Genomic DNA, 144,179 nt, shown 5'->3' with positions numbered 1-144,179 from the left:
GAAATCTTCAATACTTGTAATCTTCAGGTGTAGTTGAGGTTTTATTCTTTGTTATCCCCACAGGGCTGCGGTTTTCCCTTATTCCAGGTAATTATCTATTTAATAGTTTTATTCTGTGTGTTAAAGTTCTTTTTCCGATATGTTTCTCTTTGGATAGGTTTTTTGCTTTAGAATTTTATTGTATTTCATATTTATGTCCATTGTATTTTTGATTATGTGTATTAAAGTTGGTCTGTGGAACACTTCGGGTTTATTTGTGTCAGAGTGGCTGTGATTGACGGGCTGTGAGCCGTGGGCGGGGCTTTGTGTCTCCTGGAAGGATTCTGGTCGTGTTTTGTGCATATATTAAATAATCCGGGTTTATTGCGTTATTAGTATTTTCCTTCCTTCCTATTTTTGTGAGAAAAGTTGTGTTTGTATTTGTTTTTTACTCCAGTAAAGGTTAGGTGGGTTGTTATTTGTCTGTATGTTTATTGTGGTTCGGGTTTATCCCGGAGGTTTATCCCAACCGTCAGTAAAGTAGCTGGTCCTGTTAATGGCCTGGCACATTCAGGCTGCTGTTTGAGCATGTCATTGACAGCTTGTACTGGTTTAATCCTGTACTTTGTAAAAGTAAGGGGAATTGTCTTCCGCCCTAATAAAGGGAAGCCTTGTTTAAAGAAAAAATCATCTGGGGTTGTAAGTAGGCTTGGGGATTTATGGTTAATAATTTTAGATATTTGAAGTTTAGGTATTTTTAGATTTTTAAAGTAAACTGAGTTCAGGTCAGTTTTTAAGTGAATAAGTAAAAACGAGTTTTATAAGGTCTTTTTCGTTTTTAACAGTAACTCAAGTTAAAATACAGTTAAAGTGGATAAGTGAAAACGAGTTTTAGATGGTCATTTTCGTTTTTAACTGTAACTCAAGTTAAAATACAGTTTAAAGTGGATAAGTGAAAACGAGTTTTAGATGGTCATTTTCGTTTTTAACAGTAAATCAAGTTAAAATGCAGTTTAAATGGATAAGAGAAAAATAGTTTTAGAAGGTAATTTTCGTTTTTAACAGTAAATCAAGTTAAAATACAGTTTAAAGTGGATAAGTAAAATCGAGTTTTAGAAGGTCATTTTCGTTTTTAGCAGTAAATCCAGTTAAAATACAGTTTAAAGTGGATAAATGAAAACGAGTTTAGAAGGTCATTTTCGTTTTTAACAGTAAATCAAGTTAAAATGCAATTTAAAGTGGATAAGTGGAAACGAGTTTTTAGAAGGTAACTTTCATTTTTATAAGTAGGGTTAGGGTTGGGGTTAGGGCTAGGGTCAAGGTTGGGGTTGGGGTTAGGTTTAAGTGTTTAAGTAGAATTAGGGTTGGGGTTAGGTTTTTAGAGTTTAAGTAGGTTTAGGGTTAGGGTTGAGTTTTTAAGAGTTAAAGTAGGGTTAGGGTTGAGGTTGGGGTTAGGTTTTTAAGAGTTTAAGTAGGGTTTGGGTGAGGGTTAGGATTAGGGTTAGGGTTGGGGTTGGGGTTAGGTTTTTAACAGTTAAAGTAGGGTTAGGGTTGAGTCTTTAAGAGTTAAAGTAGGGTTAGGGTTAGGATTGTCGTTAGGTTTTTAAGAGTTTAAGTAGGGTTAGGGTTAGGGTTTTTGTAAGGTTTTTAAGAGTTTAAGTAGGGTTAGGGGTGGGGTTGGGGTTAGGTTTTTTAAGGGTTTAATTAGAATTAGGGTTAGGGTTGAGGTTAGGTTTAGGGTTAGGGTTGAGTCTTTAAGAGTTAAAGTAGGGTTAGGGTTGGGGCTGGGGTTAGGTTTGTAAGAGTTTAAGTAGGGTTAGGGTTAGGATTGTGGTTAGGTTTTTAAGAGTTTAAGTAGGGTTAGGGTTTTGGTAACGTTTTTAAGAGTTTAAGTAGGGTTAGGGTTAGGTTTTAAAGAGTTTAAGTAGGGTTAGGGTTAGGGTTGGGGTTGGGTTTTTAAGAGTTTAAGTAGGGTTGGGGTTGAGGTTAGGTTTTAAAGAGTTTAAGTAGGGTTGGGGTTGAGGTTAGGTTTTAAAGAGTTTAAGTAGGGTTAGGGTTAGGGTTGGGGTTGGGTTTTTAAGAGTTTAAGTAGGGTTAGGGTTGAGGTTAGGTTTTAAAAAGTTTAAGTAGGGTTAGGGTTAGGGTTGGGGTTGGGTTTTTAGGAGTTTAAGTAGGGTTAGGGTTGAGGTTAGGTTTTAAATAGTTTAAGTAGGGTTAGTGTTGGGGTTAGGCTTTTAAGAGATTACGTAGGGTCAGGGTTAGGGTTAGGGTTGAGGTTAGGTTTTAAAAAGTTTAAGTAGGGTTAGGGTTAGGGTTGGGGTTGGGTTTTTAAGAGTTTAAGTAGGGTTAGGGTTGAGGTTAGGTTTTAAAAAGTTTAAGTAGGGTTAGGGTTAGGGTTGGGGTTGGGTTTTTAAGAGTTTAAGTAGGGTTAGGGTTGAGGTTAGGTTTTAAAAAGTTTAAGTAGGGTTAGGGTTAGGGTTGGGGTTGGGTTTTTAGGAGTTTAAGTAGGGTTAGGGTGGAGGTTAGGTTTTAAATAGTTTAAGTAGGGTTAGGGTTAGGGTTTGGGTTGGGTTTTTAAGAGTTTAAGTAGGGTTAGGGTTGAGGTTAGGTTTTAAAGAGTTTAAGTAGGGTTAGTGTTGGGGTTAGGCTTTTAAGAGATTACGTAGCGTCAGGGTTAGGGTTAGGGTTGAGGTTAGGTTTTAAAAAGTTTAAGTAGGGTTAGGGTTAGGGTTGGGGTTGGGCTTTTAAGAGTTTAAGTAGGGTTAGGGTTGAGGTTAGGTTTTAAAAAGTTTAAGTAGGGTTAGGGTTAGGGTTGGGGTTGGGTTTTTAAGAGTTTAAGTAGGGTTAGGGTTGAGGTTAGGTTTTAAAAAGTTTAAGTAGGGTTAGGGTTAGGGTTTGGGTTGGGTTTTTAAGAGTTTAAGTAGAGTTAGGGTTGAGGTTAGGTTTTAAAGAGTTTAAGTAGGGTTAGTGTTGGGGTTAGGCTTTTAAGAGATTACGTAGGGTCAGGGTTAGGGTTTTTGTAAGGTTTTTAAGAGTTTAAGTAGGGTTAGGGGTGGGGTTGGGGTTAGGTTTTTTAAGGGTTTAATTAGAATTAGGGTTAGGGTTGAGGTTAGGTTTAGGGTTAGGGTTGAGTCTTTAAGAGTTAAAGTAGGGTTAGGGTTGGGGCTGGGGTTAGGTTTGTAAGAGTTTAAGTAGGGTTAGGGTTAGGATTGTGGTTAGGTTTTTAAGAGTTTAAGTAGGGTTAGGGTTTTGGTAACGTTTTTAAGAGTTTAAGTAGGGTTAGGGTTAGGTTTTAAAGAGTTTAAGTAGGGTTAGGGTTAGGGTTGGGGTTGGGTTTTTAAGAGTTTAAGTAGGGTTGGGGTTGAGGTTAGGTTTTAAAGAGTTTAAGTAGGGTTAGGGTTAGGGTTGGGGTTGGGTTTTTAAGAGTTTAAGTAGGGTTAGGGTTGAGGTTAGGTTTTAAAAAGTTTAAGTAGGGTTAGGGTTAGGGTTGGGGTTGGGTTTTTAGGAGTTTAAGTAGGGTTAGGGTTGAGGTTAGGTTTTAAATAGTTTAAGTAGGGTTAGTGTTGGGGTTAGGCTTTTAAGAGATTACGTAGGGTCAGGGTTAGGGTTAGGGTTGAGGTTAGGTTTTAAAAAGTTTAAGTAGGGTTAGGGTTAGGGTTGGGGTTGGGTTTTTAAGAGTTTAAGTAGGGTTAGGGTTGAGGTTAGGTTTTAAAAAGTTTAAGTAGGGTTAGGGTTAGGGTCGGGGTTGGGTTTTTAAGAGTTTAAGTAGGGTTAGGGTTGAGGTTAGGTTTTAAAAAGTTTAAGTAGGGTTAGGGTTAGGGTTGGGGTTGGGTTTTTAGGAGTTTAAGTAGGGTTAGGGTGGAGGTTAGGTTTTAAATAGTTTAAGTAGGGTTAGGGTTAGGGTTTGGGTTGGGTTTTTAAGAGTTTAAGTAGGGTTAGGGTTGAGGTTAGGTTTTAAAGAGTTTAAGTAGGGTTAGTGTTGGGGTTAGGCTTTTAAGAGATTACGTAGCGTCAGGGTTAGGGTTAGGGTTGAGGTTAGGTTTTAAAAAGTTTAAGTAGGGTTAGGGTTAGGGTTGGGGTTGGGCTTTTAAGAGTTTAAGTAGGGTTAGGGTTGAGGTTAGGTTTTAAAAAGTTTAAGTAGGGTTAGGGTTAGGGTTGGGGTTGGGTTTTTAAGAGTTTAAGTAGGGTTAGGGTTAGGGTTGGGGTTGGGTTTTTAAGAGTTTAAGTAGGGTTAGGGTTGAGGTTAGGTTTTAAAAAGTTTAAGTAGGGTTAGGGTTAGGGTTGGGGTTGGGTTTTTAGGAGTTTAAGTAGGGTTAGGGTTAGGGTTAGGGTTAGGGTTAGGGTTAGGGTTGGGTTTTTAGGAGTTTAAGTAGGGTTAGGGTGGAGGTTAGGTTTTAAATAGTTTAAGTAGGGTTAGGGTTAGGGTTTGGGTTGGGTTTTTAAGAGTTTAAGTAGGGTTAGGGTTGAGGTTAGGTTTTAAAGAGTTTAAGTAGGGTTAGTGTTGGGGTTAGGCTTTCAAGAGATTACGTAGCGTCAGGGTTAGGGTTAGGGTTGAGGTTAGGTTTTAAAAAGTTTAAGTAGGGTTAGGGTTAGGGTTGGGGTTGGGCTTTTAAGAGTTTAAGTAGGGTTAGGGGTGGGGTTGGGGTTAGGTTTTTTAAGGGTTTAATTAGAATTAGGGTTAGGGTTGAGGTTAGGTTTAGGGTTAGGGTTGAGTCTTTAAGAGTTAAAGTAGGGTTAGGGTTGGGGCTGGGGTTAGGTTTGTAAGAGTTTAAGTAGGGTTAGGGTTAGGATTGTGGTTAGGTTTTTAAGAGTTTAAGTAGGGTTAGGGTTTTGGTAACGTTTTTAAGAGTTTAAGTAGGGTTAGGGTTAGGTTTTAAAGAGTTTAAGTAGGGTTAGGGTTAGGGTTGGGGTTGGGTTTTTAAGAGTTTAAGTAGGGTTGGGGTTGAGGTTAGGTTTTAAAGAGTTTAAGTAGGGTTAGGGTTAGGGTTGGGGTTGGGTTTTTAAGAGTTTAAGTAGGGTTAGGGTTGAGGTTAGGTTTTAAAAAGTTTAAGTAGGGTTAGGGTTGGGGTTGGGTTTTTAGGAGTTTAAGTAGGGTTAGGGTTGAGGTTAGGTTTTAAATAGTTTAAGTAGGGTTAGTGTTGGGGTTAGGCTTTTAAGAGATTACGTAGGGTCAGGGTTAGGGTTAGGGTTGAGGTTAGGTTTTAAAAAGTTTAAGTAGGGTTAGGGTTAGGGTTGGGGTTGGGTTTTTAGGAGTTTAAGTAGGGTTAGGGTTAGGGTTAGGGTTAGGGTTAGGGTTGGGGTTGGGTTTTTAGGAGTTTAAGTAGGGTTAGGGTGGAGGTTAGGTTTTAAATAGTTTAAGTAGGGTTAGGGTTAGGGTTTGGGTTGGGTTTTTAAGAGTTTAAGTAGGGTTAGGGTTGAGGTTAGGTTTTAAAGAGTTTAAGTAGGGTTAGTGTTGGGGTTAGGCTTTTAAGAGATTACGTAGCGTCAGGGTTAGGGTTAGGGTTGAGGTTAGGTTTTAAAAAGTTTAAGTAGGGTTAGGGTTAGGGTTGGGGTTGGGCTTTTAAGAGTTTAAGTAGGGTTAGGGGTGGGGTTGGGGTTAGGTTTTTTAAGGGTTTAATTAGAATTAGGGTTAGGGTTGAGGTTAGGTTTAGGGTTAGGGTTGAGTCTTTAAGAGTTAAAGTAGGGTTAGGGTTGGGGCTGGGGTTAGGTTTGTAAGAGTTTAAGTAGGGTTAGGGTTAGGATTGTGGTTAGGTTTTTAAGAGTTTAAGTAGGGTTAGGGTTTTGGTAACGTTTTTAAGAGTTTAAGTAGGGTTAGGGTTAGGTTTTAAAGAGTTTAAGTAGGGTTAGGGTTAGGGTTGGGGTTGGGTTTTTAAGAGTTTAAGTAGGGTTGGGGTTGAGGTTAGGTTTTAAAGAGTTTAAGTAGGGTTAGGGTTAGGGTTGGGGTTGGGTTTTTAAGAGTTTAAGTAGGGTTAGGGTTGAGGTTAGGTTTTAAAAAGTTTAAGTAGGGTTAGGGTTAGGGTTGGGGTTGGGTTTTTAGGAGTTTAAGTAGGGTTAGGGTTGAGGTTAGGTTTTAAATAGTTTAAGTAGGGTTAGTGTTGGGGTTAGGCTTTTAAGAGATTACGTAGGGTCAGGGTTAGGGTTAGGGTTGAGGTTAGGTTTTAAAAAGTTTAAGTAGGGTTAGGGTTAGGGTTGGGGTTGGGTTTTTAAGAGTTTAAGTAGGGTTAGGGTTGAGGTTAGGTTTTAAAAAGTTTAAGTAGGGTTAGGGTTAGGGTTGGGGTTGGGTTTTTAAGAGTTTAAGTAGGGTTAGGGTTGAGGTTAGGTTTTAAAAAGTTTAAGTAGGGTTAGGGTTAGGGTTGGGGTTGGGTTTTTAGGAGTTTAAGTAGGGTTAGGGTGGAGGTTAGGTTTTAAATAGTTTAAGTAGGGTTAGGGTTTGGGTTGGGTTTTTAAGAGTTTAAGTAGGGTTAGGGTTGAGGTTAGGTTTTAAAGAGTTTAAGTAGGGTTAGTGTTGGGGTTAGGCTTTTAAGAGATTACGTAGCGTCAGGGTTAGGGTTAGGGTTGAGGTTAGGTTTTAAAAAGTTTAAGTAGGGTTAGGGTTAGGGTTGGGGTTGGGCTTTTAAGAGTTTAAGTAGGGTTAGGGGTGGGGTTGGGGTTAGGTTTTTTAAGGGTTTAATTAGAATTAGGGTTAGGGTTGAGGTTAGGTTTAGGGTTAGGGTTGAGTCTTTAAGAGTTAAAGTAGGGTTAGGGTTGGGGCTGGGGTTAGGTTTGTAAGAGTTTAAGTAGGGTTAGGGTTAGGATTGTGGTTAGGTTTTTAAGAGTTTAAGTAGGGTTAGGGTTTTGGTAACGTTTTTAAGAGTTTAAGTAGGGTTAGGGTTAGGTTTTAAAGAGTTTAAGTAGGGTTAGGGTTAGGGTTGGGGTTGGGTTTTTAAGAGTTTAAGTAGGGTTGGGGTTGAGGTTAGGTTTTAAAGAGTTTAAGTAGGGTTAGGGTTAGGGTTGGGGTTGGGTTTTTAAGAGTTTAAGTAGGGTTAGGGTTGAGGTTAGGTTTTAAAAAGTTTAAGTAGGGTTAGGGTTAGGGTTGGGGTTGGGTTTTTAGGAGTTTAAGTAGGGTTAGGGTTGAGGTTAGGTTTTAAATAGTTTAAGTAGGGTTAGTGTTGGGGTTAGGCTTTTAAGAGATTACGTAGGGTCAGGGTTAGGGTTAGGGTTGAGGTTAGGTTTTAAAAAGTTTAAGTAGGGTTAGGGTTAGGGTTGGGGTTGGGTTTTTAAGAGTTTAAGTAGGGTTAGGGTTGAGGTTAGGTTTTAAAAAGTTTAAGTAGGGTTAGGGTTAGGGTTGGGGTTGGGTTTTTAAGAGTTTAAGTAGGGTTAGGGTTGAGGTTAGGTTTTAAAAAGTTTAAGTAGGGTTAGGGTTAGGGTTGGGGTTGGGTTTTTAGGAGTTTAAGTAGGGTTAGGGTTAGGGTTAGGGTTAGGGTTAGGGTTAGGGTTAGGGTTAGGGTTGGGGTTGGGTTTTTAGGAGTTTAAGTAGGGTTAGGGTGGAGGTTAGGTTTTAAATAGTTTAAGTAGGGTTAGGGTTAGGGTTTGGGTTGGGTTTTTAAGAGTTTAAGTAGGGTTAGGGTTGAGGTTAGGTTTTAAAGAGTTTAAGTAGGGTTAGTGTTGGGGTTAGGCTTTTAAGAGATTACGTAGCGTCAGGGTTAGGGTTAGGGTTGAGGTTAGGTTTTAAAAAGTTTAAGTAGGGTTAGGGTTAGGGTTGGGGTTGGGCTTTTAAGAGTTTAAGTAGGGTTAGGGTTGAGGTTAGGTTTTAAAAAGTTTAAGTAGGGTTAGGGTTAGGATTGTGGTTAGGTTTTTAAGAGTTTAAGTAGGGTTAGGGTTTTGGTAACGTTTTTAAGAGTTTAAGTAGGGTTAGGGTTAGGTTTTAAAGAGTTTAAGTAGGGTTAGGGTTAGGGTTGGGGTTGGGTTTTTAAGAGTTTAAGTAGGGTTGGGGTTGAGGTTAGGTTTTAAAGAGTTTAAGTAGGGTTAGGGTTAGGGTTGGGGTTGGGTTTTTAAGAGTTTAAGTAGGGTTAGGGTTGAGGTTAGGTTTTAAAAAGTTTAAGTAGGGTTAGGGTTAGGGTTGGGGTTGGGTTTTTAGGAGTTTAAGTAGGGTTAGGGTTGAGGTTAGGTTTTAAATAGTTTAAGTAGGGTTAGTGTTGGGGTTAGGCTTTTAAGAGATTACGTAGGGTCAGGGTTAGGGTTAGGGTTGAGGTTAGGTTTTAAAAAGTTTAAGTAGGGTTAGGGTTAGGGTTGGGGTTGGGTTTTTAAGAGTTTAAGTAGGGTTAGGGTTGAGGTTAGGTTTTAAAAAGTTTAAGTAGGGTTAGGGTTAGGGTTGGGGTTGGGTTTTTAAGAGTTTAAGTAGGGTTAGGGTTGAGGTTAGGTTTTAAAAAGTTTAAGTAGGGTTAGGGTTAGGGTTGGGGTTGGGTTTTTAGGAGTTTAAGTAGGGTTAGGGTGGAGGTTAGGTTTTAAATAGTTTAAGTAGGGTTAGGGTTTGGGTTGGGTTTTTAAGAGTTTAAGTAGGGTTAGGGTTGAGGTTAGGTTTTAAAGAGTTTAAGTAGGGTTAGTGTTGGGGTTAGGCTTTTAAGAGATTACGTAGCGTCAGGGTTAGGGTTAGGGTTGAGGTTAGGTTTTAAAAAGTTTAAGTAGGGTTAGGGTTAGGGTTGGGGTTGGGCTTTTAAGAGTTTAAGTAGGGTTAGGGGTGGGGTTGGGGTTAGGTTTTTTAAGGGTTTAATTAGAATTAGGGTTAGGGTTGAGGTTAGGTTTAGGGTTAGGGTTGAGTCTTTAAGAGTTAAAGTAGGGTTAGGGTTGGGGCTGGGGTTAGGTTTGTAAGAGTTTAAGTAGGGTTAGGGTTAGGATTGTGGTTAGGTTTTTAAGAGTTTAAGTAGGGTTAGGGTTTTGGTAACGTTTTTAAGAGTTTAAGTAGGGTTAGGGTTAGGTTTTAAAGAGTTTAAGTAGGGTTAGGGTTAGGGTTGGGGTTGGGTTTTTAAGAGTTTAAGTAGGGTTGGGGTTGAGGTTAGGTTTTAAAGAGTTTAAGTAGGGTTAGGGTTAGGGTTGGGGTTGGGTTTTTAAGAGTTTAAGTAGGGTTAGGGTTGAGGTTAGGTTTTAAAAAGTTTAAGTAGGGTTAGGGTTAGGGTTGGGGTTGGGTTTTTAGGAGTTTAAGTAGGGTTAGGGTTGAGGTTAGGTTTTAAATAGTTTAAGTAGGGTTAGTGTTGGGGTTAGGCTTTTAAGAGATTACGTAGGGTCAGGGTTAGGGTTAGGGTTGAGGTTAGGTTTTAAAAAGTTTAAGTAGGGTTAGGGTTAGGGTTGGGGTTGGGTTTTTAAGAGTTTAAGTAGGGTTAGGGTTGAGGTTAGGTTTTAAAAAGTTTAAGTAGGGTTAGGGTTAGGGTTGGGGTTGGGTTTTTAAGAGTTTAAGTAGGGTTAGGGTTGAGGTTAGGTTTTAAAAAGTTTAAGTAGGGTTAGGGTTAGGGTTGGGGTTGGGTTTTTAGGAGTTTAAGTAGGGTTAGGGTTAGGGTTAGGGTTAGGGTTAGGGTTAGGGTTAGGGTTAGGGTTGGGGTTGGGTTTTTAGGAGTTTAAGTAGGGTTAGGGTGGAGGTTAGGTTTTAAATAGTTTAAGTAGGGTTAGGGTTAGGGTTTGGGTTGGGTTTTTAAGAGTTTAAGTAGGGTTAGGGTTGAGGTTAGGTTTTAAAGAGTTTAAGTAGGGTTAGTGTTGGGGTTAGGCTTTTAAGAGATTACGTAGCGTCAGGGTTAGGGTTAGGGTTGAGGTTAGGTTTTAAAAAGTTTAAGTAGGGTTAGGGTTAGGGTTGGGGTTGGGCTTTTAAGAGTTTAAGTAGGGTTAGGGTTGAGGTTAGGTTTTAAAAAGTTTAAGTAGGGTTAGGGTTAGGGTTGGGGTTGGGTTTTTAAGAGTTTAAGTAGGGTTAGGGTTGAGGTTAGGTTTTAAAAAGTTTAAGTAGGGTTAGGGTTAGGGTTGGGGTTGGGTTTTTAAGAGTTTAAGTAGGGTTAGGGTTGAGGTTAGGTTTTAAAAAGTTTAAGTAGGGTTAGGGTTAGGGTTGGGGTTGGGTTTTTAGGAGTTTAAGTAGGGTTAGGGTTGAGGTTAGGTTTTAAATAGTTTAAGTAGGGTTAGGGTTAGGGTTTGGGTTGGGTTTTTAAGAGTTTAAGTAGGGTTAGGGTTGAGGTTACGTTTTAAAGAGTTTATGTAGGGTTAGTGTTGGGGTTAGGCTTTTAAGAGATTACGTAGGGTCAGGGTTAGGGTTAGGGTTGGGGTTGCGTTTTTAAGGGTTAAAGTAGGGTTAGGGTTGGGGCTGGGGTTAGGTTTGTAAGAGTTTAAGTAGGGTTAGGGTTAGGATTGTGGTTAGGTTATAAAGAGTTTAAGTAGGGTTAGGGTTAGGGTTGAGGTTACGTTTTAAAGAGTTTAAGTAGGGTTAGTGTTGGGGTTAGGCTTTTAAGAGATCACGTAGGGTCAGGGTTAGGGTTAGGGTTGGGGTTGCGTTTTTAAGGGTTAAAGTAGGGTTAGGGGTGGGGTTGGGGTTAGGTTTTTAACAGTTAAAGTAGGGTTAGGGGTGGGGTTGGGGTTAGGTTTTTTAAGGGTTTAATTAGAATTAGGGTTAGGGTTAGGATTAGGTTTAGGGTTAGGGTTAGGGTTGAGTCTTTAAGAGTTAAAGTAGGGTTAGGGTTGGGGCTCGGGTTAGGTTTGTAAGAGTTTAAGTAGGGTTAGGGTTAGGATTGTGGTTAGGTTTTAAAGAGTTTAAGTAGGGTTAATGTTGGGGTTAGGCTTTTAAGAGATTACGTAGGGTCAGGGTTAGGGTTAGGGTTGGGGTTGCGTTTTTAAGGGTTAAAGTAGGGTTAGGGTTGGGGCTGGGGTTAGGTTTGTAAGAGTTTAAGTAGGGTTAGGGTTAGGATTGTGGTTAGGTTTTTAAGAGTTTAAGTAGGGTTGGGGTTGAGGTTAGGTTTTAAAGAGTTTAAGTAGGGTTAGGGTTAGGGTTGGGGTTGGGTTTTTAAGAGTTTAAGTATGGTTGGGGTTAGGTTTTTAAAAGTTTTAACTTAAACTTAAACCTAAACTTTATTTAAATAGCATTTTTCATGCAACTGGAGTGCAACACAAAGTGCTTTACATTAATACATGAAAAGAAACAATCTCCCTTGACCCCCCCACTACCCATACCCTCATTCATACACACACACACACACACACACACACACACACACACACACACACACACACACACACACACACACACACACACACACACACACACACACACACACATACAAACCCGCCCCCCCTCCCAGACAGAGCGGCCCACACCACGGCTATAAAGCCCTGGAGCAGGACCCCCAACTATCCAGGACAGCAGGACCCCCAACTATCCAGGACAGCAGGACCCCAACTATCCAGGACAACAGGACCCCAACTATCCAGGACAGCAGGACCCCCAACTATCCGGGACAGCAGGACCCCCAACTATCCAGGACAACAGGACCCCCAACTATCCAGGACAGCAGGACCCCCAACTATCCAGGACAGCAGGACCCCCAACTATCCAGGACAGCAGGACCCCCAACTATCCAGGACAGCAGGACCCCAACTATCCAGGACAGCAGGACCTCCAACTATCAAGGCCTGGAGCAGGACCCCCAACTATCCAGGACAGCAGGACCCCCAACTATCCAGGACAGCAGGATCCCCAACTATCCAGGCCAGCAGGACCCCCAACTATCCAGGACAGCAGGACCCCCAACTATCCAGGACAGCAGGACCCCCAACTATCCAGGGCAGCAGGACCCCCAACTATCCAGGACAGCAGGACCCCAACTATATATTCTGCCATAACCTTTAAATGGTTTTAGATAAAGAGGCACAGTGATGTCATCGGAATCAGTCGCTGCTTGCAGCTTTAATTATACTTTTTTCTTTCTTATCCTTCAAATGAGACAAGGGTTCAATGTGCAAAGATAAAGAGATATAAACATGCTGTATCCAGGGCAAACAAGTAATAAATGTGATATGAGGTGTGATGATTGACAGAGTTCAGAGTCTTGATTAAGTGTGTCTTGATTAAGAAGTCTTATAACCTGGGAGAAGAAAATTATTTTACGTCTCTCAGTAAAAATGTTTCAGTTAATCAGCCTGTTGTTTTTAACCCCGTCTGCATGAACCTCTAGTAACATTGGTTTTTACACGCAGCAAACCGATGACGGAAAGGAAAGGTCTTAACACAAAGTTCTTCTTTTCTATGTTTACTTCAAAAACTTAAAAATCATACAAAATACTGAACCAAATCCTTAACGTTTATGAATAAAATAAAGTATGCTGGTCTAAAGACTGTGTAGCTCAAAGGTCCAGTGACTTGTAAACGTTCACTGAGTTACCATATATTTATTCTACATACAGCAGCCAATAGAAATGCAATATTCTGCTTTATGACTAGTCACTGGTTTGAAGAAATATAAAAACAAAGTCTTACAAAAGGTATTAATCATCTAAAACATAAATCACATTGATGCAAAATGGCTACAACAGATAAAAAATAAATCCAATAAAATTATTGTCATCTAACAATCATGTAGATTTGTCTTCAGACACAAGAATGATCAAAGTCTGCAGTGAAAACCTTCTCCAACCAGAAACAAACAGGAAAATTCCAGAAAACAAAGTTCAAACTTACAGTTTGTTCAAACAGTCCAAAGAGTTGAAGATGAAGATTCTGCAGTCTGAACAAAACCTACTGAGACGCAACTGAACTGATCCTGGAATGATTCAGAACTGCACCTGTGGAGGAGGAGGAGGAGGAGGAGGAGGAGGAGGAGGAGGAGGAGGAGGAGGAGGAGGAGGAGGAGGAGGAGGAGGAGGAGGAGGAATAGGAGGGTTAGGGTTGTGGTTAGGTTTTTAAGAGTTTAAGTAGGGTTAGGGTTAGGGTTGTGGTTCGGTTTTTAAGAGTTTAAATAAGGTGCACAAGCCCACTGTGCTGAAGGGAAAAGGATGGGGCAGTGGGAGCACGGTCGTCTCACATGCAAGTGACCGGGGCTCGAACCCCAAGCAGGACCAGAAGGACGGACAGAGGGAAAACCACGGCGGGGGAAGAAAACCAAATGAACTAAACAAGCATATTTTTCCAGCCATTTTATTGAGAAATTCAGAAAAAAAACGGGGGGAGTGTTAATCCAAGGTGTGTGGTCCGGAAGGGGAAGAGCAGCCAAGGGTAAGTATAAATGTGTTAGAAATGGGATATAAAAGTAAGTGCTATCAAAAAGTGCTACAATAAATGTTAATACAAACAGGTTAGTAAAAAACACATTAAAAATCACAATGTATGTTTGAGTGTATGGTGTAATCAAAGATGAAACTGCACACTTAGTAGTTTGATAATCTGTGACAGTTTTACTGCGTCGGCTCAGATCACAGTACAATCAACGAGACGCCAGTGCAAAGCAGGTGCGTGACATAAAGTGCAGTTGCGCTGAACATCCCATAGGTGGTACTCTAATACCACCCATAACATCTCTCTTTTCTTTAAGTGAACCATAACTCAAAATTATTTTATACCCTTATTAAAGAACCCGACAGATAATTAACTTTCCGCTGTAACAATAAACAGTTCCCCTTATTATATTATTATTCTATTCCCCCCCCCAGATGTTACTGTCCATACGAACCTACAGGTTCAGTCTGTCGGGAGGCCGAATCAGGCGGCCATAACGTGACCGAGCCGGGGAATGAGTTGATGATGATAGTGGAGGGACATCTGCTGTTTCCGAGGTCTGTAGAGAGCCCGATGCACACGCACTGCCGGGAAACCTGCCCTGAGCAGAGGGGGGAGAAAACATACATGCCCTCTGACCCTCAGTCATTTCACCTGGTGCTTGAACCTCATCACCTCCCGACACAGGCTCCTCTGGGTCAGTTACGGGGTGCTGTGATGGCATCGGCTCTGCCATACGTAGGTCGACACGGTTGCGGCGATAGAGAGCGCCCTCGACCTCCACCAGATAAGACCGTGGAGCGACTTTACGCAGGCACACTCCCCGCCGCCAAATGCCGGTCCTGTCTCCAGGAAGTGGTTTCATCCGAACCGCTTCACCCACTGAGAGTTCAGGCAAGTCCTTTGCAGTCCTGTCATATATGAGCTTAGAAACTTGTTTCCTATGGCGCAATTTGTCAACTACACCCATAATGACCTGCGGTTCGAGAAGGGCAGGAGCCACTGGCAGAGCAGACTTCAGACGCCGTGCCATCAGACGCTGGGCCGGACTGCTGTCCATTCCCTCTGTAGGGGTATTTCGCCACTGTAGTATTGCTTTCCAGGCATCCTTGCCTTCCCGAAGGGCTTTCTTGCATAAATTCTTAGCAATTTTAACAGCTGCCTCTGCCTTTCCGTTGGCCTTGGGATGCCTCGGTGAGGACGTAACATGCTCGAACTCCCACTCCCCAGAAAACTGGCGGAAATGAGTACTAGCAAACTGGGGCCCGTTGTCAGTGATGACTCTGTCAGGTTGACCATACCGAGCAAACTGAGCCTTGCATCGCTTTATCGTTGTCTCTGCACTGAGGTCTGGCAGAACATCAATTTCCCAGTAGTCTGAGTAATGATCGACCACCATCAGAAAATCTTTCCCACTATGTTGAAACAGATCTAGACTCACGATCTGCCAGGGACGTGTAGGCAGTTCATGGCTCAGCATAGTCTCTTTCTGCTGCTCTACAGCGTACTCGTTGCATGTTGTGCACTTACTGACAAAGTCCTTAATGTCACCCTGCATTCCAGGCCAGTATAAGGTCTCCCGTGCTTGTCTGTAGCAGGCGTCGCCTCCGATGTGACTGCAGTGTATTCTGACAAGCATTTCAGCTCTCAGTGACTTGGGGATCACAACTCTCTGACCTCTGAACAATACCCCATTTTGAACACTTAACTCCTCTTTGATAAACCAGTACTCTCTCACGGCCTGCTCAGTTTCGCCTTTAACGGCTGGCCAGCCATTAAGGATGATAACCTTCACGGCTTGCAACTGTGCATCATTATCTGTGTGTTGCTGTATCTGCAATAGTCTTTTATCAGTGACGTTGATATAGTCAGCCATATTTATGTGCTCAATTGCACGCTGCTCATCCACCATACTGCATACTGTGTGCTTGGCATGCCTAGAGCTGGGGTGCGAGCTGGGTGCAACAGCCCTGCTCAGAGTGTCACTCACGAACATCTCCGGTCCTGGTTTGTAGATAACTTGCAAGTTGTAGCTTTGGAGCGCAAGTAGCATGCTCTGCAAGCGCTTAGGGGCATTCAGAAGGGGCTTACTGAAGATCGGTATAAGGGGCTTGTGGTCTGTCTCCGCTGTGATCATATCTCGACCATAAAGATAATGATGAAAGCGCTGGCAGGCAAACACAATGCTGAGACACTCCTTCTCTATATGTGCATAGTTCTGTTCAGTGGGCGTAAGTGCCCGTGAAGCGAATGCAATGGGCTGTCCCTCCTGCATCAGACAGCAGCCCAGGCCATGCTGGCTGGAGTCACTCTGCACTGTGACGGGTTTTGTGACATCATAGTATCGCAACACCGGTGTCATCGTTACAAGTCGCTTTATTTCTTTGACAGCTGAGTCATGTTTTGACAGCCAATGCCACACGGTGTCCTTGTCAGTGAGTCTCCTCAGAGGTTCACATACCTCTGATAGCTGCGGAAGAAACTTGGCCAGGTAAGTGACGAATCCAATGAGTCTCTGCACGCTCTTTACATCAGTTGGGGCTGGCATATCCAAAACAGCCCTGACTTTCTCTGGGTCGGCCTTGAGACCCACCGCCGACAATATGTGGCCGTGGAAGCGCACTTCAGACACCTTGAACTGAAGCTTCCGGACACTAAGCCGCAGCTTGACTTGATGACAGCGGTCTAGAAGAGCTATCAGCTTTGCATCATGGTCTTTGCCTGCCTCCTCGTCGCTGTCACCACAGCCCACAACGAGGATGTCGTCTGCTATGGGCTCCACTCCTTCGAGGCCTGCCAACAGCTCATGCTGCCTCCTCTGGTAAACCTCTGGAGCCACTGTTACTCCAAATGGAAGTTTCAACCATCTCTTCCGACCCCAGGGTGTCCAGAATGTGGTCATGAAGCTACTGACTTCGTCCAGCTTACACTGCAGAAAAGCATCTCTTGCGTCAACCAATGTGAAAACTTTAGCTTTAGGTAGCTTGTAAAGCACATCCTCTAATGTGGGCATGATGTAGTGCGATCGTTTGAGTGCACGGTTGAGGTGGTGCGGCTGTAAACATATGCGCAGCTTTTCCGGTCTTCTGACAATGACCATGTTGCTGATCCAGTCTGTGGGCTCGCTGACAGACGTGATATGGCCCTCTGCTTCGTACCTGTCCAGCTGGGCCTTCACAGCGTCCTTCATGGCCACCGGGACATTGCGTGGCGCACACTGCACTGGCTGAATCGCTGGATCCAGCTCAAAGTGGACTTCTCCAGGGAGTGCCTCCACCGGACCTGTGAAAACATCATGATATGCTGAGATGACTGCATTCCTGGAGAGAGGCTTGGTGAGGCTGTGATTAACTGTGTTGAGCTCCTCCACTCTGAGCTCCTCTGGAATAGTGAAGTGTATAAGCCCCATCTCCTCTGACATCGAGCCTGACAGCAATGGCAACTGCCGTGCGTTAACAACCTCAAACTCCAGTTTGTATTTGTGGCCCCGCACCCCACAGTCCATGGTTAAAACCCCTAGTGATGGCAGCCCGTGGTCTGAATACACCTTAAGGGTGGTGTTGCTCTGCTTCAGCTTTTCTCTTGGAGCCAGTCTCTTTTTATCTCTGAGACTCATGACGTTGCACGTGGCTCCTGAATCAATCTCGCATTTCTGTAATATTCCATTTAGCCGAAGATTGACAAACCATTTTTTGCCTCTTGTCCTCACAGCTCCAATACTCTCCACAGCATACACATCATTTGTTTCCATCACTGTGCTTTCTTTGTCAAAGTTCAGTTCCTCAGCTATGTGTAGTTTCCCTTCCTTTCTCTTGGTTTTGTTGCAAACTCTGGCGAAGTGATTAGCTGTGCCACACGCATTACAATTTTTTCCATACGCCGGGCAGTGTTCTTTTCCCCACCCATGTGATGTGCCACAGTACTTACATGTGGAGAAACTCTGAGCCTGTGATCTGGGCTGGGCGCTCATTCTCTCTGCAATGCTGGATTGTCTTTTAAACTGAGGTTTTCCTATGGCGTTGACACTGTCCATGTGAGACCTCTCCTGCTCCATAGATCTCAGCTGCAAATCGCTCAGCTCAGCTGCTCGACATGCTTCAATAGCGCTGGAGAGCGTCAAATCCTTCTCCCTCAGCAGCCGTCTGCGTGTGCTCTCATTAGAAATGCCGATCACTATTTTGTCTCTGATCAACTCATCTCTTAAGGCACCGTAATCACAGGTAGCAGCTTTCTCTCTGAGTCGAGTCACAAAACAGTCTATTGCCTCACCTTCCTCTTGTTTACAGCAGCCGAATATGTAGCGTTCATAGATCACATTCTTTGCCGGTGTAAAGTACTGCTCCAGCGAGTTCAGGATGACGGACGCATCCGCCCGCTGCGCGTCAGTCAGCATCAGGTTGTGTTTGTAAACATGCCGACACTCTGCTCCCATAATACTCCTCAATGTCGCAGCCTGGACCTCCTTGGGTTTACTCACCAGCCCCGTTGCCAAAGCATAATCCTCATATTCCGCTCGGAAAATGTCCCAATTCGCACTCAAATTACCACTGAGTTTCATCGGAGCCGGCGGTGGTATGTTCGCGGCCATGGCTATTTCCTGGTGCTGCTCCGGTGTATCAGACATTCTCAGTCAGACGCGCTGACTAAACTCGCTTGCCGGCTTCGTTAATACCGAAGCACGCCCACTTCTGACACCATGTTTGAGTGTATGGTGTAATCAAAGATGAAACTGCACACTTAGTAGTTTGATAATCTGTGACAGTTTTACTGCGTCGGCTCAGATCACAGTACAATCAACGAGACGCCAGTGCAAAGCAGGTGCGTGACATAAAGTGCAGTTGCGCTGAACATCCCATAGGTGGTACTCTAATACCACCCATAATAGGCTGCCCTTTCCTAATGTGGCGACATTCCAAGGTGGTAGGCTGGGGAACAAAAGAAAATAAATATATAAATATTTTAATAAAATTATGGGGGAGGGGACTCGGATCCCACAGACCAGTAGGGGGCAAACGCCCCAGGGGGCAGGGTTGAGCTTTTAAGTAGATGATTCATCATTTAATCCCCCCGGTGCAGCAGTCCCCAGCCTATGGATCCCTGAACACCCACCTGGTACAGCACTTTCAATCACATCCCACAAACCACCTATCAATAACTGGTCTTGAACAAAATTACCATTGGACGGACGGATAGAGGAGGAGGGCGGAGAGGACCTGACGGCCCTTCCCAATGTTATATAAGTGTTGTGTAAGTCGTGTATAAATGGAATGCTTTATCTCTCCAACGTAGATTTTATTGCATAGGTTACAGGTGATAGCATAAACTGCGCTTGTGGTCTGATGGGAAGGGGAACCTAGAATGGGATATTTCTTTTTTGTGTAAGGGTTGTAAATTAATTTCCTTGCTTTGTAAAAGTGACTGTAGGGGAGAGGAGGGGTTGGTTTATTGTTGGAAAAAAGTGATCTAACCAAAATATCCTGAAGGTCCAGTGTTTTCTAAATGGGGATATGGGTCTGGTGTGGTGGAGGATGGGGTGGAGAGATTGAGTAACAGAAAAGTTGCGTTTGATAGTCCTAAGTAGGTGAGTGACTTGGTGAGAGAAGGTGGAAACAAAAGGGATGAGATGAGTTGGAGGGGGTTTAGGGTTGGAAATAGGGTAGGGGTTAGGGTTAGGGGGAGAAAGGGGGAAGGGGGTAGAGGGTTAGGGTTAGGTTAGGGTTACGGTTAGGGTGGAGAGATGGGGGTAGAGGGTTAAGGTTGGGGTAGGGGTTAGGTTAGGGGTTAGGTTTAGGGTTAGGGTTAGGGTAAGGGTTAGGGGGGAGAAATGGGAAGGATGTAGAGGATTAGGGTTGGGGTGAAGAGATGGGGAAGGGGATTCTATCTCCAAAGGGTTTGGAGATAGGATAGGGGTTAGGGTTAGGGTGGAGAGATGGGGTAGAGGGTAGAGGGTTAGGGTTGGGGTGGAGAGATTGGGAAGGGGTAGAGTGTTAGGGTTGGGTTAGAGAGATGGGGTAGAGGGTTAGTGTTAGGGTCAGTGTCAGGGTCGAGAGATGGGGAAGGGGGTAGAGGGTTAGGGTTGGGTAGAGAGATGGGGAGGGTCATGTTCTGGTAAGTCCTCCTTTGTTAGGGTTGCGGGTCTGGATATTTTTCAATCCTCAGTGATTGGTCCGTTGGTTCGCTGTGGGCGGAGCCTCATGTTTGTGGTTTTATTCTGCATTTTGTGGTCGTGTCTTGTGTATAAGTTTATGATGCTTGGGTTTTTTAATGTGTTATAATTTTAATAGTTATGTTTTACTGTTGATCCTGTGTGGAATTTCCTGTTTGCAGTTGTTATCCAAGTTGGTCCCGGTGGGCTGGGCTGTGATTGGTCCGTTAGTCCGTGGTGGGCGGAGTTGGTCCTGGAGTTGGTGGAACTGTGAGTAAAGAGACTGGTTGATTTAAAGGCTTCGGTGCAGGTCCGTTTTTAAATCATGTATTCACAGGTTTTTCCATGGTTCTGATGGAACTGATGGAGCTCTCCAATGTTCTGATGGAGCGATCCATGGTTCTGATGGAGCTGATGGAGCTCTCCAGGGTTCTGATGGAGCTGATGGAGCTCTCCAGGGTTCTGATGGAGCGATCCATGGTTCTGATGGTGCTGATGGAGCTCTCCAGGGTTCTGATGGAGCTGATGGAGCTCTCCAGGGTTCTGATGGTGCTGATGGAGCTCTCCAATGTTCTGATGGAGCGATCCATGGTTCTGATGGTGCTGATGGAGCTCTCCAGGGTTCTGATGGAGCTGATGGAGCTCTCCAGGGTTCTGATGGAGCTGATGGAGCTCTCCATGGTTCGGATGGAGCTGATGGAGCTCTCCAGGGTTCTGATGGAGCTGATGGAGCTCTCCTGGGTTCTGATGGAGCTCTCCAGGGTTCTGATGGAGCGATCCATGGTTCTTTTTTTTTTAATGGGAAGTGTATTTGTTTAATGTATTTCCTTTAAATTAATTCAAAAAGCACGACAACAGACAACACATAAAGAAAAGGTATAAAATAAAGACAGGATTTAGGGTTAGGGTTAGGGTTAGGGTTAGGGTTTATTACACCCTAACCTACCTAACCCTAACCCTAACCCTAATCAATCAATTAATCAATCAATTAATTAATTAATTAATTAATTAATTAATTAATTAATTAATTAATTAATTAATTAATTAATTAATGTATTTATTTATTTTTCTTCTTTTCCCCTATTCCCCTTCCCCTGCTACCCCTCCTGATTAATTTTGTTAGTTCTGTTAGATGTAATTTAGAGTCAGGAGGGATCGGAGGCTGCCGGCCCGTTGTGGATCGACCTCCTGTGCTTCTCCTACTCTGGGCAACTCCCAGACCCAGAGGAGGGGGTCTGCCCGCTGAGGAGAAGCTTTCCAATTTTTCATTATTCATTTACTTCATTTAACTATTTATTTATTTATTTGTTTATTCCCCCCCCCCCTCCCTTTTTCACAGTGAGAGAGATGGGGTTCTCCCCTACCTGCCCCCTACCGCCAGCCAGGGCCCCGTCATGCGATCCATGGTTCTGATGGAGCTGATGGAGCTCTCCAGTGTTCTGATGGAGCTGATGGATCTCTCCAGTGTTCTGATGGAGCTGATGGAGCTCTCCAGTGTTCTGATGGAGCTGATGGAGCTCTCCACGGTTCTGATGGATCTCTCCAGGGTTCTGATGGAGCTGATGGAGCTCTCCATGGTTCTGATGGAGCTTTCCAGGGTTCTGACGGAGCTGATGGAGCTCTCCATGGTTCTGATGGAGCTCTCCATGGTTCTGATGGTGCTGATGGAGCTCTCCATGGTTCTGATGGTGCTGATGGAGCTCTCCGGGGTTCTGATGGAGGGGGGGGGGGGGTTATAGGGGGGAGGGGGATCTAGATCGGGATCAGGATCAGGATCTAGATCAGGATCAGGATCTAGATCAGGACCAGGATCAGGATCTGGATCTAGATCAGGATCAGGATCTGGATCAGGATCTAGATCAGGACCAGGATCAGGATCTGGATCAGGATCTGGATCTGGATCTGGATCAGGATCAGGATCAGGATCTAGATCTGGATCAGGATCAGGATCAGGATCTAGATCAGGATCAGGATTAGGATCAGGATCAGGATCTAGATCAGGATCTGGATCTGGATCAGGATCAGGATCAGGATCTGGATCTGGATCTAGATCAGGATCATGATCTAGATCTGGATCAGGATCAGGATCTAGATCTGGATCAGGATCTAGATCAGGATCAGGATCTGGATCAGGATCAGGATCAGGATCTAGATCTGGATCAGGATCAGGATCTAGATCAAGATCAGGATCTAGATCAGGATCAGGATCTGGATCAGGATCAGGATCAGGATCTAGATCTGGATCAGGATCTAGATCTGGATCAGGATCAGGATCAGGATCTAGATCTGGATCAGGATCAGGATCAGGATCAGGATCAGGATCAGGATATAGATCTGGATCAGGATCAGGATCTAGATCAAGATCAGGATCTAGATCAGGATCAGGATCTGGATCAGGATCAGGATCAGGATCTAGATCTGGATCAGGATCAGGATCTAGATCAGGATCAGGATCAGGATCCGGATCCGGATCAGGATCAGGATCTAGATCTAGATCAGGATCAGGATCTAGATCCGGATCAGGATCAGGATCTAGATCTGGATCAGGATCAGGATCTAGATCAGGATCAGGATCAGGATCTAGATCTGGATCAGGATCAGGATCTAGATCTGGATCAGGATCAGGATCAGGATCAGGATCAGGATATAGATCTGGATCAGGATCAGGATCTAGATCTGGATCAGGATCAGGATCAGGATCAGGATCAGGATCAGGATCTAGATCAGGATCAGGATCAGGATCTAGATCTGGATCAGGATCAGGATCTAGATCAGGATCAGGATCAGGATCAGGATCTAGATCAGGATCAGGATCAGGATCTAGATCTGGATCAGGATCAGGATCTAGATCAGGATCAGGATCAGGATCTAGATCTGGATCAGGATCAGGATCTAGATCTGGATCAGGATCAGGATCAGGATCAGGATCAGGATATAGATCTGGATCAGGATCAGGATTAGGATCAGGATCAGGATCTAGATCAGGATCAGGATCAGGATCTAGATCTGGATCAGGATCAGGATCTAGATCAGGATCAGGATCTAGATCTGGATCAGGATCAGGATCAGGATCAGGATCTAGATCTGGATCAGGATCAGGATCAGGATCTAGATCTGGATCAGGATCTAGATCTGGATCAGGATCAGGATCAGGATCAGGATCAGGATCAGGACCAGGACCAGGATCAGGATCAGGATCAGGATCAGGATCTAGATCTGGATCAGGATCAGGATCAGGATCAGGATCAGGATCTAGATCTGGATCAGGATCAGGATCTAGATCAGGATCAGGATCAGGATCTAGATCTGGATCAGGATCTAGATCTGGATCAGGATCAGGATCAGGATCTAGATCAGGACCAGGATCAGGATCAGGATCAGGATCAGGATCAGGATCTAGATCTGGATCAGGATCAGGATCTAGATCTGGATCAGGATCAGGATCTAGATCAGGATCAGGATCAGGATCTAGATCTGGATCAGGATCAGGATCTAGATCTGGATCAGGATCAGGATCTAGATCTGGATCAGGATCAGGATCAGGATATAGATCTGGATCAGGATCAGGATCAGGATCAGGATCTAGATCAGGATCAGGATCAGGATCAGGATCTAGATCTGGATCAGGATCAGGATCTAGATCTGGATCAGGATCAGGATCTAGATCAGGATCAGGATCAGGATCTAGATCAGGATCAGGATCAGGATCTAGATCAGGATCAGGATCAGGATCTAGATCTGGATCAGGATCAGGATCTAGATCTGGATCAGGATCAGGATCAGGATCAGGATCAGGATCAGGATCAGGATATAGATCTGGATCAGGATCAGGATCAGGATCAGGATCAGGATCTAGATCTGGATCAGGATCTAGATCTGGATCAGGATCAGGATCAGGATCAGGATCAGGATCAGGATCTAGATCAGGACCAGGATCAGGATCAGGATCAGGATCTAGATCCGGATCAGGATCAGGATCTAGATCAGGATCAGGATCTAGATCAGGATCAGGATCAGGATCTAGATCTGGATCAGGATCAGGATCTAGATCTGGATCAGGATCAGGATCAGGATCTAGATCTGGATCTAGATCGGGATCAGGATGAGGATCTAGATCAGGATCAGGATCTAGATCAGGACCAGGATCAGGATCAGGATCAGGATCTAGATCAGGATCAGGATCTAGATCAGGATCAGGATCAGGATCTAGATCTGGATCAGGATCTAGATCTGGATCAGGATCAGGATCAGGATCTAGATCTGGATCTAGATCGGGATCAGGATGAGGATCTAGATCAGGATCAGGATCAGGATCTGGATCAGGATCAGGATCAGGATCTAGATCTGGATCTAGATCTGGATCAGGATCAGGATCTAGATCAGGATCAGGATCAGGATCAGGATCTAGATCAGGATCAGGATCTAAATCTGGATCAGGATCAGGATCAGGATCAGGATCTAGATCTGGATCATGACGGGGATTAAGGATAAAGATACTACAGGAAACATGACGTATTTATGTCCTTTTCAGAAATATCAACCAAATATAACATCCCAAAAACACATTTCTTTAAATACCTTCAAATTAGACATTTGATATCATCATCTGAAAACTATTGGTTAGACATTACTATTATTACTTCCTCATCAGAAACAGTAATTACAGGACACTGCTATGATATAGATTTAATGATTCACTTGTATCCGGGTCGATGAATCTTCAAACATGAACTGATTGTGGATGGAAGACGTAGGAGATTTAATATCACTAAAGACTGATATTTAACTGATATTTAACTGATATTTACTGATATTTAACTGTTGTGATTGTGGATGGAAGACGTAGCAGATTTAATATCACTAAAGACTGGAACGCTCAGAAACAAACAATTAAAAGCAACCTGAAACTTATTCAGTATAAATGTCTGAACCATGGAGAGCTCCATCAGCTCCATCAGAACCATGGAGAGCTCCATCAGAACCATGGAGATCCATCAGAACCATGGAGATCCATCAGAACCATGGAGATCCATCAGAACCATGGAGATCCATCAGAACCATGGAGATCCATCAGAACCATGGAGATCCATCAGAACCATGGAGATCCATCAGAACCATGGAGAGCTCCATCAGAACCATGGAGATCCATCAGAACCATGGAGATCCATCAGAACCATGGAGATCCATCAGAACCATGGAGATCCATCAGAACCATGGAGATCCATCAGAACCATGGAGATCCATCAGAACCATGGAGATCCATCAGAACCATGGAGATCCATCAGAACCATGGAGAGCTCCATCAGAACCATGGAGAGCTCCGTCAGAACCATGGAGAGCTCCATCAGAACCATCAGAACCATGGAGAGCTCCATCAGAACCATCAGAACCATAGAGAGATCCATCAGAACCCTGGAGAGCTGTCCCTGCGCGGGACTGTTTTTTTCATCCCGCTTCCGCCCGCACCCGCGACGTGTGTGTTCCACTCCCGCCCTCTCCCGCAAAACTCGCCTTTTGCACACGCATCAATTATGTGATTGTGGTTACAGCAACGAGAGTAGGTTATGAGTGGCTCAAATAACACTAATAAATAACATAAAATAAACAATGTTAATGAATGAAACGAATTACTGTAATTAAACAAATGAATCGCTTAGCCATTACATTGCTGTGGAGGAAGAGAATGCTGCTGACCGACTGGCGTCCCAACCCTTGCGTCTCTCTTCCAACATGCGCCCACAGACACTAAATGTAGTTTCTCCAAATATCTGTGTGGCCTTGCGTTGTCTTTGCTTTGTAAAGACCTTGTTTGAGGTCAATTTTCCATGTCATTGATTTCCATCTGGTCGCTAGACGACATCCCCATCCCGCAGTGTTTTTTTTTGTCCGCCCGCTCCCGCCCGCAGCAAAATTCCAACCGCCCGATCCCGCGAGATTTGCGTTGGGTCCTGCGGGACCCAATCCCAATGCAGCCCTCTACCCTGGAGAGCTCCATCAGAACCATGGAGAGCTCCATCAGAACCCTGGAGAGCTCCATCAGAACCATGGAGAACTCTACCAGAACCATGGAGAGCTCCATCAGAACCCTGGAGAGCTCCATCAGAACCATGGAGAGCTCCATCAGAACCATGGAGAGCTCCATCAGAACCCTGGAGAGCTCCATCAGAACCATGGAGAGCTCGAGGAAGCCGGCAGGGGGCGCATGATATAGGACGTGTTTCACGTCGGCTCCTCGGGAATGAGTTTATAATATATTTTATCTTTTATATAAAGTCTGTCCTTCGGTTGCCACTACTAAATCCCCGTGCAAGGACTGTATATCGGTCTTCCTCACTGTTTTAACCGGGTAAATGTCGAGTTCCAGAGCGAAGAGTGAGTCTGCTAAGGCCGCCCGGGGCCGGCTGCAACCCGACTCCCCGGTGCTGTCGGATGCCAATGACGAGATGCTAAGCAGCATTAAAGCAATGATGGAGGACTTGCGAACTGAAATTGTCACGAAATTTGAGGCAATAGTGTCGGCAACTGTCAGGAAGGAGGTAGCGACCGCTCTGAAGCCGCTTGAGGGGAAAATTGATCGGCAAAGTGAGTCTATTAGCGATCTCGAGCACGTGGCTAATGAGCACGGCGACAAGCTAACCGACGTGCATGCTAATGTGGCTAAGCTATCTGCTGTGGTGGAGACTTTGAGCAAGAAGTGTGAGGACCTGGAGGCCCGCTCTCGGTGGAACAACATCCGTGTGGTTGGCGTGCCTGAGGGTACCGAGGGACCTCGACCCACAGAGTTCATGGCTGATTTTTTGAAAGATTTATTGCGACTGGAGGAGAGACCCGGCCTCGACAGGGCCCACCGCACGCTACGAGCCAAGCCAGGGAAGGGGGAACCACCGCGTCCGATGGTCATCAGGGTGACACTGTTCCGTGTCAGGAATGCTATTCTGCGCCGTGCGGGAGAGGCCTCACCGCTGCTGTACAACGGGAGGAAGGTATTTATCTTCCCCGACTTCACATCATTGGTGGCCAAGCAGAGGGCGGCCTTTGTCCAGGTGAAAAAGGAGCTCCACGCCTGTGGTAATGTTAAGTTTGGCCTCCGGTACCCAGCTACACTGCACATCACCCTGTCGGGTGGCCAGACCCACAAGTTTGAGGACCCGGACCGGGCTTTGGATTTTGTGAAAAAGCTGAAAAAGAACCCGGGTCCAGAAGATTCCACCGGCTGAGGGCTGGGCCGCTGATATCCTTATTTACAGCCATGACACGAATGTTGCGAACTTTAGACTGATTATGCGCTCTGCTCAGAGAATGTAGGTGCTAGAGGTTTTATTTTATTTTATTTATTTATTTATTTATTTATTTTTTTTAATTATTTTATTTTATTTATTTTTTTAATTAATTTAATTAATTTTTTAAGTAATTCATTTATTAAGTAATTGTCACTCTCTTGCTGAGGATTCTCTGTTTGATGATTGTTGCACTGAGGATTACTCCACTCTTAAATGGAGTCATTTATTTATTTATTTATTTATTTTTATATAAATTTTAATTTTTTTTTTTATTCATTTAATTAATTTTTTAAGTAATTCATTTATCAAGTAATCGTCACTCTCTTGCTGAGGATTCTCTGTTTGATGACTCTGTTGCACTGAGGATTACTCCACTCTTAAATGGAGTCATTTATTTATTTATTTATTTTTATATAATTTTTTTTTTTTGAATTTATTTAATTTATTTTATTAAGTGATCGTCACTCTCTTGCTGATGATTTTCGGTTTAATGACTGTCGCACGGAGGATTACTCCACTCTTAAATGGAGTCATTTATTTTGTGTTTTACTTTGTGGTACCTTTTTCTGTTTTGGCTTATAGACCTTTTGGTTTTTAGGGGACAGCTCAATTCTGCATTCCCTTTAGTCGTTTGGTAGTACAGTGACACTACAGGTAACGACAGGTTTTATTTCAGAGGAGGGGGGGGTAGCACGCATCATTATTTGGATGCTTCTGCTAGGTGGGAACAAGGGGGGGCGCTCTGCTCTGAGCTGGGGGGGTTGTTTGTTTTTTTTGGGGGGGGGTTGGCACCTACCCTATACTTTTGGTTTTATTTCATGTTTATGCTTACTATGTTGATAGATTTTTATTTTAGTCTCTCATGCTTACTAATTGGATCTAAACCTCTGACATTTGATGGCACAGTCTAGGAGATCACCTCTCATTGCAGGTGGAGATGTTAAGTTTGTTAGTTTGAATTGTAAGGGCCTAATTAATCCAATTAAACGAAGTAAGGTTTTAGACTATTTGCGCCATCTCAATGCCCACATAATTTACTTGCAAGAGACTCATCTGAGAGAGGTGGATAACATGAGGCTTAAAAAGAGCTGGGTTGGGAACATTTACTCATCCTCTTTTTCTAGTAAATCACGGGGGGTAGCTATTCTTTTGCACAGGGATATTCCCTTTGTTCATACCCGAACAATCACTGACCCTGCTGGCAGGTTTATAATTGTTATTGGGTGCATTTTTGCGAATGTGTATGCCCCTAATTGGGACGACGAATCCTTTTTCAGACGGGTTTTTTCAAGGATACCGGATCTGTCTGTATATGAACTGATCCTAGGGGGGGACTTTAATTGTTGGATGAATCCTTCCTTAGACCGCTCCTCCCGCACCTCAGTTGCACAATCCAAATCAGCCAAAGTGATTGAAGCCTTTATGAGAGAGTTTAATGTGGTTGATCCTTGGCGCTTCCTCAATCCAGGTAAAAGAGCGTACTCATTTTTCTCACATGTTCATTCTACTTACACGCGCATTGATTTTTTTTTAGTGACCAATAGACTACTTACTTCCATTTCGGACTGTAAGTATGATGCAATAGTTGTATCGGACCACGCGTCCGTTTCCATGAACATTTATTTTCAGAAGTTCAATAATATGAGGCCACCATGGCGTTTAGATACACACTCGCTATTGGATAGTAATTTTGTAAATTTTCTCAGTAAGCGGATTGATTTCTTTTTTCAAATCAACAAAACTCCAGAGGTAACAGCCTCTGTGTTATTGGAGACAATGAAAGTGTTTATTAGAGGAGAGATTATCTCCTATAAAACTTATCAAAAAAAATCTGCAAAGGAGAAATTAGCCAAGATATCTCAGCGCATTGCAATTTTGGACTCTTTGTATGCCGCCTCTAAACAACCAGATACCTATAAGGAATGCATGGCCTTGCAAGCGGAGTATGATCTCATTATGTCACAGTTTACAGCTGAGTTACTACTTCGTTCAAGGTCACGATTTTATGAACAGGGAGATAGAACTAGTAAGCTTCTGGCTCATCGGCTGCGACAAATTTCAGCATCTCAGTTAATCCCTCGAATCGAAACTGGTGCAGGAGTGACGTCAGACCCTGTGGAAATCAATAGGACCTTCTTTGATTTTTATAAATTGTTATATTCATCGGATTTTTCTCATGCTCCCCCAGATCTGCTCTCTTTCTTCGATAAAATTGACACTCCTACTCTGGACCAGAATGTGGCGGGGGGATTGGAGCGTCCTATTACAGCAGGTGAACTTGCAGAAGCAATTAAATCGCTCCAAAGCGGTAAAAGCCCTGGCCCAGACGGCTTTCCGGCTGATTTTTATAAAGTATTCTGGAAGCAACTGGCTCCGCACCTGCTAGAGATGTTCACTGAATCTTTTACTTTGGGCACACTCCCCCACACCTTAAACCAGGCCCGTATATCGCTGCTCTTAAAGAAGGGTAAGAACCCCTTACAATGTGGTTCATACCGGCCCATTAGTCTGCTGAACGTTGACTTCAAATTGCTGTCTAAAGTACTGGCCAGACGCTTAGAAACCGTTCTCCCCTCTATTATATCGCTGGATCAAACAGGGTTTATTCGTAACCGACATTCCTTTTTTAATCTTAGGGGGGTATTTAATGTGGCTTATAGCCCTTCTCCATCTGCTCTGCCTGAAGCCTTGGTCGCGTTGGATGCGGAGAAGGCGTTTGACAGAGTGGAATGGGATTATTTGTTTTTTATTCTGGGAAAATTTGGTTTTGGGGAAAAATTTGTTTCATGGGTTAGATTATTGTACGCCTCGCCACTCACCTCTGTTAGAACGAATAACACAAATTCTGAATACTTTCATTTAGGTCGTTCTACAAGACAGGGTTGCCCATTAAGTCCTCTTTTATTTGCCCTTGTGATGGAACCTCTGTCGATCGCCTTACGGTCTAACCCCGATATTCGCGGTATAATTAGACATAATGTGAAGCTGAAGGTAGCCTTGTACGCGGATGATCTTTTGCTGCTTCTGTCTGATATAGCGCGTTCCATTCCTGCGGCCCTCTCGGTTCTAGACGCTTTCAGTAAGGTTTCGGGATATAAACTGAACCTTGACAAAAGCGAATTATTCGCTGTGAATAAGCAGGCAAGAGAGTTTCCACTTAGACAGTTTCCATTTAAGGTCTCGAACTCTGGTTTCATTTATCTTGGTGTGTATATAGCTGACACACAGGCTAATCTTTATAAGAAAAATTTTCTCTCTCTGCTCACACGAATTAAAGATGACTTTGAGCGGTGGTCCCTCCTAAATCTCTCTGTTGCGGCTAGGATCAATACAGTTAAAATGAATATTTTTCCACGTTTTCTTTACTTATTTCAGTGCATCCCAATTTTTCTTCCTCTCTCTTTTTTTCGTAAGTTAGACAGCCTTATCCTGGATTTTGTTTGGAACAAAAAGACTCCTAGGTTGAGCCGCCAAGTATTACAAAGACCCAAAGTCGCAGGTGGAATGGCGTTACCTAACTTTTTATACTACCACTGGGCGACCACTGTTAGGAATTTAAATTACTGGATTCAGTACGAAAACATTGGGGTCCCCCCATCGTGGTTGGTCATGGAGGCGAACTCAGCTCATCCGGTATCCTTGAAGGCCTTGTTATACTCACCCCCTCACTCCTCTACCTCTGGTTTTGCTAAAAATGTAATGGTGGCCTCTTGTCTTAAGACCTGGGCTCAATTTAGACGCCATTTTGGCCTGCACAGATTCTCTGTCGGGGCCCCGTTGTCAGCGAATCACGCATTCCCGCTGTCTTTACTGGACAATTCCTTTGCTTTATGGGCTAGGCTGGGCATAAAAACCGTAAGAGACATGTATGTTGACTCAATTTTTGCATCGTTTCAACAACTTGTCGATAAATTCTCACTCCCTAAGGGACAATTTTTTAGATACCTGCAAGCGCGGCATTGGGCCCGTACTGCATTCCCAGAATTCCCAGCTCTACCTAATCCTTCAAATTTTGAGATGTTCCTGAGACCTCTAACCTCATTGAGGGGGGCAATCTCGGTAATTTATTCAAATATTTATGACCTTCATCTGGACTCCTCAACTACGCTTAAAACAGCCTGGGAAGCAGATTTAGGTGCGAAAATCCTTGATGAGGAGTGGGTGGAAGTTTTGAGAAGAGTACATAAGTCTTCAATTTGTGCTAGACATAGTTTTATGCAATGCCGGATCATACATCGGGCTCACTATACCAAAGTACGGCTCGCAAAAATGTTTGACACAGTGTCTCCTCTGTGTGACCGATGTCACCAGGCCACCGCAAGCTACAGACACATGTTTTGGAGCTGCCCCTCGTTGAAAAGATTTTGGTCTGATATTTTTTTTACATTGTCTAAGGTAATGGGTAAAGATGTCGCCCCTAATGCTCTAACCGCCCTGTTTGGTGTGTGGCCTTCGCAATCTGGTCTTTCTCCTGCTAACAAAGACTTGACTGCATTTACAACCCTGCTGGCCAGGAGGCTGATCCTGCTGAGATGGAAATCAACAGCCCCACCCACCCATACGAGCTGGATTAAAGAGGTGCTTTACTTTCTTAAACTGGAGAAGATCAGACTGACCCTCTCTAATAGATCTGATTCATTTGATGTGACTTGGAACTCCTTTGTGTCTTATGTGAACAGCACGGAATGTAAGATCTCTTTAGACTGAAAGGGGACTGTCAACATTTTATTTTGCATGATGCACATACGGTTATTTATGTATTCTATTTTTGCTAAGTAACTCTTCATATTTTGTTTTTCTTGTGCTTGAATAGGGTAGGTGCCAGGGGGGGTGGGGGGAGAGATGGAGAGGTTGAGTCTTGTTTTACGGCTCTGTTATTTTTACAATTGTTGATCTTGTGAACCATTGTATTTTTTTTATGTGAAAACCATAATAAACAGATTGTTAAAAAAAAAAAAAAAAAAAAAAAAAAAAAGAACCATGGAGAGCTCCATCAGCTCCATCAGAACCCTGGAGAGCTCCATCAGCTCCATCAGAACCCTGGAGAGCTCCATCAGATCCATGGAGAGCTCCATCAGAACCATGGAGAGCTCCATCAGCTCCATCAGAACCCTGGAGAGCTCCATCAGCTCCATCAGAACCATGGAGAGCTCCATCAGAACCCTGGAGAGCTCCATCAGAACCATGGAGAACTCCACCAGAACCCTGGAAAGCTCCATCAGAACCATGGAGAGCTCCATCAGAACCCTGGAGAGCTCCATCAGAACCATGGAGAGCTCCATCAGAACCATCAGAATCATGGAGAGCTCCATCAGAACCATGGAGAGCTCCATCCGAACCCTGGAGATCCATCAGAACCATGGAGAGCTCCATCAGAACCCTGGAGATCCATCAGAACCATGGAGAGCTCCATCAGTTCCATCAGAACCCTGGAGAGCTCCATCAGGTCCTTCAGGTCCATCAGAACCATGGACAGCTCCATCAGCTCCATCAGAACCATGGAGAGCTCCATCAGAACCCTGGAGAGCTCCATCAGAACCATCAGAACCATGGAGAGCTCCATCAGGTCCTTCAGGTCCATCAGAACCATGGAGAGCTCCATCAGAACCATGGAGAGCTCCATCAGAACCATGGAGAGCTCCATCAGAACCCTGGAAAGCTCCACCAGAACCCTGGAGAGCTCCATCAGAACCCTGGAGAGCTTTTTCTTCTTCCGGCTCTCGACGAAGGCGGACGCTTTTCTGCTCCTCTCCCTAATCTATCTGCCCTGCTACTGCTTTTGATTGTCTCGTCTTCAGAGTCTCTCCTTTTCACTCCTCCCAAACTCTACAATAATGGGATTGTTTAACTGGTCTCTCGGCACAATTGATCAAATTTTTCCGACCAGTAGACAGGGGGTAAGGGAGCCCTCCTGCCCCGATGGGACATTTTTTGCTGGACAATGGATTCCTGGAGACCGTGGGAAACCGTTGTGTTTGACGATTCTGTCTGTCGAGGATGTTGAAGATGCTTCATAATTGGATTTATGATAGCAGGATTTCTCTTGATCGGAGGAGGGGGATTCCTGGTCTACCGACAAACGCGTAAGTCGTCGACAGCTGTTTTGGCTCTTTCAGAGCTGCCGGACGTGGCTGAAGGATCAAGCAAGGTGATCAACACTCAGACTTTAACGTTGGGGGAGCAAAGCCGTAAGCTGGATGTGATTCTTGAACAGAATCGCAGGCTGGCGGCGTCTTTGAGCTCATTGGCAAGATGGATAAGACCCTGGAGAAGTTGGAAGCTCGGCTTGGCGGGAATTGATCACAAATTCATCTGATTGGAGTCGCCATTGATGAACCAGAGACTGAAGGCAGACGGAAAATTACTGAGGCTGTCTGTTTTCAAAATAATTGCTGATCCTAGAATCTGGCCTTTAAAAGAGCGGTTTGGCTGATCGCTCCAGTCACAATCTTCCTGGTGGAACAGAAGGTTCTCAGGCTCTTCTCCTGAGGACACCAGGAAGCTGGTCTCTCAACCACAGAAGGTTCTCAGGCTCTTCTCCTGAGGACACCAGGGAGCTGGTCTCTCAACCACAGAAGGTTCTCAGGCTCTTCTCCTGAGGACACCAGGAAGCTGGTCTCTCAACCACAGAAGGTTCTCAGGCTCTTCTCCTGAGGACACCAGGAAACTGGTCTCTCAACCACAGAAGGTTCTCAGGCTCTTCTCCTGAGGACACCAGGGAGCTGGTCTCTCAACCACAGAAGGTTCTCAGGTCCTTCTCCTGAGGACACCAGGAAGCTGGTCTCTCAACCACAGAAGGTTCTCAGGCTCTTCTCCTGAGGACACCAGGGAGCTGGTCTCTCAACCACAGAAGGTTCTCAGGCTCTTCTCCTGAGGACACCAGGAAACTGGTCTCTCAACCACAGAAGGTTCTCAGGCTCTTCTCCTGAGGACACCAGGGAGCTGGACTCTCAACCACAGAAGGTTCTCAGGCTCTTCTCCTGAGGACACCAGGGAGCTGGTCTCTCAACCACAGAAGGTTCTCAGGCTCTTCTCCTGAGGTCACCAGGGAGCTGGTCTCAACCACAGAAGGTTCTCAGGCTCTTCTCCTGAGGACATCAGGGAGCTGGTCTCTCAACCACAGAAGGTTCTCAGGCTCTTCTCCTGAGGACACCAGGGAGCTGGTCTCTCAACCACAGGGCAGGATAATCCTGAGACCAGTTCTGGGGAGAGGTGGTCTACCCTCCACGTGGCAACGATGAACTTATTTATCATAATAGTCTCCTCTGTCTGACTCTGCTCACAACACCAGGACCCCCGTCCCTCCGACGCACACGAGCAGCCCAGGACGTCGATCATCATGACCCTCAGGAGAACATCTGAGGGATTGCAGCACTCTGGATGTCCACCAAGCTTTTTGTTCTGCTCATGGTTTTGCCGTGTCACATCATTCCCTTGGTGAATATTTGGTTATTCAAATGTTCAGTGCTACAGTTATATATAGCTGCTTAGTTATATCCTTCTCTCAACAGTTGGACTACCTTTTCTCTTACCTCCCCAAAATAACGCTGAAGATTCAGAGATGGAGTTCTTTGAAAGATAAGACCTATTTTGTATATGTGATTAAATGGGTGTATTTAATCAAAAGTGGGGAGTGTCGTGGACAAATTCAAACATTGTATTTTTCTAACGGGGGTCGGCAGCTGTGGGAGCAGGATGGTGGAGGGGAGATCAACCGCCATGTAAATGTGTCTGTAGATGCAGAAAGGACTAAGCCTCTTTTGTAATGTGAGCCTTCTCTAGGAGAACTGGCACTTATGTGTCGGATGCAGGAGGACACAATTTCCATCCAATGATCTGTCAGGTTTCATCCAATGATCTGTCAGGTTTTATCCAATGATCTGTCAGGTTTTATCCAATGATCTGTCAGGTTTAATCCAATGATCTGTCAGGTTTCATCCTATGATCTGTCAGGTTTGATCCAATGACCTGTCAGGTTTCATCCAATGATCTGTCAGGTTTTATCCAATGATCTGTCAGGTCTGACCCATTCCTATATAAAGAAGTCAGACAACACAACCTCAGACTCACCGTCCAGCCTGCAGGCTGCACATCGACTCTCCTGGTGCACCAGTTGAAATAAACTTTGGTAATGTCGAGCTCACTGGGGTTGTAGTTTTGTTAAAGGAGCTTGAGGCAGGATTTATGAAAAAAAATGTGTATACGTTTTGTTTTCTAGTAATAATGTCAGATGAAGCGTTCCAAACCAAAAAGAATGAGTCCTCTAGTGTATCTCTCCGTTGCCTTGAACAGGCTGTTGCTGCAAAATGTGCTGCAATTCCGGACCTGAATTTCCCGCGCTGTCCTGCGGATGTAACGTCACATGATGCTGCATGCGCGTTCTCCCGTGCCGGCTTCGCTGTTGGCTGCAGTACCCCTGACGGTTGTCGTGGCGCTAATGAGTCTCATTTCTTATTCTTGCGTCAAGCTCCGTTAAGGACCAGTACTTTGTGCAATTTATAAAATGTCCACAAACTAGAGAACAGGGTGGTCTGTGCTGCTGCAGCAGATGTGTCTTCTTCAGAACTTAACGCTTGTTAAGCTTGCAGATGTACTTTAAATGGCTCTCTGTAGTATTTTTGTTACAACTAAAGGCTGTTATAGTACATGAGTGCTACTTCCATGTGCACTGTTACACATGGCACAAAATTACTTTCTTCTGGGAGAACATGATGCATAAGGGGGGCCCTGGAGAATAAATATCCTAGGGGCCCATGACTACCTTCATCCTCCTCTGCCTGTATGCCTTTATTTTGTTTTTCCCGTTTATGAAACTAGATACTTTTATTTTGGCGCTCTCTTGGCGGAAGTGAGGTTGGTACATTAGAAAGTTGGTGATGTTTCTGAAGCTCAGACGGGACTCTGACTCTAAAGTCTGTGTGATGAATGTGTTTTATGTGGATTGGTGGGACATTTTGTTTATTTTACAGCGTTTAAAGTGTTTAAATGTACTTAGCATAACGGTTGTGTTTCTCGTATTGTAGGATCTCATTGTATTTTTATTTCTCTTTCTTATCCAGCTCTTACGGTGTTTCATGAAGGAAAGGGACATTTGTTTTCAAAGATAAGGATGATAAACATAAATAAAGGCCTTTAATAAACATCAGTACTCTTGTCTCTGTCTGTCTGGGGTTCGTTATGATTGGAGTCAGATTTTGAAAATAATGAAACTAATAAATATTTGTATTCATGATCTTTGTTTTTTGTTCATTAAAATGTTAATGTGGTCTCTATTGGGAGGAGAAAACCTGAATGAATAATTGAGTTAGTTTAGGTGTGTTAAATGTCCAGGAGTAGTTTATCTGGTGTAGTACTGAGGTCTGACCACCAGGGGGCAGTAAAGAGCTCTGGTGTTGTACTGAGGTCTGACCACCAGGGGGCAGTAAAGAGCTCTGGTGTTGTACTGAGGTCTGACCACCAGGGGGCAGTAAAGAGCTCTGGTGTTGTACTGAGGTCTGACCACCAGGGGGCAGTAAAGAGCTCTGGTGTTGTACTGAGGTCTGACCACCAGGGGGCAGTGAAGAGATCTGTGTGTTGTACTGAGGTCTGACCACCACGGGGCAGTAAAGACCTCTGTTCATACGAAGCTGCTTCTCCTGTACGTTTTAATGCAGCTTTGTTTGCTGCTGATCTTAACAGATATATTAAGGAATAACATTAAAATAACATCCTGATAATTATATGCATGCCTTCTCTAGGAGAACTGGCACTTATGTGTCGGATGCAGGAGGACACAATTTCCATCCAATGATCTGTCAGGTTTCATCCAATGATCTGTCAGGTTTTATCCAATGATCTGTCAGGTTTTATCCAATGATCTGTCAGGTTTAATCCAATGATCTGTCAGGTTTCATCCTATGATCTGTCAGGTTTGATCCAATGACCTGTCAGGTTTCATCCAATGATCTGTCAGGTTTTATCCAATGATCTGTCAGGTCTGACCCATTCCTATATAAAGAAGTCCGACAACACAACCTCAGACTCACCGTCCAGCCTGCAGGCTGCACATCGACTCTCCTGGTGCACCAGTTGAAATAAACTTTGGTAATGTCGAGCTCACTGGGGTTGTAGTTTTGTTAAAGGAGCTTGAGGCAGGATTTATGAAAAAAAATGTGTATACGTTTTGTTTTCTAGTAATAATGTCAGATGAAGCGTTCCAAACCAAAAAGAATGAGTCCTCTAGTGTATCTCTCCGTTGCCTTGAACAGGCTGTTGCTGCAAAATGTGCTGCAATTCCGGACCTGAATTTCCCGCGCTGGGCTGCGGATGTAACGTCACATGATGCTGCATGCGCGTTCTCCCGTGCCGGCTTCGCTGTTGGCTGCAGTACCCCTGACGGTTGTCGTGGCGCTAATGAGTCTCATTTCTTATTCTTGCGTCAAGCTCCGTTAAGGACCAGTACTTTGTGCAATTTATAAAATGTCCACAAACTAGAGAACAGGGTGGTCTGTGCTGCTGCAGCAGATGTGTCTTCTTCAGAACTTAACGCTTGTTAAGCTTGCAGATGTACTTTAAATGGCTCTCTGTAGTATTTTTGTTACAACTAAAGGCTGTTATAGTACATGAGTGCTACTTCCATGTGCACTGTTACACATGGCACAAAATTACTTTCTTCTGGGAGAACATGATGCATAAGGGGGGCCCTGGAGAATAAATATCCTAGGGGCCCATGACTACCTTCATCCTCCTCTGCCTGTATGCCTTTATTTTGTTTTTCCCGTTTATGAAACTAGATACTTTTATTTTGGCGCTCTCTTGGCGGAAGTGAGGTTGGTGCATTAGAAAGTTGGTGAACTGATGTTTCTGAAGCTCAGACGGGACTCTGACTCTAAAGTCTGTGTGATGAATGTGTTTTATGTGGATTGGTGGGACATTTTGTTTATTTTACAGCGTTTAAAGTGTTTAAATGTACTTAGCATAACGGTTGTGTTTCTCGTATTGTAGGATCTCATTGTATTTTTATTTCTCTTTCTTATCCAGCTCTTACGGTGTTTCATGAAGGAAAGGGACATTTGTTTTCAAAGATAAGGATGATAAACATAAATAAAGGCCTTTAATAAACATCAGTACTCTTGTCTCTGTCTGTCTGGGGTTCGTTATGATTGGAGTCAGATTTTGAAAATAATGAAACTAATAAATATTTGTATTCATGATCTTTGTTTTTTGTTCATTAAAATGTTAATGTGGTCTCTATTGGGAGGAGAAAACCTGAATGAATAATTGAGTTAGTTTAGGTGTGTTAAATGTCCAGGAGTAGTTTATCTGGTGTAGTACTGAGGTCTGACCACCAGGGGGCAGTAAAGAGCTCTGGTGTTGTACTGAGGTCTGACCACCAGGGGGCAGTAAAGAGCTCTGGTGTTGTACTGAGGTCTGACCACCAGGGGGCAGTGAAGAGATCTGTGTGTTGTACTGAGGTCTGACCACCACGGGGCAGTAAAGACCTCTGTTCATACGAAGCTGCTTCTCCTGTACGTTTTAATGCAGCTTTGTTTGCTGCTGATCTTAACAGATATATTAAGGAATAACATTAAAATAACATCCTGATAATTATATGCATGCTTTATGGTTCTGCACACCGGTACAGAGGTTCTGGAAGGAGATTTGTGAGGATTTATCCACATGGATCAACCACAGAATCCCAGTGTGCCCCACGGTATGTATATTAGGTCACCTGGGAGACATTCAAATAGAACCTAATTGGACACACCGGGTTCTCACTGCCTTATGTATCGCAAAGAAAACCATTCTAGTAAATTGGAAACAAAAATCCAGTTTATGTATCAACCATTTTAGGAATCTTTTATCAGATCATATTAGTAGTGAGATAATGTCTGCCTCCACTGAACAACATTCGGCTGAATTGCACTCTCTGTGGTCCCCGTTTATTGGCTTCGTTACCTAGTGGGGGCGGGGGGGTGGTGATCTCGTAGCCCTTGGGGTTGGGGGTCGGCTTGGGGGGTCTGGGGCGCGGGCCTCTGGTGGCCCCTGGGGGGCGGTGGGGGGGGCCGCGGGGCCCTGTCCCTAGCCGGTGGGGGCCTTGGGGGCCTGTGGGGGGGGTTACCTCATGGCGGTGGGGGGGGGTGGCTGTTGAGGGCTCGGGCGGGGGGCTGTGGCTGGGGCGTCTCCGGGCCTCCCGGGGGGGGCGGGGCCGTGGACGTGGGGGTCCCACCCGGAGGGCCCGGCCCTGCCTGGGTGGGGGGTGGCTGTCTGCGCTGGGGGGGCATTGCTGCCTTGGTCCTCTGTCGCTGGGCGGGGGCCAAGTGCCCCTGCGGATGTGGGGACTCCGTGACCCTTGGGGTGTCCGCCGGGGTGGCCTCGGGGGGAGGTGGGGCCGGGTCCGGGGAGCGGGCCTCCCCTGACCGGGGGGTGCACGGGCGGGCGCGACGGCGGGGTGGCACCATTCCCAGGTATCTATGTCTTATGTTGTCAGTATGAATGGGAGGATGTTGGACCGTTTCCCCCTCCGTCTGGGGGCTCCGGCGGCGCCGGGGGCGCCCTTGGAGGTACGGTGGGGCCCTTGCCCGGCTCGGGGGGCCGGCCCCCGTCTACTGGACGGCCGGTGGGGGGACGCGGGTGTCTTATCAGGGCCGGCTTTGCTGGTCCTGCTTCCTGGCTTCGGCCTCCGCTCCCCCTCCTTCCCCCCCTACACGATTCATACGCACATAGGCGAAGGGCGGGGGGTCCGGGTCGTGGGGGGCATTGTCCCGCGGGGCCTGGCAATCCCCGCCTCACGGTTTTAACAGCAAAATAGACACTGCACATTCAACACTTAATAAATACATTTGACAAGGACACGTAGTTCGGGAGGGGGGGGGGTCGGTGTCAATCGATACTTGGCCCTCCCCCTCCCTGTTTTTATGGCATTAATCACACGCACTCAACACCAGGGGCGGGAGGGGGTCCCACATCACCCGCGTTCCCTCACTGGCCTGGGACAGGTGGGTCGGGTTACCCGGGCCTGGCGGGGCCCGCCGTGCAGCCTGGGGTGCCTTCTGGCGGTGCTGGACCCCCCCGGGGAGGGGGAAACGGTGCGTGATTGTATGTCTATGTCGGTGAGAATGCGGTGTGGAAGGGTCCTGCCATGGAGGATCTGAGCCTCCATTGGCAGGACATCAAAAACTTAATAATTTATCAATATTATATTATACAAAGATGGTTATTATTATTATTATTATTAGTATTATTATTAGTATTATTATTATTATGTATAGTATATTATATTATTATTAGTATAGATATCGGATAGTTGAATGGATGAATGAATGGGATGCCTGGGTCTGGGGCCCTCCGTTGTCGGGCCTGCGCGGGTGTCGCCTTGTTGGGGGGTTCCCTCTCTCCGGGCCCGTCTCCGGTCCCCCCCGCTGCCTCTGCGGCGGGGCGCCCCTCTGGTCTTGGGGGGCCACTTTCGTGGGGGACGGGTGCGCCTGCCCGCGTCGGCGGCCGGGGCGGCTCTGTCTCTCCGGGCAGGCTGGCCCCCTGCCGGGTGGGGGTCGTTGGCCTGAAGGGTGAGGGCCTCCTGGCCGCGTGTCCGGCCCGGACCGGGTGGCCGGGGATCGCCTGGGTCGCGGTCTGCCGCCGCGGGGTCCCTGGCTGCTTCTTCCCGCGCCGTGGGGGCCCCGCCCGCGGGCCCCCTCGGCCGCCGCCGGGGGGGGGGGGGGCCTCGCAGGCGGTGGGTTGCCTCCCTCCTACTTCTCCCCTCTGTGGGGTTGCCGGTGGCCTGGGTTCTGGGCTCTTCCGTGTCGGCCTCTGGTCTCGCGGGTGGCGGGGTTGCTCCCCCCCCTCCCCCACTATAGATACACTTCAGGTGGAGCTTTGTTTGGTTTATTACACACACACACACACACACACACACACACACACACACACACACACACACACACACACACACACACACACACACACACACACACACACATACACACACACACACACAGTCACTTAGTCACATGCATATACACACACACACACACACGCATGATCATATACATACACACACACACATAGACATACACACTGGCTTGTTCACCTGCATGCTGGCTCTCTAGTTTTTGGGTTTAGGTAGCGGTAGCGATAGCTTAGCTCAGACTGCGATCAGATCTCAAGATTTAGGTCGATTGCTGTTATTGTTTTGGTTGGCTCCGTGCCGGTTTCGTGCTTTGTTTGTGTTTTTTTTTTTTGTTGCAGATTTCCAGTGCTTGACGTGTGTCTCCGTGTGCTCCTGCTTCCTGGATTGGCAGTGGATGTCGTCGTCCCCCCCCCCCCCCCCCCCTAAAAAAAAAAAAAAAAAAAAAAAACACTGGGTTTGTATGTGTATATTTATGTATGTGTACGCATTTGTGTGCGTATATATATGTATATATATTAAATATAGTAATAATGCACACATATACACTTTTGGTTTCTACCGTCATGGTATCAATCAATAATATGTGTGCAGACAAGGTAAAAAAAAAAAAAAGGAATAACATTAAATAACATTAAAAATACAGAAAAGACGGGTGTCCGAGGCTACAGGCATGGGTAGGACCCGCCATTCAGTAGCTGAGAAAGGATGACACTAAATGTATTTCTTTTACAAGTTTTTCTCTTCCGGCTCTCAGCGAAGGCGGACGCTTCTCTGCTCCTCTCCCTTATCTATCTGCCCTGCTACTGCTTTTGTCCTGTCTCATCTTCAGAGTCTCTTCTTTTCACTCCTCTGAAAACTCTACAACCATGGAATTGATTAACTGGTCTCTCAGCACAATTGACCAAATTTTTGCAACAAGAAGACCGGGGGGAAGGGAGCCCTCCTGCCCTGACGGGACATTCTTTGCTGGATATTCGATGGACGCGTATAAAGCGTGAAAGCCGTTATGTTTGGCAATTTTGTCAGTCGAGGATGCAGAAGATGCCTACATATTTGGATTTATGATCGCAGGATTTCTCCTGATTTTCTCCATGATTGGAGGAGGTGGTTTCCTGATGTATCGTTAAATGCGTAAGTCGGCGGCGGCCTCTTTCAGCCACTTTGCAAGGCTGCCGGACGTGGCAGATGGATCAAGCAAAGCGATCAGCGCTCTGACTTTTACGCTGGGGGAGCAGGCCCGTAAGCTGGATGCGATCTCGAGCAGAACCGCAGGCTGGCGGGGGTTTGAGCTCATCAACAAGATGGATAACAACATGGAGAAGCTGAGAGCTCAGCTTGGCCGGAATTGATTGATCACTATTTCGTCTGATTGAAGTCGCTGATGATGATCAGAGACTGGAAAGGCAGACGGAAAATTACTGGGCTGCCTGTTCTCAAAACAACTGCTGATTCTACTAATTTGACCTTGAGAGAGCGGCTTGGCACGATCGCTCCTGCTCACAATCTCCTGGAGGAATGCAAACAAGATAACTCTGTCTCCCAGCCCTTCCCTCTCCCAAAACACCTGAGGATCCGCCCCCAGAACTGTACGGCTGCCCGAAAACATAGAGGACGCTTGGCTGCTCTCTCTGGGCGAACGGTCCTCGGACTTATCGCGTCACAGACTCTCACATACACACTGACACACACACCCCCCTCATCCAACCGCCTTCCTGGCTCCCCCTCTTATCAGCCCCCCTGACAAGGACGTTCGGGTTTGAGCGCCAGCTACGCGGCTCTCATGAACTTGATGAACTTGCCAGGACCACCCCCCCCCCGACTTGCCCACCCCCCATCACCCACATGCAAGTCTTGTGACCTCTGTGCTTCGTGTGCTGCGAGGGGTTTTTTTGCGACTTGATATTGTGTATTGTATGATATTCAATGTGAAGATGTATTTTTTTCTCCTCCCCCCCCTATCCCAGTGTTACCCTTTGGAAAACAGGCGCACAATTCCATCAGTGCCACCGCCGGTGTATCCGAAGTCAAAAACTGTTTTCTAAACTGACTCAATAAAGCTGATTCTGATTCTGATTATGACTATGATTATGATTATTATTACAGCCAGCTCAGCCAATGACTAGCCGTTATCACTTCCCCTGCAGATATTCCAGCTGAAGTAGCTTGTAGCCAAATCTAATTTTTATTGGCATCATGTCTGTGCTCATATGAAGAAAAAGTGGCGTTAAAACTGCTCTTCATACACCAAAGGATCACGTGACTTAAAGCTCCCTCCAGGTTTTTTTAGTCTATGAACTCTAGTCAGCTCGGTAAACTGAAGCCAATGGGGAGTAGCAGTATGTGCAGTTCCTGAAGTGACCACTTGGGTCTGGATCCAACAGTGAGTCAGATCTACAATGACCTCCGTGCTTAAATGTCCAACTTGATAGCATAATTTAACATATTTGCAGACAGGGAAAGAAAGAAAGAAAGAAAGAAAGAAAGAAAGAAAGAAAGAAAGAAAGAAAGAAAGAAAGAAAGAAAGAAAGAAAGAAAGAAAGAAAGAAAGAAAGAAAGAAAGAACTCCTACAATGGGGAAATTCTTTCTCTGCATTTAACCCATTTTTTAGTTGAACTAGTAGCAGTGGTCTGCCATGCAATGGCACGGCGCCCGGGGAGCAGTAAGGGTTAAGGGTCTTGCTCAGGGGACCAAGGTGGTTGACTTTTGGTTACAATCCAGGGGCTTGAACCTGGTCCTCCAGACTTCAGCCCTCCTCTGTAACCACTAGGCTGCCACTTCCCTTAAAGGAAAAGGAAAAAGGAAAAGGAAAAGTCTTTTGGTCTCCATCCGCCGGGAGTCTCTGGTGTCTAATGACTAGCTGTTGTCACTTTTGCTTCTTAAGTAGATAGCAGTTCTGTAACCGTGTCATTAGCTGTAAATTTAGAGCTGAGAAAACTTAATTTCTCCTATTTGATCATCCAAATCTAGAAGCAACAGCAATAGAAACTGTTCTCCACAGATACCAAAAACAGCACGGTACAAAACCCAGACTTCCAAACAGTCTCAGACCACTGCATCAATAAAACAGTTTCCTACCATTAACTGTACAATAAGTCATCTTTCTGATTCATAAACTATATTCATGTAGTGCTTATCCGGTGTAAAACTCCATCTGGTCTCCATCCTATCCATGTTTACATTCCTACATCCAGTTGTTTAAAGTTCTTCAGATCAACTGTTTGAATTGAACTGATCTTGTCATGATCACAGTTCATGGTTTTTTTGCTGTGTTACTGACTCTCCTGTCTTCTGGATCCTGCCACCCTCATCAGCCTCATTCCCTTCACCTGTGCTTCCCTGGCCCAGCTCCACACCTGGTTTCCCTCATCAGTTTCCCCTTCATAAACCGGCCCATTCCCTCATACCTGTTGCCAGATTGTCGTGTGCTTTTGCTCCGCTTTCCAGCCTTCCTGATTTCTGTCCTGTTCCTGCCTGCCTGCCTGTAACCCTGCATGACTCCCGGTATGACTCCCGGTTTTGGATTTTTGCCTGCCCCCTTGGACTTGTTTGCCTGATCTGCCTGTCTGCCCGGTTTGACCCCTGCCTGTCTTTGACCAGTATTAAAGCCTCACGGACTCTGATTCTGCCTGGTGTTGTGCTTTTGGGTTCTCTGTCCTGTCTGAGCCGTGACAGATCTTCCTGGATGTTTGTGAGACCTTTAACTTCTTCAGTTGGTGCAGCTCATCGCTGTGGTGAGAATCATTTCCAGCTCCAGCTTCACTCGTTCACCACAGGTACCGTCAGGTCCGGAGGTGTTTGGACAATGAAATTAAATTATTATGTGGAAGTTTAGACTTTCAATTTTACTTCACAAACAAAAAATATTTTATAAAAATACAAAACATTTTTATATATTACCTCACATTTACTGTGCAAGTGCCTGGTAAAGCACACTGTTGAGAATTTACTTGAGAGTGTATATTATTTGTTAAAAACGGGCTTTGTTGGAGAATAGATAAGTTAAAGGTATAAGATAATTCATAAGAGAGATGTGTAAAATCTAAGTTTAAACCAGAATTATCTAATTTCAGTTCACTTGGTTGAGAGGACATTAAAATGGACTACCTTTCCCATGATGCTTTGAGAAGCAAATACAGGAAGTGTATGAGATGACGCCGGAGTCTGCTGTTGCGGGAAGAAGATGTTGTACCTCTCATTGATAGCTGCACATGCTACAATAATTTGTTGGCACACTAAGCTATATTTCCTTCACGTGTAGCTGAACCGTACTTCAATGAAACATCACAGTCTGTGTTCTTATTTCAAAAGTTTACTGAAAAACCTTTCATTCAATTACAAAAAAAAACTGTGCTATAATACGACAAAATAATATTCTCATGCAAGCACGGTCAAAACTAGTGTGCTCCCTCGGTTCCATAGTTTCACAAAACAAAATACACGAACATCACGTGATTTATACGTAACCAATGAGAAAGCTGCAGTTATTAATATTAAGCACCTTGCGCACTGATATTAAAAACTGCGTATTACTCAACATACAGTTAAATCAAATATTAGAAAATCTAAATGATATAATAACTTTGTTCATATATGGCTCTAACTTCTCAGAGACTGTGGCTCTGTAGCAGCTCTTCATGGGAATAATCTTCAGGAAACTTCTCAGAGACTTTGGCTCTGTAGCAGCTCTTCATGGGGAATAATCTTCAGGAAACTTCTCAGAGACTGTGGCTCTGTAGCAGCTCTTCATGGGGAATAATCTTCAGGAAACTTCCCAGAGACTGTGGCTCTGTAGCAGCTCTTCATGGGGAATAATCTTCAGGAAACTTCTCAGAGACTATCGCTCTGTAGCAGCTCTTCATGGGGAGTAATCTTCAGGAAACTTCAGGAAAATAATCTCTGCTTATCTGAGAGGCTTCTGAAGAGAATCAAGACCTTCCTCAGGAACTTAACGGCACAGCATCGTCTTAATGCATCGGCCCTGCTCTCTATGGAGAATAAACTTGTCATAAAAAGTTCACAGAAAATGTATGTACAAGAAATAAAACACTGCATATATTTATAATGTTGATTTAATTTATTCAAATACAGAAGTGATACCTTAGTAAATCATTTCCTGCTTTTTGGTATATGTCTATTTTGGAGTTTGGTATAAACCCCCTGGAGAAAAATACACCGGCTGCTACTGAAATACATGCATATCTGAGAAGTTTGTAAAACGATGGAAATCAGAAACAAACTGATCTGAAACTATGTACATCTTCATCATCTTCATCACCAACTTCATCTTCATCACGGTCCAGTCAGAGTCTGTCCACACAAACTGGTTCTGCTTCAACTCTGAGGACGATCAGGACACGACTCGTCCTTCCTGGACACTCTCATCATCCCTTCCAGCTGTAGAGGAAGAAGAAAGAAGAGAGCAGATAAAGGAGTGTTAGCAGAGATCCCTCCATCAACTGTAGAGGAAGAAGAAAGAAGAGAGCAGATGAAGGAGTGTTTGCAGAGATCCCTCCATCAGCTGTAGAGGAAGAAGAAAGAAGAGAGCAGATAAAGGAGTGTTAGCAGAGATCCCTCCATCAGCTGTAGAAGAAAGGAGAGAGCAGATAAAGGAGTGTTTGCAGAGATCCCTCCATCAGCTGTAGAGGAAGAAGAAAGAAGAAAGCAGATAAAGGAGTGTTTGCAGAGATCCCTCCATCAGCTGCAGAGGAAGAAGAAAGAAGAGAGCAGATAAAGGAGTGTTTGCAGAGATCCCTCCATCAGCTGCAGAGGAAGAAGAAAGAAGAAAGCAGATAAAGGAGTGTTTGCAGAGATCCCTCCATCAGCTGCAGAGGAAGAAGAAAGAAGAAAGCAGATAAAGGAGTGTTTGCAGAGATCCCTCCATCAGCTGTAGAGGGAAGAAGAAAGAAGAAGGCAAGGCAAGGCAAGGCAAATTTATTTGTATAGCACAATTCAACACAAGGTAATTCAAAGTGCTTTACATTGACATTAAAAGCGGCAAGACATAATTAGACAGTAAATAATTCGACATAATTAGACAGTAAATAACAAATATGATTGAATAAGATGATAAGAAAAGAAGTAAAATAATAAAAAGCACAATCTGTTAAAAATAAAGGCAGTAGAATACAGCAGGTAAGTTTAATTTAAGAGTACGCTTGAGTAAACAGTAATGTTTTTAACCCTGATTTAAAGGAGCTGACAGTTGGAGCAGACCTCAGGTCTACAGGAAGTTTGTTCCACCGGTGAGGAGCAGAATAACTGAACGCTGCCTCACCTTGCTTGGTTCTGGTTCTTGGGACACACAACAAACCAGATCCAGAAGACCTCAGGGGTCTGGGAACTTCATAGGGAACTAACAGATCAACCATGTATTTTGGTCCAAGACCATTCAGTGCTTTGTAGACCAGCAGTAAGATTTTAAACTCTATCCTTTGACTAACTGGAAGCCAGTGTAGTGATTTCATGACCGGTGTAATATGGTCCAGTTTCCTGGTGTTTGTAAGGACTCTGGCGGCAGCGTTCTGGATCAGCTGCAGCTGCCTGATAGATTTCTTGTTAAGGCCTGTAAAGATGCAATTGCAATAATCCAACCTACTGAAAATGAATGCATGAATAAGTTTTTCCATGTCTTGTTTAGACAGAATCCCCTTAATTCTAGCAATGTTTTTTAGGTGGTAATAGGCAGATTTAGTGATAAACTTTAGATGGCTGTTGAAGTTCAGATCTGAGTCAATAATTACACCAAGATTTCTGGCTTGATTTGTAGCTGTCAATGACATTGAGCCAAGGTGAGCGCTGATCTTTTCCCTTTCATTTTTAGGGCCAAAAATGATCACCTCTGTCTTTTATGCATTTAGCTGGAGAAAATTCTGGCACATCCACTCATTGATTTGGTGAATACAGTTACTCAATGAGAGTAGGGAACTGTAGTCATGTGGTGACACTGAAATATAGAGCTGTGTGTCATCGGCATAAGTATGGTAGGAAATGTTGTGATGTTCCATAATCTGAGCTAGGGGTAGCATATAGATGTTGAATAGAAGCGGTCCGAGAATAGACCCTTGAGGAACCCCACATGTGATCTTGGTTCTCTTAGACTCATGGTTTCCTATTGACACAAAGAAGGCCCTATCTTGTAAGTAAGATTTAAACCAAGAAAGCAGATAAAGGAGTGTTTGCAGAGATCCCTCCATCAGCACATCCAGGACTTCAGAGTTCAGAGCTGCAGTGGAGCAGCTGTGTGTCTGAACATCCTGGAAGGCCGTCAGCTGGAATACTCCTTTATTTCTGGACACGTGAACACCAGCACAACACTGGTCTACAACAAACATCTGGACCCTCTGATTGGCCGACTGCTGTTTCTGTGTTTCTGTCCAATCCTGCAGCCTGTTATCATCCTCCTCTCACAGCTTCATGAGGAAAGCAGCTGCTGAGAAGCTGCAGCTTCACTGGAAACACTGATCTTTGATACCAACTGGTTTTGGTAGAAAACTGCTGGAAGCAGCAGAACCGAGTCCAACCTCCACTGACCCGATATACTGCAGGTTGTAGTCTGGACTCTTCACCAGATCAGAAAGCTGCTTCACATCTGCAGCCTGCAGGTTGTTCAGACTCAGGTACAGATGTTTCAGATGGGAGGGGTTGGACTTCAGAGCTGAGACCAGAGAAGAACAGCTGATCTCTGACAACCTGCAGCTCCTCAATCTGAATAAAGAATAAAATATAAATTACAATTCAGCATCATCTTCATCATTTTACAGATTAATTACAATTCAGCATCATCTTCATCATTTTACAGATTAATTAAAATTCAGCATCATATTCATCATCAACAATGCTCCATACAGAGTAGAGTTAGAAAGGTGATGGACTTTATGAAGGCTGATGTTCATATTGATGTCACACGTGATCAATAGTCTGCGTATATTTCTCTTCAGTATTATTGACTTGATGATCAGAAAAGTCTGAGTTTGTGCTGATTTCAATAAAGTCAGTGATGAGGACGACAGTCTAGACCATGTAAAGTCCATTCATGTCACGTGTTTCTGTCCCAATAACACGTCTGTTTGTAAATGATGTTTTGGACGATAAAGTTTTCATTCCTAGAAGGACTTTGTGAGCAGAGAAAGAGTTTCAGGACAGGAGGACGTCTGTGTTTATTCAGCATTCATGAAAGACATCTCTTCTCCAGTGATGGATCTGGAACTGGTGCAGAAAACTTTTGTGTGATTAATACATTTGATTCATCAAGAACAGATGCATGATGGTACAAAAACGTACAAATCTGAACCCTTACAGGGAAACTAGAACCAAATACTCGTCAAAATATAGAAACTAATTGATGCTCCAGGGTTTAATGTAGTTTTTAATGGAAGGAATGGATGGAATTTGAATTCAAATATCAATCTTTCTATGTAAATATAAATAAAGGTAAAAGTTTATTGAAGCTGAGTTTTGATGTAAACATTTGAATTTGTTAAAATGTTTTCTTCCATAAATTATGAATAAATGAACAATATTCATCATTTCCATGTTTTTAAGGAGACATTTCTTCATCAATCAGTACATATTTGTCTGTTTAGGAGTTTTTTCAAACATTTTCTCTGAAAAAGTTGATTGGGTGACGACATAGTTTCAACACAAAGTTTCTGATGTTCTTGTTGGATGTTTTGTTGCTGATGAAGGAAACTCATCGTCTAGACAGCAGCTTTATTTCAGTTTACTAACTTCAACACACATGGATTTATATTTAGTTTTACACTGAAAACCATAAAAAGACATTATTTGTTGCTCCTTATGTCTTGATGTCACCTGGATGAAATGATCTTAACAGATATATTAAAGAATAATATAAAAAACACAGAAAATTATGTTTTTCAATGTTTAGATTTTCATATTTGGTAAACTTGTAATTGTTAAAATTAAATGTAATGTTAGTCAAAGGAAGCCAACGTTGGTTTGACTGATTTCATCCACAGTAAGAAGTTATTTAGTAAATGAGCTCTATAACTCATATATTGGACGACTACACATTCAGTCTGTCCACTATTGTCTGTCAGACTCTCTCAGTTTATTAACATCTGGATGACATTTCTGAACGTATTAGCTGTAAAGTTAATTCATGTTTGTTCAGATGTTTTATTCCAGGTTCAGACACATCTCTGGTTCTTCATTTGTTCCTGTCTGACACATTCACATGTTTAGTTTTATGTAATAAATCAGAAGAGGAAGTTTAAGATGAAACTAAAGCAGAGAAGAAGAACTCAGAGCAGTCAGATGGTCAGTGTGGATCAGTAGAAGATCAGCCTGATGTCTGCAGGTTAGTGTCAACACAACTTTCACATCAGATTCATCTGAACACACAACTAAGGTCATGTCTGACCTCAGAGTCTCCAGTCTGCAGTCTGGACTCTGCAGAAATCCACTCAGATGTTTCACTCCTGAATCCTGCAGGTTGTTCCCACCCAGGTCCAGAAGTTTCAGATGGGAGGGGTTGGACTTCAGAGCTGAGACCAGAGAAGAACAGCTGATCCCTGACAGACTGCATTCCTCCAACCTGAACAGAAAGTAAAACATGTTCCAGTCTCATCAGAGAAGTGTTTCTTCAAATATCAACTTTGTCATCAGGTCCATGTGGGTCACCACCGTATCTGGACTTTATAAAACAGCTTTTACAGTTTTGTTACATCCATGATGTGGGTTCCTGGTTGTTCCTCTGACATGTTCACCTTTACTGAACATCCTGAGCTTTTCTGGTCCAAGTCTGACACTAGATTAAGATGAAAACACCAACATACACACCAATCCTTTTGATTAGTGTTGATGTTCAAATATTGTTCAAAGCAGCAGTTTAGAGATCAGAAGCTGATCTAGCAACAATTATTAACACCAGAATGGATCTGTGGAGAACTGCTGGACTTTATATCATGTGTCCAGTTTTATATCATTTATGCAGGATTCCTGAGCTTTTTATCATAATCATCCTTGTAGGTTATAAAGAGTTAAAATGATGTTTTCTGAGAGCAGAAGATATTAAAATACTTTACTTTTAGTGTCACGAACCGGGCTGCACGGCCATGACAAAGAGGGAGACGCAACACAAGGAAAGTCAATTAAACATGTTTTTTATTAAATAATACCAAATAATAAAGCTAAAAGAAGAACCTTAATTAAGTATGGCGTGTGTAGTCAGTAGATCAGTGGTGTAAGTGAGTGCATGCGGGAAACAATGTGGGTGTATGTGTGTAAGGTGTAAAACTAAAGCAAAACCAAACCACAAACAAAATGCTGCCTCAGGGATGAGAGAGAGGGGAGAAGTGAGCAGCCAGAGCTTTTTAAAGGCTCATTGAGCAACAGGTGCTGCCACTTCTCTGATGACCCTCAGCTCCTCCCACTGCTACCTGCAAGGGGGAAGACCAGCCACAAGGCAGAAAGGTAAAGAGGGTCGTCACACCCCCCCCCATAAGACGAAGGTCCCAGGACCGGAGTCCCCAAACAACAACACCTGCCTATAAGAAGAGAAAAAAAAACATAAACCACATGCAGGCAATATTAAAACTAGAGCCCGCGACAATGCATCTGCTACCACATTAAAATCATTGCTTCAAACGCCAAAGCCTGCGCTGTTGGCAAATATCTAAAAAGGCTCCTCAAGTTTTTCAGGGTCTCTGAATTTCTCAGCCGACCAGACAATAAAACCCTCATCAGGCTCAAACACAGCCTCACCTCCACACATCAGAAAACTCACCCACTGTGTCAGCAATCAAAACAGGACTCTCCCCCATTGACTCCTGCTGGACAGCACTGGATGGACTAGCAGAGTGAGCATAGTAGGGTTTCAGCAGATTCACATGGAACAGTTTCAGGGGACCACACAAACGTCCGGGACTCAACCAACGTCCGGGACTCAACCAACGTCCGGGACTCAACCAACGTCCGGGACTCAACCAACGTCCGGGACTCAACCAACGTCCGGGACTCAACCAACGTCCGGGACTCAACCAACGTCCGGGACTCAACCAACGTCCGACGCCCACCACAAGTGCGACGCCCACCACAAGTGCGACGCCCACCACAAGTGCGACGCCCACCCAAAGTGTGACGCCCACCCAAAGTGCGACGCCCACCCAAGTGCGACGCCCACCAAAGTGCGACGCCCACCAAAGTGCGACGCCCACCCAAAGTGCGACGCCCACCCAAAGTGCGACGCCCACCCAAAGTGCGACGCCCACCCAAAAGTCCGGGACACAAAAGTGTGGGACACACAAAAGTGCGGACAAACAAGTCCAGACACGGTCCTGTTGCAAACTGGACCATGATGGCAGTTGCGCGGTTCCAGGTCTGTCCGGGCCACCTGCAGCCGAGGCCCCGCCAGCAGGTGACTGGTGGAGACCAGCGGACTTCACAGTGTCGACCTTGAGGAACACAAACCGAGCAATCACATCCCCCAGCTGGGTTTGGAGCTTCCCTGCTATTTTCAAAAACAAAAAGGGAAAAGGTTAACCCAAAAGTAATGAAACAAAAATCAGTTGGAGATCCCAGCCAAAAAGAACAAAAGAAGGTTCAGCACAGGGCCAGCCACGCAATGGGCCGTCGGACCACGCACTTTCCCCACTAAATAAGAAAAACCAAGGTAAACCTATACCCAAACAAAACCGATAACAGGACTACCAGCAATCTCCAACTCAAACTAAAGAACAAAATTAACTTTCCTATTCCAAAAAACTGCATCTCCCAAACACAGGGTACACTGGACATCACCATAGCTGATGCCATGCACTCAAACAAATCCCCAAATCATTTAGGGCACCAAACAGCCTGAAACAACTCAAACCTTGGACGAGCCCCCACTTGTCAAGCCGGTTACTCACCAAACAGCTACGGACGAGCCCCCACTTGTCACGAACCGGGCTGCACGGCCATGACAAAGAGGGAGACGCAACACAAGGAAAGTCAATTAAACATGTTTTTTATTAAATAATACCAAATAATAAAGCTAAAAGAAGAACCTTAATTAAGTATGGCGTGTGTAGTCAGTAGATCAGTGGTGTAAGTGAGTGCATGCGGGAAACAATGTGGGTGTATGTGTGTAAGGTGTAAAACTAAAGCAAAACCAAACCACAAAGAAAATGCTGCCTCAGGGATGAGAGAGAGGGGAGAAGTGAGCAGCCAGAGCTTTTTAAAGGCTCATTGAGCAACAGGTGCTGCCACTTCTCTGATGACCCTCAGCTCCTCCCACTGCTACCTGCAAGGGGGAAGACCAGCCACAAGGCAGAAAGGTAAAGAGGGTCGTCACATTAGTAATGTGTCATTTATAATTTAACTTGCAAACACCTAATAATTCAGTTACATCTGAGTTTACCAGTTAATATCTTACTTTTAGTTAAAGCAAAGAATGATTGAATTCTGTATATTTATCAGACTAATTCAACAGATTCTGAAGTCTGTGTGAAACTAAACATCAGGTTCTGTATCGCTTGCACTTGAAAAGTCTTTGCTTGAACAACTAATGATCTGCTTGATTAAAGGACATTTGTGAATTAAACCCCCACGGGAGGATCTAAGACACTTCCTGTCAGGACGATCACTTTGACGCTCCACCTGTAGCCGTCAGTCCAACCTGTCCAGGTCTGAGGCCTCGTTTACACGCAGCAACAACGCTGCTGTTTTCATCAGTTTTAGCCGTTCGTTTACACCAAAACGAAGCTCAAAGTCTCCAAAAACCATCATTCCTGAAAACTCCGGCCAAAGTGGAGATTTGCTTGTAAAGGGAGAGAAAGGGACATTTAGGCTTCAGAACGTCTCATTATGGACAGAAACGTCACCAGCGTCATGTGTAGCAGCTGTGGTTACGGTTTGTTTGGCCGCTGTGATCATGATGGAAGCTGTTAAGTGATAACTGACTTCACTACTGTCTTAATGTGGCTGTTCAGGTCTGAGTCAGAACCACTCCCTGATTTCTGGGTTGGATATTTGGTTTTTAGCTTCACTACTTGAAGCTGAATGCCCACGTTTAGTCTGATTTACTTGGTTCCAATTACTTCTGTTTTTATCTTCAATTAACTGAATTAAATTGTGGCACCTCCACTTTTTAATGTGATCAATGCATTTGAATGCATTAAGAATTTGAATTAGTTAAAATGTTTTCTTCCATAAACGATGAATAAATGAACAATATTCATCATTTCCATGTTTTTAAGGAGACATTTCTTCATCAATCAGAACATATTTGTCTGTTTAGGAGTTTTTTCAAACATTTTCTCTGAAAAAGTTGATTGAGTGACGACATAGTTTCAACACAAAGTTTCTGATGTTCTTGTTGGATGTTTTGTTGCTGATGAAGGAAACTCATCGTCTAGACAGCAGCTTTATTTCAGTTTACTACACAGCACGAAAAGATGAGTTTATGGGAATATGCTGACATAGCATTTAACCGGTAATGTTTGTGTTTGCTGGGTGTGTGTGGATGTTATTGGGAATTTACTGGTGAAAGAAGTTTACTGTGAAATACGGCCATTTCTGAGCTGTAATCGGGAGTTTACTGACCCCACTTTGTTGCCACGGGTAGAGGAACAGCAGGGGACCTGCTTAAGGCCTTTGTTTAAAAAGGAGCCATCAAACAAGAGCCATCAAACGGCCATCAACACTTCTGTGAGTTACCATTCAAACTCCCCCAACCTATGCCCAATTGGCCCACGTGAATAGCAAATGGAGATAGGGCCTTTATGTTATTGCGGGGGCGTGGCTAAGAATTGATTCAGCAATGTCATTGGTTTCTGTCTCACAGCGTTGAGAGTTGCGGGGGTCTTTAAAGTTTTTCCTAGTTAGTTTGTTTTGCTCCCGCCCGGTAGAACTTTTTTTGCTTTTGAGGAGATACTGCTGCGTTGTTGTAAAACATGTCGCATAAATGGTCCTTGGGCTTTTATCCAAATCAGAGCGCACACTACAAGACATGGACGGCAGATTTGAACTACTGGACGAGGAAGTGAAGAACTTAAGCTCTGATCGTGTTGAAACTTTCAGCTCTGATTCCACACCCGCAAAACGGATTAAAAGAGCAAAGAACACACGTGTTGCTGTAAGTAAGTTTGCTTATGACTATAAGGACTGTGCACAATTCCTTTTACATTTAACTGCATGTCCACAGGAGGCAATAATGCTTAAATACTTTTAGAATCACACTAACTTTGTATTATTAATCTATACAGGAGGCTGTAAGACGTTTACACAATTCTGAAAACAACGCTATGAAGCTGGATCCAAAACAAAGGTAAATATATGTTTTTTGTTTGTAATCACTGTAATTTACCACAGCAAAATAAAAAATAAATGAATAAACAGCATTAGGAAAGAAATTGTTGAAAAGCCAAACTGATTTTGTAGTGATGGGTCGGTCCATAGACATATATAAACTTTATATATGTCTATGGACTTTATTAAAGGCTAGATGACTCGTCCGCTCTGCTGCCAATGCAGAGCGACGTCGTCACACGGCGGCCATCTTGCCACAGGAGAGCTCGCTCACTCTAACATTGTGTTTAATGGTGCCTGTACTGCTTAAACAACCTTAACTTGCTCAATTCTCAACAGATTTTCAAACAGTTTGGTTTTTTATCAACGTCAGAGATGTAGTTATGATACTGCATACTTGTGAATAATTATAAACATTGAAAAACTTACTTTTATATGAAAATAACCAGAAACAGATAGCTATGACATGGTATTTATATTAAATCAATATTTCTATAGTATTCTTAGTAACGTGTCACGTGTGCTCAGTGTAGTCACGTGTGATCTAGATCTATTTTCTCCACACAAAAATAAATAAAAGGTTGCTTTGGGGTTTGAGTTTGTTTTTAATCAACTAATGGCTCCTCTCTTTCCCAACAGTATCAATTCTCCACATAACCTTGCAGTTACGACATACATGTTGGAGCAGGTCGGCATTGCTTTTCCTGACACAGACAGCAACGTGATAACAGGTAAAAAGAAAGGCACATCCATCCTTGTTCTTTTAGAATTGCTTTGAATAGATATTGAAACTAATTAAATTCTAATTGTATTTTTGCTTGCGCTTTAGCTGCTTGCAAGACTTATTTTGAGTCTTTGAAAAGGAGCCATCGTCTCGATCAGCCAGAAAATGCTCCCCAGAAAAAGAAATTAAACAATGCAATGAAGACTAGACAACGGAAAACAAGGGTAAGTTACAGCAATATTTGGGTTAGTGAGTTACAGTATATGGAACTGAGATGTTTTTAATTTAGTGTTAATTGAATATTGGTAAAAATTATACACATTTTAATTGCTACTCTATATTTTGCAGTTGCTGGCCTCCAGGGCTAGATGTGTACAGACTCCCGCTGAAATGGCTGTGGGCGCGTGCAACCCTTGACCTGATGTCAGAAGAAGAAGATGGCGTCGTAGATGGACGGGCTGTGTGGATAGTTTCACCTCCACCCCAAAGAGACGAGGAGCTTTCTGATTTGTGTCAGGTGCTTCAGCAGAGGAAAGACAAGCAGAGTGCAGGGAGACAATGGCTCGTTTTTAGCTCTGTTAAACTCTTAAGTTGACCCGTTTGGTAGAGGAGCTGGGGCCATTCAGATCAAACTGTAAAAAAAAAAAAAACTGCAAGAGAGAGAAGTGCTCACTGACTGGACTTAGTTTTGTGGGAGATTTGCTTTTAAAAGTGCCTTTTTTGTTTTTTTCATGTGGACACACACTGAACTTTTTGGAATACTGTGTTTTAATTTTCTGCAATAAATACATTTACTTGTACTGAGGTGGTTGCTTATTTGATTTCTGAAATGTGCATGTATTTGTAGCCTGGTAAACTGCAGGTAGCTTGCAGTAATCCTCTCGGGTGCAATTTTCTTTTGCACCAGTAGAGGCTGCTGTGCTTGGGGGGTTGTTGGTTGGGGGAGGTTGGGGGGTGAGGGGTGGTTGGGGGGTGAGGGGTGGTTGGGGGGTGGGGCTTGGGTCGGTGAAGTTACCCCCCCCACCCCCCACCCCCCTCAAGTCTGGAATGTCAAACCTTTGTGTGACAATAGCCAGCATGGCACCCTGCTGAGCTGGCTACTCCAAACACAGCAGGAGGTCCCAGTACAATACGGGTGTTTCCGGACCGGGAAAATTTTTCGTTTTCGGCTGGTTTACCTTACATAAATTCCCGTGCTAGCACCTGAAATACCGGGGGTATACACAGCCGTAAACCCTGGTTTTTTTGCTGTGCTAACTTCAACACACATGGATTTATATTTAGTTTCACAAACTGAAAACCATAAAAAGACATTATTTGTTGCTCCTTATGTCTTGATGTCACCTGGATGAAATTATCTTAACAGATATATTGAGGAATAATATTAAAAACACAGAAAATTATGTTTTTCAATGTTTAGAGTTTCATATTTGGTAAATTTATAATTTGTTAAAATTAAATGTAAAGTTAGTCAAAGGAAGCCAACGTTGGTTTGACTGATTTCATTCACAGTAAGAAGTTATTTAGTAAATGAGCTCTATAACTCATATATTGGACGACTACACATTCAGTCTGTCCACTATTGTCTGTCAGACTCTCTCAGTTTATTAACATCTGGATGACATTTCTGAACGTATTAGCTGTAAAGTTAATTCATGTTTGTTCAGATGTTTTATTCCAGGTTCAGACACATCTCTGGTTCTTCATTTGTTCCTGTCTGACACATTCACATGTTTAGTTTTATGTAATAAATCTGAAGAGGAAGTTTAAGATGAAACTAAAGCAGAGAAGAAGAACTCAGAGCAGTCAGATGGTCAGTGTGGATCAGTAGAAGATCAGCCTGATGTCTGCAGGTTAGTGTCAACACAACTTTCACATCAGATTCATCTGAACACACAACTAAAACATGTCTGACCCCAGAGTCTCCAGTCTGCAGTCTGGACTCTCCAGAAATCCACTCAGATGTTTCACTCCTGAATCCTGCAGGTTGTTGTTATCCAGGTCCAGAAGTTTCAGATGGGAGGGGTTGGACTTCAGAGCTGGGCCCAGAGAAGAACAGCTGGGGCCTCATGTACTAAGAGTGCGTGGATTTCAACGTGAATTCGTGCGTGGAATTAACAAGACCGCAAAAATTCATATGTACAAAGCTGTGCGTTCGCCCAAATCCACGCAGGTTTCTCTGTACATCCCAATCAGCGTGGATTTGAGCGCACATGCGGGAGCACAACACTCCGCCCCGTCTCCTCCCTCAAATATATGTTTGAATATGATATGAAGATAATTATCCATTAAAAACCGCTCATCCTAACAATAAATGTGCAAAAACAGGTAAAACAAATAAAAAAAGAAAACATCGGCTCTGAGCTGGGTGTCGGACTCCAGTCCTCGAGGGCCGGTGTCCCTGCAGGCTTTAGATGTTTCCCTGCTTCATTGCACCATGATACAAGTGACTGTGTCATCAACAGAACTATCCAGACTTTGGTGACAAGCTGGTGACGATGATTAATTAGAATCAGGTGTGTTAAAGCAGGGAAACATCTAAAACATGCAGGACACCGGCCCTTCTGGGATTCAGTTTGACACCTATAGTGGTGTTCTTTGCTTTGCGTTGCGTTCGGTGAAGAGTTTTGGTTTTATTATGATCGTACGGGTTTGTTAATGTTTATGGGCAGCGTTAGTGCATCTTTACACTCTGCTTTTCTTGTTTGTATTTTAAGAACCGACAACAGAATTTTTGGTGGATGAAAAACGGCTCCTCGTTCTGCTTTATTGTCATGCATATTATAAAATAACGGATTAAGACCAATGTACACGTTTATTGAGTCTACATTATGGATGTCCGCGATCACCTCTCTCATAAGTATAACAATGTGAACAATAAACATTTATATTTAAAACATGAAGCATCACGATCTGATTCCTCTGCTGCAGAAATAAAGACAATTTGTGCCGACGGGATTATTGAGGTGCAAACGTGAGAAATAAAGAGCAAAGTTGCTGTAACTCGAGTGTTTCATCCGCAGGAGGAGAGACAGGTGTCGTGCCAAAAAGTGATTGCCTGCCAGAATCTGATTTCTCCCCTGAAAATTGGTCTTTTTACCTGCCAAAAATGGATTGAAGGCCAAATACAGTTAATGAAAGGTTGTTTCTGCCTAAATATGACTTGATCTCATTCTTGAGCTTCATAATCTGAAACTCTGACGTTTTAGCGCTCTCGCTCAACGGGCTGCTGTGCGCGCTCCCGCGACCACAAATCAGAAGAAATCAGATTCTGGCAGGAATCACTTTTTGGCACAACACCGGTTTTTGCTTCAAAATTAATTTTAATGTATTTCTGTCCAGACACAGTTATGGGATGTTTAGGGTCTGGCTTTTATCTCCAGTACTCGTCCCATACGGTCGTCATGGTGACAGAGATGTCGGACCTGCAGCTCCAGCTGAAGCATCATGTTGGTCTGAACCGGAGCAGCTGGTCCAGTTCAGAACAGAGATCCAGAAGATCCTCTTGGTACCTGAACCAGCTGATGGTCCAGTCTTACTCCTGGACCAGCAGATCAGTTTGGTGCCTGAGGACTCGCTCCTGATCCTGCCATCAGCAGGTTCCTCTAACGGAGCCAAAGCTCCATCAGGATTTGCGGGTTCAATCGTTGAGCTCCTTTAGTTGTATGTTCAGATCATGTGGTTGATTGTGAGATTTTTGCAGCTCCACTCTTGTGTAACTTATCTGGTGATGTCGGGATTGTCATGTCCTTCACGTGGTCGTGAACTTATTGTTGAAGTTTAATTTCCTCATATTCTGCACTTCACTGCATCACCAGTGAGTGTCGCCAACGGACAAAACCTCAGAAAAGTGCGTCCAACAGCCTTGATGTGTGAGTGAAGGACCGCAGCTTTCTACGTTCACGTCATTCTTTGTACATCCGACCGTGAGCGTTGAAAGTGGCGTACGCACGTTTTTTGTGCGCCGCACTCTTAGTACATAAGGCCCCTGATCTCTGACAGACCGCAGCTCCTCAACCTGAACAGAAAGTAAAACATGTTCCAGTCTCATCAGAGAAGTGTTTCTTCAAATATCAACTTTGTCATCAGGTCCATGTGGGTCACCACCGTATCTGGACTTTATAAAACAGGTTTTACACTTTTGTTACATCCATGATGTGGGTTCCTGGTTGTTCCTCTGACATGTTCACCTTTACTGAACATCCTGAGCTTTTCTGGTCCAAGTCTGACACTAGATTAAGATGAAAACACCAACATACACACCAATCCTTTTGATTAGTGTTGATGTTCAAATATTGTTCAAAGCAGCAGTTTAGAGATCAGAAGCTGATCTAGCAACAATTATTAACACCAGAATGGATCTGTGGAGAACTGCTGGACTTTATATCATGTGTCCAGTTTTATATCATTTATGCAGGATTCCTGAGCTTTTTATCATAATGATCCTTGTATGTTATAAAGAGTTAAAATGATGTTTTCTGAGAGCAGAACATATTAAAATACTTTACTTTTAGTAATGTGTCATTTATAATTTGACTTAACTTGCAAACACCTAATAATTCTGTTACAGCTGAGTTTATCAGTTAATATCTTACTTTTAGTTAAAGATAAGAATGATTGAATTCTGTATATTTATCAGACTAATTCAACAGATTCTGAAGTCTGTGTGAAACTAAACATCAGGTTCTGTATCGCTTGCACTTGAAAAGTCTTTGCTTGAACAACTAATGATCTGCTTGATTAAAGGACATTTGTGAATTAAACCCACACGGGAGGATCTAAGACACTTCCTGTCAGGACGATCACTTTGACGCTCCACCTGTAGCCGTCAGTCCAACCTGTCCAGGTCTGAGGCCTCGTTTACACGCAGCAACAACGCTGCTGTTTTCATGAGTTTTAGCCGTTCGTTTACACCAAAACGAAGCTCAAAGTCTCCAAAAACCATCATTCCTGAAAACTCCGGCCAAAGTGGAGATTTGCTGGTAAAGGGAGAGAAAGGGACATTTAGGCTTCAGAACGTCTCATTATGGACAGAAACGTCACCAGCGTCATGTGTAGCAGCTGTGGTTACGGTTTGTTTGGCCGCTGTGATCATGATGGAAGCTGTTAAGTGATAACTGACTTCACTACTGTCTTAATGTGGCTGTTCAGGTCTGAGTCAGAACCACTCCCTGATTTCTGGCTTGGATATTTGGTTTTTAGCTTCACTACTTGAAGCTGAATGCCCACGTTTAATCTGATTTACTTGGTTCCAATTACTTCTGTTTTTATCTTCAATTAACTGAATTAAATTGTGGCACCTCCACTTTTTAATGTGATCAATGCATTTGAATGCATTAAAAATTTGAATTTGTTAAAATGTTTTCTTCCATAAAGGATGAATAAATGAACAATATTCATCATTTCCATGTTTTTAAGGAGACATTTCTTCATCAATCAGTACATATTTGTCTGTTTAGGAGTTTTTTCAAACATTTTCTCTGAAAAAGTTGATTGAGTGACGACATAGTTTCAACACAAAGTTTCTGATGTTCTTGTTGGATGTTTTGTTGCTGATGAAGGAAACTCATCGTCTAGACAGCAGCTTTATTTCACTTTACTAACTTCAACACACATGGATTTATATTTAGTTTTACACACTGAAAACCATTAAAAGACATTATTTGTTGCACCTTATGTCTTGATGTCACCTGGATGAAATGATCTTAAAAGGAACCCTGGTTATTAAGACTTGTAGTCCCTAATTAGCCACAATTGTTCTCTTATACTAAGATATGTTGTTAGAAACACATAAAATAATCTAATTGCTTTTAAAATCTACAATGTTTATCACATATTTTGACCTGCGGGAGGCGCCATGTTTTCCCTGCGCAATGCATTCTGGGGGCGATGACGTAGAGCGGTGGCTCTGGGAAGATAAGCCGCGTTGGTTTAACTGGGACAGGTATCTAAAACATAGATGAGCAGCATCTCCCGGCCGTGGAGGCTGACGAGGGAGCCCATAAGACGTCTCGGTTCAGGCAAACTGGATCAAAGTTCTGTGATGCACGGGAGATCTGCAAAAATGATCAATGTCGTGCGCATCTTACCAGTGCATTAGGCTACGCCGTCTACGCCGTAGCCGGGGCTCTAGAGCCTGCAGCGCACCGCCACCCGCTCTCCGCTCCCGCCGGGATGGAGACGCCGGTGGGCAGCAGGCACCGGCGTCTTCATCCCCCCCCCCCTAAAACCGGCCTGGGTGCTGGGTGATGACAGACCAGAGGCTGAGGGGACTGGCCCGGGACTTTGACGAAACGGGAGGCGCAGACTTCGCGTCAAATAGGCAAGAACATCTTTATTTAATTTAATGACGCCAGATCTGGCTGGGGTTTTTATTGTAGCATCGACTATCTGCTAGTTGAAACGTGTGGTCGGTTAGTCTATCTGAGTTTTATGGTGTTTTTATAGTTCATGCTTTATGGTGCAGTACTTTTTTTTTAATTTATTTTTTTTTAAACTTTTTTGTAGGTGCGCCGTCACCTTAATGTTTAGCTGTGTTTTGATCTGTGTTTCTGGTGCGCCGTCACCTGTTTATCTGTGTTTTGATCTGTGTTTCTGGTGCGCCGTCACCCGTTTAGCTGTGTTTTCATCTGTGTTTCTGGTGCGCCGTCACCTGTTTATCTGTGTTTTGATCTGTGTTTCTGGTGCGCCGTCACCCGTTTAGCTGTGTTTTCATCTGTTTCTGGGTGTCAGAACAGTGGACGGGGGTTAGCAGGAGCCACCGTCTGATGTCACTACCCAGAATGTAAACAACAATGGCGACCTACGAGTTAAATTATATTTTCAAATTTTATAAAAACAAAGACATCAACAAGGTTTTTTATATCACATTGTTATAATTGATACCAACATTTATCTTTTAAGACCTACATGTCTTAATAGCCAGGGTTCCTTTTAACATACATATTGAGGAATAATATTAAAAACACAGAAAATTATTTTTTTCAATGTTTAGAGTTTCATTTTTGGTAAACTTGTAATTTGTTAAAATTAAATGTAATGTTAGTCAAAGGAAGCCAACGTTGGTTTGACTGATTTCATCCACAGTAAGAAGTTATTCAGTAAATGAGCTCTATAAGTCATATATTGGACGACTACACATTCAGTCTGTCCACTATTGTCTGTCAGACTCTCTCAGTTTATTAACATCTGGATGACATTTCTGAACGTATTAGCTGTAAAGTTAATTCATGTTTGTTCAGATGTTTTATTCCAGGTTCAGACACATCTCTGGTTCTTCATTTGTTCCTGTCTGACACATTCACATGTTTAGTTTTATGTAATGAATCAGAAGAGGAAGTTTAAGATGAAACTAAAGCAGAGAAGAAGAACTCAGAGCAGTCAGATGGTCAGTGTGGATCAGTAGAAGATCAGCCTGATGTCTGCAGGTTAGTGTCAACACAACTTTCACATCACATTCATCTGAACACACAACTAAAACATGTCTGACCTCAGATACTCCAGTCTGCAGTCTGGACTCTCCAGAAATCCACTCAGATGTTTCACTCCTGAATCCTGCAGGTTCTTGTTGTTACTCAGGTCCAGAAGTTTCAGATGGGAGGGGTTGGACTTCAGAGCTGGGCCCAGAGAAGAACAGCTGATCTCTGACAGACTGCAGCCCTCCAACCTGAACAGAAAGTAAAACATGTTCCAGTCTCATCAGAGAAGTGTTTCTTCAAATATCAACTTTGTCCTCAGGTCCATGTGGGTCACCACCGTATCTGGACTTTATAAAACAGCTTTTACACTTTTGTTACATCCATGATGTGGGTTCCTGGTTGTTCCTCTGACATGTTCACCTTTACTGAACATCCTGAGCTTTTCTGGTCCAAGTCTGACACTAGATTAAGATGAAAACACCAACATACACACCAATCCTTTTGATTAGTGTTGATGTTCAAATATTGTTCAAAGCAGCAGTTTAGAGATCAGAAGCTGATCTAGCAACAATTATTAACACCAGAATGGATCTGTGGAGAACTGCTGGACTTTATATCATGTGTCCAGTTTTATATCATTTATGCAGGATTCCTGAGCTTTTTATCATAATGATCCTTGTATGTTATAAAGAGTTAAAATGATGTTTTCTGAGAGCAGAAGATATTTAAATACTTTACTTTTAGTAATGTGTCATTTATAATTTCACTTAACTTGCAAACACCTAATAATTCTGTTACAACTGAGTTTATCAGTTAATATCTTACTTTTAGTTAAAGATAAGAATGATTGAATTGTGTATATTTATCAGACTAATTCAACAGATTCTGAAGTCTGTGTGAAACTAAACATCAGGTTCTGTATCGCTTGCACTTGAAAAGTCTTTGCTTGAACAACTAATGATCTGCTTGATTAAAGGACATTTCTGAATTAAACCCACACGGGAGGATCTAAGACACTTCCTGTCAGGACGATCACTTTGACGCTCCACCTGTAGCCGTCAGTCCAACCTGTCCAGGTCTGAGGCCTCGTTTACACGCAGCAACAACGCTGCTGTTTTCATCAGTTTTAGCCGTTCGTTTACACCAAAACGAAGCTCAAAGTCTCCAAAAACCATCATTCCTGAAAACTCCGGCCAAAGTGGAGATTTGCTGGTAAAGGGAGAGAAAGGGACATTTAGGCTTCAGAACGTCTCATTATGGACAGAAACGTCACCAGCGTCATGTGTAGCAGCTGTGGTTACGGTTTGTTTGGCCGCTGTGATCATGATGGAAGCTGTTAAGTGATAACTGACTTCACTACTGTCTTAATGTGGCTGTTCAGGTCTGAGTCAGAACCACTCCCTGATTTCTGGCTTGGATATTTGGTTTTTAGCTTCACTACTTGAAGCTGAATGCCCACGTTTAATCTGATTTACTTGGTTCCAATTACTTCTGTTTTTATCTTCAATTAACTGAATTAAATTGTGGCACCTCCACTTTTTAATGTGATCAATGCATTTGATAAAACATTTTAATTGGATTATAGTCTAGGTGAGATGCATTTATAGATTGGGGTGTCACCTGCATAGTCATGGGAGCACATTTTGTTCTTTTTCATAATTTGAGCAAGTGAGAGCATGTACATATTAAACAAAATAGACCCCAGCATTGAACCTTGAGGAATTCCACATGTTATTTGTGTTAACTCTGATAAGTAGTTACCTAAAGACAAAAAATATTCTTTGTCTTTTAGATAGGACTGAAACAGGTTAGAGCTGTGCTAGAAAGTCCCACCCAGTTCTTCAACCTGTCTATCAAGATGTTCTTGTTCATTGTGTTGAAAGCAGCACTGAGATTCAGGAAGACTAAGACTGAAATGTTGCCAGTATTGGAGTGGATATCATTAAGAATTAAATTCAATTCAATTCAATTCAATTTTATTTATATAGCGTCTAATACAACAGAGGGTCAGGGAAAGACTTGTGCTCCGTAATGCAAGCTACAAGCCACCCACGACCACCTGCAGGTTCCGGTGTCCGGCAAAAGATGCTGCAACATGGACAAAAGAGAGAAAAGGGAGGAGAAGGGGGGGCCAGCACAAGAAACTACAGGAGCGACTCTGACACACTAAAGTTTACACTACCTAGAGATTTACCAACACCAGCTAGAGGTTTACTAAACACTAACTATAGGCTTTACTAAACAGAAATGTTTTAAGTTTAGTTTAAAGGTGGAGGTGGTGTCAGCCTCCTTAACCCAGATTGGAAGTTGGTTCCATAGTAATGGTGCCTGATAGCAGAACGCCCGCCCTCCAAATCTACATTTAGATACTCTAGGAACTACGAGTAAACCTGCACTCTGAGAACGGAGAGCTCTGCCAGGAACATAAGGCACTATCAGGTCTTGCAAATAATGCGGAGCTAAGCCGTTTTGGGCTTTATACGCAAGTAATAAAATTTTTAATTGGATTCTGAATTTTACGGGTAACCAATGGAGCGACGCTAACACTGGAGAGACGTGGTCTCTCCTGCTAATTCCTGTCAGTACTCGTGCTGCTGCATTTTGGATCAGCTGGAGCCTATTCAGCAAATTACTTGGACATCCTGCTAACAACACATTACAGTAATCTAGTCTAGAAGATACAAACGCATGAACTAGTTTTTCTGCATCACTCTGCGAGAGGATTTTCCTAATCTTTGCAATATTACGGAGATGGAAAAATGCTATTTTACAAACCTGATTGACATATGGTTTAAACGACAAATCCTGATCGAAAATAACACCAAGGTTTCTCACAGTTGCACTGGAAGCCATCGCAACACCATCTAATCCCTTCCTAAGATGCTCTGGACCAAGAATGATAACCTCTGTTTTATCTGAATTTAGAAGCAGGAAATTTCTGGACATCCAGTCCTTGATGTCCCTAAGACATGCCTGAAGTTTAACTAACGGTTCTGTTTCATCCGGCTTCATAGACAAATAGAGCTGCGTATCATCAGCATAACAATGAAAGTGTATGCCGTGATTCTGGATTATACTTCCCAACGGCTGCATGTATAAACTGAACAAGATTGGCCCTAGCACTGAACCCTGCGGAACACCATAACAGACCCTTGACTGTTCTGAAGAAACCTCATGTACATGAACAAACTGAAACCTGTCAGATAGATATGATTTAAACCAACATAGAGCTGTCCCTTTAATCCCAACAACATGCTCTAACCTGTGCAGTAAAATGCCATGATCTATAGTGTCAAAAGCAGCACTGAGGTCCAGTAGAACCAGTATGGACACTAATCCCTTATCTGAGGTCCAGTAGAACCAGTATGGACACTAATCCCTTATCTGAGGCCCAGTAGAACCAGTATGGACACTAATCCCTTATCTGAGGTCCAGTAGAACCAGTATGGACACTAATCCCTTATCTGAGGTCCAGTAGAACCAGTATGGATACTAATCCCTTATCTGAGGTCCAGTAGAACCAGTATGGACACTAATCCCTTATCTGAGGTCCAGTAGAACCAGTATGGAGACTAATCCCTTTTCTGAGGTCCAGTAGAACCAGTATGGACACTAATCCCTTATCTGAGGTCCAGTAGAACCAGTATGGACACTAATCCCTTATCTGAGGTCCAGTAGAACCAGTATGGACACTAATCCCTTATCTGAGGTCCAGTAGAACCAGTATGGACACTAATCCCTTATCTGAGACCATAAGGAGGTCATTCGTGACTCGAACCAGTGCTGTCTCTGTGCTATGATGCATTCTGAACCCTGACTGAAAGACTTCAAACAGATCATTTCTATACAAATAGTCACATAACTGGCTTGAAACTGCCTTTTCAAGAATTTTAGATACAAATGGAAGGTTGGAAATTGGTCTATAATTAGCTAAGGTGTCTGGGTCAAGAGAAGGTTTTTTAAGTAAAGGTTTAATTACTGCGACTTTGAAAACCTGCGGTACATATCCTAAACTTAGGGATAAGTTAATTTGGTCCAGTATTGTCGTACCAATAAGAGAAAAAATATGTTTGAATAGTCGAGTCGGGATGGGGTCTAACATACATGTGGTTGACTTAGCTCTATTAACGAGTGAGGTCAGCTCAGGGAGGTCTATAGGATCAAAACAGTCTAGAGACAAGTCAGAGCCTAGGGAAGTCCCTAAAGCTGAAGAAACACCTACAACCGGCTGGTTGATTTCTTCTCTTATTCTCGCGATTTTACTGTTGAAGAAGCTCATAAAGTCTTCACTACTGAGAGCTGCAGGAATGCACGGGTCAACAGAGTTGTGACTCTTTGTCAGCCTGGCTACAGTGCTGAACAGAAAACGTGGGTTACTTTTGTTATCCTCTATCAACGTTGAATAATAAGCTGTTCTGGCTTTGCGAATGGCTTTTTTATATACTATTAGAATATCTTTCGGGCCGCTCGGTGGCGCAGTGGGTTAAGCAGCGGCTCATATACTGAGGCTACAGTCCTCCTCCTGCAGCGGTCGCAGGTTCGAATCCCGGCCTGTGCACCTTTGCTGCATGTCATCCCCCATCTCTCTCTCTACCCCCTTTCTATCTGCAGCTTGAATAAAGGGCCACTAGAGCCCAAAAAAAATCTTAAAAAAAAAAAAAAAAAGAATATCTTTCCATTCACAATAAGAGTCTACAGACCTACAAGAGTACCACTTCCTTTCCATTTTACGCACGTTTTGTTTCAACATGCGGATATCTGAATTATACCAGGGAGTTAAGCTCCTGTGGCTAGAAACCCTCCTTTTCAAAGGAGCAACTTCATCTAAAGCTGAATGCAACAAATCAGCAGTGTTACTAGCAAGGAAATCAACATCTGCAGAGGTAGAACCCAGGTCACTGGCCTCGACTACATCACTATTTCGCACTGTCGTAAGATAAGCAATGGCCTCCCTAAATTTAACAATGACTTCATCAGACAAACATCTGCCAAAATAATACCTCCTATTTTGCACTTCAACATCAACAAAATTAAATTCAAACGTTATTAAGTAATGGTCGGATAAAAGGGAGTTTACAGGTGACACCAACAGATCATCAGTTTCAACACCGTAGGTGAGAACGAGATCGAGAGTATGATTAAAACAGTGCGTCGGTTTATCCACTTTTTGTGAGATACCCATTGATTCTAGAAGAGAATCGAAGGCTAATTTAAGATTATCGCTTTCAACATCCATATGAATATTAAAATCACCCACTATGATGAATTTATCTGTGCTGATCAATAATCCAGAAAGGAAATCTGAAAATTCAGGCAAAAACTCCAGATACGCACCAGCAGGGGGCCGGTACACTACCACTAACACAACTGGCTTTTCTGATTTCCTGCTCGGAAATTTCAGACTAAGCGTGAGGCTTTCAAATGTATTATAGTTGCACTTAGGTTAATTTTTTGTTTGGAGACCGGAGTTATAAATTGCTGCGACTCCTCCGCCTCGGCCCGTGCTTCTAGGAATGTGATGATTAAAGTAGCCGGGCGGAGTTGATTCATTCAAACTAACATACTCTTCCTCCTGTAACCATGTTTCTGTTAAGCAGAAAACATCACTCCTGCTCTCTGTAATTATATCATTTACTAATAGAGACTTGGAGCTTAACGATCGTATATTTAGTAATCCGCATCTAATTTTTCGGTCTGTAATTGGTACCAAATGTACATTGGTTTTAATTTTTACAAGGTTATTTTGGTTAACGCCTCTATAACGCTGCACCTGGTGAACTTTTGGAGGGCGGGGAACTGCAACCACTTCTATTTTGCTAGGCACCTGGCCAGAGTCGCCAATATCATGTAATCCTACAGTTTTAGAGTCGCTAATTACATAATGCAATCCTACAGTTTTGTTGGCAGGCGTTGGTCCTCGAGAAGCAGCAGAGAAGTGTGTTAAACTACAGCTCTGCATCCTGGCCTGGACCCTGCGTTGTCTTGTTGGATGTTTTGTTGCTGATGAAGGAAACTCATCGTCTAGACAGCAGCTTTATTTCACTTTACTAACTTCAACACACATGTATTTATATTTAGTTTTACACACTGAAACCATAAAAAGACATTATTTGTTGCAACTTATGTCTTGATGTCTTGAATGAGCTCTATAAGTCATATATTGGACGACTACACATTCAGTCTGTCCACTATTGTCTGTCAGACTCTCTCAGTTTATTAACATCTGGATGACATTTCTGAACGTATTAGCTGTAAAGTTAATTCATGTTTGTTCAGATGTTTTATTCCAGGTTCAGACACATCTCTGGTTCTTCATTTGTTCCTGTCTGACACATTCACATGTTTAGTTTTATGTAATGAATCAGAAGAGGAAGTTTAAGATGAAACTAAAGCAGAGAAGAAGAACTCAGAGCAGTCAGATGGTCAGTGTGGATCAGTAGAAGATCAGCCTGATGTCTGCAGGTTAGTGTCAACACAACTTTCACATCAGATTCATCTGAACACACAACTAAAACATGTCTGACCTCAGAGTCTCCAGTCTGCAGTCTGGACTCTCCAGAAATCCACTCAGATGTTTCACTCCTGAATCCTGCAGGTTCTGGTTGTAACTCAGGTCCAGATGTTTCAGATGGGAGGGGTTGGACTTCAGAGCTGGGCCCAGAGAAGAACAGCTGATCTCTGACAGGCCGCATTCCCTCAACCTGAACAGAAAGTAAAACATGTTCCAGTCTCATCAGAGAAGAGTTTCTTCAAATATCAACTTTGTCATCAGGTCCATGTGGGTCACCACCGTATCTGGACTTTATAAAACAGGTTTTACACTTTTGTTACATCCATGATGTGGGTTCCTGGTTGTTCCTCTGACATGTTCACCTTTACTGAACATCCTGAGCTTTTCTGGTCCAAGTCTGACACTAGATTAAGATGAAAACACCAACATACACACCAATCCTTTTGATTAGTGTTGATGTTCAAATATTGTTCAAAGCAGCAGTTTAGAGATCAGAGGCTGATCTAGCAACAATTATTAACACCAGAATGGATCTGTGGAGAACTGCTGGACTTTATATCATGTGTCCAGTTTTATATCATTTATGCAGGATTCCTGAGCTTTTTATCATAATGATCCTTGTATGTTATAAAGACTTAAAATGATGTTTTCTGAGAGCAGAACATATTAAAATACTTTACTTTTAGTAATGTGTCATTTATAATTTGACCTAACTTGCAAACACCTAATAATTCTGTTACAACTGAGTTTATCAGTTAATATGATTGAATTCTGTATATTTATCAGACTAATTCAACAGATTCTGAAGTCTGTGTGAAACTAAACATCAGGTTCTGTATCGCTTGCAGTTGAAAAGTCTTTGCTTGAACAACTAATGATCTGCTTGATTAAAGGACATTTCTGAATTAAACCCCCACGGGAGGATCTAAGACACTTCCTGTCAGGACGATCACTTTGACGCTCCACCTGTAGCCGTCAGTCCAACCTGTCCAGGTCTGAGGCCTCGTTTACACGCAGCAACAACGCTGCTGTTTTCATGAGTTTTAGCCGTTCGTTTACACCAAAACGAAGCTCAAAGTCTCCAAAAACCATCATTCCTGAAAACTCCGGCCAAAGTGGAGATTTGCTTGTAAAGGGAGAGAAAGGGACATTTAGGCTTCAGAACGTCTCATTATGGACAGAAACGTCACCAGCGTCATGTGTAGCAGCTGTGGTTACGGTTTGTTTGGCCGCTGTGATCATGATGGAAGCTGTTAAGTGATAACTGACTTCACTACTGTCTTAATGTGGCTGTTCAGGTCTGAGTCAGAACCACTCCCTGATTTCTGGCTTGGATATTTGGTTTTTAGCTTCACTACTTGAAGCTGAATGCCCACGTTTAATCTGATTTACTTGGTTCCAATTACTTCTGTTTTTATCTTCAATTAACTGAATTAAATTGTAGCACCTCCACTTTTTAATGTGATCAATGCATTTGAATGAATTAAAAATTTGAATTTGTTAAAATGTTTTCTTCCATAAACGATGAATAAATGAACAATATTCATCATTTCCATGTTTTTAAGGAGACATTTCTTCATCAATCAGTACATATTTGTCTGTTTAGGAGTTTTTTCAAACATTTTCTCTGAAAAAGTTGATTGAGTGACGACATAGTTTCAACACAAAGTTTCTGATGTTCTTGTTGGATGTTTTGTTGCTGATGAAGGAAACTCATCGTCTAGACAGCAGCTTTATTTCACTTTACTAACTTCAACACACATGGATTTATATTTAGTTTTACACACTGAAAACCATAAAAAGACATTATTTGTTGCACCTTATGTCTTGATGTCACCTGGATGAAATGATCTTAACCGATATATTAAAGAATAATATTAAAAACACAGACAATTATGTTTTTCAGTGTTAAGAGTTTCATATTTGGTAAATTTGTATTTTGTTAAAATGAAATTTAACTTTAGTCAAAGGAAGCCAACGTTGGTTTGACTGATTTCATCCACAGTAAGAAGTTATTTAGTAAATGAGCTCTATAAGTCATATATTGGACGACTACACATTCAGTCTGTCCACTATTGTCTGTCAGACTCTCTCAGTTTATTAACATCTGGATGATATTTCTGAACGTATTAGCTGTAAAGTTAATTCATGTTTGTTCAGATGTTTTATTCCAGGTTCAGACACATCTCTGGTTCTTCATTTGTTCCTGTCTGACACATTCACATGTTTAGTTTTATGTAATGAATCAGAAGAGGAAGTTTAAGATGAAACTAAAGCAGAGAAGAAGAACTCAGAGCAGTCAGATGGTCAGTGTGGATCAGTAGAAGATCAGCCTGATGTCTGCAGGTTAGTGTCAACACAACTTTCACATCAGATTCATATGAACACACAACTAAAACATGTCTGACCCCAGATCCTCCAGTCTGCAGTCTGGACTCTCCAGAAATCCACTCAGATGTTTCACTCCTGAATCCTGCAGGTTGTTGTTACTCAGGTGCAGAAGTTTCAGATGGGAGGGGTTGGACTTCAGAGCTGGGCCCAGAGAAGAACAGCTGATCTCTGACAGACCGCAGTAGAACAACCTGAACAGAAAGTGAAACATGTTCCAGTCTCATCAGAGAAGTGTTTCTTCAAATATCAACTTTGTCATCAGGTCCATGTGGGTCACCACCGTATCTGGACTTTATAAAACAGCTTTTACACTTTTGTTACATCCATGATGTGGGTTCCTGGTTGTTCCTCTGACATGTTCACCTTTACTGAACATCCTGAGCTTTTCTGGTCCAAGTCTGACACTAGATTAAGATGAAAACACCAACATACACACCAATCCTTTTGATTAGTGTGGATGTTCAAATATTGTTCAAAGCAGCAGTTTAGAGATCAGAAGCTGATCTAGCAACAATTATTAACACCAGAATGGATCTGTGGAGAACTGCTGGACTTTATATCATGTGTCCAGTTTTATATCATTTATGCAGGATTCCTGAGCTTTTTATCATAATGATCCTTGTATGTTATAAAGAGTTAAAATCATGTTTTCTGAGAGCAGAACATATTAAAATACTTTACTTTTAGTAATGTGTCATTTATAATTTGACCTAACTTGCAAACACCTAATAATTCTGTTACAACTGAGTTTATCAGTTAATATCTTACTTTTAGTTAAAGATAAGAATGATTGAATTCTGTATATTTATCAGACTAATTCAACAGATTCTGAAGTCTGTGTGAAACTAAACATCAGGTTCTGTATCGCTTGCACTTGAAAAGTCTTTGCTTGAACAACTAATGATCTGCTTGATTAAAGGACATTTCTGAATTAAACCCCCACGGGAGGATCTAAGACACTTCCTGTCAGGACGATCACTTTGACGCTCCACCTGTAGCCGTCAGTCCAACCTGTCCAGGTCTGAGGCCTCGTTTACACGCAGCAACAACGCTGCTGTTTTCATCAGTTTTAGCCGTTCGTTTACAGGAAAACGAAGCTCAAAGTCTCCAAAAACCATCATTCCTGAAAACTCCGGCCAAAGTGGAGATTTGCTTGTAAAGGGAGAGAAAGGGACATTTAGGCTTCAGAACGTCTCATTATGGACAGAAACGTCACCAGCGTCATGTGTAGCAGCTGTGGTTACGGTTTGTTTGGCCGCTGTGATCATGATGGAAGCTGTTAAGTGATAACTGACTTCACTACTGTCTTAATGTGGCTGTTCAGGTCTGAGTCAGAACCACTCCCTGATTTCTGGGTTGGATATTTGGTTTTTAGCTTCACTACTTGAAGCTGAATGCCCACGTTTAATCTGATTTACTTGGTTCCAATTACTTCTGTTTTTATCTTCAATTAACTGAATTAAATTGTGGAACCTCCACTTTTTAATGTGATCAATGCATTTGAATGCATTAAATATTTGAATTAGTTAAAATGTTTTCTTCCATAAACGATGAATAAATGAACAATATCCATCATTTCCATGTTTTTAAGGAGACATTTCTTCATCAATCAGTACATATTTGTCTGTTTAGGAGTTTTTTCAAACATTTTCTCTGAAAAAGTTGATTGAGTGACGACATAGTTTCAACACAAAGTTTCTGATGTTCTTGTTGGATGTTTTGTTGCTGATGAAGGAAACTCATCGTCTAGACAGCAGCTTTATTTCACTTTACTAACTTCAACACACATGGATTTATATTTAGTTTTACACACTGAAAACCATAAAAAGACATTATTTGTTGCTCCTTATGTCTTGATGTCACCTGGATGAAATGATCTTAACAGATATATTAAAGAATAATATTAAAAACACAGGAAATTATGTTTTTCAATGTTTAGAGTTTCATATTTGGTAAACTTGTAATTTGTTAAAATTAAATGTAATGTTAGTCAAAGGAAGCCAACGTTGGTTTGACTGATTTCATCCACAGTAAGAAGTTATTTAGTAAATGAGCTCTATAACTCATATATTGGACGACTACACATTCAGTCTGTCCACTATTGTCTGTCAGACTCTCTCAGTTTATTAACATCTGGATGACATTTCTGAACGTATTAGCTGTAAAGTTAATTCATGTTTGTTCAGATGTTTTATTCCAGGTTCAGACACATCTCTGGTTCTTCATTTGTTCCTGTCTGACACATTCACATGTTTAGTTTTATGTAATGAATCAGAAGAGGAAGTTTAAGATGAAACTAAAGCAGAGAAGAAGAACTCAGAGCAGTCAGATGGTCAGTGTGGATCAGTAGAAGATCAGCCTGATGTCTGCAGGTTAGTGTCAACACAACTTTCACATCACATTCATCTGAACACACAACTAAAACATGTCTGACCCCAGATACTCCAGTCTGCAGTCTGGACTCTCCAGAAATCCACTCAGATGTTTCACTCCTGAATCCTGCAGGTTCTGGTTCTGACTCAGGTCCAGAAGTTTCAGATGGGAGGGGTTGGACTTCAGAGCTGAGACCAGAGAAGAACAGCTGATCTCTGACAACCTGCAGTTCCTCAACCTGAACAGAAAGTAAAACATGTTCCAGTCTCATCAGAGAAGTGTTTCTTCAAATATCAACGTTGTCATCAGGTCCATGTGGGTCACCACCGTATCTGGACTTTATAAAACAGCTTTTACAGTTTTGTTACATCCATGATGTGGGTTCCTGGTTGTTCCTCTGACATGTTCACCTTTACTGAACATCCTGAGCTTTTCTGGTCCAAGTCTGACACTAGATTAAGATGAAAACACCAACATACACACCAATCCTTTTGATTAGTGTTGATGTTCAAATATTGTTCAAAGCAGCAGTTTAGAGATCAGAAGCTGATCTAGCAACAATTATTAACACCAGAATGGATCTGTGGAGAACTGCTGGACTTTATATCATGTGTCCAGTTTTATATCATTTATGCAGGATTCCTGAGCTTTTTATCATAATGATCCTTGTATGTTATAAAGACTTAAAATGATGTTTTCTGAGAGCAGAACATATTAAAATACTTTACTTTTAGTAATGTGTCATTTATAATTTCACTTAACTTGCAAACACCTAATAATTCTGTTACAACTGAGTTTATCAGTTAATATCTTACTTTTAGTTAAAGATAAGAATGATTGAATTCTGTATATTTATCAGACTAATTCAACAGATTCTGAAGTCTGTGTGAAACTAAACATCAGGTTCTGTATCGCTTGCACTTGAAAAGTCTTTGCTTGAACAACCAATGATCTGCTTGATTAAAGGACATTTGTGAATTAAACCCACACGGGAGGATCTAAGACACTTCCTGTCAGGACGATCACTTTGACGCTCCACCTGTAGCCGTCAGTCCAACCTGTCCAGGTCTGAGGCCTCGTTTACACGCAGCAACAACGCTGCTGTTTTCATGAGTTTTAGCCGTTCGTTTACACCAAAACGAAGCTCAAAGTCTCCAAAAACCATCATTCCTGAAAACTCCGGCCAAAGTGGAGATTTGCTTGTAAAGGGAGAGAAAGGGACATTTAGGCTTCAGAACGTCTCATTATGGACAGAAACGTCACCAGCGTCATGTGTAGCAGCTGTGGTCACGGTTTGTTTGGCCGCTGTGATCATGATGGAAGCTGTTAAGTGATAACTGACTTCACTACTGTCTTAATGTGGCTGTTCAGGTCTGAGTCAGAACCACTCCCTGATTTCTGGCTTGGATATTTGGTTTTTAGCTTCACTACTTGAAGCTGAATGCCCACGTTTAATCTGATTTACTTGGTTCCAATTACTTCTGTTTTTATCTTCAATTAACTGAATTAAATTGTGGCACCTCCACTTTTTAATGTGATCAATGCATTTGATAAAACATTTTAATTGGATTATAGTCTAGGTGAGATGCATTTATAGATTGGGGTGTCATCTGCATAGTCATGGGAGCACATTTTGTTATTTTTCATAATTTGAGCAAGTGAGAGCATGTACATATTAAACAAAATAGACCCCAGCATTGAACCTTGAGGAATTCCACATGTTATTTGTGTTAACTCTGATATGTAGTTACCTAAAGACACAAAATATTCTTTGTCTTTTAGATAGGACTGAAACCAGGTTAGAGCTGTGCTAGAAAGTCCCACCCAGTTCTTCAACCTCTCTATCAAGATGTTCTTGTTGATTGTGTTGAAAGCAGCACTGAGATTCAGGAAGACTAAGACTGAAATGTTGCCAGTATTGGAGTGGATATCATTAAGAATTAAATTCAATTAAATTCAATTCAATTTTATTTATATAGCGTCTAATACAACAGAGGGTCAGGGAAAGACTTGTGCTCCGTAATGCAAGCTACAAGCCACCCACGACCACCTGCAGGTTCCGGTGTCCGGCAAAAGATGCTGCAACATGGACAAAAGAGAGAAAAGGGAGGAGAAGGGGGGGCCAGCACAAGAAACTACAGGAGCGACTCTGACACACTAAAGTTTACACTACCTAGAGATTTACCAACACCAGCTAGAGGTTTACTAAACACTAACTATAGGCTTTACTTAACAGAAAGGTTTTAAGTTTAGTTTAAAGGTGGAGGTGGTGTCAGCCTCCTTAACCCAGATTGGAAGTTGGTTCCATAGTAATGGTGCCTGATAGCAGAACGCCCGCCCTCCAAATCTACATTTAGATACTCTAGGAACTACGAGTAAACCTGCACTCTGAGAACGGAGAGCTCTGCCAGGAACATAAGGCACTATCAGGTCTTGCAAATAATGCGGAGCTAAGCCGTTTTGGGCTTTATACGCAAGTAATAACATTTTAAATTGGATTCTGAATTTTACAGGTAACCAATGGAGCGACGCTAACACTGGAGAGACGTGGTCTCTCCTGCTAATTCCTGTCAGTACTCGTGCTGCTGCATTTTGGATCAGCTGGAGCCTATTCAGCAAATTACTTGGACATCCTGCTAACAACACATTACAGTAATCTAGTCTAGAAGATACAAACGCATGAACTAGTTTTTCTGCATCACTCTGCGAGAGGATTTTCCTAATCTTTGCAATATTACGGAGATGGAAAAATGCTATTTTACAAACCTGATTGACATATGGTTTAAACGACAAATCCTGATCGAAAATAACACCAAGGTTTCTCACAGTTGCACTGGAAGCCATCGCAACACCATCTAATCCCTTCCTAAGATGCTCTGGACCAAGAATGATAACCTCTGTTTTATCTGAATTTAGAAGCAGGAAATTTCTGGACATCCAGTCCTTGATGTCCCTAAGACATGCCTGAAGTTTAACTAACGGTTCTGTTTCATCCGGCTTCATAGACAAATAGAGCTGCGTATCATCAGCATAACAATGAAATTGTATGCCGTGATTCTGGATTATACTTCCCAACGGCTGCATGTATAAACTGAACAAGATTGGCCCTAGCACTGAACCCTGCGGAACACCATAACAGACCCTTGACTGTTCTGAAGAAACCTCATGTACATGAACAAACTGGAACCTGTCAGATAGATATGATTTAAACCAACATAGAGCTGTCCCTTTAATCCCAACAACATGCTCTAACCTGTGCAGTAAAATGCCATGATCTATAGTGTCAAAAGCAGCACTGAGGTCCAGTAGAACCAGTATGGACACTAATCCCTTATCTGAGGTCCAGTAGAACCAGTATGGACACTAATCCCTTATCTGAGGTCCAGTAGAACCAGTATGGACACTAATCCCTTATCTGAGGTCCAGTAGAACCAGTATGGACACTAATCCCTTATCTGAGGTCCAGTAGAACCAGTATGGACACTAATCCCTTATCTGAGGTCCAGTAGAACCAGTATGGACACTAATCCCTTATCTGAGGCCCAGTAGAACCAGTATGGACACTAATCCCTTATCTGAGGTCCAGTAGAACCAGTATGGACACTAATCCCTTATCTGAGGTCCAGTAGAACCAGTATGGATACTAATCCCTTATCTGAGGTCCAGTAGAACCAGTATGGACACTAATCCCTTATCTGAGGTCCAGTAGAACCAGTATGGACACTAATCCCTTATCTGAGGTCCAGTAGAACCAGTATGGACACTAATCCCTTATCTGAGGTCCAGTAGAACCAGTATGGACACTAATCCCTTTTCTGAGGTCCAGTAGAACCAGTATGGACACTAATCCCTTATCTGAGGTCCAGTAGAACCAGTATGGACACTAATCCCTTATCTGAGGTCCAGTAGAACCAGTATGGACACTAATCCCTTATCTGAGGTCCAGTAGAACCAGTATGGACACTAATCCCTTATCTGAGACCATAAGGAGGTCATTCGTGACTCGAACCAGTGCTGTCTCTGTGCTATGATGCATTCTGAACCCTGACTGAAAGACTTCAAACAGATCATTTCTATACAAATAGTCACATAACTGGCTTGAAACTGCCTTTTCCAGAATTTTAGATACAAATGGAAGGTTGGAAATTGGTCTATAATTAGCTAAGGTGTCTGGGTCAAGAGAAGGTTTTTTAAGTAAAGGTTTAATTACTGCGACTTTGAAAACCTGCGGTACATATCCTAAACTTAGGGATTGGTTAATTTGGTCCAGTATTGTCGTACCAATAAGAGAAAAAACATGTTTGAATAGACGAGTCGGGATGGGGTCTAACATACATGTGGTTGACTTAGCTCTATTAACGAGTGAAGTCAGCTCAAGGAGGTCTATAGGATCAAAACAGTCTAGAGACAAGTCAGAGCCTAGGGAAGTCGCTAAAGCTGAAGAAACACCTACAACCGGCTGGTTGATTTCTTCTCTTATTCTCGCGATTTTACTGTTGAAGAAGCTCATAAAGTCTTCACTACTGAGAGCTGCAGGAATGCACGGGTCAACAGAGTTGTGACTCTTTGTCAGCCTGGCTACAGTGCTGAACAGAAAACGTGGGTTACTTTTGTTATCCTCTATCAACGTTGAATAATAAGCTGTTCTGGCTTTGCGAATGGCTTTTTTATATACTATTAGAATATCTTTCGGGCCGCTCGGTGGCGCAGTGGGTTAAGCAGCGGCTCATATACTGAGGCTACAGTCCTCCTCCTGCAGCGGTCGCAGGTTCGAATCCCGGCCTGTGCACCTTTGCTGCATGTCATCCCCCATCTCTCTCTCTACCCCCTTTCTATCTGCAGCTTGAATAAAGGGCCACTAGAGCCCAAAAAAAATCTTAAAAAAAAAAAGAATATCTTTCCATTCACAATAAGAGTCTACAGACCTACAAGAGTACCACTTCCTTTCCATTTTACGCACGTTTTGTTTCAACATGCGGATATCTGAATTATACCAGGGAGTTAAGCTCCTGTGGCTAGAAACCCTCCTTTTTAAAGGAGCAACTTCATCTAAAGCTGAATGCAACAAATCAGCAGTGTTACTAGCAAGGAAATCAACATCTGCAGAGGTAGAACCCAGGTCACTGGCCTCGACTACATCACTATTTCGCACTGTCGTAAGATAAGCAATGGCCTCCCTAAATTTAACAATGACTTCATCAGACAAACATCTGCCAAAATAATACCTCCTATTTTGCACTTCAACATCAACAAAATTAAATTCAAACGTTATTAAGTAATGGTCGGATAAAAGGGAGTTTACAGGTGACACCAACAGACCATCAGTTTCAACATCGTAGGTGAGAACGAGATCGAGAGTATGATTAAAACAGTGCGTCGGTTTATCCACTTTTTGTGAGATACCCATTGATTCTAGAAGAGAATCGAAGGCTAATTTAAGATTATCGCTTTCAACATCCATATGAATATTAAAATCACCCACTATGATGAATTTATCTGTGCTGATCAATAATCCAGAAAGGAAATCTGAAAATTCAGGCAAAAACTCCAGATACGCACCAGCAGGGGGCCGGTACACTACCACTAACACAACTGGCTTTTCTGATTTCCTGCTCGGAAATTTCAGACCAAGCATGAGGCTTTCAAATGTATTATAGTTGCACTTAGGTTAATTTTTTGTTTGGAGACCGGAGTTATAAATTGCTGCGACTCCTCCGCCTCGGCCCGTGCTTCTAGGAATGTGATGATTAAAGTAGCCGGGCGGAGTTGATTCATTCAAACTAACATACTCTTCCTCCTGTAACCATGTTTCTGTTAAGCAGAAAACATCACTCCTGCTCTCTGTAATTATATCATTTACTAATAGAGACTTGGAGCTTAACGATCGTATATTTAGTAATCCGCATCTAATTTTTCGGTCTGTAATTGGTACCAAATGTACATTGGTTTTAATTTTTACAAGGTTATTTTGGTTAACGCCTCTATAACGCTGCACCTGGTGAACTTTTGGAGGGCGGGGAACTGCAACCACTTCTATTTTGCTAGGCACCTGGCCAGAGTCGCCAATATCATGTAATCCTACAGTTTTAGAGTCGCTAATTACATAATGCAATCCTACAGTTTTGTTGGCAGGCGTTGGTCCTCGAGAAGCAGCAGAGAAGTGTGTTAAACTACAGCTCTGCATCCTGGCCTGGACCCTGCGTTGTCTTGTTGGATGTTTTGTTGCTGATGAAGGAAACTCATCGTCTAGACAGCAGCTTTATTTCACTTTACTAACTTCAACACACATGTATTTATATTTAGTTTTACACACTGAAACCATAAAAAGACATTATTTGTTGCAACTTATGTCTTGATGTCTTGAATGAGCTCTATAAGTCATATATTGGACGACTACACATTCAGTCTGTCCACTATTGTCTGTCAGACTCTCTCAGTTTATTAACATCTGGATGACATTTCTGAACGTATTAGCTGTAAAGTTAATTCATGTTTGTTCAGATGTTTTATTCCAGGTTCAGACACATCTCTGGTTCTTCATTTGTTCCTGTCTGACACATTCACATGTTTAGTTTTATGTAATGAATCAGAAGAGGAAGTTTAAGATGAAACTAAAGCAGAGAAGAAGAACTCAGAGCAGTCAGATGGTCAGTGTGGATCAGTAGAAGATCAGCCTGATGTCTGCAGGTTAGTGTCAACACAACTTTCACATCAGATTCATCTGAACACACAACTAAAACATGTCTGACCTCAGATACTCCAGTCTGCAGTCTGGACTCTCCAGAAATCCACTCAGATGTTTCACTCCTGAATCCTGCAGGTTCTCGTTCCTGCTCAGGTCCAGATGTTTCAGGTGGGAGGGGTTGGACTTCAGAGCTGGGCCCAGAGAAGAACAGCTGATCTCTGACAACCTGCACCTCTCCAACCTGAACAGAAAGTAAAACATGTTCCAGTCTCATCAGAGAAGTGTTTCTTCAAATATCAACGTTGTCATCAGGTCCATGTGGGTCACCACCGTATCTGGACTTTATAAAACAGCTTTTACACTTTTGTTACATCCATGATGTGGGTTCCTGGTTGTTCCTCTGACATGTTCACCTTTACTGAACATCCTGAGCTTTTCTGGTCCAAGTCTGACACTAGATTAAGATGAAAACACCAACATGCACACCAATCCTTTTGATTAGTGTTGATGTTCAAATATTGTTCAAATCAGCAGTTTAGAGATCAGAAGCTGATCTAGCAACAATTATTAACACCAGAATGGATCTGTGGAGAACTGCTGGACTTTATATCATGTGTCCAGTTTTATATCATTTATGCAGGATTCCTGAGCTTTTTATCATAATGATCCTTGTATGTTATAAAGAGTTAAAATGATGTTTTCTGAGAGCAGAACATATTAAAATACTTTACTTTTAGTAATGTGTCATTTATAATTTGACCTAACTTGCAAACACCTAATAATTCTGTTACAACTGAGTTTATCAGTTAATATCTTACTTTTAGTTAAAGATAAGAATGATTGAATTCTGTATATTTATCAGACTAATTCAACAGATTCTGAAGTCTGTGTGAAACTAAACATCAGGTTCTGTATCGCTTGCACTTGAAAAGTCTTTGCTTGAACAACTAATGATCTGCTTGATTAAAGGACATTTCTGAATTAAACCCCCACGGGAGGATCTAAGACACTTCCTGTCAGGACGATCACTTTGACGCTCCACCTGTAGCCGTCAGTCCAACCTGTCCAGGTCTGAGGCCTCGTTTACACGCAGCAACAACGCTGCTGTTTTCATCAGTTTTAGCCGTTCGTTTACACCAAAACGAAGCTCAAAGTCTCCAAAAACCATCATTCCTGAAAACTCCGGCCAAAGTGGAGATTTGCTTGTAAAGGGAGAGAAAGGGACATTTAGGCTTCAGAACGTCTCATTATGGACAGAAACGTCACCAGCGTCATGTGTAGCAGCTGTGGTTACGGTTTGTTTGGCCGCTGTGATCATGATGGAAGCTGTTAAGTGATAACTGACTTCACTACTGTCTTAATGTGGCTGTTCAGGTCTGAGTCAGAACCACTCCCTGATTTCTGGCTTGGATATTTGGTTTTTAGCTTCACTACTTGAAGCTGAATGCCCACGTTTAATCTGATTTACTTGGTTCCAATTACTTCTGTTTTTATCTTCAATTAACTGAATGAAATTGTGGCACCTCCACTTTTTAATGTGATCAATGCATTTGAATGCATTAAAAATTTGAATTAGTTAAAATGTTTTCTTCCATAAACGATGAATAAATGAACAATATTCATCATTTCCATGTTTTTAAGGAGACATTTCTTCATCAATCAGTACATATTTGTCTGTTTAGGAGTTTTTTCAAACATTTTCTCTGAAAAAGTTGATTGAGTGACGACATAGTTTCAACACAAAGTTTCTGATGTTCTTGTTGGATGTTTTGTTGCTGATGAAGGAAACTCATCGTCTAGACAGCAGCTTTATTTCACTTTACTAACTTCAACACACATGGATTTATATTTAGTTTTACACACTGAAAACCATAAAAAGACATTATTTGTTGCACCTTATGTCTTGATGTCACCTGGATGAAATGATCTTAACAGATATATTAAAGAATAATATTAAAAACACAGAAAATTATGTTTTTCAATGTTTAGAGTTTCATATTTGGTAAACTTGTATTTGTTAAAATGAAATGTAATGTTAGTCAAAGGAAGCCAACGTTGGTTTGACTGATTTCATCCACAGTAAGAAGTTATTTAGTAAATGAGCTCTATAACTCATATATTGGACGACTACACATTCAGTCTGTCCACTATTGTCTGTCAGACTCTCTCAGTTTATTAACATCTGGATGACATTTCTGAACGTATTAGCTGTAAAGTTAATTCATGTTTGTTCAGATGTTTTATTCCAGGTTCAGACACATCTCTGGTTCTTCATTTGTTCCTGTCTGACACATTCACATGTTTAGTTTTATGTAATAAATCAGAAGAGGAAGTTTAAGATGAAACTAAAGCAGAGAAGAAGAACTCAGAGCAGTCAGATGGTCAGTGTGGATCAGTAGAAGATCAGCCTGATGTCTGCAGGTTAGTGTCAACACAACTTTCACATCAGATTCATCTGAACACACAACTAAAACATGTCTGACCTCAGAGTCTCCAGTCTGCAGTCTGGACTCTCCAGAAATCCCCTCAGATGTTTCACTCCTGAATCCTGCAGGATGTTCCTGCTCAGGTGCAGATGTTTCAGATGGGAGGGGTTGGACTTCAGAGCTGAGACCAGAGAAGAACAGCTGATCTCTGACAGACCGCAGAGCACCAACCTGAACAGAAAGTAAAACATGTTCCAGTCTCATCAGAGAAGTGTTTCTTCAAATATCAACGTTGTCATCAGGTCCATGTGGGTCACCACCGTATCTGGACTTTATAAAACAGCTTTTACAGTTTTGTTACATCCATGATGTGGGTTCCTGGTTGTTCCTCTGACATGTTCACCTTTACTGAACATCCTGAGCTTTTCTGGTCCAAGTCTGACACTAGATTAAGATGAAAACACCAACATACACACCAATCCTTTTGATTAGTGTTGATGTTCAAATATTGTTCAAAGCAGCAGTTTAGAGATCAGAAGCTGATCTAGCAACAATTATTAACACCAGAATGGATCTGTGGAGAACTGCTGGACTTTATATCATGTGTCCAGTTTTATATCATTTATGCAGGATTCCTGAGCTTTTTATCATAATGATCCTTGTATGTTATAAAGAGTTAAAATGATGTTTTCTGAGAGCAGAAGATATTAAAATACTTTACTTTTAGTAATGTGTCATTTATAATTTGACCTAACTTGCAAACACCTAATAATTCTGTTACAACTGAGTTTATCAGTTAATATCTTACTTTTAGTTAAAGATAAGAATGATTGAATTCTGTATATTTATCAGACTAATTCAACAGATTCTGAAGTCTGTGTGAAACTAAACATCAGGTTCTGTATCGCTTGCACTTGAAAAGTCTTTGCTTGAACAACTAATGATCTGCTTGATTAAAGGACATTTGTGAATTAAACCCCCACGGGAGGATCTAAGACACTTCCTGTCAGGACGATCACTTTGACGCTCCACCTGTAGCCGTCAGTCCAACCTGTCCAGGTCTGAGGCCTCGTTTACACGCAGCAACAACGCTGCTGTTTTCATGAGTTTTAGCCGTTCGTTTACACCAAAACGAAGCTCAAAGTCTCCAAAAACCATCATTCCTGAAAACTCCGGCCAAAGTGGAGATTTGCTTGTAAAGGGAGAGAAAGGGACATTTAGGCTTCAGAACGTCTCATTATGGACAGAAACGTCACCAGCGTCATGTGTAGCAGCTGTGGTTACGGTTTGTTTGGCCGCTGTGATCATGATGGAAGCTGTTAAGTGATAACTGACTTCACTACTGTCTTAATGTGGCTGTTCAGGTCTGAGTCAGAACCACTCCCTGATTTCTGGCTTGGATATTTGGTTTTTAGCTTCACTACTTGAAGCTGAATGCCCACGTTTAATCTGATTTACTTGGTTCCAATTACTTCTGTTTTTATCTTCAATTAACTGAATTAAATTGTGGCACCTCCACTTTTTAATGTGATCAATGCATTTGAATGCATTAAACATTTGAATTTGTTCAAATGTTTTCTTCCATAAACGATGAATAAATGAACAATATTCATCATTTCCATGTTTTTAAGGAGACATTTCTTCATCAATCAGTACATATTTGTCTGTTTAGGAGTTTTTTCAAACATTTTCTCTGAAAAAGTTGATTGAGTGACGACATAGTTTCAACACAAAGTTTCTGATGTTCTTGTTGGATGTTTTGTTGCTGATGAAGGAAACTCATCGTCTAGACAGCAGCTTTATTTCACTTTACTAACTTCAACACACATGGATTTATATTTAGTTTTACACACTGAAAACCATAAAAAGACATTATTTGTTGCACCTTATGTCTTGATGTCACCTGGATGAAATGATCTTAACAGACATATTAAAGAATAATATTAAAAACACAGAAAATTATGTTTTTCAATGTTTAGAGTTTCATATTTGGTAAACTTGTAATTTGTTAAAATTAAATGTAATGTTATTCAAAGGAAGCCAATGTTGGTTTGACTGATTTCATCCACAGTAAGAAGTTATTTAGTAAATGAGCTCTATAACTCATATATTGGACGACTACACATTCAGTCTGTCCACTATTGTCTGTCAGACTCTCTCAGTTTATTAACATCTGGATGACATTTCTGAACGTATTAGCTGTAAAGTTAATTCATGTTTGTTCAGATGTTTTATTCCAGGTTCAGACACATCTCTGGTTCTTCATTTGTTCCTGTCTGACACATTCACATGTTTAGTTTTATGTAATGAATCAGAAGAGGAAGTTTAAGATGAAACTAAAGCAGAGAAGAAGAACTCAGAGCAGTCAGATGGTCAGTGTGGATCAGTAGAAGATCAGCCTGATGTCTGCAGGTTAGTGTCAACACAACTTTCACATCAGATTCATCTGAACCCACAACTAAAACATGTCTGACCCCAGAGTCTCCAGTCTGCAGTCTGGACTCTCCAGAAATCCACTCAGATGTTTCACTCCTGAATCCTGCAGGTCGTTGTTACTCAGGTCCAGAAGTTTCAGATGGGAGGGGTTGGACTTCAGAGCTGGGCCCAGAGAAGAACAGCTGATCTCTGACAGACAGCAGTACATCAACCTGAACAGAAAGTAAAACATGTTCCAGTCTCATCAGAGAAGTGTTTCTTCAAATATCAACTTTGTCATCAGGTCCATGTGGGTCACCACCGTATCTGGACTTTATAAAACAGGTTTTACACTTTTGTTACATCCATGATGTGGGTTCCTGGTTGTTCCTCTGACATGTTCACCTTTACTGAACATCCTGAGCTTTTCTGGTCCAAGTCTGACACTAGATTAAGATGAAAACACCAACATACACACCAATCCTTTTGATTAGTGTTGATGTTCAAATATTGTTCAAAGCAGCAGTTTAGAGATCAGAAGCTGATCTAGCAACAATTATTAACACCAGAATGGATCTGTGGAGAACTGCTGGACTTTATATCATGTGTCCAGTTTTATATCATTTATGCAGGATTCCTGAGCTTTTTATCATAATGATCCTTGTATGTTATAAAGAGTTAAAATCATGTTTTCTGAGAGCAGAAGATATTAAAATACTTTACTTTTAGTAATGTGTCATTTATAATTTGACCTAACTTGCAAACACCTAATAATTCTGTTACAACTGAGTTTATCAGTTAATATGATTGAATTCTGTATATTTATCAGACTAATTCAACAGATTCTGAAGTCTGTGTGAAACTAAACATCAGGTTCTGTATCGCTTGCAGTTGAAAAGTCTTTGCTTGAACAAATAATGATCTGCTTGATTAAAGGACATTTCTGAATTAAACCCACACGGGAGGATCTAAGACACTTCCTGTCAGGACGATCACTTTGACGCTCCACCTGTAGCCGTCAGTCCAACCTGTCCAGGTCTGAGGCCTCGTTTACACGCAGCAACAACGCTGCTGTTTTCATCAGTTTTAGCCGTTCGTTTACACCAAAACGAAGCTCAAAGTCTCCAAAAACCATCATTCCTGAAAACTCCGGCCAAAGTGGAGATTTGCTTGTAAAGGGAGAGAAAGGGACATTTAGGCTTCAGAACGTCTCATTATGGACAGAAACGTCACCAGCGTCATGTGTAGCAGCTGTGGTTACGGTTTGTTTGGCCGCTGTGATCATGATGGAAGCTGTTAAGTGATAACTGACTTCACTACTGTCTTAATGTGGCTGTTCAGGTCTGAGTCAGAACCACTCCCTGATTTCTGGCTTGGATATTTGGTTTTTAGCTTCACTACTTGAAGCTGAATGCCCACGTTTAATCTGATTTACTTGTTCCAATTACTTCTGTTTTTATCTTCAATTAACTGAATTAATCAAGATGGCGCAGCGCTAGTGGCGACACGTTGCAGCAGCTCCGTCGACTCGTTTTTTATTTATTGTCTGTTTCCACTTATTTGGACCTTTTTTCTTCGGTCCTGTCTCCTGTGGAGACGTGCTTTTTTTCTCTGTGCTCATCGGGCGGCATCATGTTTGGAAAAACAGTGAGGCTGGCCCTTTTATTTATACTATTTTTCACCTGGTTCATCACCCCAGCAACCGCCGAAACAGGAAGTAAACGCTCCATTGTTTACACCCGCGATCAGCTGTTAGCCCTCCGTAGCCAGGGGAAGCTAACCGGCTGCAAGCCCGATGTTCCCCCCGAGCTGAAGAGGAGGAAAAGAGGACAACGCTCGGGTGTTATGTGCCGGAAAAAGAAACGCCGCTTCAAGCCCACACTCCCCACCATCATCACCGGGAATGTGAGATCCATCTGTAATAAGATGGATGAGCTAGCGGCGCTGGCACGGCACCAGCGGGGATACCGGGAATGCAGCCTGATGCTGTTCACAGAGACCTGGCTAACGGAGCAAACACCGGACTCCGCCGTCGCTCTGGACGGATTTAACCTCATAAGGGCAGATAGGACACGGGACAGCGGTAAGAGGAAAGGAGGGGGGCTTGCTGTGTTTGTGAACGATAGATGGTGTAACCCTGGGAACATCTCTATCAAAGAGCAACTCTGCAGCGCGGACATTGAGCTGTTAGCCGTTAGCATGAGGCCACACTACCTGCCGCGGGAACTCTCGCATGTTATCGCGATAACTGCGTATGTCCCGCCCTCTGCTAATGCCGACGCAGCCCGCGGTGTCCTGCACAGCAGTGTGAGCAGGCTGCAAACACAGCACCCACATGCCCTCCTCCTCATTACCGGGGACTTTAACCATGCATCTCCTTCATCCGACACTGCCAACCTTCAGCCAGTACGTCACCTGCAGCACCAGGGGAAATAAAACACTGGACCTTTTTTATGCCAACCTCAAAGAGGCATATACATCATCCCCCCTGCCCCCGCTTGGAAGATCTGATCATGATCTGATCCACCTTCTCCCCCTGTATCAGCCTCTGGTGCAAAGACAACCAGCAGTCACCCACACCAGACAGATCTGGTCTGAACAGTCTCTGGAGACTCTCCAGGACTGTTTTGAGACTACGGTGTGGGATGTGTTCTGTGAGGACTACGGGGACGACATCACAGTCTCACCAGCTGTGTCACGGACTACATTAACTTCTGTGTAGAATCCACCATACCCACCAAAACAGTCAGAGTGTTTGCAAACAGCAAACCATGGATCACCCCTGAAATTAAAGGCCTGCTCAGGGACAAAAGAAGGGTCTTCAAATCAGGAGACAGGGACCTGCTGAAGACGGTGCAGAGGGACCTGAGGAAGAAGATCAGGGAGGGGAAGAGCAGCTACAGGAGGAGGATGGAAGACCAGCTGCAGCGGGACGACATCAGCGGGGTCTGGAGGAGCCTGAACAATCTCAGGACGTAGCAACTCCAGACCTGCGCTGGACAGGGTCCAGGAGTGGGTGGATGACCTGAACCGGTTCTTCAACCGGTTTGAACAACCAGACACCCCTCCCACCACCCACCCAGCCCTGCTGCAACTTCCCCCGACTGGAGCCTCTTCTGCTCCGAGGACTCTCACCTCAACCCCCCTCCCTGCTACTCCCCCTCCACAACCCCCCAGCCCACTCTCAACTCCACCGAACCCACCAACCCCCATCCCTGCAACCCTGCCCAGCCCACTCACCACCCCCCCGCCCAGCCCACCCACCACCCCCCCGCCCAGCCCACTCACCACCCCCCCGCCCAGCCCACTCACCACCCCCCCCGCCCAGCCCACTCACCACCCCCCCCGCCCAGCCCACCCACCACCCCCCCGCCCAGCCCACTCACCACCCCCCCGCCCAGACCACCCACCACCCCCCCACCCAGCCCACCCACCACCCCCCCGCCCAGCGTGGTGCTCTCCACAGCCCAGGTGGAGAGAGGACTGGCCAGGCTCAAGGCGAGGAAAGCAACGGGTCCGGACGGCGTCACCTCCAGGCTGCTCAGATCCTGCTCCAGGCAACTGTGCAGGATCGTGGAGCACATATTCAACCTGAGCCTGAGGCTGCACAAGATACCACAGCTGTGGAAGACGTCCTGCGTGGTACCGGTGCCCAAGTCGTCTCGACCCAGCGACTTCAGCCACTACCGGCCGGTGGCCCTGACATCCCACCTGGCGAAGACTCTGGAGAGGCTGGTCCTCCACCACCTGCGCCCCCTGGTGAGCTCCACCGCCGACCCCCTGCAGTTCGCCTACCGGCCGAGCATCGGAGTTGAGGACGCCGTCATCTTCCTGATGCAGAGGTCCCTGGCCCACCTGGAGCGGGCTGGAAGCACTGTGAGGATCATGTTCTATGATTTCTCCGGTGCCTTCAATACCATCCAGCCAGAACTGCTGGGGGACAAACTACACCATGCTGGAGTCTGCCAGCGGCTGACATCATGGGTCCTGGACTTCCTCACTAACAGACCACAGTTTGTGAGGACAGGAGGCCGTGTGTCTGACACGGTGGTCTGCAGCACTGGAGCTCCACAGGGGACCGTCCTGGCCCCCCTCCTCTTCACCGTCTACACAGCCGACTTCACCCACCACACACCAACCTGCCACATCCAGAAGTTCTCGGATGACTCCGCCATTGTCGGTCTCATCAACAACGGAGACGAGATGGAGTACCGAGAACTGAACAACAGATTCGTGGACTGGTGCCAGCGGAACCGCCTCCAGATTAACTCTGGAAAAACGAAGGAGCTGGTGGCGGACTTCTGCCGGCGCAAAGTCCCCCCCTCGCCGGTGAACATCCAGGGAACGGACATAGAGATTGTGGACTCTTATAAGTACCTGGGTGTTCACCTGAACAATAAACTGGACTGGACTGTTAACACTCAGGCTCTCTACAAAAAGGGCCAAAGCCGACTCCACCTGCTGCGCAGACTGAGGTCCTTCGGAGTGAGGGACAGCCTCCTGAGGACCTTTGGAGTGAGGGACGGCCTCCTGAGGACCTTCTACGACTCTGTGGTGGCGTCGGCCATCTTTTATGGGGTGGTCTGCTGGAGCAGCAGCATCACTGCAGCAGAGAGGAAGAGACTGGACAAGGTGGTGAGGAAAGCCGGCTCTGTCCTGGGCTGCAGTCTGGACCGGGTGGAGGTGGTGGGGGAGAGGAGGATGGTGGCTAAGCTAAGCTAAACTGTCCTCCATCATGGACAATGTCTCCCACCCCCTTCATGAGACTGTCAGAGCCCTGGAGATCCATCAGTGACGGCTCCGTCACCCACGATACACCACCGAGAGGCTTCGCAGGTCCTTCCTCCCCGCTGCCATCAGACTATATAACTACGCCTGCTCTCAGTAGCCAACAGACAATAATACGTGCAATAACTTAAGATGTGCAATATCTGCCAATCTACCTCACACTCCACCTGCTTTTTTTCTGCACTGTTTATCTGTATATACTGTTCATATCCTGTTTATACATATTTTATACATATTTTATACGTATCTTTTGTATTTTTTATATATTTTTTATTTCTGACTTTTCAGTCCTTTTACCCCTCCCCTATATGTGTGTATATGTGTGCTGCAACAAATAAGTTTCCCCACTGAGGGAGAAAATAAAGGATATTCTATTCAATTCTATTCTAAATTGTGGCACCTCCACTTTTTAATATGATCAATGCATTTGAATGCATTAAAAACTTTGAATTAGTTAAAATGTTTTCTTCCATAAACGATGAATAAATGAACAATATTCATCATTTCCATGTTTTCAAGGGGACATTTCTTCATCAATCAGTACATATTTGTCTGTTTAGGAGTTTTTTCAAACATTTTCTCTGAAAAAGTTGATTGAGTGACGACATAGTTTCAACACAAAGTTTCTGATGTTCTTGTTGGATGTTTTGTTGCTGATGAAGGAAACTCATCGTCTAGACAGCAGCTTTATTTCAGTTTACTAACTTCAACACACATGTATTTATATTTAGTTTTACACACTGAAAACCATAAAAAGACATTATTTGTTGCACCTTATGTCTTGATGTCACCTGGATGAAATGATCTTAACAGATATATTACAGAATAATATTAAAAACACTGAAAATTATGTTTTTCAATGTTTAGAGTTTCATATTTGGTAAATTTGTATTTGTTAAAATGAAATTTAATGTTATTCAAAGGAAGCCAACGTTGGTTTGACTGATTTCATCCACAGTAAGAAGTTATTTAGTAAATGAGCTCTATAACTCATATATTGGACGACTACACATTCAGTCTGTCCACTATTGTCTGTCAGACTCTCTCAGTTTATTAACATCTGGATGACATTTCTGAACGTATTAGCTGTAAAGTTAATTCATGTTTGTTCAGATGTTTTATTCCAGGTTCAGACACATCTCTGGTTCTTCATTTGTTCCTGTCTGACACATTCACATGTTTAGTTTTATGTAATGAATCAGAAGAGGAAGTTTAAGATGAAACTAAAGCAGAGAAGAAGAACTCAGAGCAGTCAGATGGTCAGTGTGGATCAGTAGAAGATCAGCCTGATGTCTGCAGGTTAGTGTCAACACAACTTTCACATCAGATTCATCTGAACACACAACTAAAACATGTCTGACCTCAGAGTCTCCAGTCTGCAGTCTGGACTCTCCAGAAATCCACTCAGATGTTTCACTCCTGAATCCTGCAGGTTCTTGTTGTAACCCAGGTGCAGAAGTTTCAGATGGGAGGGGTTGGACTTCAGAGCTGGGCCCAGAGAAGAACAGCTGATCTCTGACAAACTGCAGCTCCCCAACCTGAACAGAAAGTAAAACATGTTCCAGTCTCATCAGAGAAGTGTTTCTTCAAATATCAACTTTGTCATCAGGTCCATGTGGGTCACCACCGTATCTGGACTTTATAAAACAGGTTTTACAGTTTTGTTACATCCATGATGTGGGTTCCTGGTTGTTCCTCTGACATGTTCACCTTTACTGAACATCCTGAGCTTTTCTGGTCCAAGTCTGACACTAGATTAAGATGAAAACACCAACATACACACCAATCCTTTTGATTAGTGTTGATGTTCAAATATTGTTCAAAGCAGCAGTTTAGAGATCAGAAGCTGATCTAGCAACAATTATTAACACCAGAATGGATCTGTGGAGAACTGCTGGACTTTATATCATGTGTCCAGTTTTATATCATTTATGCAGGATTCCTGAGCTTTTTATCATAATGATCCTTGTATGTTATAAAGAGTTAAAATGATGTTTTCTGAGAGCAGAAGATATTTAAATACTTTACTTTTAGCAATGTGTCATTTATAATTTGACCTAACTTGCTTGCAAACCCCTAATAATTCTGTTACAACTGAGTTTATCAGTTAATATCTTACTTTTAGTTAAAGATAATGTTGTGCGTCGCCCATGTGAACTCTGAACTTATAAAATGTATGAACATTTTGTGATTATGAAGTCCAGTAAAGCCAGACTCGGCCCTTCTTCCTGAAGTCAGTTTTATGACCCCCTGCTGCTAACTTCTGGTTATCTCGGCCTGGCTCGAGATAGTCCGTTTACGACCCCCGCTGCATGGCAGATCAAAGCAGGACAGCAAAACCCAGTAAACCAGGCCTCGGAGGGGGGGGTGCTGCCTCTGTGAACAGACCCAAAAGCTTTAAATACCAGCAACCCCCCCCCCAGCCTAAAACCTGCTTTAATGTGCCTCCTAAAATGGCCACCTTGCCATGAACTACAACCCCCAGCATGCCTTGCGGAGGGTGCGGCGCCTACAAGCGGCGCGCATCCAATCACAAACGAGGCACCGATGACGTCACCGCAGTGCGCGTAGGATCAAATCCCTGCAGCTGCCCCCTTCTGCCCTCTCTTCCGATCAACCTCTCTTCCTGAGCAGCAGGACCTTTGGCTCTGGGCCAAGGTCCCATCTTCTTTTCTCCCCCCGGCTGGGGGGAGGTGTAAGGCCCCCATCGGGCCGCTCCGTTGGACCTGCAGCCCGTTGAAGCCGCGGTGCACGGAGCCGCCCCCATCAGCTCTCGGTCTCAACTTTTCATCCAGAGTCCTGCTTCACGTGTCCCCGGTCCCTGGGAGCTGGAAAGGGGGGGGAAGCCGCTTCGAAGCTCGGCCCCGGCCCAGGGTGAGACCCGTTCCTCTGTTCTAACCTCTCTCTCTGCTCTTGAGCTACACCTGAAAGGACCTATGGACAGCCTGCCCCGCGCAGAACCGAGACGCATCCCGCCGCCCCGTCCCGGGGCCACGCGCTCACCAGCCGACGGGCACCCGCACTCTGAAGAAGTGGACCGGCCCCGCGCGCACCCGAGACGACGTGATAGCCTCCGGACCGGGGCTGGAGCGCCGGCTGCTTCAGCTGTACCCCCGTCCTCTCGTGATTCCAGAGTCAGGAGGAGGAGCGGGAGAGGCGGGAGGACTCTTGGATCGGACTCCGACCAAAGACCCGGCAGGAACCCCTGATCGGCACCCGGAGACCCGAGGAGGCGTGAGATTTTGAGACCTGGGTGTATGAGTTTAACTGGGAGTGTTACAGAGCTAAATCTGTGTTCAGAGCTGAGATTACATCAGCATCATTATCATGACTGTTGTCATTAATTTGTAGTCACTACTTTCTGCTAGTCATTCATGTTTTAAAGCGCTGTTTTCTGCCGTAGTCACGCTTAAAACACCGGGAGTAACATCCGGTCTAGATTTGCACGTGGCTTAAAGAGGGTTCCGCCATCCTTAAAATACCACAGGAGCCCCGGCTTCTCTAAACACTGCAGCCACGTTTGAACTGTAGATGTTCGTTCTGTATCATCTTTATTATTACATTTGATTCCTTTTTTTTTATTCCATGCATTTAACTTTCATTTCATTTTTATTGATTGTTGTTTTTCTAGTTAATTAATTGTTTTATAATACTAAAGTTCTGCCATCAGGTTTATTTGGGGTGTTGCGTTTATCATCTTTTGACACCTGTATGTAAATAAATCCTGATTGATTTTTAATGAGTGGTTGTTGTTATTTCATGCAGGATTTGGTCACAAATTGATTTGTTTAAGCAGAACCAGTGCTCGGATATCACTCCTTCAATTGTTATTCTGTAAGTGATAGTAAGATTTGCTGTTATGGAGGATAATTCAAATCATATGAGACTGATTTTCTGCTGTTTAGTTATCATTTGTCCCCGGATTAAGGCCCCGGGGTGGTGCCCCTATGAGAATTATTATCATTTTGATAATTCAATTTGATAAATAGTTGACTTTATTAATTATTAATAATTCTTTAATAGAATTATCATTAGCCTTCGATAACTGATCAGCTTAGCTACCTGTGTGGCACAACAATAAGAATGATTGAATTCTGTATATTTATCAGAATAATTCAACAGATTCTGAAGTCTGTGTGAAACTAAACATCAGGTCCTGTATCGCTTGCACTTGAAAAGTCTTTGCTTGAACAACTAATGATCTGCTTGATTAAAGGACATTTCTGAATTAAACCCACACGGGAGGATCTAAGACACTTCCTGTCAGGACGATCACTTTGACGCTCCACCTGTAGCCGTCAGTCCAACCTGTCCAGGTCTGAGGCCTCGTTTACACGCAGCAACAACGCTGCTGTTTTCATGAGTTTTAGCCGTTCGTTTACACCAAAACGAAGCTCAAAGTCTCCAAAAACCATCATTCCTGAAAACTCCGGCCAAAGTGGAGATTTGCTTGTAAAGGGAGAGAAATGGACCTTTAGGCTTCAGAACGTCTCATTATGGACAGAAACGTCACCAGCGTCATGTGTAGCAGCTGTGGTTACGGTTTGTTTGGCCGCTGTGATCATGATGGAAGCTGTTAAGTGATAACTGACTTCACTACTGTCTTAATGTGGCTGTTCAGGTCTGAGTCAGAACCACTCCCTGATTTCTGGCTTGGATATTTGGTTTTTAGCTTCACTACTTGAAGCTGAATGCCCACGTTTAATCTGATTTACTTGGTTCCAATTACTTCTGTTTTTGTCTTCAATTAACTGAATTAAATTGTGGCACCTCCACTTTTTAATGTGATCAATGCATTTGAATGCATTAAAAATTTGAATTAGTTAAAATGTTTTCTTCCATAAACGATGAATAAATGAACAATATCCATCATTTCCATGTTTTTAAGGATACATTTCTTCATCAATCAGTACATATTTGTCTGTTTAGGAGTTTTTTCAAACATTTTCTCTGAAAAAGTTGATTGAGTGACGACATAGTTTCAACACAAAGTTTCTGATGTTCTTGTTGGATGTTTTGTTGCTGATGAAGGAAACTCATCGTCTAGACAGCAGCTTTATTTCACTTTACTAACTTCAACACACATGGATTTATATTTAGTTTTACACACTGAAAACCATAAAAATACATTATTTGTTGCACCTTATGTCTTGATGTCACCTGGATGAAATGATCTTAACAGATATATTAAAGAATAATATTAAAAACACAGAAAATTATGTTTTTCAATGTTTAGAGTTTCACATTTGGTAAACTTGTAATTTGTTAAAATTAAATGTAATGTTAGTGAAAGGAAGCCAACGTTGGTTTGACTGATTTCATCCACAGTAAGAAGTTATTCAGTAAATGAGCTCTATAACTCATATATTGGACGACTACACATTCAGTCTGTCCACTATTGTCTGTCAGACTCTCTCAGTTTATTAACATCTGGATGACATTTCTGAACGTATTAGCTGTAAAGTTAATTCATGTTTGTTCAGATGTTTTATTCCAGGTTCAGACACATCTCTGGTTCTTCATTTGTTCCTGTCTGACACATTCACATGTTTAGTTTTATGTAATGAATCAGAAGAGGAAGTTTAAGATGAAACTAAAGCAGAGAAGAAGAACTCAGAGCAGTCAGATGGTCAGTGTGGATCAGTAGAAGATCAGCCTGATGTCTGCAGGTTAGTGTCAACACAACTTTCACATCAGATTCCTCTGAACACACAACTAAAACATGTCTTACTCCAGTTTCTCCAGTCTGCAGTCTGGACTCTCCAGAAATCCACTCAGATGTTTCACTCCTGAATCCTGCAGGTTCTTGTTCCTGCTCAGGTCCAGAAGTTTCAGATGGGAGGGGTTGGACTTCAGAGCTGGGCCCAGAGAAGAACAGCTGATCTCTGACAGACCGCAGTCCACCAACCTGAACAGAAAGTAAAACATGTTCCAGTCTCATCAGAGAAGTGTTTCTTCAAATATCAACGTTGTCATCAGGTCCATGTGGGTCACCACCGTATCTGGACTTTATAAAACAGGTTTTACACTTTTGTTACATCCATGATGTGGGTTCCTGGTTGTTCCTCTGACATGTTCACCTTTACTGAACATCCTGAGCTTTTCTGGTCCAAGTCTGACACTAGATTAAGATGAAAACACCAACATACACACCAATCCTTTTGATTAGTGTTGATGTTCAAATATTGTTCAAAGCAGCAGTTTAGAGATCAGAAGCTGATCTAGCAACAATTATTAACACCAGAATGGATCTGTGGAGAACTGCTGGACTTTATATCATGTGTCCAGTTTTATATCATTTATGCAGGATTCCTGAGCTTTTTATCATAATGATCCTTGTATGTTATAAAGAGTTAAAATGATGTTTTCTGAGAGCAGAAGATATTAAGATACTTTACTTTTAGTAATGTGTCATTTATAATTTGACCTAACTTGCAAACACCCAATAATTCAGTTACAACTGAGTTTATCAGTTAATATCTTACTTTTAGTTAAAGATAAGAATGATTGAATTCTGTATATTTATCAGACTAATTCAACAGATTCTGAAGTCTGTGTGAAACTAAGCATCAGGTTCTGTATCGCTTGCACTTGAAAAGTCTTTGCTTGAACAACTAATGATCTGCTTGATTAAAGGACATTTCTGAATTAAACCCCCACGGGAGGATCTAAGACACTTCCTGTCAGGACGATCACTTTGACGCTCCACCTGTAGCCGTCAGTCCAACCTGTCCAGGTCTGAGGCCTCGTTTACACGCAGCAACAACGCTGCTGTTTTCATGAGTTTTAGCCGTTCGTTTACACCAAAACGAAGCTCAAAGTCTCCAAAAACCATCATTCCTGAAAACTCCGGCCAAAGTGGAGATTTGCTTGTAAAGGGAGAGAAACGGACATTTAGGCTTCATAACGTCTCATTATGGACAGAAACGTCACCAGCGTCATGTGTAGCAGCTGTGGTTACGGTTTGTTTGGCCGCTGTGATCATGATGGAAGCTGTTAAGTGATAACTGACTTCACTACTGTCTTAATGTGCCTGTTCAGGTCTGAGTCAGAACCACTCCCTGATTTCTGGGTTGGATATTTGGTTTTTAGCTTCACTACTTGAAGCTGAATGCCCACGTTTAATCTGATTTACTTGGTTCCAATTACTTCTGTTTTTATCTTCAATTAACTGAATTAAATTGTGGCACCTCTACTTTTTAATGTGATCAATGCATTTGATAAAATGTTTTAATTGGATTATATTCTCTAGGTGAGATGCTTATATAGATTGGGGTGTCATCTGCATAGTCATGGTAATGTGGTGCCGAAGAACGGGAGTCGGAGGCGGAGTAGGAATGTTGAAAGAAAGAAAGAAGGCGCGAGCCGTTTATTAACATCAGCCATTCAAATCAAAACAACACACTAAACCGGAAGCGTAACGTCCGTTCCTTTCCCTATCCGGGCGGAACAACATTAACCCGCAGAGGGTTCCTACGTGAATTATGTAACCCACTACACCAGCACGTTTTGTTCTTTTTCATCATTTGAGCAAGTGAGAGCATGTAAATATAAACAAAAGAGGCCCCAGAATTGAACCTTGAGGAACTCCACATGTTATTTGTGTTAACTCTGATATGTAGTTACCTAAAGACAAAAAATATTCTTTGTCTTTTAGATAGGACTGAAACCAGGTTAGAGCTGTGCTAGAAAGTCCCACCCAGTTCTTCAACCTCTCTATCAAGATGTTCTTGTTGATTGTGTTGAAAGCAGCACTGAGATCCAGGAGGACTAAGACTGAAATGTTGCCAGTGTTGGAGTGGATATAATTAAAAACCTTTACTAGAGCTGCCTCAGTGCTGTGATGTGGCCGGAAACCTGACTGGAACTCATCAAAACCGTCATTTAGTGTCAGGACGCTGTACGGGTCTTTGAAAAATTGGTTAAATTCCGAATATCAACATCCATACAAGAAAGGCCACTCCACAGCTACGAAACTTGCTCAAATGACGGATGATTGGGTTATTGAATAAGTTACGCTGCTATGGTTTTGAATCAGCTACTATTGCATGTGGTGAGAGTTATTTATCTGATGGTAAAAGCACTGAATACTTTAATGGTAGTGATTCCAAGCTGAGAGCATGCACTGTGGGGTTCCCCAAGGGAGGTCTTTGGGTCCACTTTTGTTTTCAATATTCATCAATGATTTACTGTTTATTCTAAATCATGCCACCATTGCAATGTATGTTGACGATTCGACAGTTTATACATCGGCAAATGTGTCTACTGATTTAACTGAGATTTAAAGAGTGGAATTAAAATTAACATAAAAATGGATGATAAGAAACAAACGAGGTCTGAATCAGGTGAAAAGAAAGTGTAATGTTTCAGGTCTAAAACATGTATTAAGAAATTACCCTGTGCTGTGCTTAACTACGGGTGATGTAGTTATAGAGAAAGTAACAGAAGTGAAGGTATTAGGGGATGTTGTAGAGAGTAAAATGTCCTGGAATATACAAGTTGACCCAATAGTGCAGATATGGGTAGAGATATAGCTGTGATTAAACACTGCCGGAAGTTTCTGCCTAATGGTTTGATTAAACAGGTGATACACGCATCGGTCTTGTCAAATGTAGATTATTGCTCCGTGATTTGGTCCAGTACAACCAAACGTAATGTGGCCAGGCTGCAGGTAAATCAGAACAAAGCAGCTGGCTGGTGGTGTGGTGTGAATTGACTTTTGGACTTTAGATGATAAGCTTCAAGAAGAGGCTCAAGTTATTTGTGTTTACTCAGGAGAATAAATGGACTGTTATGAATTGAGCTTTTAATCTGTTCATTGTGTTGACACTGTTTCCTTTTACTCTATTTCTTTTGTGTTTGTGTGTGTAGTTTTGCTGAAGGGGGTGTTAAAATGTGACCAGCACATGATTATTTGTTTTATCTCACGATGTCCAGAGAGTTGTTGTGTTGTTGAAAAATGGAAAATATTTTTTATTCTTTTTAAATTGAGCTATTAATTTGATTTTTCTTAATATTTTGTTTGAGAGTGTGATGAGAAAATGTAAATCCTGACTTTCAAAAGAGGAAATATAGAGTCATAATGCCATTGAGCTGATTATAATGTTATTTTTTACTTTTAGGAGGTGTCCTAGTGTCCGTTGTCTCTCAGTTGTGAGCATTTATGTTTATGTATTTTAATTAATAATAATGTTGTAATTAAGCTGATGATTCTGATGAGACCCCAGAGAAACTGCTGTGAAAGGTCAGCAGCTAACGGGGATCTAATAAAACAACCAAACAAACAGTTGTAACGGTCACCAGTTGAACACTTGGTGGATTCTGACCTGAGAGACTCCAGGTGACAGTGTGGACTCTCCAGTCCAGGACACAGCTGCTCCAGTCCAGAATCCTGCAGGTCGTTGTTGCTCAGGTCCAGTTCTGTCAGACTGGAGGACTGAGAGCTGAGAACTGAGGACAGAAGTGGACAGATGTTCCCTGAGAGGTTACAGCCCCTCAACCTGCAGAGGAGATTAAAGAGAGATCATTAGGTCATTTAGGGAAGTTTATTATGTCATTTAACAAAGAAATAAATGACATATTATCAATGAATGCTGATTATTTCAACGAATAATCAATAAGTATTGATCAAAGTGATCGCTGTATTTCTCTTCTCTGCATGTAAAGTTTCCTGAGATGAATCATTGAGGAGAACTGGTCCCACATGAATCTGAACTTAGTTGAACAGTGAATTTAACTGGTTTCCTCCAAGAACATGTGATTGTAACTAAAACAGATGTGTCCGTGTTGGTCCTTACACAGCTTTCTTGGAGGCTTTGACCACCGGCAGCAGCCTCCGTAGAGTCTCCTCTGAAGCTGAGAACTTCGTCAGGTTAAACTCCTCCAGATCTTCTTCTGATGACAGTAAGATGAAGACCAGAGCCGACCACTGAGCAGGAGACAGTTTATCTGTGGAGAGACTTCCTGACCCCAGGTACCGTTGGACCTCCTCCACCAGAGACTGATCGTTCAGTTCATTTAGACAGTGGAACAGGTTGATGCTTCTCTCTGCAGACAGATCCTTACTGATCTTCTTCTTGATGTATTTAACTGTTTCCTGATTGTTCTGTGAACTTCTTTGTTTTGGTTCCAACAGACCTCGTAGGAGGTTCTGATTGTTCTGTGAACTTCTTTGTTTTGGTTCCAGCAGACCTCGTAGGAGGTTCTGATTGGTCTCCAATGAAAGACCCAGGAGGAAGCGCAGGAACAAGTCCAGGTGTCCGTTGGGACTCTGTAAGGCCTTGTCCACAGCACTCTGGTAGAGGTCAGTCTTAAACCACCAGAAGATGTTCTTTTTTTCCTCCAGCAGGTTGACTCCAGACTTGATGAAGGTCTGATGGACATGAAGAGCAGCCAGAAACTCCTGGACACTCAGATGGATGAAGCAGAAGACCTGGTCCTGGTCCAGGCTCTCCTCTCTAAAGATCTGGGTGAACACTCCTGAGTACACTGAAGCCTCTCTGACATCGATGCCACACTCTCTCAGGTCTGATTCATAGAAGATCAGGTTTCCTTTCTGCAGCTGCTCAAAAGCCAGTTTTCCCAGAGACTCCACCATGTTCCTGGTATCTTCACTCCAGTGTGGATCCGTCCCAGCTCTTCCGTCAAACTTGACCTTCTTCAGTTTGGCCTGGACCACCAGGAAGCGGATGTACATCTCAGTCAGGGTCTTGGGCAGCCGCCCTCCCTCTCTGGTTTCCAGGACTTTCCCCAGGACCGAAGCAGTGATCCAGCAGAAGACGGGGATGTGGCACATGATGTGGAGGCTCCGTGATTTCTTGATGTGGGAGATGATCCTGGTCTGCTCCTCTCCTCTGAACCTCTTCCTGAAGTATTCCTCCTTCTGTGGGTCAGTGAACCCTCTGACCTCCGTCACCATGGAGACACACTCAGGAGGGATCTGATTGGCTGCTGCGGGTCGTGTGGTGATCCAGAGACGAGCAGAAGGAAGCAGGTCCCCCCTGATGAGGTTTGTCAGCAGCACATCCACTGAGGTGGACTCTGTAACATCAGTCAGGTCCTCATTGTTGTGGAAGTCCAGAGGAGGTCGACTCTCATCCAGACCGTCAAAGATGAACACGACCTGGAACTCTTCAAAGTTGCAGATTCCTTTGGTTTCAGTGAAGAATCGATGAATTAGTTCCACCAAGCTGAACTTTCTCTCTTTCAGCCTATTCAGCTGTCTGAAGGTGAATGGAAGCAGGAACTGGATGTCCTGGTTGGTTCTGCCTTCAGCCCAGTCCAGACTGAACTTCTGTGTTAGGACTGTTTTCCCGATGCCGGCCACTCCCTTCGTCATCACCGTTCTGATTTGTTCATCTCTTCCAGGTGGGGTTTTAAAGATGTTCTCCTGTCTGATGGCTGTTTCTGCTCTGTCTGGTTTCCTGGAAGCTGCTTCAATCTGTCTGACTTCATGTTCATCGTTCACCTCTCCAGTCCCTCCCTCTGTGATGTAGAGCTCCGTGTAGATCTGCTCCAGAAGGGTTGGGTTTCCTGCTTTAGCAATCCCCTCAGACACACACTGGTACTTCTTCTGCAGCTTAGACTTCAGCCGCTTTTTACAAACTTCAGCAAAAGTACCTTAATGAAAGAACATAAAGACAGAGATTTAGTGTTTTATGAACTTCACTCAACAACTTAATTCTAAAAACAATCAGGATCTGAACATCCGCTGATCAGCTGTAACTTTACGACGAGCTGTCCAATATTGAATAGATCGCTTTTAAAACACATCTGAACATTCAGGACGAGGAGGTGACAAGAACATCTGGGTTTCTAGTACCAGAATGTTGGCAGTAGAGCCCTGATGGGTTGTGGGTTGAAGTGGAAAGTCCAGGTTTAAGACTTGGAGTGGAATTGGTCCCCACAGTTGCTATCAGAGCACATCAGGTTGGTATCTCAGAAGTCTGGAGGATGGAGGAACACCTCAGATCCTTAATTGTGTTCTTAGTAGTGCTGGCCAACGATTAAAATTTTTAATCTTAATTAATCCATGATTTCTGTAATTAACTATGCGATTAATTGCGATTAATTTATTCACACTTTTTGTGCTGTTCTAAATTACCTCAAGGTATTTTTTTAATACTGTTAACAACCTGAAAAAGGGCAAATATGCTGCTTTATGCCAATGTTTATTCAACTTTCCACAAAAAAAACTTTTGACCTGAATGTAACATTCCTTCATAAATACAAACACAATGTAGTCCCCAACTTTACACTTGTAAAGACTAACTTAAGATTCCTTGTTTTTTTAAGCAGCTCAATGTAAAACAATGAACCATATGCATTTATAAACATATGGAAGAAAATAAAAGGCTCAAAAAATATCCCCTTCTCCTAAGCGGGATCAAAACAGGGGGATACAAAAAATAAATTACAAACAAATAAAGTGCACATGTAACAGCAGGGAGTAACTCCACCTATAAAGTGCAGCCGTTTCCTCACCTGATCCTCAGTGCTCAGCCATAAACTCGTGCGCCCGTCTGTGTGCGTGTGTGTGTGCGGGGGGGGCATTATTGAGTTTCATGTTTTATGTAAAGCGCTTTGCGTTGCATTTTTTATTTTGTAAGAAAAGCGCTTAACAAATAAAGTTTGATTTGACTGGTCCTTTTTTGCAAGCTGCTACAGCGTTGTCTGCTTTTGACGAGGTGGGGGGGCGGAGCGGCGTGGAGCGCTGCGCTCTTTAGGCTGATTTATGGTTCCGCGTTACACCAACGCAGAGCTACGGCGTAGGGTACGGTGCGTGTCGCAGCGCTCTCTGCTCGTGTGTTTGGCTGCAGGTATTTGAGACTCGACGTACTTCGATGCTAATTCATTTCAAGTCGACAGTACATGCAAATAACTTTAGTCTTGTCCAGCGAACCATCTGCATCTTTTTGAAAGTGAACTAACCGTTCAAAAGTCCCTTTTCATTCTCCATCTTTCAATCCACCATACGGTTCCTCAGGCTACGGGTGCCGACGAGCGCCAGAAATGTTGCGCCTTTTTTTTTTAATCTCATGCGTTAAAAATTGTCGTCGTTAAGAGGACGTGAAGTTAACGCATCGTTAACCCGTTAAGTTGGACAGCACTAGATCTTAGACACCTTCCTAAGCAAGGTGTGACCAGAGGCTTGTCTGCAGAAATGTTTAGGTGGGTGTTGATATAAATACATATAAAAACTGGTGAAATCTGTCTCAGCATCGCCGTTTCAGGTGTCGCTACCCAAATAACATGAACATCCCTGACAGCTCTGCAGCTCCTTCAGCATTTGATTAACATATGGTGGATGTGTTTATAGTCCAAAGTGAGGGAAGAAAGTGGGAGATGGTTTGGACACATAAAGAGGAGGAATGGTAAATACACGAGTAGATAGATGCTGGAGACGGAGCTGGTGGGCTGGAGACAAGCGACTATTCCCTTGTCTTCCCAGAGAAAAAGACCTTCTCCACTCCAAATAGTTTCTACTAAGTTGCCGCACTACTGTCCAACTTGTTATGTGAACAGGAAAGAAAAGCAAATAAAGATTTGCCAGGTTCTCAACCCAAGTAGTTGGAGAAACCAACCGACCGGACCAGGGGCCTCATGTACTAAGAGTGCGTGAATTTCAACGTAAAACCGAGCGTGGAATTTACACGTAACAAACAATTCAGATGTACAAAACTGTGCGTACGCCCAAATCCACGCAGGTTTCTCTGTACAAACCAATCAGCGTGGATTTGAGCGCACATGCGGGAGCACAACACTCCTCCCTGTCTCCTCCCTCAAATACATATGTTTGATTATGATAATGAAGATAATTATCCATTAAAAACCGCTCATCCTAACAAGAAATGTGCAAAAAAAGTTAAAACAAATTAAAAAAAACATCGGCTCTGAGCTGGAATAAATAATTTATTTGGGGGCATTTCTTCCGATTTAAGCTGCATTATGGGTAATGCTTTTCTTTGCTTTGCGTTGCGTTCCATGAAGAGTTGTGGTTTTATTATAATCGTACGGGTTTGTGAATGTTTATGGGCAGCATTAGTGCATCATTACACTCTGCTTTTCTTGTTTGTAATTTAAGAACCGAGTCTTACACATTGTGGATGTTCGCGATCACCTCTCTCATAAGTATAACAATGTGAACAATATACATTTATATTTAAAACATGAAGCATCACGACCTGATTCCTCTGCTGCAGAAATAAAGACAACTTGTGCCGACGGGATTATCGAAGTGGAAACTGAAGCATCATGTTGGTCTGAACCGGAGCAGCTGGTCCAGTTCAGGAAGCTCCAGAAGATCCAGAAGATCCTCTTGGTACCTAAATCAGCTGATGGTCCAGTCTTAGTCCTGGACCAGCTGATCCAGACTAAACCAGCTGATGGTCCAGTCTTAGTCCTGGACCAGCTGATCCAGACTAAACCAGCTGATGGTCCAGTCTTAGTCCTGGACCAGCAGGTCCAGACTAAACCAGCTGATGGTCCAGTCTTAGTCCTGGACCAGCAGGTCCAGACTAAACCAGCTGATGGTCCAGTCTTAGTCCTGGACCAGCAGGTCCAGACTAAACCAGCTGATGGTCCAGTCTTAGTCCTGGACCAGCAGATCCAGACTAAACCAGCTGATGGTCCAGTCTTAGTCCTGGACCAGCAGATCCAGACTAAACCAGCTGATGGTCCAGTCTTAGTCCTGGACCAGCAGATCCAGACTAAACCAGCAGGTCCAGTCTTAGTCCTGGACCAGCAGATCCAGACTAAACCAGCTGATGGTCCAGTCTTAGTCCTGGACCAGCAGATCCAGACTAAACCAGTCTTAGTCCTGGACCAGCAGGTCCAGACTAAACCAGCTGATGGTTCCATCGTTGAGCTCCTTTAGTTGTTTGATCAGATCATGTGGTTAATTGTGAGATTGTTGCAGCTCCACTCTTGTGTGAATTATCTGGTGATGTGGGGACTGTCGTGTCCTTCACGTGGTCGTGAATTTATTGTTGACGTTATGTTTCCTCATATTCTGCACTTCACTGCATCACCAGTGAGTGTCGCCAACGGACAAAACCTCAGAAAAGTGCGTACACCAGCCTTAATGTGTGAGTGAAGGACCGCAACTTTCTACGTTCAAATCAATCTTTGTACATCCGACCGTGAGCGTTGAAAGTGGCAAACGCACCATTTTTATGTGGGGAGGAAGCTCGTTCCAGAGTTTAGGGGCTATTGCTGAAAAACCACGGTCGCCCCTGCTTTTTTGCCTAGGTTTGGGAACAACAAGACGCAACTGAGTAGAAGACCTCAAACACCTTGGGGGAGTGTAAACATGTAGGAGGTCTGAGATGTACTTTGTTGCCAACCAATTTAATGAGTTAAAAACAAACACTAGTATTTTAAAATTAATTCTAAAAGAGACAGGGAGCCAGTGAAGGGAGGCCAGAACGGGTCTATGTGATCATACGGGTTCCTGTTAAAAGACGAGCAGCCGCGTTTTGGACTAACTGTAAGCGTGAAGGGAGGTCTGGTTGACGCCAGTATAGAGGGCATTACAGTAGTACCAGTTATAGTACCAGTAATACCAGTTATAGTACCAGTAATACCAGTTATAGTACCAGTAATACCAGTTATAGTACCAGTAGTATAGAGGGCATTACAGTAGTACCAGTTATAGTACCAGTAATGCCAGTTATAGTACCAGTAATACCAGTTATAGTACCAGTTATAGTACCAGTAGTATAGAGGGCATTACAGTAGTCCAAACGGGTTGAGATAAAAGCATGAATCACTCGTTCAAATTCATTAAAAGATAAAACAGATTTAATTTTAGATAAAAGTCTCAGATGATAAAAACTGGATTTTACTACAGAATGTACTTGCTTGTCCAGTTTAAGATCACTGTCCATTTTGACGCCGAGGTTGGTGACTGTAGTTTTCAAGTAAATGTGTAGGGAACCCAGATCATTAGGAGGGCCATCACAGGCCCGATTGGGTAAAGGAGAAAAATGGGAAGGATGTCATGCTCAAACTGTTGAAAGTGTTTTTATAACGAGGCTGTGAAGCTAATTTCCTCCATTTGACCATAAAAAATGCAAAAAATGCACCTCTACTTCCTCCTGAAACTGAGGAAAGCCAGAGCCCCATCAGGAGCAGCTTCTACAGCGGCTCCATTGAGAGCGTCCTGACGGGAGGAAACACACCCATTTCACAGGAGAGTGTTTGTGAAGTGAATCAATGCGACCGGGACCATTTACCTGTTGCACCAGCTGGAGAGACTGGAGGTTTTTCTGTTGGAGGCCAATGAAACATATTATTATCAGTTATTGTTTAAACAGGATAGTTTAAATAGTAAGATGGTTTTTGTGTTTTTTCCTTCTCAACAACAGACCTTTATCTCTTTTCATCATCTTTAAAATCGTCTCGGCCACCTCTCTGGTCTTTGAGGAGTACCGCTGCACCATCAGGTTTCCTGTGTCCAACGGGTCCGCCTTTTCCAGATAATACAGTTCGATCGGTTTGAAACCATCCTTTGATTCATCTGCATTATTTAGGTACCACTTGAAGTCCTTCAGCCCACTGGAGTCCAAATTCTTCAAAGTGGCCTTCAACCACCTTTTTACCTTAAAGAAAGAAATCATCATAAATTAAGTCTTAAAATCTGAATTCTTGACAGAGAATCAAATGGACTTGAACAAACTCAGGAACATCCAGAAATCTGAAAATTGGTTACAGACCAGTGTTTTCCAACTCTGGCCCTCAAGGGTCACTGCCCTGCATGTTTTAGATGTTTCCTGCTCCAACAGGCCCACGTTTGGACCTGCAGGTCTTCTTGGCAGGAGCGGACTCCAGCCAACCCAGTAAAACCAAAAATGAGTCTGGCAGGAGTCTGCCAAGAGATCCCTGTGCGGTCTCTCTGATGGCAAAGAGCAACAGTGGAAGACCCTCATTCCTCTCAAGACAAACCTGGACAACATAGACTTTAAAGTCTGATGAAATCGTTCCCCCAAGACTCGGAGTGACAAGGACTCCATGTTTGATGCAAATACTGTGAAACTTCTCTGATGATTTCAGTGAACTGCTGTCTGTGATCTGTGTTGATTTAACCGTGGAATCATTGTTGCTGATTTTAACATTCATGTGGACAATCCTCAGGACATGTGGACAACCCTCAGGACATGTGGACAACCCTCAGGACATGTGGACAACCCTCAGGACAACCCTCAGGACATGTGGACAACACTCAGGACATGTGGACAATCCTCAAGACAACTCTCAATTCAATTTTCAATTCAATTTTATTTATATAGCGTCTAATACAACAGATGTTGTCTCTAGACGCTTTCCAGAGATCCAGAACATGAACATAAACATAAACATAAACATAAACATAAACATAAACCCCCGAGCAATTATTATATAAACAATGGCAGGTAAAAACTCCCTTAGTGGGAGAAAAGCCTTAAGCCAAACAGTGGCAAGGAAAAACTCCCCTTTAGGAGGGAAGAAACCTTGAGCAGGACCAGGCTCATAAGGGGGGACCCTCCTGCCGAAGGCCAGACTGGGGGAGTCAGGGACGTCGACAGCACACAGCAGGCAGGTGGAAGCAGCAGCGGGATGACCAGAGGTGGGGGGGGGGGGGGGCGTCAGCAGCACACAACAGTCATGTGGAAGCAGCAGCGGGATGACCAGAGGGGGGGGGGGGGCGTCAGCAGCACACAACAGTCATGTGGAAGCAGCAGCGGGATGACCAGAGGGGGGGGGGGTGCAGGCAGGCGGAAGCAGCAACAGCAGACATCCACGTAGGCAGGTGGAAGAAGCAATGGGATGACCAGAGGGGGGGGAGGGCCGGGAACACAGGCCAGAACGCAGCTCCTGAGGCTCCGGCCTGCAAACATACACAAAAGAGAAAAAAGGGGGGCCGGCACAAGAAACTACAGGAACAATGGACAAAAATGATAGCTATGAGATATTTATAATAAATAAAAATGGTAATGGAGAAGAGAGGCAGGGAAAAGGAGAGGAGAAGAAGGGTGAGAGGCACCGCCCAGCGGATCATGTCGGTGCCCCCCTGCAGCATAAGCCTATAGCAGCATATCTACCGCGAAGCTATATTTGAGACTAACTATTATAGTTTTGTTCTATAGCTGCGACAATGACTACTGACTCTAACACACTAAAGTTTACACTACCTAGAGATTTACCAACACCAGCTAGAGGTTTACTAAACACTAACTATAGGCTTTACTAAACAGAAAGGTTTTAAGTTTAGTTTTAAAGGTGGAGGTGGTGTCAGCCTCCTTAACCCAGATTGGAAGTTGGTTCCAAAGTAATGGTGCCTGATAGCAGAACGCCCGCCCTCCAAATCTACATTTAGATACTCTAGGAACTACGAGTAAACCTGCACCCTGGGAGCGGAGAGCTCGGCCAGGAACATAAGGCACTATCAAATCTTGTAAATACTGCGGAGCTAAGCCGTTTTGGGCTTTATATGCAAGTAATAAAATTTTAAATTGAATTCTGAATTTTACAGGTAGCCAATGGAGCGACGCTAACACTGGAGAGACGTGGTCTCTCCTGCTGATTCCTGTCAGTACTCGTGCTGCTGCATTTTGGATCAGCTGGAGCCTATTCAGCAAATTACTTGGACATCCTGCTAACAACACATTACAGTAATCCAGTCTAGAAGATACAAACGCATGAACTAGTTTCTCTGCATCCCTCTGCGAGAGGATTTTCCTAATTTTTGCAATATTACGGAGATGGAAAAACGCTATTTTACAAACCTGATTAACATATGGTTTAAACGACAAATCCTGATCGAAAACAACACCAAGGTTTCTCACAGTTGCACTGGAAGCCATCGCAACACCATCTAATCCCTTCCTAAGATGCTCTGGACCAAGAATGATAACCTCTGTTTTATCTGAATTTAGAAGCAAGAAATTTCTGGACATCCAGTCCTTGATGTCCCTAAGACATGCCTGAAGTTTAACTAACGGTTCTGTTTCATCCGGCTTCATAGACAAGTAGAGCTGCGTATCATCAGCATAACAATGAAAGTGTATGCCGTGATTCTGGATTATACTTCCCAACGGCTGCATGTATAAACTGAACAAGACTGGCCCTAGCACTGAACCCTACGGAACACCATAACAGACCCTCGACTGTTCTGAAGAAACCTCATGTACATGAACAAACTGGAACCTGTCAGATAGATATGATTTAAACCAACGTAGAGCTGTCCCTTTAATCCCAACAACATGCTCTAACCTGTGCAGTAAAATGCCATGATCAACAGTGTCAAAAGCAGCACTGAGGTCCAGTAGAACCAGTATGGACACTAATCCCTTATCTGAGGCCATAAGAAGGTCATTCGTAACTCGAACCAGTGCTGTCTCTGTGCTATGATGCATTCTGAACCCTGACTGAAAGACTTCAAACAGATCATTTCTATACAAATAGTCACATAACTGGCTTGAAACTGCCTTTTCCAGAATTTTAGATACAAATGGAAGGTTAGAAATTGGCCTATAATTAGCTAAGGTGTCTGGGTCAAGGGAAGGTTTTTTAAGTAAAGGTTTAATTACTGCCACTTTGAAAACCTGTGGTACATATCCTAAGCTTAGGGATAGGTTGATTTGGTCCAGTATTGTCACACCAATAAGAGAAAAAACATTTTTGAATAGTCGAGTCGGGATGGGGTCTAACATACATGTGGTAGACTTAGCTCTATTAACGAGTGAGGTCAGCTCAGGGAGGTCTATAGGATCAAAACAGTCTAGAGACAAGTCAGAGCCTAGGGAAGTCGCTAAAGCTGAAGAAACGCCCACAACCGGCTGGTTGATTTCTTCTCTAATTCTCGTGATTTTACTGTTAAAGAAGCTCATAAAGTCCTCACTACTGAGAGCTGCAGGAATACACGGCTCCACAGAGCTGTGACTCTTTGTCAGCCTGGCTACAGTGCTGAACAGAAAACGTGGGTTACTTTTGTTATCCTCTATCAACGTTGAATAATAAGCTGTTCTTGCTTTGCGAATGGCTTTTTTATATACTATTAGAATATCTTTCCATTCACGATAAGAGTCTACAGACCTACAAGAGTACCACTTCCTTTCCATTTTACGCACGCTTTGTTTCAACATGCGAATATCTGAATTGTACCAGGGAGTTAAGCTCCTGTGGCTAGAAACCCTCCTTTTCAAAGGAGCAACTTCATCTAAAGCTGAGTGCAACAGATCAGCAGTGTTACTAACAAGAAAATCAACATCAGAGGTAGAACCCAGGTCACTGGCCTCTATTGCTTCAGTAGAGGCTTCACTATTTTCCACTGTCGCAAGACGAGCAACGGTCTCCTTAAATTTAGCAATAGCTTCATCAGACAAACATCTGCAAAAATAATACCTCCTGCCCTGCACTTCAACATCAACAACATTCAATTCCAACGTTATTAAATAATGGTCGGATAAAAGGGAGTTAACAGGTGACACCAACAGACCATCAGTTTCAACACCGTAGGTGAGAATGAGATCGAGAGTATGACCAAAACAATGCGTCGGCCCGTCCACTTTTTGTGAGATACCCATTGATTCTAGAAGAGAATTGAAAGCTAATTTAAGATTATCGCTTTCAACATCCATATGAATATTAAAATCACCCACTATGATGAATTTATCTGTACTGATCAATAATCCAGAAAGGAAATCTGAAAATTCAGACAAAAACTCTAGATAAGCGCCAGCAGGGGGCCGATACACTACCACTAACACAACTGGCTTCTCTGATTTCCAGCTCGGAAATTTCAGACTAAGCGTGAGGCTTTCAAACGTATTATGATTGCACTTAGGTTCAATTTTTGTTTGGAGACTGGAGTTATAAATTGCTGCGACTCCTCCGCCCCGGCCCGTGTTTCTAGGAATGTGATGATTAAAGTAGCCGGGCGGAGTTGATTCATTCAAACTAACATACTCTTCATCCTGTAACCATGTTTCTGTTAAGCAGAAAACATCACTCCTGCTCTCTGTGATTATATCGTTTACTAACAGAGACTTGGAGCTTAATGATCGTATATTTAGTAGTCCGCATCTAATTTTTCGGTCTCTTATTGGTACCAAATGTGCATTGGTTTTAATTTTTACAAGATTATTTTGGTTAACGCCTCTATAACGCCGCACCTGGTGAACTAGTGGAGGGCGGGGAACTGCAACTACTTCTATTTTGCTAGGCACCTGGTTAGAGTTACCAGTTACATCATGTAATCTTATAGTTTTGTTGGCAGGCGTTGGTCCTCGAGAAGCAGCAGAGAAGTGTGTTAAACTACAGCTCTGCATCCTGGCCTGGACCCTGCGATGTCAGGGAGAGGGTCTAATGAAACAGGCCAAATTACTAGAGACAAGAGCAGCACCATCCCGGGTGGGATGAATGCCGTCTCTTCTAATCAGACCGGGCTTTCCCCAGAACGTTTCCCAATTGTCAATAAAGGCCACGTCGTTTTCTGAACACCACCGATACAACCAGCGACGGAGCGAGAGCATGCGACTAAACATGTCATCACTGGTCAAATTGGGGAGGGGGCCAGAGAAACCTACGGAGTCCGACATGGATTTAGCGAAGTTACACACCGAGACAATATTCATTCTGGTTACTTCCGACTGGCGAAGACGGGAGTCGTTAGCTCCGACATGGATGATAACTTTACCATATTTACGATTACCCTTTGCCAGTAGCTTCAAATTTGCTTCTATGTCGCCCGCTCTGGCCCCCGGGATACACCTAACTATGGTCTCTGGAGTCGGCTTCACATGTCTGACTATGGAGTCGCCAATCACCAGGGTCGGCTTCTCAACGGGTGTGTCGCTGAGTGGGGAAAATCGGTTAGACACGTGAAGCGGGTGGTGGTGTTCCGTGAGCCCTTTACTACGCTTCCCCCGAACCGTCACCCACCGGTCCTGACTGGCCGGCTGCTCGGGAGCTGCAGGGGAGCGGCTAGCCTCAGCTGCTATGGGCCGGTCCGCCGCTAGCTTAGCCTGGTTAGCTGAGGAGGCTATCGGACTATGGTCAAATTGGCAGAACCGGACCTCTAACTGACTGAGCCTCGCCTCCAGCCCTGTAAATAAACTACATTTTAAGCACTTACCGTCTTCACTAAAGGAGGCAGAGGAATAACTAAACATTTCACACACTGAGCAGCAAAGAGGTGAAACGGTGGGAGACGGAGAGCCCATGCTAAGATGCTAACGGAGGCTAACGGACAGAAAATGTATTGGTGATTGGTGACAGTGAAAGTTACGGAAGAGAAAATGAGCGAGTGTTGAAATAAAGACAGTAATGTACCAGATATAGTGCTATTTTACCAGAAAACAGTCTAAGTTTAAGACAAAAAAGTCGGGAGAGATCTGTGCCCGCACGCCGTGCAGCAGCAACGGACCGCAACACCAGGAAGTGACGCGATGCGTGACGCAGTACGTTACCCAATCAGCAAGCACGCAAGAGATCAGCCAATCAGTCCTGCAGTACAGTGCAGTTTCAACTCTCAGGACAAAGGGACTAAAGACCTGGGAAGCTCTGGACAACTTTGGGCCGACGCTGCATGTAACAGAGCACAAACACGATAGGGGGCGGAGCTAGACCTGCTGACTCTGAGCGGTCTGAGCATCTCAAAGGTTAGTGTGTCTGAAACAAACAGATCCCACACCACCAGGGATCCGAGATCTGTTCTCTTTTCTTATTAGAACAAGGTTTGACGGGTGTCTTTGCTCATGGCAATGAAAACACTCACGGTCACCATTTTTACGCACCAATTTGGACGTGCGTCTCTGTTCAGCAGTTGGGGATTGTGTAACTTTTAGAGGAAACACATTTGTATACGTTAGAATCAAGTTTCTAAAACCTTGTCCATTTGCTTCAGGGACAAGTTCATATGCGTGAAACACCGTTCTTTTCAAGTTAGCACCGCAACGGCAGAGACCAACACTAATTTAGTGCAGTAGCCCAAAATAGGAGTCAACGTCTGACCGAAACGAAGGAACTAACGTGGTGTGCTTACTGACGTCAACGTGTGTGCTTTGAGGTGACGTAGCTATGGACGCGGGTCAACTCTTTTCAAGAGCTCTGATCCGGAGATGCATCGCTTGCACTAACAGCTCTTTGTTGCGTCTCCACCTCCTGAATATGAAAGGGTTAAGCGGAGATCTTCGGGGGGACAGACCTGGTTGAGGTTCAGAAACTGGATCAAGGTCCACACTGGATCACTGAACACTTGAGCAACCTCTGCTACCTTTGCATCCTCCCCGTCTACGGCGGTAGACGTTTCTAACAGCCTCTCAGACGTTAGCTGCTTTACTTCAGCTTTGTCAGAGCGTTTGTCCGGTTCTTCCTCTACAGACTACGAGACTGCCTCACTTCTGGAGCCTCTGCTGGTCAAATTAGGAATTGCTAAAGTTGGCCTTTCTGCATTAGCGTCAACTGACGGGTCTGTTGGAATTATGGTGTATTCGTTGTCTGTAACATCATTTGCTCTGAAAGAGAGAGATCTCTGCTTCCATCAGCTGAAGAAGCTGAAGAACAAGGAACTCTTGAGTTTCTCATTCAGGAACAAGGAGGTTGTGATTTAAGACTGGAAGCAGTTTGACTTACAGTATAGCTGTCATTCCTGGAGATCGTCCCTTCCCTGGATTCATCCTGGTCCTCAGACGTCACATCGTCATGTGTTTGAAGCTGACTGCTGCAGAAATGGAGAGAACAGAGGATTGGTCTGCAGATGCTTGACTGTGATTGGTTGACAGGTCCAAGTAACAGCTTCTGAAGTTTTGTTGTGAAGCGATAACACTCTATGTACAGACGGTTGCTTCAGTCATCCACTCAAACGCGTCAGTCAAGGTTTGTGTTATTCACCTTGAACTGATCCCTCACTCGTTACCAGACCCTGAGACGCTTGGACTCCCCCACTGAGGCCAGGACCTGATCCCCGACCCAGGGAGGGTGCATGAGGTCCATGGTCTCTGATTTGGAGCTACTGATTCTCATCCCAGCTGTGAACCGCTAAGGGTAGGGCTGGGCGATATGGCCTTTTATTAATATCTCCATATTTTTAGGTCATGTCACGATACACAATATATATCTCGATATTTTGCCTCAGCCTTTAAACAACACTTTCACCGACCCTGGTGATTGGCGACTCCATAGTCAGGCATGTGAGGCCGACTCCAGCCACCATAGTTAGGTGCATCCCGGGGGCCAGAGCGGGCGACATTGAAGCAAATTTGAAGCTGCTGGAAAAGAGTAATCGTAAATTTGGTAAAGTTATCATAAATGTCGGAGCTAATGACTCCCGTCTTCGCCAGTCGGAAGTCACTAAAATGAATATTATGAAGCCAAATCAAGGCCAAAAGTTTTGCTAATTTGAAAATAAAATTTGAACCTAAAATTAATTTTTTACAGTTTCAATTTAATTTCAGTTTCAAATCTTTTTTTCAGTTTCAGATCTTTTTTTTTCAGTTTCACATCTTTTTTTTCAGTTTCACTTCTTTTTTTCAGTTTCAGACTTTTGGCCCCGATCTGGCGTAGGGGGCGTGGCATCAACTGAGAGGGGCGTGGCATCAACTGAGAGGGGCGTGGCTTCATGAGTGACAGCAGAACAGAGAAGGCGGGGGACGTTCCTCAGTCATGTTGGCTTCAGGAAACGTAAGTTGGAGAAGTTATCAGTAGAAGTATGATTCAACACTGTATATACACCATATTCACGTGATTGGCAGTGGAAAAAACGGATACTAGTGACACATTTCTGTTTAAAAAGCTGGGTTTAGGCGGTCTTGTCTCACCTCTGAGCTCCTCGTGCTCTCCTCTGTTCCGGAGGAACTGTCTCGTCCTTCCTCGTCCACCACCACTTCCACATGCTGCTGCCTTCACACACTTCCTGCCTTCATCTGCAGAGGAAACATCAACTCACCTTTACCTGATACAAGCGGGACAAATGTGGTGTAAAGCCTGGATTATGGTTCGTTAAACCAATGCAGAGCCTACGCCGTTTCCGTGACGCCGTTGCCGTGATGCCGTTGATGTGATGCCGTTGACGCCGTTGCCGTTGACGCCGTTTTGTGACGCCGTTGCCGTGACGCCGTTGCCGTGACGCCGTTGCCGTGACGCTCTTGCCGTGACGCTCTTGCCGTAACACCATTGTGAACCTTCGAACTTCTTCAGCACCATTTCTCCGCAGTGCTAAACCCCCCAGAGCGCTAGTTGATACTTTGTTTAGCTTCCAGCTTTTCCGGTCACAGTGAATAAAAGAGATAAGGACAACTATTGTGCAAAAAAACAAAACAACCAAAGAAAAGAACGCTGAATGTTCACGACTGTTTCACGAACCAGAAATGCGTTGCTACCAAGCAAACCAATCACAGCCTCTCGGTCTGCGTTGGGTTAGGGTTAGGGTTAGGGTTAGCCTCGACGCGTAGTTACATTTTTTGGGAGGTGCGTCAGGCACGACGTGGCGTGCACCGTGGGGAGCTCATCGCGGTGCAACCTGCGGCGTACGCTCGGCGTGGATTTAACGCAGAACCAGAATCCAGGCTTAAAAAGCTGCATTACTGCACGTACCAAAACCAGTCGACCAATACTGCCCTCTGCAGGAGGTTTGGCAGCACTGTATCAGGAAACTGCGTCCTGAAAAACACAATCAGGAGGAAAAGTTGGTCACAAATGAACTGTTATGACAAAAGGATGAACTAAATATAAACTCGGAACAACAACAGGTCAGAGCCGGGTAAAAGTAGTAGTAGTAGTAATAGAAGTAGGAGTACTAGTAGTAGTAGTGGTGGTAGTAGCAGTAGTAGTAGTAGTAGTAGTAGTAGTAGTAGCAGTAGTAGTAGCAGTAGTAGTAGTAGTAGTAGTAGTAGCAGTAGTAGTAGTAGTAGTAGTAGTAGTAGTAGTAGTAGCAGTAGTAGTAGTAGTAGTAGTAGTAGTAGTAGTAGTAGTAGTAGCAGTAGTAGTAGTAGTAGCAGTTTTTTTTTTTTTTTTTTTATCCCGGTTTTTTCCCCATTTTATCCCCCAGTGCTCCTACCTAACAGTCCTGTGCATTGCCATCCTCTACCAACCCCGGGAGGGCCCTGCACTGAGCTCAGGTCTCCTCCTTAACCTGAGGAGTGAGCAGGCCGCTTCTTTTCACCAGACAGGGTGGGGTTTCTCCGGCCGAACGTAGCGCGTGGAAGGATCACGTTATTCCGGCCGGATCCTCCCCACCCCATCTGGCGCCCCGGTTGGCCAGAGGGGGCATGTATAGCCCAGGACTGTATGCATGTTTTTGTGAGAGTAGCTCCCATTAGCTACCCAGGGGAACACGGGGAGAACATGCAAACTCCACACAGAAAGATCCTTTCGCCAACCCCACCCAGGGTGTGGTGCTGAAGTCATGGGGGAACTAACACGCACTCCAGCGCCCACAGCATCCCCGGCGGGAATCGAACCCAGGACCTTCTTGCTGTGAGACGGCTGCACTACCTGCTGCGCCACCGTACCCCCGTAGTAGCAGTAGTAGTAGTAGTAGTAGTAGTAGTAGCAGTAGTAGTAGTAGTAGTAGTAGTAGTAGTAGCAGTAGTAGTAGCAGTAGTAGTAGCAGCAGTAGTAGTAGTAGTAGTAGTAGTAGTAGTAGTAGCAGTAGTAGTAGTAGTAGTAGTAGTAGTAGTAGTAGTAGTAGTAGTAGTAGCAGTAGTAGTAGTAGTAGTAGTAGTAGCAGTAGTAGTAGTAGTAGTAGTAGTAGTAGTAGCAGTAGTAGTAGTAGTAGTAGTAGTAGTAGTAGTAGTAGTAGTAGCAGTAGTAGTAGTAGTATTAATAGTAGTAGTAGTAGTAGTAGTAGTAAGGAGTAAGAAGTAGTAAGAAAATAATAAATAAGAACTATTATAAAAGTGAAAAGAGTAGTTCCTACCAGCAGCGTGTAGTTTATGGTAAATGGCTTACACTTATATAGCGCTTTCCAGCTGTATTCCTACAGCCCCAAAGCGCTTTACACTGCAAACAATCACCCACACACTCACACATTCACACACCGGTCGTCGGCGGAGCTGCCATAGACAACGGCGCTGGCCTGACAACCGGGAGCAACCGGTTTAGACTAAATCTGAATAGTTTAGGTTTTTTCCACCTGTTAATGATAAACATTACCACAACTGACTGAAGTATCAAAAGTAACGATATCTTCATTTGGAGCATTTTTAATACAAAAGGACAAGAAGTATAAAGTAGTATTAGGATCAAACTTGGCTCAGCTGGCGGTCCCGGCTCGTCTGGTTCATCATCTCCAGAACTCCCAGCATTCCTCACTCTGTTTCCAGAGCTCCTGACCCCCCCACCCAAGTCATCACAATCATTCACATTTTAGAAATAGACTCCTTAAAACCAGCTAACGGAAACCCCAACACCAGCAGTAAAACCAACGGAAACCCGGACACCAGCAGTAAAACCAATGGAAACCCCGACACCAGCAGTAAAACCAACGGAAACCCCGACACCAGCAGTAAAACCAATGGAAACCCCGACACCAGCAGTAAAACCAATGGAAACCCGGACACCAGCAGTAAAACCAATGGAAACCCCGACACCAGCAGTAAAACCAATGGAAACCCGGACACCAGCAGTAAAACCAATGGAAACCCCGACACCAGCAGTAAAACCAACGGAAACCCCGACACCAGCAGTAAAACCAACAGAAACCCCGACACCAGCAGTAAAACCAACGGAAACCCCGACACCAGCAGTAAAACCAATGGAAACCCCGACACCAGCAGTAAAACCAATGGAAACCCGTACACCAATAGTTTTCTTGTTGTCAGTTTTATTCTTGGTTTTTTATTTATTTTTTTTGTGTCATGACCGAAAATAGACTAAGCTAAAGTTAGAAAAAATAGTCAGGTGGAGTCAACGGAACGCCCCTTCTTTTATGATGTACGTTTCTATTGCTGCATCCAGATTCATGCTTATGTGAAAATTTTGTTTTTGAGCCACATAACGTACTCTTGGCGTGGCCTAATGGCTCAACAGCTCCCCCTATAAAACTTTGTGCCTCAAGCCCAACAATACGGACTAACATACATGCACGAAAATCGCTACACACCTGTATCATGTCGCAACTTAAAGAATAGTCTCTTGGCGCCATGGCTGAAACCCAACAGGAAGTTGGCAATTTTCAATTAATCGTGTAATTGTGGTGAAATTTATTCCATTTCTTCGGCCGCTTCTTCACCCGAACCGTAACGTGCACCCAGGTGTGTTATACATCAAGATGTTCGTCTCCATCCTGCAACGACATGCATTACTTTTCTCAGTCAAAAGCGTTACCGTGGCGACGATAGACGCCAAAAAGCGTGCCCCCCCTTCATCTGATTCGTCCATATTTGATAGTTCCTACTTTCTGCCATAAGTTTTGAATGGTTTGACATAAAGAGTCATGGTGGAGTCATCTGACTAAGTTTTGAGTACCTGACTTTTATTGGTGAAAATTGCATGCGCGAGGGCCCGTTCATCGCTGCTTGCAGCTTTAATTATATTTGTTTCTTTCTTATCCTTCAAATGTTGGAAAAGTGAGACGTGATTAAAGAGGTGATTCTGTGAAGAGTTTTCACCTTAGAAACTTGAAAATCTTGTTACTGTAATATGAGGAAACTCAGAGGTTGATCTGCAGAGACAAGGGTTCAATGTGCAAAGATAAAGAGATATAAACATGCTGTATCCAGGGCAAACAAGTAATAAATGTGATATGAGGTGTGATGATTGACAGAGTTCAGAGTCTTGATTAAGTGTGTCTTGATTAAGAAGTCTTGTGACCTGGGAGAAAAAAGAATATTTTAACCTGTTCATGTTCTGGATCTCTGGAAAGTTATTGATAGGTGGTTTGTGGGATGTGATTGGAAGTGTTGTACCAGGTGGGTGTTCAGACGGCCCTTCCCAATGTTATATAAGTGTTGTGTAAGTCGTGTATAAATGGAATGCTCTATCTCTCCAACGTAGATTTTATTGCATAGGTTGCAGGTGATAGCATAAACTGCGTTGGTGGTCTGATGGGAAGGGGAACCTAGAATGGGATATTTCTTTTTTGTTTAAGGGTTGTAAATGAATTTCCTTGCTTTGTAAAAGTGACTGTTAGGGAGAGAAGGGGTTGGTTTATTGTTGGAAAAAAGTGATCGAACCAAAATATCCTGAAAGTTCCAGTGTTTTCAAAATGCGGATATGGGTCTGTTGTGGTGGAGGATGGGGTGGAGAGATTGAGTAACAGAAAAGTTGCGTTTGATAGTCCTAAGTAGGTGAGTGACTTGGTGAGAGAAGGTGGACACGAAAGGGATGAGATGAGTTTGAGGGGGTTTAGGGTTGGAAATAGGGTAGGGGTTAGGGTTAGGGGGAGAAAGAGGGAAGGGGTAGAGGGTTAGGGTTAGGGTTAGGGTGGAGAGATGGGGGTAGAGGGTTAAGTTTGGGGTAGGGGTTAGGTTAGGGGTTAGGGTTAGGTGGAGAAAGGGGAAAGGGGGTAGAAGGTTAGGGTTGGGGTGAAGAGATGGGGAAGGGGTAGAGGGTTAGGGTTAGGGTATGGGTTAGGGTAAGGGTTAGGGGGGATAAATGGGAAGGGGGTAGAGGGTTAGGGTTAGGGGTTAGGGTTAGGGGAAGAAAGGGGGAAGGATGTAGAGGATTAGGGTTGGGGTGAAGAGATGGGGAATGGGTCGAGGGTTAGGGTTGGGGTAGAGAGATGTGGAAGGAGGTTAGGGTTGGGGTTAGGGTTAGGATTAGGGTTAGGTTTGGGGTTGGGGTTAGGTTTTTAAGAGTTTAAGTAGGGTTAGGGTTAGTGTTGTGGTTAGGTTTTTAAGAGTTTAAGTAGGGTTAGGGTTGGGGTTGAGGTTAGGGTTTGGATTAGGGTTAGGGTTAGGATTAGGGTTAGGGTTGGGTATAGGTTTTTAAGAGTTTAAGTAGGGTTAGTGTTGGGGCTGTGGTTGTGGTTAGGTTTTTATGAGTTTAAGTATGGTTGGGGTTGAGGTTAGGGTTAGGGTTAGGGTTAGGGTTGGGGTTGGGGTTGGGTTTAGGTTTTTAAGAGGTTAAGTAGGGTTAGGTTTGGGGTTGGGTTTTTAAGAGTTTAAGTAGGGTTAGGGTTAGGGTTAGGGTTAGGATTAGGGTTAGGGTTGTGTTTGGGGTTAGGTTTTTAAGAGTTTAACTAGGGTTAGGGTTAGGGTTAGGGTTAGGATTAGGATTAGGATTAGGGTTAGGGTTGGGGTTGGGTCTTTAACAGTTTAAGTAGGGTTAGGTTTGGGGTTGGGGTTAGGTTTTTAAGAGTTTAAACTTAAACTTAAACCTAAACTTTATTTATTTAGCATTTTTCATGCAACTGGAGTGCAACACAAAGTGCTTTACATTAATACATAAAAAATATACAATCTCCATTGAAATCCTCCTTCAAATGAGACAAGGGTTCAATGTGCAAAGATAAAGAGATATAAACATGCTGTATCCAGTGCAAACAAGTAATAAATGTGATATGAGGTGTGATGATTGACAGAGTTCAGAGACTTGATTAAGTGTGTCTTGATTAAGAAGTCTTGTGACCGGGGAGAAAAAAAAATTACGTCTCAGAGTAAATTTGTTTCAGTTAATCAGCCTGTTGTTTTTAACCCCGTCTGCATGAACCTCTGGGAGCTTCTGTGTCAACATTGATGCTATTCAGTTCAGTCAGGAAGACTTCTGGAGGAAGATACGTCGTCTTCAGTAGTTACACAAGCACCAAAGAACAACTTCTTCCAGGAACCAAACTGACTTTAATGTTGGAGACGACGGCTTAATTCCAGGAAATAAAAACACCTCACAGTTTGATTGATGAAGAAAACTAATGATCATGGATCATAAATGTGTCTCTGATCTGTGCAGCAGCAGCTGCCTCACCAGGTCTGGACCATAAAGGTTTTTACACGCAGCAAAACGATGACGGAAAGGAAAGGTCTTAACGCAAAGTTCTTCTTTCTCTGTTTACTTCAAAAACTGAAAAATCATACAAAATACAGAACCGAATCCTTAACGTTAATGAATAAAATAAAGTATACTAGTCAAAAGACTGTGTAGCTCAAAGGTCCAGAGACGTGTAAACTTTCACTGAGTTAACGTATATTTATTCTACATACAGCAGCCAATAGAAATGCAATATTCTGCTTTGTGACTAGTCACTGGTTTGAAGAAATATAAAACCAAAGTCTTACAAAAGGTATTAATCATCTTAAACATAAATCACATTGAGGTAAAATGGCTACAACAGATAAAAAATAAATCCAATACAAATATTGTCATCTAACAATCATGCAGCATGATCAAAGTCTGCAGTGAAAACCTTCTACAACCAGAAACAAACAGGAAAGTTCCCGAAAACAAAGTTCAAACTTACAGTTTGTTCACACAGTCCATAGATTTGAAGATGAAGATTCTGCAGTCTGAACAAAACCTACTGAGACGCAACTGAACTGATCCTGGAATGAATCAGAGCTGGAGGAGGAGTAGAATGACATATAGGAGGAGGAGAATGGACAGGTAGGAGGAGAATGGACATGTAGGAGGAGGAGAATGGACAGGTAGGAGGAGAATGGACAGGTAGGAGGAGGAGAATTGACAGGTAGGAGGAGAATGGAGAGGTAGAAGGAGAAAGAGTCTCATAAATCTGGCTGAACTTAAAAAATGAAGGTGACAATTTTTATTGAAGATTGTTAATGAATTTCAACTAAATTATTGAGTAAATGATCTGAGATTTTTTTAGGTTTATTAATTCATTTTGGTTCATCATTGTTCAGATTAAGTCCCATTATTTACTGGTTCCTGTGTGTTTCTGCCAACAATGTCCATCCAGCTGTTGGGACATAGTGTGTGTGATGTCATCAGTGATGTCATCAGTGATGTCATCATAAATGCCACTTGTGGAGTGATTGATCAGTGATTGATCAGGGCGTGACAGCTGCTTCCATCATGAACACATCCCTTACTTGTGATTCTGGAATATTTCTGAGTTGTTGACTGCAGTAAAGAATCAGGGGTGAGGGTTGGATCCCACAGATCCAGCATAACGCTTAGGTGTGGTAGGACGGCCACCAATGATGACGATCAAAACTCAGCCATGAAGGGTTTACTGTATATATCGCTACGACTGAGTATCATTACTACAGAAACTTGGACATATTGTTACTGTAATGTGAGGAAGCTCAGAGGTTGATCTGCAGAAAAAAAATATTTTATGTCTCAGAGTAAATTTGTTTCAGTTAATCAGCCTGTTGTTTTTAACCCCGTCTGCATGAACCTGTTCATGTTCTGGATCTCTGGAAAGTTATTGATAGATGGTTTGTGGGATGTGATTGAAAGTGTTGTACCAGGTGGGTGTTAAGAGTTTAAGTAGGGTCATGGTTCGGATCGGGGTTGGGTTTTTAAGTGGTTAAGTAGGGTTAGGGTTAAGGTTCGTGTTTGGGTTTTTAAGAGTTTAAGTAGGGTTAGGTTAGTGATTACGGCCCCCTGCGGGGAACCAATACGCTTCAGCCTCCTACGCTCGTTAGCGGTTCCAGAGATTGCTGAAGGTAGTGTCGCACTCTCCATCGTACATCCAGTTTGAGATCCGTATGCACTAAAGTACTTTGTCAGTGGTTTATGGTGTGATACCTCTGCGTTAGTCCCAGAGTTTTGTTATGAGATGTGCTGCATGGTGTATCAACGTAACTGGGTACCCCTTATGAGTGCAGTCGGATTATGGACGATCCGGTGTCTTCGTATGTGGCTAGTGGGTGCACTTTGAGAGGACAGTTGTGAGTTTTAGTAGGTGAGAAGAGGGGTGGGGGGTGGGGGGGTCATAGTTCAGAGAGGAGAGGTGATGGGGGTTTGTAGAAAGGTTTTTAGGATTTGGGGTTCGGGTTAGGGTTAGAATTTGTTTGTGTAGTTTAAGATTAGGGTTAAGGTTAGGGTTTAGTTTAAGTTTAGGGTTAGGGTTAGGGTTAGGGTTGGGTTAGGGTTAGGGTTAGGGTTAGTGTAAGGGATCCAGTTGGGGTTGCGGTTGTGGTTAGGTTCTTAAGAGTTTAAGTAAGGTCAGGGTTAGGGTTAGGGTTCGGGTTTGGGTTTTTAAGAGTTTAAGTAGGGTTAGACATGAGAGGTGAGGGTTTTTTTTAGAGAGGTTTTTAGGATTTGGGGTTCGGGTTAGGGTTATAATTTGTTTGTGTAGTTTAAGATTAGGGTTAAGGTTAGGGTTTAGTTTAAGTTTAGGGTTTGGTGTTAGTGTTAGGGCTGAAGTTAGGATTTGGTTTAGGGTTAAGGTTAGGATTTGGGATGAGGGTTAGGTATAGTTTAGGGTTGGGGTTGGGGTTAGGGTTAAGGGTTAGGGGTTAGGGTTAGGGCTTAAGGTTAAGGTTAATGTTAGGGTCAGGGTCAGGGTCAGGGGTCAGGGTTAGGGGTTAAGGTTAGGGTTAGGGTTCGGGATGGGGGTTATGGTTAGGATTTGGGATGTGTCTAGTGAATGTGAAGGAGGAATGAGGGTTCGTGGTGGCCGGAATGTGTCAGGTGCTGGTCGTCAAGGCCTGGCCCCCCGTTGAAATGTATTAGGTGAAGGCCCCTGGTGGCTGGAATGTGTCGGCTGTGTGTGTTTTTGTTAGTACATCGGGAGTTATTAGGAAAAATAAAAGGATTTAAGATAGAAGAAAAGGTGTTTAGAACTTTAAAGTAGATTTGAATTTGAGAGGATGACCCTGTTTGCTTGGAGATCGGTTTTAAGTATATTGATTCCTAGCTTAATCATTATCCCTCCTGGAGGCCCGGGTGAGATAGTAATAAATGGTACCTAATATGAATTTCTGGACTTTTCATCAGTGGTATGCCAACGGATCAACAGACGTTTCGGCCGTGTAAATACCAGACGTCCTCCCCGTTGGTGGCCCCCTGGGTTGATCGAGCCCAAGGTTTGTCGAGTTCCCAAATATCTTTTTAGGTTTTTCGAAGGGTCTTGTTCTTATTTACTCAAGGTACAGTACAATATTTAGGGATATTTATTGTAAACATTGTTACTGTCGGTTATTTTTATATTAATTGTTTCATGTTTTCTATTTTTATGTATTATTTGCTTTCAATTTTTTGTATTTAGGAATTGTTACCTTTTATGCTGTTCCATAAAATTAGTCTTGGAAGGAGGTTGAAATATTCCCTAGTAGGAGTTCTTCTGTTTACTTACTCTGGAGGCGTCCGTGCCGGCCGTGAAGCAGGCGGGGCGGTCGCAGTGTTTCCCCGGTCCGTGGTCCGTGATCCTGGTTTCTCTGGAGGCTGGAGGAGGAGGAGGAAAATTGCTCAAAGCTCTTAAAAGAGCTTTCGGTTTTTTCTTGAGTGGGTCCCACGGAGGTTCTGGAGTCTTCAGCAGGAAATCTTCAATACTTGTAATCTTCAGGTGTAGTTGAGGTTTTATTCTTTGTTATCCCCGCAGGGCTCCGGTTTTCCCTTATTCCAGGTAATTATCTATTTAATAGTTTTATTCTGTGTGTTAAAGTTCTTTTTCCGATATGTTTCTCTTTGGATAGGTTTTTTGCTTTAGATTTTTATTGTATTTCATATTTATGTCCATTGTATTTTTGATTATGTGTATTAAAGTTGGTCTGTGGAACACTTCGGGTTTATTTGTGTCAGAGTGGCTGTGATTGACGGGCTGTGAGCCGTGGGCGGGGCTTTGTGTCTCCTGGTGGATTCTGGTCGTGTTTTGTGCATATATTAAATAATCTGGGTTTATTGCGTTATTAGTATTTTCCTTCCTTCCTATTTTTGTGAGAAAAGTTGTGTTTGTATTTGTTTTTTACTCCAGTAAAGGTTAGGTGGGTTGTTATTTGTCTGTATGTTTATTGTGGTTCGGGTTTATCCCGGAGGTTTATCACAACCGTCAGTAAAGTAGCTGGTCCTGTTGATGGCTTGGAGCATTCAGGCTGCTGTTTGAGCATGTCATTGACAGCTTGTACTGGTTTAATCCTGTACTTTGTAAAAGTAAGGGGAATTGGCTTCTGCCCTAATAAAGGGAAGCCTTGTTTAAAGAAAAACTCATCTGGGGTTGTAAGTAGGCTTGGGGATTTATGGTTAATAATTTTAGATATTTGAAGTTTAGGTATTTTTAAAGTAAACTGAGTTCAGGTGTAATTTTAAGTGAATAAGTGAAAACGAGTTTTATAAGGTCTTTTTCGTTTCTAACAATAACTCAAGTTAAAATACAGTTTAAAGTGGATAAGGGAAAAAGAGTTTTAGGTCATTTTCGTTTTTAACAGTAAATCCAGTTAAAAATGCAGTTTAAATGGATAAGTGAAAAATAGTTTTAGAAGGTAATTTTCGTTTTTAACAGTAAATCAAGTTAAAATACAGTTTAAAGTGGATAAGTAAAATCGAGTTTTAGAAGGTCATTTTCGTTTTTAGCAGTAAATCCAGTTAAAATACAGTTTAAAGTGGATAAATGAAAACGAGTTTTTAGAAGGTCATTTTCGTTTTTAACAGTAAATCAAGTTAAAATGCAATTTAAAGTGGATAAGTGGAAACGAGTTTTTAGAAGGTAACTTTCATTTTTATAAGTAGGGTTAGGGTTGGGGTTAGGGCTAGGGTCAAGGTTGGGGTTGGGGTTAGGTTTTTAAGTGTTTAAGTAGAATTAGGGTTGGGGTTAGGTTTTTAGAGTTTAAGTAGGTTTAGGGTTAGGGTTGAGTTATTAAGAGTTAAAGTAGGGTTAGGGTTGAGGTTGGGGTTAGGTTTTTAAGAGTTTAAGTAGGGTTTGGGTGAGGGTTAGGATTAGGGTTAGGGTTGGGGTTAGGGGTTAGGTTTTTAACAGTTAAAGTAGGGTTAGGGTTAGGGTTGGGGTTAGGTTTTTAAGAGTTTAAGTAGGGTTTGGGTGAGGGTTAGGTTTAGGGTTAGGGTTGAGTCTTTAAGAGTTAAAGTAGGGTTAGGGTTGGGGCTGGGGTTAGGTTTTTAAGAGTTTAAGTAGGGTTAGGGTTAGGGTTTTTGTAAGGTTTTTAAGAGTTTAAGTAGGGTTAGGGGTGGGGTTGGGGTTAGGTTTTTTAAGGGTTTAATTAGAATTAGGGTTAGGGTTAGGATTAGGTTTAGGGTTAGGGTTGAGTCTTTAAGAGTTAAAGTAGGGTTAGGGTTGGGGCTGGGATTAGGTTTGTAAGAGTTTAAGTAGGGTCAGGGTTAGGATTGTGGTTAGGTTTTTAAGAGTTTAAGTAGGGTTAGGATTGTGGTTAGGTTTTTAAGAGTTTAAGTAGGGTTAGGGTTTTGGTAAGGTTTTTAAGATTTTAAGTAGGGTTAGGGTTAGGGTTAGGTTTTAAAGAGTTTAAGTAGGGTTAGGGTTGGGGTTGGGTTTTTAAGAGTGTAAGTAGGGTTAGGGTTGAGGTTAGGTTTTAAAGAGTTTAAGTAGGGTTAGGATTGTGGTTAGGTTTTTAAGAGTTTAAGTAGGGTTAGGGTTTTGGTAAGGTTTTTAAGATTTTAAGTAGGGTTAGGGTTAGGGTTAGGTTTTAAAGAGTTTAAGTAGGGTTAGGGTTGGGGTTGGGTTTTTAAGAGTGTAAGTAGGGTTAGGGTTAGGGTTGGGGTTGGGTTTTTAAGAGATTACGTAGGGTCAGGGTTAGGGTTAGGGTTAGGGTTGGGGTTGGGTTTTTAAGAGTTTAAGTAGGGTTGGGGTTGAGGTTAGGTCTTAAAGAGTTTAAGTAGGGTTAGGGTTAGGGTTGGGGTTGGGTTTTTAAGAGTTTAAGTAGGGTTAGGGTTGGGGTTGGGGTTAGGTTTTTAAGTGTTTAAGTAGAATTAGGATTGGAGTCAGGTTTTTAAGAGTTTAAATAGGTTTAGGGTTAGGGTTAGGTTTTTAATAGTTTAAGTAGGGTTAGGTTAGTGATTACGGCCCCCTAAGGGGAACCAATACGCTTCTGCCTCCTACGCTCGTTAGCGATTCCAGAGATTGCTGAAGGTAGTGTTGCACTCTCACTCGTACATCCTGTTTGAGATCCATATGCACTAAAGTACTTTGTCAGTGGCGTATGGTGCGGTACCTCTTAGTTAGTCTCAGAGTTTTGTTATGAGATGTGCTGTATGGTGTATCACGGTAACTGGGTACCCCTTATGAGTGCAGTCGGATTATGGAGGATCTGATGTCTTCGTATGTGGCTAGTGGATGCATTTTGAGAGGACAGTTGTGAGTTTTAGAAGAGGAGAAGAGGGGGGGGATGATAGTTCAGAGAGGAGAGAGTTTTTTTAGGATTTGGGGTTCGGGTTAGGGTTAGAATTTGTTTGTGTAGTTTAAGATTAGAGTTAAGGTTAGGGTTTAGTTTAAGTTTAGAGTTTGGTGGGATTTGGGGTTTTGGTTAAGGTTCGGATTTGGGATGAGGGTTAGGGTTAAGGTTAAGATTTTGGGTTTTGGTTAAGGTTAGGATTCGGGATTCGGGTTAGGTTAGGATTTGGGGTTCTTGGTTAAGGTTAGGATTTGGGATGAGGGCTAGGTTAAGTTTAAGGTTAGGGTTAAGGTTAGGGGTTAAGGTTAGGGTCAGGGGTAGGGTTAGGGTCAGGGTCAGGGTCAGGGTCAGGGTCAGGGTTAAGGCTAGGGTCAAGGTTAGGGATTGGGTCCGGGTTAGGGTTTGGGTCCGGGTTAGGGTTTGGATCAGGCATGAGGGTGAGGGTCAGGGTTAAGGTTAGGACTTGGATTTGGGTTAGGATTCGGGGTTTTGGTTATGGTTAGGATTTGAGCTGAGGTTGGGCTTTGGGTAAGGTTAAAGGCTAGGATTTGGGATGTGTAAGATGAATGTAAATGAAGCATGGAGACCCCTTGTGGCTGGAATGTGTCCGGTGCGTGTGGTTGAGGTATGACGCCCCGTTGAAATGTGTTGGTGAAATGTAAACGAGGACTGGAGACCCCTTGTGGCTGAAATGTGTGTATTTGTGTTAGCAATTCTGTAGTTATTAAGATCATTAAAATAATTTTAAGATATAAGCCAAGGTGTTCAGAATTTTAAAGTAGATCTGAATTTAATGAGAGGATGACCTTGTTTTTCTGGAGGTCGGTTTTAAGTGTATTAATTCCTAGTTTAGGATAACCTTAATTATTATCACTCCTGGAGGCCCGGGTGAGATAGTAATGTACATTTCTGGACTTTTCTTCAGTGGTATGCCAACGGATAAACAGACGTTTCAGCCGCTTAACTACCAGACGTCCTCACCATTGGTGGCCCCCTTGGGTTGATCAAATCCCTAGGTTTAGTGTTAGGGTTAGGTTTTTAAGAGTTTAAGTAGGGTTAGGGTTGGGGTTAGGTTTTTAAGAGTTTATGTAGGGTTAAGGTTGGGGTTTAGGTTTTTAAGAGTTTATGTAGGGTTAAGGTTGGGGTTTAGGTTTTTAAGAGTTTATGTAGGGTTAGGGTTGGGGTTGGGGTTAGGTTTTTAAGAGTTTAAGTAGGGTTAGGGTTAGGTTTTTAAGAGTTTATGTAGGGTTAGGGTTGGGGTTGGGGTTAGGTTTTTAAGAGTTTAAGTAGGGTTAGGGTTAGGTTTTTAAGAGTTTATGTAGGGGTCAGGGTTAGGGTTGGGGTTGGATTTAGGTTTTTAACAGTTTAAGTAGGGTTAGGGATGGGGTTAGGTTTTTAAGAGTTTAAGTAGAATTAGGGTTGGGGTTAGGTTTTGTAAGAGATTAAGTAGGTTTAGGGTTAGGGTTAGGTTTTTAATAGTTTAAGTAGAATTAGGATTAGGTTTTTAAGTTCTAGTAGGGTTAAGGTTAGGGTTAGGTTTTTAACCCTCCTGTTATGTTCCGGGTCAAATTGACCCGTTTTAAAGTTTGAAGATCTGGGAAAAATAGTTAAAAGTATTTTTTCAGTATGAAACTTCTTCTGCTTGCCTTAATTAGTGTAATCAACATATAATATGAAAATAGTTCATCTCACATATTTGCAACCCCCCCCTGCATGTTTATAAAACATAGATACTGTTCGGGTCAGTTTGACCCGGCAGTCAATCTGGAGGTAAAAGGGTGTCAGAAATGTCAGACTATTTCTTTCTTTGCAACTGTGAGACATGTTTCACCCCAATCTCTCTCTCTCTCACACACACACACACACACACACACACACACACACACACACACACACACACACACACACACACACACACACACACACACACACACACACACACACACACACGCTGGATGTTCTCGCGGGAAAACTCCACCCACACTCACTGGACACTCAACAGGGGAGGGGCAAAACATATAAAAGATTCTCTGCATGGGAATCCTACCAACATTACACTCTGTCAGGTAGACATTTACAAAATGAGCAGCAGAAGCAAAAGGTTGACAGTCCAGGAGGCTCTGGAAGTCATCATTGATCATGACAGTGAAATAGAGGAGGATGTGTCTGAAGATGAAGACTGTCTCCAGCTGAATTCTGATTTTAATGATTCTGATTTTGAACCAGATGAGGGAATTGCTGTTCCTATTCCTCCAAGCATGACATTCATGTCAAAAAATGGTGAAATACAGTGGTCGTCATCCCCAAATGTGCGTCAGGCACAACTGTATGCAGAAAACATAATAAAGACAGTGCCAGGGCCCACAAGGATGGCAGTGACTCGTGTGACTGACATCAAGTCAGCTTTTGAGCTGGTCATGCCAGATTCAATAAAGAAAATAATTCTGGAAATTACCAATCTATAAGGGAGGCGTGTGTTGGGGGAGAAGTGGAAGGAGCTGGACAAAACATATTTCGATACGTATTTGGGGGTCCTCATCCTGGCTGGGGTCTATAAGTCAAAGGATGATTCGACAGCCAGTCTTTGGGATGCTGAGACAGGCAGGGCTATATTTCGAGCGACAATGTCTCTGGAGACTTTTCACATTTTCCAGAGTAATCCGATTTGATAATCGAGAGACAAGGACAGGTAGACGGGAGAGAGACAAGCTGGCAGCTATTAGGACAGTGTGGGACAAGTGGGTAGAGCAACTTCCACTACTCTATAACCCAGGCCCTAATATCACAGTGGATGAAAGGCTGGTGGCATTCAGAGGTCGCTGCCCATTTAGGCAATACATGCCTTCCAAACCAGCTAAATATGGCATCAAAATCTGGGCAGCATGTGATGCAAACTATTGTGTTTTATATGTTGGTCTTTCAAAAGTAATAAAGTGGTGAAACATTAAAAAAAAAGTTTAAACATGTATTTTTTATGAAAAACGAGTGAATCATATCATAATTGGACCATTACCTGTCAGAGGTAAGGAACACCATTGCACTAAATATTGATAGAATAGTTAGTAATGGAGTTAGTAATGACATATTAACAATGTTTGTTTGGATTTTTTTGGTTTCTGACATCTTTTGGGTATTTAAACATGCACCGGGTCAAATTGACCCGGGAACAGCATTGCTGTACCTGAGAAACGAACATAACAGGAGGGTTAAGAGGTTAAGTAGGGTTAGAGTTAGGATCGTGGTTAGGTTTTTAAGAGTTTAAGTAGGGTTAGGGTTGGGGTTGGGGTTGCGTTTTTAAGAGTTTAAGTAGGGTTAGGTTTTTAAGAGTTTAAGTAGGTTTAGGGTTAGGGTTAGGTTTTTAAGAGTTTAAGTAGAATTAGGGTTGGGGTTAGGTTTTTAAGCTCTAGTAGGGTTAAGGTTAGGGTTAGGTTTTTAAGAGGTTAAGTAGGGTTAGAGTTAGGATCGTGGTTAGGTTTTTAAGAGTTTAAGTAGGGTTAGGGTTGGGGTTGGGGTTAGAGTTGGGGTTGGGTTTAGGTTTTTAACAGTTTAAGTAGGGTTAGGGTTAGGTTGGGGTTAGGTTTTTAAGAGTTTAAGTAGGGTTAGGGCTGGGGTTAGGTTTTTAAGAGTTTAAGTAGGGTTAGGGCTGGGGTTAGGTTTTAAGAGTTTAAGTAGGGTTAAGGTAAGGGTTAGGATTAGGGTTAGTGTTGGGGTTGGGGTTAGGTTTTTAAGAGTTTAAGTAGGGTTAGGGTTAGGGTTGGGGTTAGGTTTTTAAGAGTTTAAGTAGGGTTTGGCTTAAGGCTTTTCTCCCACTATGGGAGTTTTTACCTGCCATTGTTTATATAATAATTGCTCGGGGGTTTATGTTCATGTTTATGTTTATGTTTATGTTCATGTTCTGGATCTCTGGAAAGCGTCTAGAGACAACATCTGTTGTATTAGACGCTATATAAATAAAATTGAATTGAATTGAATTGAATTGAATTGAATTGAATAGGGTTAGGGTTATGGTTAGGGCTGGGGTTGGGGTTAGGCTTTTAAGAAATTAAGTAGAATTCGGGTTGGGTTTAGGTTTTAAAGAGCTTAAGTAGGGTTAAGGTTAGGGTTAGGGTTGGGGTTAGGTTTTTAAGAGTTTAAGTAGGTTTAGGGTTGGGGTTGGGGTTGCGTTTTTAAGAGTTTAAGTAGGGTTAGGGTTACGTTTTAAGGTTTTATGTAGGGTTAGGGTTGGGGTTTGGGTTAGGGTAGGGGTTGGGTTTAGGTTTTTAACAGTTTAAGTAGGGTTAGGGTTGGGGTTGGGGTTTTAAGTGTTTAAGTAGGTTTAGGGTTAGGGTTAGGTTTTTAAGTGTTTAAGTAGGGTTGGGGTTAGGTTTTAAGAGTTTAAGTAGGGTTAGGGTTAGGGTTGTGGTTTGGGTTGGGGTTAGGTCTTTAAGAGGTTAAGTAGAATTAGGGTTGTGGTTAGGTTTTTAAGAGTTTAAGTAGGATTAGGGTAAGGGTTAGGATTAGGGTTAGTGTTGGGGTTGTGGTTAGGTTTTTAAGAGTTTAAGTAGGGTTAGGGTAAGGGTAAGGGTTAGGGTTGGGGTTAGGGTAAGGCTAAGGATTAGGGTTAGTGTTGGGGTTGGGGTTAGGTTTTTAAGAGTTTAAGTAGGTTTAGGGTTAGGGTTAGGTTTTTAAGAGTTTAAGTAGAATTAGGGTTAGGTTTTTAAGCTCTAGCAGGGTTAAGGTTAGGGTTAGGTTTTTAAGAGGTTAAGTAGGGTTAGAGTTAGGATTGTGGTTAAGTTTTTAAGAGTTTAAGTAGGGTTAGGGTTGGGGTTGGGGTTAGAGTTGGGGTTGGGTTTAGGTTTTTAACAGTTTAAGTAGGGTTAGGGTTAGGTTGGGGTTAGGTTTTTAAGAGTTTAAGTAGGGTTAGGGTTAGGTTGGGTTTAGGTTTTTAAGAGTTTAAGTAGGGTTAGGGCTGGGGTTAGGTTTTTAAGAATTTAAGTAGGGTCAGGGTTGGGGTTAGGTTTTAAGAGTTTAAGTAGGCTTAGGATTAGGGTTATGGTTTGGGTTGGGGTTAGGTCTTTAAGAGGTTAAGTAGGGTTAGGTTTGGGGTTGGGGTTAGGGTTAGGCTTTTAAGAGTTTAAGTAGGGTTAGGGTTGGGGTTAGGTTTTAAGAGTTTAAGTAGGGTCAGGGTTGTGGTTAGGTTTTAAGAGTTTAAGTAGGGTTAGGGTTAGGGTTGGGGTTAGATTTTAAGAGTTTAAGTAGGGTTAGGGTAAGGGTTAGGATTAGGGTTAGTGTTGGAGTACGGGTTAGGTTTTTAAGAGTTTAAGTAGGGTTAGGGTTAGGGTTGGGGTTAGGTTTTTAAGAGTTTAAGTAGGGTTTGGCCTTTCTCCCACTATGGGAGTTTTTACCTGCCATTGTTTATATAATAATTGCTCGCGGGTTTATGTTTATGTTTATGTTTATGTTCATGTTCTGGATCTCTGGAAAGCGTCTAGAGACAACATCTGTTGTATTAGACGCTATATAAATAAAATTGAATTGAATTGAATTGAATTGAATTGAATTGAATTGAATTGAATAGGGTTAGGGTTATGGTTAGGGCTGGGGTAGGGGTTAGGCTTTTAAGAGATTAAGTAGAATTAGGGTTGGGTTTAGGTTTTAAAGAGCTTAAGTAGGGTTAAGGTTAGGGTTAGGGTTGGGGTTAGGTTTTTAAGAGTTTAAGTAGGGTTAGGGTTGGGGTTGGGGTTGCGTTTTTAAGAGTTTAAGCAGGGTTAGGGTTACGTTTTAAGGTTTTATGTAGGGTTAGGGTTGGGGTTTTGGTTAGGTTTTTAACAGTTTAAGTAGGGTTAGGGTTGGGGTTGGGGTTTTAAGAGTTTAAGTAGGTTTAGGGTTAGGGTTAGGTTTTTAAGTGTTTAAGTAGGGTCAGGGTTGGGGTTAGGTTTTAAGAGTTTAAGTAGGGTTAGGGTTAGGGTTGTGGTTTGGGTTGGGGTTAGGTCTTTAAGAGGTTAAGTAGAATTAGGGTTGTGGTTAGGTTTTTAAGAGTTTAAGTAGGGTTAGGGTAAGGGTTAGGATTAGGGTTAGTGTTGGGGTTAGGTTTTTAAGAGATTAAGTAGAATTAGGGTTGGGTTTAGGTTTTAAAGAGCTTAAGTAGGGTTAAGGTTAGGGTTAGGCTTTTAATAGTTTAAGTTGAATTAGGGTTGGGGTTGGGTTTTTAAGAGTTTAAGCAGGGAGTTTAAACTTAAACTTAAACCTAAACTTTATTTATATAGCATTTTTCATGCAGCTGGAGTGCAACACAAAGTGCTTTACATTAATACATAAAAAGAAACAATCTCCCTTGACCCCCCACTACCCATAACCTCATTCTCACACACACACACACACACACACACACACACACACACACACACACACACACACACACACACACACACACACACACACACACACACACACACACACACACACACACCCGCCCCCCCTCCCAGACAGAGGGGCCCACACCACGGCTATAAAGCCCTGGAGCAGGACCCCCAACTATCCAGGACAGCAGGACCCCCAACTATCCAGGACAGCAGGACCCCAACTATCCAGGACAGCAGGACCCCCAACTATCCAGGACAGTAGGACCCCCAACTATCCAGGACAGCAGGACCTCCAACTATCAAGGCCTGGAGCAGGACCCCCAACTATCCAGGACAGCAGGACCCCCAACTATCCAGGACAGCAGGACCCCCAACTATCCAGGACAGCAGGACCCCAACTATCCAGGACAGCAGGACCTCCAACTATCAAGGCCTGGAGCAGGACCCCCAACTATCCAGGACAGCAGGACCCCCAACTATCCAGGACAGCAGGACCCCCAACTATCCAGGACAGCAGGACCCCCAACTATCCAGGGCAGCAGGACCCCCAACTATCCGGGACAGCAGGACCCCCAACTATCCGGGACAGCAGGACCCCCAACTATCCAGGACAGCAGGACTCCCAACTATCCGGGACAGCAGGACCCCCAACTATCCAGGACAGCAGGACCCCCAACTATCCAGGATAGCAGGACCCCCAAACTATCCTGCACAGCAGGACCCCCAACTATCCAGGGCAGCAGGACCCCCAACTATCCGGGACAGCAGGACCCCCAACTATCCAGGACAGCAGGACCCCCAACTATCCAGGACAGCAGGACCCCCAACTATCCAGGACAGCAGGACCCCCAACTATCCAGGACAACAGGACCCCCAACTATATATTCTGCCATAACCTTTAAATGGTTTTACATAAAGAGGCATGGTGATGTCATCAGAATCACTCGCTGCTTGCAGCTTTAATTGTACTTGTTTCTTTCTTATCCTTCAAATGAGACAAGGGTTCAATGTGCAAAGATAAAGAGATATAAACATGCTGTATCCAGTGCAAACAAGTAATACATGTGATATGAGGTGTGATGATTGACAGAGTTCAGAGTCTTGATTAAGTGTGTCTTGATTAAGAAGTCTTATGACCTGGAGAAGAGAATTATTTCGCGTCTCTCAGTAAAAATGTTTCAGTTAATCAGCCTGTTGTTTTTAACCCCGTCTGCATGAACCTCTGGGAGCTTCTGTGTCAACATTGATGCTATTGGAAGTTCAGTCAGAAAGACTTCTGGAGGAAGATATGTCGTCTTCAGTAGTTACACAAGCACCAAAGAACAACAACAATGGCTACAACAGATCAAAAATAAATCCAATAAAAATATTGTCATCAAACAATCATGTAGATTTGTCTTCAGACACAAGAAAATGATCAAAGTCTGCAGTGAAAACCTTCTCCAACCAGAAACAAACAGGAAAGTTCCTGAAAACAAAGTTCAAACTTACAGTTTGTTCAAACAGTCCAAATAATTGAAGATGAAGATTCTGCAGTGTGAAATAAACTACTGAGACGCAACTGAACTGATCCTGGAATGAATGAGCTGCACCTGTGGAGGAGAAAGAGGAGGAGGAGGAGGAGGAAGAGGAGGAGGAGGAGGAGGAGGAGGAAGAGGAGGAGGAAGAGGAGGAGGAGGAAGAGGAGGAGGAAGAGGAGGAGGAGGAGGAAGAGGAGGAGGAGGAAGAGGAGGAGGAAGAGGAGGGTTAGGGTTGTGGTTAGGGGTTAGGGTTGTGGTTAGGTTTTTAAGGGTTTAAGTAGGGTTAGCGTTAGGGTTGTGGTTCGGTTTTTAAGAGTTTAAATAAGGTGCACAAGCCTACTGTGCTGAAGGGAAAAGGATGGGGCAGTGGGAGCACGGTCGTCTCACATGCAAGTGACCGGGGCTCGAACCCCAAGCTGGACCCGAAGGACGGACAGAGGGAAAACCACGGCGGGGGAAGAAAACCAAATGAACTAAACAAGCATATTTTTGCATCCATTTTGAAAAATTGAGAAAAAAAACGGGGGGAGGGGGGGGTGTTAATCCAAGGGGTGTGGTCCGGAAGGGGAAGAGTGGCCAAAGGTAAGTATACATGTGTTAACAACGGGATATAGCAGTAAGTGGTATAAAAGTAAGTGCTGTCAAAAAGTGCTACAATAAATGTTAATACAAACAAGTTAGTAAAAAACACACTAAAAATCACAATGTAGGCTGCCCTTTCCTAATGTGGTGAAATCACAAGGTGGTAGGTTGGGGAACAAAAGAAAATACATATATACCGGTATATATTTTAATAAAATGGAGGGAGATGGGACCCGGATCCCACAGGCCAGTAGGGGGCAAACGCACCGGGGGCAGGGTTGAGCTTTTAAGTAGATAATTCATCATTTAAGCCCCCCCAGTGCAGCAGTCCCAGATCCGCTCCGCCCTCCTCCTCCTGTCCGTCCGTCCAATGGTCATTCTGTTCCAGACCAGTTATTAATAGATGGTTTGTGGGATGTGATTGGAAGTGCTGTATCAGGTGGGTGTTCAGACGGCCCTTCCCAATGTTGTATAAATGTTGTGTAAGTCGTGTATAAATGGAATGCTCTATCTCTCCAACGTAGATTTTATTGCATAGGTTGCAGGTGATGGCATAAACTGCGCTGGTGGTCTGATGGGAAAGGGAACCTAAAATGGGAGATTTATTTTTTGTGTAAGGGTTGTAAATGAATTTCCTTGCTTTGTAAAAATGACTGTAGGGGAGAGAAGGGGTTGGTTTATTGTTGGAAAAAAGTGATCGAACCAAAATATCCTGAAGGTTCCGGTGTTTTCTAAATGCGGATATGGGTCTGGTGTGGTGGAGGATGGGGTGGAGAGATTGAGTAACAGAAAAGTTGCGTTTGATAGTCCTAAGTAGGTGAGTGACATGGTGAGAGAAGGTGGACATGAAAGGGATGAGATGAGTTGGAAGGGGGTTTAGGGTTGGAAATAGGGTAGGGGTTAGGGTTAGGGGGAGAAAGGGGGAAGGGGGTAGAGGGTTAGGGTTAGGGTTAGGGTTAGGAGGGAGAGATGGGGAAGGGGGTAGAGGGTTAGGGTTAGGGTTGGGGTTAGGGTTAGGGTTAGGGTAAGGTTAGAGATATGGGGAGGGTTATGTTCTGGTAAGTCCTCCTTTGTTAGGGTTAGGGTTAGGGTCAGGGTCCGGGTTAGGGTAGAGAGATGGGGGAGGGTCATGTTCTGGTAAGTCGTCCTTTGTTAGGGTTGCGGCTCTGGATATTTTTCAATCCTCAGTGATTGGTCCGTTGGTTCGCTGTGGGTGGAGCCTCATGTTTGTGGTTTTATTCTGCATTTTGTGGTCGTGTCTTGTGGATAAGTTTATGATGCTTGGGTTTTTTAATGTGTTATAATTTTAATAGTTATGGGCATGCCAAGTAATGGCATGACCATATTGCAATCGTCCAGAATGGCCCAAAGGGCAATGTTGCTAACAAGCTAAAGTCGCAAAAGTCCCACGTCACACCAGCGTGTGTACAGCATGACCCCGCTCGGATGTGGAAAAAAAAAATCCCCAAAAAATAAAACACGCCCGAAAAAATGAGGAAAAACATGAAAATGAAGGCGATATATTAGTATCTAGAAAAGGTTTCCCTTTTCTTATTATTATTATTAGTGCCACGGCTGCGCCACGTGGCACTCCTCCTCCATTGAGATGCGCAAGCTCAATGGAGGAGGAGTGCCTCGTGCGCAGCACGAGGCACTAATACTATTGCTCAGGCTTATTTATTAGTGCCACGGCTGCGCCACGTGGCACTCCTCCTCCATTGAGATGCGCAAGCTCAATGGAGGAGGAGTGCCTCGTGCGCAGCACGAGGCACTAATACTATTGCTCAGGCTTATTTATTTATTATTCCATATTCTTCCGTATAAACTTCGGCGCGTAACTAGTTGCGCAGCTTTGAGAAAACTCAAAAAGTAAAAACGTAGAAACGTGCGCCTTAATCGGGAATCAATTGGTATGACTTTTATAAGCGATTGGCGTGCACGTTTTTGCGCAACGTGCACAAACGTGCGCTTTTTGCCCCATCCGGAACGCATTGCGTGAACTTTGGGGCCTCACCACTCGCATACCGTTACTCGAAAAATTCTGAACCGATTTAGAAAGTTGTAGGCCCTGAATTTAACTACATTCCTGTGGATTTTCAGAACGATGGCACGAATAGTTTTTGCACGAAGTGCAAAAACATTTCCAAATTTCCAAACTAATGGGGACCATGTATTTGTATGGGGCAGCATTTCACACTGTGTGTGGGATGAGGTTAAAAAAAAAAAAATCACCTTTTTTCTGAGTCACCTATCTTTCTCATACTTGCACGTAGAAAGGTCATTCAAACTTCAAAACGGAGGAAAACTTCTCTTCTCTCTCTAAACCCCGGACTGTTTTTTCCTAAAATGTACACTTTTCAAGATATGAGCGCTCAAGCGAGGACTGGAAATCACTTTTTTGTCAAATCTTCAGTGCGGTTCTAATTGATCAGAGTGCGAGAGACTTTAAAAAAATGATCATAATTTTTATTTGTAACTCGACCTCACGGCCAAACCGTAAAAGGTAGACAGATCATTTTTGGTCAGAATATAGACATAGGTGTTGTGATTCATAAAATGTGACTTTGACAGGCGTGGTGTGCACAAAATTTGAACGGGGAGACTAACAGCCATGCCAAATCCTGTCTTTCTCTCCATTGACTCCCATAATAAATAACGTTTTCTTCAAAAAAATCTCATTTTTGTTTTCGAATTGCCGTTACTAACACATTTTAAGGAATATCTGAATAAAATTAAGATTGTCAGAATCTTCCGGGTTCTGTCTCTCTCACGATGTCTTTGTTTTTCTGCTAGGAGCTACAGTTTGATTACAAGGTGAAGTTATTTGAGGCTTGTCAAATCCGAAGAACTAGCTGAGTCATTCCAATACAATATACACTACCATACTTCCGGGTCATGTGACCCAGAACTAGTCACATGACCCACTCAATGCAGACTTCATAATACTTTACCTTGGATAATGGAGGAATCTGAACCCTGACCTTTTGACCTTACATGATCCCCAGTCCTGCTGGGGACAGGTTCATGGGATATATATGTATATTATTATTATTATACATATAAATATTTACATTTGTATATTATATATACATATTAGCCCCGCCCCTTCTTCTGATTGGCCGATACGTTATAGTCCAATATCTTTTGAATGGTTTGACATAGAGACTCACGGGTGGTATCAAATGACTAAGTATCGAGCCCCTGACACTCATTGGTGCAAATTAGCCCCGCCCCTTCTTCTGATTGGCTGATACGTTAAAGTCCAATATCTTTTGAATGGTTTGACATACAGAGACATGGGTGGTGTCAAATGACTAAGTATCGAGTCCCTGACCCTCATTGGTGCAAATTAGCCACGCCCCTTCTTCTGATTGGCCGATACGTTATAGTCCAATATCTTTTGAATGGTTTGACATACAGAGACATGGGTGGTGTCAAATGACTAAGTATCGAGTCCCTGACCCTCATTGGTGCAAATTAGCCACGCCCCTTATTCTGATTGGCTGATACGTTAAAGTCCAATATCTTTTGAATGGTTTGACATACAGAGACATGGGTGGTGTCAAATGACTAAGTATCGAGTCCCTGACCCTCATTGGTGCAAATTAGCCCCGCCCCTTCTTCTGATTGGCTGATACGTTAAAGTCCAATATCTTTTGAATGGTTTGACATACAGAGACATGGGTGGTGTCAAATGACTAAGTATCGAGCCCCTGACCCTCATTGGTGCAAATTAGCCCCGCCCCTTCTTCTGATTGGCTGATACGTTAAAGTCCAATATCTTTTGAATGGTTTGACATACAGAGACATGGGTGGTGTCAAATGACTAAGTATCGAGTCCCTGACCCTCATTGGTGCAAATTAGCCACGCCCCTTCTTCTGATTGGCCGATACGTTATAGTCCAATATCTTTTGAATGGTTTGACATACAGAGACATGGGTGGTGTCAAATGACTAAGTATCGAGTCCCTGACCCTCATTGGTGCAAATTAGCCCCGCCCCTTCTTCTGATTGGCCGATACGTTATAGTCCAATATCTTTTGAATGGTTTGACATACAGAGACATGGGTGGTGTCAAATGACTAAGTATCGAGTCCCTGACCCTCATTGGTGCAAATTAGCCCCGCCCCTTCTTCTGATTGGCCGATACGTTAAAGTCCAATATCTTTTGAATGGTTTGACATACAGACACATGGGTGGTGTCAAATGACTAAGTATCGAGTCCCTGACCCTCATTGGTGCAAATTAGCCCCGCCCCTTCTTCTGATTGGCCGATCCGTTATAGTCCAATATCTTTTGAATGGTTTGACATAGAGAGTCATGGGTGGTGTCAAATGACCAAGTATCGAGTCCTTGACCTTCATGGGTGCATCCTGCGATCATCCGGCAGTAGTCCGTGGCACTTCAAAATTTCCCGGGAATTTTGTCTAGTTTATTATTCCATATTCTTCCGTATAAACTTCGGCGCGTAACTAGTTGCGCAGCTTTGAGAAAACTCAAAAAGTAAAAACGTAGAAACGTGCGCCTTAATCGGGAATCGATTGGTATGACTTTTTTTAGCGATTGGCGTGCACGTTTTTGCGCAACGTGCACAAACGTGCACTTTTTGCCCCATCCGGAACGCATTGCGTCAACTTTGGGGCCTCACCACTCGCACACCGTTACTCGAAAAATTATGAACCGATTTAGAAAGTTGTAGGCCCTGAACTTAACTACATTCCTGTGGATTTTCAGAACGATGGCACGAATAGTTTTTGCACGAAGTGCAAAAACATTTCCAAATTTCCAAACTAATGGGGACCATGTATTTGTATGGGGCAGCATTTCACACTGTGTGTGGGATGAGGTTAAAAAAAAAAAAATCACCTTTTTTCTGAGTCACCTATCTTTCTCATACTTGCACGTAGAAAGGTCATTCAAACTTCAAAACGGAGGAAAACTTCTCTTCTCTCTCTAAACCCCGGACTGTTTTTTCCTAAAATGTACACTTTTCAAGATATGAGCGCTCAAGCGAGGACTGGAAATCACTTTTTTGTCAAATCTTCAGTGCGGTTCTAATTGATCAGAGTGCGAGAGACTTTAAAAAAATGATCATAATTTTTATTTGTAACTCGACCTCACGGCCAAACCGTAAAAGGTAGACAGATCATTTTTGGTCAGAATATAGACATAGGTTTTGTGATTCATAAAATGTGACTTTGACAGGTGTGGTGTGCACAAAATTTGAACGGGGAGACTAACAGCCATGCCAAATCCTGTCTTTCTCTCCATTGACTCCCATAATAAATAACGTTTTCTTCAAAAAAATCTCATTTTTGTTTTCGAATTGCCGTTACTAACACATTTTAAGGAATATCTGAATAAAATTAAGATTGTCAGAATCTTCCGGGTTCTGTCTCTCTCACGATGTCTTTGTTTTTCTGCTAGGAGCTACAGTTTGATTACAAGGTGAAGTTATTTGAGGCTTGTCAAATCCGAAGAACTAGCTGAGTCATTCCAATACAATATACACTACCATACTTCCGGGTCATGTGACCCAGAACTAGTCACATGACCCACTCAATGCAGACTTCATAATACTTTACCTTGGATAATGGAGGAATCTGAACCCTGACCTTTTGACCTTACATGATCCCCAGTCCTGCTGGGGACAGGTTCATGGGATATATATGTATATTATTATTATTATACATATAAATATTTACATTTGTATATTATATATACATATTAGCCCCGCCCCTTCTTCTGATTGGCCGATACGTTATAGTCCAATATCTTTTGAATGGTTTGACATAGAGACTCACGGGTGGTATCAAATGACTAAGTATCGAGCCCCTGACACTCATTGGTGCAAATTAGCCCCGCCCCTTCTTCTGATTGGCTGATACGTTAAAGTCCAATATCTTTTGAATGGTTTGACATACAGAGACATGGGTGGTGTCAAATGACTAAGTATGGAGTCCCTCACCCTCATTGGTGCAAATTAGCCACGCCCCTTCTTCTGATTGGCCGATACGTTATAGTCCAATATCTTTTGAATGGTTTGACATACAGAGACATGGGTGGTGTCAAATGACTAAGTATCGAGTCCCTGACCCTCATTGGTGCAAATTAGCCACGCCCCTTCTTCTGATTGGCTGATACGTTAAAGTCCAATATCTTTTGAATGGTTTGACATACAGAGACATGGGTGGTGTCAAATGACTAAGTATCGAGTCCCTGACCCTCATTGGTGCAAATTAGCCCCGCCCCTTCTTCTGATTGGCTGATACGTTAAAGTCCAATATCTTTTGAATGGTTTGACATACAGAGACATGGGTGGTGTCAAATGACTAAGTATGGAGTCCCTCACCCTCATTGGTGCAAATTAGCCACGCCCCTTCTTCTGATTGGCCGATACGTTATAGTCCAATATCTTTTGAATGGTTTGACATACAGAGACATGGGTGGTGTCAAATGACCAAGTATCGAGTCCCTGACCCTCATTGGTGCAAATTAGCCACGCCCCTTCTTCTGATTGGCCGATACGTTAAAGTCCAATATCTTTTGAATGGTTTGACATACAGAGACATGGGTGGTGTCAAATGACTAAGTATCGAGTCCCTGACCCTCATTGGTGCAAATTAGCCACGCCCCTTCTTCTGATTGGCCGATACGTTATAGTCCAATATCTTTTGAATGGTTTGACATAGAGAGTCATGGGTGGTGTCAAATGACCAAGTATCGAGTCCTTGACCTTCATGGGTGCATCCCGCGATCATCCGGCAGTAGTCCGTGGCACTTCAAAATTTCCCGGGAATTTTGTCTAGTTAGTGCCACGGCTGCGCCACGTGGCACGCCTCCTCCATTGAGCTGCGCAAGCTCAATGGAGGAGGAGTGCCTCGTGCGCAGCACGAGGCACTCATACTATTGCTCAGGCTTATTATTATTTATATATTCTTCCGTAAAAACTTTGTCCGGCTACTCCTCCTACAGCTTTGAGAAAACGCGAAAAGTAAAAACGTAGAAACGTGCGCCTTAATCGGGAATCGATGGGTATGACTTTTATTAGCGATTGGCGTGCACGTTTTTGCGCAACGTGCACAAACGTGCGCTTTTTGCCCCATCCGGAACGCATTGCGTGAAGTTTGGGGCCTCACCACTCGCACACCGTTACTCGAAAAATTCTGAACCGATTTAGAAAGTTGTAGGCCCTGAATTTAACTACAGTCCTGTGGATTTTCAGAACGATGGCACGAATAGTTTTTGCACGAAGTGCAAAAACATTTCCAAATTTCCAAACTAATGGGGAGATTTTCCCATGTATTTGTATGGGGCAGCATTTCACACTTTGGGTGGGAGGAGGTTAAAAAAAAAAAAAAATCACCTTTTTTCTGAGTCACGTATCTTTCTCATACTTGCACGTAGAAACGTCATTCAAACTTCAAAACGGAGGAAAACTTCTCTTCTCTCTCCAAACCCGAAACAGTTTTTTCCTAAAATGTACACTTTTCAAGATATGAGCCCTCAAGCGAGGACTGGAAATCACTTTTTTTCAAATCTAGAGCACGGGAGTCAGTTTGCTAGAGTGTAGTTACACTGAAAAAAAAACATGATTTCTTATTTGTAACTCGAGGTCACGGCCAAACCGTAAAAGGTAGACAGATAATTTTTGGTCAGAATATAGACATAGGTGTTGTGATTTATAAAATGTGACTTTGACAGGCGTGGTGTGCACAAAATTTTAACGGGGGAGCCAACAGACACGCCAGTTCCTGTCTCTCTCTTCATTGACTCCCATGTTAAATGAAGTTTTCTTAAAAAAAATCTCATTTTTGTTTTCAAATTGCCGTTACTAACACATTTTAAGGAATATCTGTATGAAAATAACATTTAGATAATCTGGTAGGTTCTCTGTTTCTCAAAATGTTTTCGTTTTTCTGCTAAGAGCTACGGTTTGAGCGCAAAGTGGAGTGATTTCAGGTTTGTCACAACCAAAAATCCAGCTGAGTCATTCCCGCTCCCTCTGTATCAGGTTCTTGTTGCCCCTAGCAACCAGAGCTCAGCTGTTGACTGATTAGACTGACCCAGA

The 144,179-nt window shown here is 43.1% G+C and overlaps 1 protein-coding gene and 1 long non-coding RNA gene across 12 annotated transcripts; one reads left to right on the top strand and one right to left on the bottom strand.

Annotated features, from left to right (window-relative positions):
* Positions 1–44,794: 44,794 nt before the first annotated feature.
* LOC133460981 (NACHT, LRR and PYD domains-containing protein 12-like) lies at positions 44,795–121,939 on the bottom strand. Of its 11 annotated transcripts, none has more exons than XM_061741694.1 (21): positions 121,860–121,939; positions 118,566–118,748; positions 116,057–116,122; positions 115,282–115,386; positions 114,098–114,185; positions 106,854–107,085; positions 106,720–106,752; positions 100,282–102,103; positions 99,811–99,984; positions 96,216–96,392; positions 91,846–92,022; positions 85,756–85,929; positions 83,339–83,512; positions 80,920–81,096; positions 74,232–74,408; positions 71,815–71,988; positions 69,420–69,596; positions 62,967–63,143; positions 49,886–50,059; positions 48,034–48,207; positions 44,795–45,897 (listed from the first exon to the last, which is right to left on the bottom strand). In XM_061741694.1, exons 4-21 carry the CDS (start codon positions 115,353–115,355, stop codon positions 45,885–45,887), a joined length of 4,368 nt encoding a protein of 1,455 aa, XP_061597678.1. In that variant the 5' UTR covers positions 115,356–115,386; positions 116,057–116,122; positions 118,566–118,748; positions 121,860–121,939; the 3' UTR covers positions 44,795–45,884. The 11 variants fall into 11 exon arrangements, with proteins under 11 accessions (XP_061597678.1, XP_061597682.1, XP_061597677.1 ...); XM_061741698.1 differs by lacking the exon at positions 118,566–118,748 and having other exon boundaries at positions 100,282–100,631; positions 100,686–102,103; positions 121,860–121,936; XM_061741693.1 differs by lacking the exon at positions 118,566–118,748 and having other exon boundaries at positions 121,860–121,936.
* LOC133461416 (uncharacterized) lies at positions 54,537–55,469 on the top strand. The gene is made up of 3 exons (XR_009784190.1): positions 54,537–54,584; positions 54,711–54,772; positions 55,393–55,469. It is a non-coding gene; the product is annotated as an uncharacterized LOC133461416 (long non-coding RNA).
* Positions 121,940–144,179: the final 22,240 nt, after the last annotated feature.

This window comes from Cololabis saira, chromosome 15, assembly GCF_033807715.1.
Source record: "Cololabis saira isolate AMF1-May2022 chromosome 15, fColSai1.1, whole genome shotgun sequence".
In the NCBI taxonomy this organism is placed as follows: domain Eukaryota; kingdom Metazoa; phylum Chordata; class Actinopteri; order Beloniformes; family Belonidae; genus Cololabis; species Cololabis saira.
Note: the sequence above shows the minus strand (reverse complement) of the source record. Positions and strands in the feature narration are given on the sequence as shown.

Excerpts from the sequence above, each read along its gene's own strand:
- LOC133460981 (XM_061741694.1), bottom strand. The coding sequence starts at position 115,355 with ATGTGGAAGTGGTGGTGGACGAGGAAGGACGAGACAGTTCCTCCGGAA. Across the intron at positions 102,104-106,719 it reads CTCTCCAGCTGGTGCAACAG|GTACTTTTGCTGAAGTTTGT; the intron begins GTAAATGGTCCC and ends TCTTTCATTAAG. Across the intron at positions 50,060-62,966 it reads TGCAGACTGGAGTATCTGAG|GTTGGAGGAATGCAGTCTGT; the intron begins GTCAGACATGTT and ends CTTTCTGTTCAG.